Source organism: Symsagittifera roscoffensis, chromosome 9, assembly GCF_963678635.1.
Source record: "Symsagittifera roscoffensis chromosome 9, txSymRosc1.1, whole genome shotgun sequence".
Lineage (NCBI taxonomy): Eukaryota > Metazoa > Xenacoelomorpha > Acoela > Convolutidae > Symsagittifera > Symsagittifera roscoffensis.
Genome location: NC_087070.1, coordinates 47,434,760 through 47,578,938, shown reverse-complemented (window position 1 = coordinate 47,578,938; position 144,179 = coordinate 47,434,760). Strand labels below are relative to the sequence as shown.

The window sequence follows — 144,179 nt, the reverse complement described above, 5'->3', positions numbered from 1 at the left end:
CGCTAGAAATTTTGAAAAGGTCTCAACTAAATAACTTTTTTCTTGTCTGTTGATATTTATATCTCTTCTATCATAGCTCAAGGTCCGCTCTACTTTTTGAAGTACAAAAACGGTTTTTGTTCATCATTGGTTTATGAAGCGTGCTGTTGCATGGACCAGCATATGTCTGAACTAATGAAGACACTCATAACTGAATCAGTTTTTGAACATGTGATTTTTGATATCTTTTTTGTCTTCGCTTGATGAAATTCAATACTTACTTTGAAATTTTCTTACTTTATCTCGTCCTTGTGTTGTTTTTTTTTTGGCTAATCTTGACGATTTCGACCTAGATCGTTATTTTCGTCTTTTCAATTTTTCCCTGGATTGAATTTCGCTGCAAAAATTGAACAGGTTTCAATCTAATTTAAATTCTTCCCTTTGTCTGTTGAATTTTATATCATTTTCGAATCAGCTTACAGTTCTCTATATTTCTTGTCGAACACAAACTGTTTTTGTTTGTCATTTGTTTATGAAGCCTGATGTTGCATGGACAAGGATATGTCTGAATTAATAAAGACACCCATAACTGAATCAGTTTTCAAACATGTGATTGTTGATATTTGTATTGTCTTCGCTTGATGAAACTCAAGGCTAAATTTGAAATTTTCTTATATTATTTTGTCCTTGAGTGGTTTTTCGCTGATCTCTGTCTATGAAGGTTGTTACTCCGTGTATATGCATGCCTGAGTTCTCGAAATTGATTTCGATCTAGATCGCTATATTTGTCCTTACAATTTCTCCTGTCTTGAAATTCGCTAGAAATTTTGAAAACGTCTCAACTTAAAAACTTTTTTTTTCCTTTGTCTGTTGATATTTATATCTTTTCTGACATAGCTCAAGGTCCCCTCTACTTACTGAAGTACAAAAACGGTTTTTGTTCATCATTTGTTTATAAAGCGTGATGTTGCATGGACAAGCATATGTCTGAACTAATAAAGACACCCATAACTGAATCAGTTTTCTAACATGTGATTGTTGATATTTTTATCGTCTTCGCTTGATAAAATTCAACACTTATTTTGAAAATTTCTTACTTTATCTCGTCCTTCTGTTGTTTTTTTTTGCTGATCTTGTTATTTTCGTCTTTACAATTTTTCCTGGCTTGAATTTCGCTGTAAAAATTGAAAGCGTCTCAATCTAAATTAAGTTCTTCCCTTTGTCTGTTGAATTTTATATCAATTTCGAATCAGCTTACAATTCTCAATTGGAGAACACAAACTGTTTTTGTTTGTCAATTGTTTATGAAGCGTGATGTTTCATGGACAAGCATATGTCTGAACTAATGAAGACATCCATAACTGAAACAGTTTTCGAACATGTTGTTTTCATGTCGGTATTGTCTTCGCTTGATGAAATTCAATACTAATTTTGAAAATTTCTTAATTTATTTTGTCCTTGAGTGGTTTTTGGCTGATCTCTGTCTATGAAGTTTGTAATTGCGTGTACATGCATGCCTGAGTTATCGGAAACGCTTTCGATTTAGATCGCTATGTTTGTCGTTAAAATTTCTTCTGTCTTGAATTTCGCTAGAAATTTTGAAAACGTCTCAACTAAATAACTTTTTTCCCTTTGTTGATATTTATATCTCTTCTGACTTAAGCTCAAGGTCCCCTCTACTTTTTGAAGTACAAAACGGTTTTTGTTCATCATTTGTTTATGAAGCGTGATGTTGCATGGACAAGCATATGTCTGAACTAATGAAGACACCCATAACTGAATCAGTTTTGGAACATGTGATTGTTGATATTTGTATTGTCTTCGCTTGATGAAACTCAATACTTTAATTTGATAATTTCCTAAGTCATCTCGTCCTTGTGATGTTTTTTTGGCTGATCTCAACGATTTCGACCTAGATTGTTTTTTTTTCGTCTTTACAATTTTTCCTGGCTTGAGTTTCGTAACAAAAATTGAAAACGTCTCGATCTAAATTAAATTCTTCCCTTTGTCCGTTGAATTTTATATCAATTTCGAATCAGCTTACAATTCTCTATTGGCGAACACAAACTGTTTTTTTTGTCATTTGTTTATGAAGCGTGATGTTCCATGGTCAAGCATATGTCTGAACTAATGAAGACACCCATAACTGAATCAGTTTTGGAACCTGTGATTGTTGATATTTGTATTGTCTTCGCTTGATGAAACTCAATACTTCAATTTGATAATTTACTAAGTCATCTCGTCCTTGTGATGTTTTTTTGGCTGATCTCAACGATTTCGACCTAGATTGTTTTTTTTTCGTCTTTACAATTTTTCCTGGCTTGAGTTTCGTTACAAAAATTGAAACCGTCTCGATCTAAATTAAATTCTTCCCTTTGTCCGTTGAATTTTATATCAATTTCGAATCAGCTTACAATTCTCTATTGGCGAACACAAACACACAAACTGTTTTTGTTTGTCTTTTGTTTATGAAGCGTGATGTTGCATGGACAAGGATATGTCTGAATTAGTAAAGACACCCATAACTGAATCAGTTTTCGAACATGTGATTGTTGATATTTGTATTGTCTTCGCTTGATGAAACTTAAGACTAAATTTGAAATTTTCTTATATTATTTCGTCCTTGAGTGGTTTTTGGCTGATCTCTGTCTATGAAGTTTGTTACTGCGTGTTTATGAAGCGTGATGTTGCATGGACAAGCATATGTCTGAACTAATGAAGACACCCATAACTGAATCAGGTTTCGAACATGTGATTTTTCATATCTGTATTGTCTTCGCTTGATGAAATTCAATACTTATTTGGAAAATTTTTTACTTTATCTCGTCCTTGTGTTGTTTTTTTTTGGCTGATCTTGACGATTTCGACCTAGCTCGTTATTTTTGTCTTTAAATTTTTTCTGGCTTGAATATCGCTGCAAAAATTGAAAACGTCTCGATCTAAATTAAATTCTTCGCTTTGTCTGTTGAATTTTATATCAATTTCGAATCAGCTTACAATTCTCTATTGGCGAACACAAACTGTTTTTTTGTCATTTTTTTATGAAGCGTGATGTTCCATGGACAAGCATATGTCTGAACTAATGAAGACATCCATAACTGAATCAGTTTTCGAACATGTGATTTTCATGTCGGTATTGTCTTCGCTTGATGAAATTCAATACTAATTTTGAAATTTTCTTAATTTATTTTGTCCTTGAGTGGTTTTTGGCTGATCTCTGTCTATGAAGTTTGTTACTGCGTGTACGTGCATGCCTGAGTTATCGGAAACGATTTCGATTTAGATCGCTATGTTTGTCCTTACAATTTCTCCAGTCTTGAAATTCGCTAGAAATTTTGAAAACCTCTCAACTAAATAACTTTTTTCCCTTTGTCTGTTGATATTTATATCTCTTCTGACTTAGCTCAAGGTCCCCTCTACTTCTTGAAGTACAAAAACGGTTTTTGTTCATCATTTGTTTATGAAGCATGATGTTGCATGGACAAGCTTATGTCTGAACTTATGAAGACACAAATAACTGAATCGGTTTTCTAACATGTGATTGTTGATATTTGTATTGTCTTCGCTTGATGAAACTCAGTACTTTAATTTGATAATTTCCTAATTCATCTCGTCCTTGTGATGTTTTTTTGGCTGATCTCAACGATTTCGACCTAGATTGTTTTTTTTCGTCTTTACAATTTTTCCTGGCTTGAGTTTCGTAACAAAAATTGAAAACGTCTCGATCTAAATTAAATTCTTCCCTTTGTCCGTTGAATTTTATATCAATTTCGAATCAGCTTACAATTCTCTATTGGCGAACACAAACTGTTTTTTTTTGTCATTTGTTTATGAAGCGTGATGTTCCATGGTCAAGCATATGTCTGAACTAATGAAGACACCCATAACTGAATCAGTTTTGGAACCTGTGATTGTTGATATTTGTATTGTCTTCGCTTGATGAAACTCAATACTTCAATTTGATAATTTCCTAAGTCATCTCGTCCTTGTGATGTTTTTTTGGCTGATCTCAACGATTTCGACCTAGATTGTTTTTTTTTTCGTCTTTACAATTTTTCCTGGCTTGAGTTTCGTTACAAAAATTGAAAACGTCTCGATCTAAATTAAATTCTTCCCTTTGTCCGTTGAATTTTATATCAATTTCGAATCAGCTTACAATTCTCTATTGGCGAACACAAACTGTTTTTTTTTTGTCATTTGTTTATGAAGCGTGATGTTCCATGGTCAAGCATATGTCTGAACTAATGAAGACATCCATAACTGAATCAGTTTTCGAACATGTGATTTTCATGTCGGTATTGTCTTCGCTTTCGATTTAGATCGCTATGTTTGTCGTTAAAATTTCTTCTGTCTTGAATTTCGCTAGAAATTTTGAAAACGTCTCAACTAAATAATTTTTTTCCCTTTGTTGATATTTATATCTCTTCTGACTTAAGCTCAAGGTCCCCTCTACTTTTTGAAGTACAAAAACGGTTTTTGTTCATCATTTGTTTATGAAGCGTGATGTTGCATGGACAAGCATATGTCTGAACTAATGAAGACACCCATAACTGAATCAGTTTTGGAACATGTGATTGTTGATATTTGTATTGTCTTCGCTTGATGAAACTCAATACTTTAATTTGATAATTTCCTAAGTCATCTCGTCCTTCTGATGTTTTTTTTGGCTGATCTCAACGATTTCGACCTAAATTGTTTTTTTTTTCGTCTTTAAAATTTTTACTGGCTTGAATTTCGTTACAAAATTTGAAAACGTCTCAATGTAAATTAATTTCTTCCCATTGTCTGTTGAATTTTATCTCATTTTCGAATCAGCTTACAATTCTCGATAATTTTTGGCGAACACAAACTGTTTTTGTTTGTCATTTGTTTATGAAGCGTGATGTTGCATGGACAAGCATATGTCTGAACTAATGAAGACACTCATAACTGAATCAGGTTTCGAACATGTGATTTTTCATATCTATATTGTCTTCGCTTGATGAAATTCAATACTTATTTGGAAAATTTCTTACTTTATCTCGTCCTTGTGTTGTTTTTTTTTGGCTGATCTTGACGATTTCGACCTAGATCGTTAATTTTGTCTTTAAATTTTTTCTGGCTTGAATATCGCTGCAAAAATTGAAAACGTCTCGATCTAAATTAAATTCTTCGCTTTGTCTGTTGAATTTTATATCAATTTCGAATCAGCTTACAATTCTCTATTGGCGAACACAAACTGTTTTTTATGTCATTTTTTTATGAAGCGTGATGTTCCATGGACAAGCATATGTCTGAACTAATGAAGACATCCATAACTGAATCAGTTTTCGAACATGTGTTTTTCATGTCGTTATTGTCTTCGCTTGATGAAATTCAATACTAATTTTGAAAATTTCTTAATTTATTTTGTCCTTGAGTGGTTTTTGGCTGATCTCTGTCTATGAAGTTTGTTACTGCGTGTACATGCATGCCTGAGTTATCGGAAACGATTTCGATTTAGATCGCTATGTTTGTCCTTACAATTTCTCCAGTCTTGAAATTCGCTAGAAATTTTGAAAACGTCTCAACTAAATAACTTTTTTTCCCTTTGTCTGTTGATTTTTATATCTCTTCTGACTTAGCTCAAGGTCCCCTCTACTTCTTGAAGTACAAAAACGGTTTTTGTTCATCATTTGTTTATGAAGCATGATGTTGCATGGACAAGCTTATGTCTGAACTTATGAAGACACAAATAACTGAATCGGTTTTCTAACATGTGATTGTTGATATTTGTATTGTCTTCGCTGGATGAAACTCAGTACTTTAATTTGATAATTTCCTAATTCATCTCGTCCTTGTGATGTTTTTTTTGGCTGATCTCAACGATTTCGACCTAGATGGTTTTTTTTCGTCTTTACAATTTTTCCTGGCTTGAGTTTCGTTACAAAAATTGAAAACGTCTCGATCTAAATTAAATTCTTCCCTTTGTCTGTTGAATTTTATATCAATTTCGAATCAGCTTACAATTCTCTATTGGCGACACAAACTGTTTTTTTTGTCATTTGTTTATGAAGCGTGATGTTCCATGGTCAAGCATATGTCTGAACTAATGAAGACATCCATAACTGAATCAGTTTTCGAACATGTGATTTTCGTGTCGGTATTGTCTTCGCTTTCGATTTAGATCGGTATGTTTGTCGGTAAAATTTCTTCTGCCTTGAATTTCGCTAGAAATTTTGAAAACGTCTCAACTAAATAATTTTTTTCCCTTTGTTGATATTTATATCTCTTCTGACTTAAGCTCAAGGTCCCCTCTACTTTTTGAAGTACAAAAACGGTTTTTGTTCATCATTTGTTTATGAAGCGTGATGTTGCATGGACAAGCATATGTCTGAACTAATGAAGACACCCATAACTGAATCAGTTTTGGAACCTGTGATTGTTGATATTTGTATTGTCTTCGCTTGATGAAACTCAATACTTCAATTTGATAATTTCCTAAGTCATCTCGTCCTTGTGATGTTTTTTTGGCTGATCTCAACGATTTCCACCTAGATTGTTTTTTTTCGTCTTTACAATTTTTCCTGGCTTGAGTTTCGTTACAAAAATTGAAAACGTCTCAATCTAAATTAAATTATTCCCTTTGTCCGTTGAATTTTATCTCATTTTCGAATCAGCTTACAATTCTCGATAATTTTTGGCGAACACAAACTGTTTTTGTTTGCCATTTGTTTATGAAGCGTGATGTTGCATGGACAAGCATATGTCTGAACTAATGAAGACACCCATAACTGAATCAGTTTTCGAACATGTGATTGTTGATATTTGTATTGTCTTCGCTTGATGAAACTCAATACTTTATTTTGATAATTTCCTAATTCATCTCGTCCTTGTGATGTTCCTTTTTGGCTGATCTCAACGATTTCGACCTAGATTGATTTTTTTCGTCTTTACAATTTTTCCTGACTTGAATTTTGCTACAAAATTGAAAGCGTCTCAATATAAATTAATTTCTTCCCTTTGTCTGTTGAATTTTATCTCATTTTCGAATCAGCTTACAATTCTCGATAATTTTTGGCGAAAACAAACTGTTATTGTTTGTCATTTGTTTATGAAGCGTGATGTTGCATGGACAAGCATATGTCTGAACTAATGAAGACACCCAAAACTGAATCAGGTTTCGAACATGTGATTTTTCATATCTGTATTGTCTTCGCTTGATGAAATTCAATTTTGAAAATTTCTTACTTTATCTCGTCCTTGTGTTGTTTTTTTGGCTGATCTCAACGATTTCGACCTAGATTGTTTTTTTTTCGTCCTTACAGTTTTTACCGGCTTGAGTTTCGCTACAAAAATTGAAAAGGTCTCAATCTAAATTAAATTATTCCCTTTGTCTGTTGAATTTTATCTCATTTTCGAATCAGCTTACAATTCTCGATAATTTTTGGCAAACACAAAATGTTTTTGTTTGTCATTTGTTTATGAAGCGTGATGTTGCATGGACAAGCATATGTCTGAACTAATGAAGACACCCATAACTGAATCAGTTTTCGAACATGTGATTGTTGATATTTGTATTGTCTTCGCTTGATGAAACTCAATACTTAATTTGATAATTTCCTAATTCATCTCGTCCTTGTGATGTTCTTTTTTGGCTGATCTCAACGATTTCGACCTAGATTGTTTTTTTTTCGTCTTCACAATTTTTCCTGGCTTGAATTTCGCTACAAAATTGGAAACGTGTCAATCTAAATAAATTTTTTCCCTCTGTCTGTTGATTTTTATCTCATTTTCGAATCAGCTTACAATTCTCGATAATTTTTGGCGAAAACAAACTGTTATTGTTTGTCATTTGTTTATGAAGCGTGATGTTGCATGGAGAAGCATATGTCTGAACTAATGAAGACACCCAATACTGAATCAGGTTTCGAACATGTGATTTTTCATATCTGTATTGTCTTCGCTTGATGAAATTCAATACTTATTTTGAAAATTTCGTACTTTATCTCGTCCTTGTGTTGTTTTTTTGGCTGATCTCAACGATTTCGACCTAGATTGTTTTTTTTTCGTCTTTACAATTTTTCCTGGTTTGATTTTCGCTGCAAAAATTGAAAACGTCTCAATCTAAATTAATTTCTTCCCTCTGCCTGTTGAATTTTATCTCATTTTCGAATCGGCTCACAATTCTCGATAATTTTTGGCGAACTCAAACTGTTTTTGTTTGTCATTTGTTTATGAAGCGTGATGTTGCATGGACAAGCATATGTCTGAACTAATGAAGACACCCATAACTGAATCAGGTTTCGAACATGTGATTTTTTCATATCTGTATTGTCTTCGCTTGATGAAATTCAATACTTATTTTGAAAATTTCGTACTTTATCTCGTCCTTGTGTTGTTTTTTTGGCTGATCTCAACGATTTCGACCTGGATTGTTTTTTTCGTCTTTACAATTTTTCCTGGCTTGAATTTCGCTGCAAAAATTGAAAACGTCTTAATCTAAATTAATTTCTTCCCTTTGCCTGTTGAATTTTATCTCATTTTCGAATCGGCTCACAATTCTCGATAATTTTTGGCGAACTCAAACTTTTTTTGTTTGTCATTTGTTTATGAAGCGTGATGTTGCATGGACAAGCATATGTCTGAACTAATGAAGACACCCACAACTGAATCAGGTTTCGAACATGTGATTTTTTCATATCTGTATTGTCTTCGCTTGATGAAATTCAATACTTATTTTGAAAATTTCTTACTTTATCTCGTCCTTGTGTTGTTTTTTTGGCTGATCTTGACGATTTCGACCTAAATCGTTATTTTTGTCTTAACAATTTTTTCTGGCTTGAATTTCGCTGCAAAAATTGAAAACGTCTCAATCTAAATTAAATTCTTCCCTTTGTCTGTTGAATTTTATATCAATTTCGAATCAGCTTACAATTCTCTATTGGCGAGCACAAACTGTTTTTGTTTGTCATTTGTTTATGAAGCGCGATGTTCCATGGACAAGCATATGTCTGAACTAATCAAGACATCCATAACTGAATCAGTTTTCGAACATGTGATTTTCATGTCGGTATTGTCTTCGCTTGATGAAATTCAATACTAATTTTGAAAATTTCTTAATTTATTTCGTCCTTGAGTGGTTTTTGGCTGATCTCTGTCTATGAAGTTTTTTTACTGCGTGTACATGCAAGCCTGAGTTATCGGAAACGATTTCGATCTAGATCGCGATATTTGTCCTTACAATTTCTCCAGTCTTGAAATTCGCTAGAAATTTTGGAAACTTCTCAACTAAATAATCTTTTTCCCTTTGTCTGTTGATATTTATATCTCTTCTGACTTAGCTCAAGGTCCCCTCTACTTTTTGAAGTACAAAAACAGTTTTTGTTCATCATTTGTTTATGATGCGTGATGTTGCATGGACAAGCATATGTCTGAACTAATGAAGACACCCATAATTGAATCAGTTTTCAAACATTTGATTGTTGATATTTGTATTGTCTTCGCTTGATGAAACTCAATACTTTAATTTGATAATTTCCTAATTCATCTCGTCCTTGTGATGTTTTTTTTGGCTGATCTTGACGATTTCGACCTAGATCGTTATTTTCGTCTTTACAATTTTTCCTGTCTTGAAATTCGCTAGAAATTTGAAAAACGTCTCAACTAAATAACTTTTTTCCCTTTGTCTGTTGATATTTATATCTCTTCTGACTTAAGCTCAAGGTCCCCTCTACTTTTTGAAGTACAAAAACGATTTTTGTTCATCATTTGTTTATGAAGCGTGATGTTGCATGGACAAGCATATGTCTGAACTAATGAAGACACCCATAATTGAATCAGTTTTCAAACATTTGATTGTTGATATTTGTATTGTCTTCGCTTGATGAAACTCAGTAGTTTAATTTGATAATTTCCTAATTCATCTCGTCCTTGTGATGTTATTTTGGCTGATCTCAACGATTTCCACCTAGATTGTTTTTTTTTCGTCTTTACAATTTTTCCTGGCTTGAATTTCGCTACAAAAATTGAAAACGTCTCAATCTAAAATAATTTCTTCCCTTTGTCTGTTGAATTTTATCTCATTTTCGAATCAGCTTACACTTATCGATAATTTTTGGCGAACACAAACTGTTTTTGTTTGTCATTTGTTTATGAAGCGTGATGTTGCATGGACAAGCATATGTCTGAACTAATGAAGACACCAATAACTGAATCAGGTTTCGAACATGTGATTTTTCATATCTGTATTGTCTTCGCTTGATGAAATTCAATACTTATTTTGAAAATTTCTTACTTTATCTCGTCCTTGTGTTGTTTTTTTTGGCTGATCTTGACGATTTCGACCTAGATCGTTATTTTTGTCGTTACAATTTTTTCTGGCTTGAATTTCGCTGCAAAAATTGAAAACGTCTCAATCTAAATTAAATTCTTCCCTGTGTCTGTTGAATTTTATATCAATTTCGAATCAGCTTACAATTCTCGATTGGTGAACACAAACTGTTTTGGTTTGTCATTTGTTTATGAAGCGTGATCTTGCATGGACAAGCATATGTCTGAACTTATGAAGACACCCATAACTGAATCAGTTTTCGAACATGTGATTGTTGATATTTGTATTGTCTTCGCATGATGAAACTCAATACTTTAATTTGATAATTTCCTAATTCATCTCTTCCTTGTGATGTTCTTTTTTGGCTGATCTCAACGATTTCGACCTAGATTGTTTTTTTTTCGTCTTCACAATTTTTCCTGGCTTGAATTTCGCTACAAAATTGGAAACGTGTCAATCTAAATAAATTTTTTCCCTCTGTCTGTTGATTTTTATCTCATTTTCGAATCAGCTTACAATTCTCGATAATTTTTGGCGAAAACAAACTGTTATTGTTTGTCATTTGTTTATGAAGCGTGATGTTGCATGGAGAAGCATATGTCTGAACTAATGAAGACACCCAATACTGAATCAGGTTTCGAACATGTGATTTTTCATATCTGTATTGTCTTCGCTTGATGAAATTCAATACTTATTTTGAAAATTTCGTACTTTATCTCGTCCTTGTGTTGTTTTTTTGGCTGATCTCAACGATTTCGACCTAGATTGTTTTTTTCGTCTTTACAATTTTTCCTGGTTTGATTTTCGCTGCAAAAATTGAAAACGTCTCAATCTAAATTAATTTCTTCCCTCTGCCTGTTGAATTTTATCTCATTTTCGAATCGGCTCACAATTCTCGATAATTTTTGGCGAACTCAAACTGTTTTTGTTTGTCATTTGTTTATGAAGCGTGATGTTGCATGGACAAGCATATGTCTGAACTAATGAAGACACCCATAACTGAATCAAGTTTCGAACATGTGATTTTTTCATATCTGTATTGTCTTCGCTTGATGAAATTCAATACTTATTTTGAAAATTTCGTACTTTATCTCGTCCTTGTGTTGTTTTTTTTGGCTGATCTCAACGATTTCGACCTGGATTGTTTTTTTCGTCTTTACAATTTTTCCTGGCTTGAATTTCGCTGCAAAAATTGAAAACGTCTTAATCTAAATTAGTTTCTTCCCTTTGCCTGTTGAATTTTATATCATTTGCGAATCGGCTCACAATTCTCGATAATTTTTGGCGAACTCAAACTGTTTTTGTTTGTCATTTGTTTATGAAGCGTGATGTTGCATGGACAAGCATATGTCTGAACTAATGAAGACACCCACAACTGAATCAGGTTTCGAACATGTGATTTTTTCATATCTGTATTGTCTTCGCTTGATGAAATTCAATACTTATTTTGAAAATTTCTTACTTTATCTCGTCCTTGTGTTGTTTTTTTGGCTGATCTTGACGATTTCGACCTAAATCGTTATTTTTGTCTTAACAATTTTTTCTGGCTTGAATTTCGCTGCAAAAATTGAAAACGTCTCAATCTAAATTAAATTCTACCCTTTGTCTGTTGAATTTTATATCAATTTCGAATCAGCTTACAATTCTCTATTGGCGAGCACAAACTGTTTTTGTTTGTCATTTGTTTATGAAGCGCGATGTTCCATGGACAAGCATATGTCTGAACTAATGAAGACACCCATAACTGAATCAGGTTTCGAACATGTGATTTTTTCATATCTGTATTGTCTTCGCTTGATGAAATTCAATACTTATTTTGAAAATTTCGTACTTTATCTCGTCCTTGTGTTGTTTTTTTGGCTGATCTCAACGATTTCGACCTGGATTGTTTTTTTCGTCTTTACAATTTTTCCTGGCTTGAATTTCGCTGCAAAAATTGAAAACGTCTTAATCTAAATTAGTTTCTTCCCTTTGCCTGTTGAATTTTATCTCATTTTCGAATCGGCTCACAATTCTCAATAATTTTTGGCGAACTCAAACTGTTTTTGTTTGTCATTTGTTTATGAAGCGTGATGTTGCATGGACAAGCATATGTCTGAACTAATCAAGACATCCATAACTGAATCAGTTTTCGAACATGTGATTTTCATGTCGGTATTGTCTTCGCTTGATGAAATTCAATACTAATAATGAAAATTTCTTAATTTATTTCGTCCTTGAGTGGTTTTTGGCTGATCTCTGTCTATGAAGTTTTTTTACTGCGTGTACATGCAAGCCTGAGTTATCGGAAACGATTTCGATCTAGATCGCGATATTTGTCCTTACATTTTCTCCAGTCTTGAAATTCGCTAGAAATTTTGGAAACTTCTCAACTAAATAATCTTTTTCCCTTTGTCTGTTGAAATTTATATCTCTTCTGACTTAGCTCAAGGTCCCCTCTACTTTTTGAAGTACAAAAACAGTTTTTGTTCATCATTTGTTTATGATGCGTGATGTTGCATGGACAAGCATATGTCTGAACTAATGAAGACACCCATAACTGAATCAGTTTTCGAACATCTGATTGTTGATATTTGTATTTTCTTCGCTTGATGAAACTCAATACTTTAATTTGATAATTTCCTAATTCATCTCGTCCTTGTGATGTTTTTTTTTGGCTGATCTTGACGATTTCGACCTAGATCGTTATTTTCGTCTTTACAATTTTTCCTGTCTTGAAATTCGCTAGAAATTTGAAAAACGTCTCAACTAAATAACTTTTTTCCCTTTGTCTGTTGATATTTATATCTCTTCTGACTTAAGCTCAAGGTCCCCTCTACTTTTTGAAGTACAAAAACGATTTTTGTTCATCATTTGTTTATGAAGCGTGATGTTGCATGGACAAGCATATGTCTGAACTAATGAAGACACCCATAATTGAATCAGTTTTCAAACATTTGATTGTTGATATTTGTATTGTCTTCGCTTGATGAAACTCAGTAGTTTAATTTGATAATTTCCTAATTCATCTCGTCCTTGTGATGTTATTTTGGCTGATCTCAACGATTTCCACCTAGATTGTTTTTTTTTCGTCTTCACAATTTTTCCTGGCTTGAATTTCGCTACAAAAATTGAAAACGTCTCAATCTAAAATAATTTCTTCCCTTTGTCTGTTGAATTTTATCTCATTTTCGAATCAGCTTACACTTATCGATAATTTTTGGCGAACACAAACTGTTTTTGTTTGTCATTTGTTTATGAAGCGTGATGTTGCATGGACAAGCATATGTCTGAACTAATGAAGACACCCATAACTGAATCAGGTTTCGAACATGTGATTTTTCATATCTGTATTGTCTTCGCTTGATGAAATTCAATACTTATTTTGAAAATTTCTTACTTTATCTCGTCCTTGTGTTGTTTTTTTTGGCTGATCTTGACGATTTCGACCTAGATCGTTATTTTTGTCGTTACAATTTTTTCTGGCTTGAATTTCGCTGCAAAAATTGAAAACGTCTCAATCTAAATTAAATTCTTCCCTGTGTCTGTTGAATTTTATATCAATTTTGAATCAGCTTACAATTCTCGATTGGTGAACACAAACTGTTTTTGTTTGTCATTTGTTTATGAAGCGTGATCTTGCATGGACAAGCATATGTCTGAACTTATGAAGACACACATAACTGAATCAGTTTTCGAACATGTGATTGTTGATATTTGTATTGTCTTCGCATGATGAAACTCAATACTTTAATTTGATAATTTCCTAATTCATTTCGTCCGTGAGTGGTTTTTGGCTGATCTCTGTCTATGAAGTTTGTAATTGCGTGTACATGCATGACTGAGTTATCGGAAACAATTTCGATTTAGATCGCTATATTTGTCCTTATAATTTCTCCTGTCTTGAAGTTCGCTAGAAATTTTGAAAACGTCTCAACTAAATAATTTTTTTCCCTTTGTTGATATTTATATCTCTTCTGACTTAAGCTCAAGGTCCCCTCTAGTTTTTGAAGTACAAAAACGGTTTTTGTTCATCATTTGTTTATGAAGCGTGATGTTGCATGGACAAGCATATGTCTGAACTAATGAAGACACCCATAAATGAATCAGTTTTCGAACATGTGATTGTTGATATTTGTATTGTCTTCGCTTGATGAAACTCAATACTTTAATTTGATTATTTCCTAATTCATTTCGACCTTGTGATGTCTTTTTTGGCTGATCTTGACGATTTCGACCTAGATCGTTATTTTCGTCTTTACATTTTTTCCTGGCTTGAATTTCGCTACAAAAATTGAAAACGTCTCAATCTAAAATAATTTCTTCCCTTTGTCTGTTGAATTTCATCTCAATTTCGAATCAGCTTACAATTCTCGATAATTTTTGCTGAACACAAACTGTTTTTGTTTGTCATTTTTTTATGAAGCGTGATGTTGCATGGACAAGCATATGTCTGAACTAATGAAGACACCCATAACTGAATCAGATTTCGAACATGTGATTTTTCATATCTGTATTGTTTTCGCTTGATGAAATTCAAGACTAATTTTGAAAATTTCTTATATTGTCTCGTCCTTGAGTGGTTTGCTGGCTGATCTCTGTCTATGAAGTTTGTAATTGCGCGTAAGTGTATGCCTGAGTTATCGGAAACGATTTCGATTTAGATAGCTATATTTGTCCTTACAATTTCTCCTGTCTTGAAATTCGCTAGAAATTTTGAAAACGTCTCAACTAAATAACTTTTTTCCTTTGTCTGTTGATATTTATATCTCTTCTGAGTTAAGCTCACGGTCCCCTCTACTTTTTGAAGTACAAAAACGGTTTTTGTTCATCATTTGTTTATGAAGCGTGATGTTGCATGGACAAGCATATGTCTGAACTAATGAAGACACCCATAACTGAATCAGTTTTCGAACTTGTGATTGTTGATATTTGTATTGTCTTTGCTTGATGAAACTCAATACTTTAATTTGATAATTTCCTAATTCATTTCGTCCTTGTGATGTCTTTTTTGGCTGATCTTGACGATTTCGACCTAGATCGTGATTTTCGTCTTTACAATTTTTCCTGGCTTGAATTTCGCTACAAAAATTGAAAACTTCTCAATCTAAATTAATTTCTTCCCTTTGTCTGTTGAGTTTTATCTCATTTTCGAATCAGCTTACAATTCTCAATAATTTTTGGCGAACACAAACTGTTTTTGTTTGTCATTTGTTTATGAAGCGTGATGTTGCATTGACAAGCATATGTCTGAACTAATGAGTTCACCCATAACTGAATCAGTTTTCGAACATGTGATTGTTGATATTTGTATTGTCTTCGCATGATGAAACTCAATACTTTAATTTGATAATTTCCTAATTCATTTCGTCCGTGAGTGGTTTTTGGCTGATCTCTGTCTATGAAGTTTGTAATTGCGTGTACATGCATGACTGAGTTATCGGAAACAATTTCGATTTAGATCGCTATATTTGTCCTTATAATTTCTCCTGTCTTGAAGTTCGCTAGAAATTTTGAAAACGTCTCAACTAAATAATTTTTTTCCCTTTGTTGATATTTATATCTCTTCTGAGTTAAGCTCACGGTCCCCTCTACTTTTTGAAGTACAAAAACGGTTTTTGTTCATCATTTGTTTATGAAGCGTGATGTTGCATGGACAAGCATATGTCTGAACTAATGAAGACACCCATAACTGAATCAGTTTTCGAACTTGTGATTGTTGATATTTGTATTGTCTTTGCTTGATGAAACTCAATACTTTAATTTGATAATTTCCTAATTCATTTCGTCCTTGTGATGTCTTTTTTGGCTGATCTTGACGATTTCGACCTAGATCGTGATTTTCGTCTTTACAATTTTTCCTGGCTTGAATTTCGCTACAAAAATTGAAAACTTCTCAATCTAAATTAATTTCTTCCCTTTGTCTGTTGAGTTTTATCTCATTTTCGAATCAGCTTACAATTCTCAATAATTTTTGGCGAACACAAACTGTTTTTGTTTGTCATTTGTTTATGAAGCGTGATGTTGCATTGACAAGCATATGTCTGAACTAATGAGTTCACCCATAACTGAATCAGATTTCGAACATGTGATTTTTCATATCTGTATTGTTTTCGCTTGATGAAATTCAAGACTAATTTTGAAAATTTCTTATATTGTCTCGTCCTTGAGTGATTTCTGGCTGATCTCTGTCTATGAAGTTTGTAATTGCGCGTACATGTATGCCTGAGTTATCGGAAACGATTTCGATTTAGATCGCTATATTTGTCCTTACAATTTCTCCTGTCTTGAAATTCGCTAGAAATTTTGAAAACGTCTCAACTAAATAACTTTTTTCCTGTGTCTGTTGATATTTATATCTCTTCTGACTTAAGCTCACGGTCCCCTCTATTTTTTGAAGTACAAAAACGGTTTTTGTTCATCAATTTTTTAAGAAGCGTGATGTTGCATGGACAAGCATATGTCTGAACTAATGAAGACACCCATAACTGAATCAGTTTTCGAACTTGTGATTGTTGATATTTGTATTGTCTTCGCTTGATGAAACTCAATACTTTAATTTGATAATTTCCTAATTCATCTCGTCCTTGTGATGTTTTTTTGGCTGATCTCAACGATTTCGACCTAGATTGTTTTTTTTTCGTCTTTACAATTTTTCCTGGCTTGAGTTTCGCTACAAAAATTGAAAACGTCTCAATCTAAATTAAATTCTTCCCTTTGTCTGTTGAATTTTATCTCATTTTCGAATCAGCTTACAATTCTCGATAATTTTTGGCGAACACAAACTGTTTTTATTTGTCATTTGTTTATGAAGCGTGATGTTGCATGGACAAGCATATGTCTGAACTAATGAAGACACCCATAAATGAATCAGGTTTCGAACATGTGATTTTTCATATCTGTATTGTCTTCGCTAGATGAAATTCAATACTTATTTTGAAAATTTCTTACTTTATCTCGTCCTTGTGTTGTTTTATTTGGCTGATCCTGACGATTTCGACTTAGATCGTTATTTTCGTATTTACAATTTTTTCTGGCTTGAATTTCGCTGCAAAAATTGAAAACGTCTCAATCTAAATTAAATTCTTGCCTTTGTCTGTTGAATTTTATATCAATTTCGAATCAGCTTACAATTCTCTATTGGCGAACACAAACACACAAACTGTTTTTTTTGTCTTTTGTTTATGAAGCGTGATGTTGCATGGACAAGGATATGTCTGAATTAGTAAAGACACCCATAACTGAATCAGTTTTCGAACATGTGATTGTTGATATTTGTATTGTCTCCGCTTGATGAAACTCAAGACTAAATTTGAAATTTTCTTATATTATTTCGTCCTTGAGTGGTTTTTGGCTGATCTCTGTCTATGAAGTTTGTTACTGCGTGTTTATGAAGCGTGATGTTGCATGGACAAGCATATGTCTGAACTAATGAAGACACCCATAAATGAATCAGGTTTCGAACATGTGATTTTTCATATCTGTATTGTCTTCGCTAGATGAAATTCAATACTTATTTTGAAAATTTCTTACTTTATCTCGTCCTTGTGTTGTTTTTTTTTGGCTGATCTTGACGATTTCGACTTAGATCGTTATTTTCGTCTTTACAATTTTTTCTGGCTTGAATTTCGCTGCAAAAATTGAAAACGTCTCAATCTAAATTAAATTCTTGCCTTTGTCTGTTGAATTTTATATCAATTTCGAATCAGCTTACAATTCTCTATTGGCGAACACAAACACACAAACTGTTTTTGTTTGTCTTTGGTTTATGAAGCGTGATGTTGCATGGACAAGGATATGTCTGAATTAGTAAAGACACCCATAACTGAATCAGTTTTCGAACATGTGATTGTTGATATTTGTATTGTCTTCGCTTGATGAAACTCAAGACTAAATTTGAAATTTTCTTATATTATTTCGTCCTTGAGTGGTTTTTGGCTGATCTCTGTCTATGAAGTTTGTTACTGCGTGTACATGCATGCCTGAGTTATCGGAAACGATTTCGATTTAGATCGCTATATTTGTCCTTACAATTTCTCTTGTCTTGAAATTCGCTAGAAATTTTGAAAACGTCTCAACTAAATAACTTTTTTCCTTTGTCTGTTGATATTTATATCTCTTCTGAGTTAAGCTCACGGTCCCCTCTACTTTTTGAAGTACAAAAACGGTTTTTGTTCATCATTTGTTTATGAAGCGTGATGTTGCATGGACAAGCATATGTCTGAACTAATGAAGACACCCATAAATGAATCAGGTTTCGAACATGTGATTTTTCATATCTGTATTGTCTTCGCTAGATGAAATTCAGTACTTATTTTGAAAATTTCTTAATTTATCTCGTCCTTGTGTTGTTTTTTTTTGGCTGATCTTGACGATTTCGACTTAGATCGTTATTTTCGTCTTTACAATTTTTTCTGGCTTGAATTTCGCTGCAAAAATTGAAAACGTCTCAATCTAAATTAAATTCTTGCCTTTGTCTGTTGAATTTTATATCAATTTCGAATCAGCTGACAATTCTCTATTGGCGAACACAAACACACAAACTGTTTTTTTTTTGTCTTTTGTTTATGAAGCGTGATGTTGCATGGACAAGGATATGTCTGAATTAGTAAAGACACCCATAACTGAATCAGTTTTCGAACATGTGATTGTTGATATTTGTATTGTCTTCGCTTGATGAAACTCAAGACTAAATTTGAAATTTTCTTATATTATTTCGTCCTTGAGTGGTTTTTGGCTGATCTCTGTCTATGAAGTTTGTTACTGCGTGTACATGCATGCCTGAGTTATCGGAAACGATTTCGATTTAGATCGCTATATTTGTCCTTACAATTTCTCCTGTCTTGAAATTCGCTAGAAATTTTGAAAACGTCTCAACTAAATAACTTTTTTCCTTTGTCTGTTGATATTTATATCTCTTCTGAGTTAAGCTCACCGTCCCCTCTACTTTTTGAAGTACAAAAACGGTTTTTGTTCATCATTTGTTTGAAGCGTGATGTTGCATGGACAAGCATATGTCTGAACTAATGAGTTCACCCATAACTGAATCAGATTTCGAACATGTGATTTTTCATATCTGTATTGTTTTCGCTTGATGAAATTCAAGACTAATTTTGAAAATTTCTTATAATGTCTCGTCCTTGAGTGGTTTCTGGCTGATCTCTGTCTATGAAGTTTGTAATTGCGCGTACATGCATGCCTGAGTTATCGGAAACGATTTCGATTTAGATCGCTATATTTGTCCTTACAATTTCTCCTGTCTTGAAATTCGCTAGAAATTTTGAAAACGTCTCAACTAAATAACTTTTTTCCTTTGTCTGTTGATATTTATATCTCTTCTGAGTTAAGCTCACGGTCCCCTCTACTTTTTGAAGTACAAAAACGGTTTTTGTTCATCAATTTTTTATGAAGCGTGATGTTGCATGGACAAGCATATGTCTGAACTAATGAAGACACCCATAACTGAATCAGTTTTCGAACTTGTGATTGTTGATATTTGTATTGTCTTCGCTTGATGAAACTCAATACTTTAATTTGATAATTTCCTAATTCATCTCGTCCTTGTGATGTTTTTTTGGCTGATCTCAACGATTTCGACCTAGATTGTTTTTTTTCGTCTTTACAATTTTTCCTGGCTTGAGTTTCGCTACAAAAATTGAAAACGTCTCAATCTAAATTAAATTCTTCCCTTTGTCTGTTGAATTTTATCTCATTTTCGAATTAGCTTACAATTCTCGATAATTTTTGGCGAACACAAACTGTTTTTATTTGTCATTTGTTTATGAAGCGTGATGTTGCATGGACAAGCATATGTCTGAACTAATGAAGACACCCATAAATGAATCAGGTTTCGAACATGTGATTTTTCATATCTGTATGGTCTTCGCTAGATGAAATTCAATACTTATTTTGAAAATTTCTTACTTTATCTCGTCCTTGTGTTGTTTTTTTTTGGCTGATCTCAACGATTTCGACCTAGATTGTTTTTTTTCGTCTTTACAATTTTTCCTGGCTTGAATTTCGCTGCAAAAATTGAAAACGTCTCAATCTAAATTAAATTCTTGCCTTTGTCTGTTGAATTTTATATCAATTTCGAATCAGCTTACAATTCTCTATTGACGAACACAAACACACAAACTGTTTTTGCTTGTCATTTGTTTATGAAGCGTGATGTTGCATGGACAAGCATACGTCTGAACTAATGAAGACATCCATAACTGAATCAGTTTTCGAACATGTGATTTTCATATCGGTATTGTCTTCACTTGATGAAATTCAATACTAATGTTGAAAGTTTTTTTAATTTAGTCCGTGAGTGGTTTTTGGCTGATCTCTGTCTATGAAGTTTGTTACTGCGTGTACATGCATGCCTGAGTTATCGGAAACAATTTCGATCTAGATCGCTATAATTGTCCTTACAATTTCTCCTGTCTTGAATTTCGCTAGAAATTTTGAAAACGTCTTAACTAAATAACTTTTTTTCCCTTTGTCTGTTATTTATATCTCTTCTGACTTAGCTCAAGGTCCCCTCTACTTTTTGTAGTACAAAAATGGTTTTTGTTCATCGTTTGTTTATGGAGCGTAATGTTGCATGGACAAGCATATGTCTGGCTTGAATTTCGCTACAAAAATTGAAAACGTCTCAATCTAAATTAATTTCTTACCTTTGTCTGTTGAGTTATATCTCATTTTCGAATCAGCTTACAATTCTCAATAATTTTTGGCGAACACAAACTGTTTTTGTTTGTCATTTGTTTATGAAGCGTGATGTTGCATGGACAAGCATATGTCTGAATTAATGAAGACACCCAAAACTGAATCAGATTTCGAACATGTGATTTATCATATCTGTATTGTTTTCGCTTGATGAAATTCAAGACTAATTTTGAAAATTTCTTATTTTGTCTCGTACTTGAGTGGTTTCTGGCTGATCTCTGTCTATGAAGTTTGTAATTGCGCGTACATGTATGCCTGAGTTATCGGAAACGATTTCGATTTAGATCGCTTTATTTGTCCTTACAATTTCTCCTGTCTTGAAATTCGCTAGAAATTTTGAAAACGTCTCAACTAAATAACTTTTTTTCCTTTGTCGGTTGATATTTATATCTCTTCTGACTTAAGCTCACGGTCCCCTCTATTTTTTGAAGTACAAAAACGGTTTTTGTTCATCATTTGTTTATGAAGCGTGATGTTGCATGGACAAGCATATGTCTGAACTAATGAAGACACCCATAACTGAATCAGTTTTCGAACTTGTGATTGTTGATATTTGTATTGTCTTCGCTTGATGAAACTCAATACTTTAATTTGATAATTTCCTAATTCATCTCGTCGTTGTGATGTTTTTTTGGCTGATCTCAACGATTTCGACCTAGATTGTTTTTTTTCGTCTTTACAATTTTTCCTGGCTTGGGTTTCGCTACAGAAATTGAAAACGTCTCAATCTAAATTAAATTCTTCCCTTTGTCTGTTGAATTTTATCTCATTTTCGAATCAGCTTACAATTCTCGATAATTTTTGGCGAACACAAATTGTTTTTGTTTGTCTTTTGTTTATGAAGCGTGATGTTGCATGGACAACCATATGTCTGAACTAATGAAGACACCCATAAATGAATCAGGTTTCGAACATGTGATTTTTCATATCTGTATTGTCTTCGCTAGATGAAATTCAATACTTATTTTGAAAATTTCTTACTTTATCTCGTCCTTGTGTTGTTTTTTTTTGGCTAATCTTGACGATTTCGACTTAGATCGTTATTTTCGTCTTTACAATTTTTTCTGGCTTGAATTTCGCTGCAAAAATTGAAAACGTCTCAATCTAAATTAAATTCTTGCCTTTGTCTGTTGAATTTTATGTCAATTTCGAATCAGCTTACAATTCTCTATTGGCGAACACAAACTGTTTTTGTTTGTCATTTGTTTTTGAAGCGTGATGTTGCATGGACAAGCATATGTCTGAACTAATGAAGACATCCATAAGTGAATCAGTTTTCGCACATGTGATTTTCATATCGGTATTGTCTTCACTTGATGAAATTCAATACTAATTTTGAAAGTTTTTTTTATTTAGTCCGTGAGTGGTTTTTGGCTGATCTCTGTCTATGAAGTTTCTTACTGCGTGTACATGCATGCCTGAGTTATCGGAAACGATTTCGATCTAGATCGCTATAATTGTCCTTACAATTTCTCCTGTCTTGAAATTAGCTAGAAATTTTGAAAACGTCTCAACTAAATAACTGTTTTCCCTTTGTCTGTTATTTATATCTCTTCTGACTTAGCTCAAGGTCCTTCTACTTTTTGTAGTACAAAAACGGTTTTTGTTCATCATTTGTTTATGGAGCGTGATGTTGCATGGACAAGCATATGTCTGAACTAATGAAGACACCCATAACTGAATCAGTTTTCGAACATGTGATTGTTGATATTTGTTTTGTCTTCGCTTGATGAAACTCAATATTTTAATTTGATAATATCCTAATTCATCTCGTCCTTGTGATGTTTTTTTTGGCTGATCTTGACGATTTCGACCTAGATCGTTATTTTCGTCTTTACAATTTTTCTAGCTTGAATTTGCTACAAAAATTGAAAACGTTTCAATCTAAATTAATTTCTTCCCTTTGTCTGTTGAATTTTACCTCATTTTTGAATCAGCTTACAATTCTCGATAATTTTTGGCGAACACAAATTGTATTTGTTTTTTCATTTGTTTATGAAGCGTGATGTTGCATGGACAAGCATATGTCTGAACTAATGAAGACACCCATAACTGAATCAGTTTTCGAACATGTGATTTATGATATTTGTATTGTCTTCGCTTGATGAAACTCAATACTTTATTTTGATAATTTCCTAATTCATCTCGTCCTTGTGATGTTCTTTTTTGGCTGATCTGAACGATTTCGACCTAGATTGTTTTTTTCGTCTTTACAATTTTTCTGGCTTGAATTTGCTACAAAAATTGAAAACGTTTCAATCTAAATTAATTTCTTCCCTTTGTCTGTTGAATTTTACCTCATTTTTGAATCAGCTTACAATTCTCGATAATTTTTGGCGAACACAAATTGTTTTTGTTTTTTCATTTGTTTATGAAGCGTGATGTTGCATGGACAAGCATATGTCTGAAGTAATGAAGACACCCATAACTGAATCAGGTTTCGAACATATGATTTTTCATATCTGTATTGTCTTCTATTGATGAAATTCAAGACTAATTTTGAAAATTTCTTATTTTGTCTCGTCCTTGAGTGGTTTCTGGCTGATCTCTGTCTTGAAGTTTGTAATTGCGTGTACATGCATATTTCAGAAAAATTGAAAACGATTTCGATTTAGATCGCTTTATTTGTCCTTACAATTTCTCCTGTCTTGAAATTCGCTAGAAATTTTGAAAACGTCTCAACTAAATAACTTTTTTTCCTTTGTCGGTTGATATTTATATCTCTTCTGACTTAAGCTCACGGTCCCCTCTATTTTTTGAAGTACAAAAACGGTTTTTGTTCATCATTTGTTTATGAAGCGTGATGTTGCATGGACAAGCATATGTCTGAACTAATGAAGACACCCATAACTGAATCAGTTTTCGAACTTGTGATTGTTGATATTTGTATTGTCTTCGCTTGATGAAACTCAATACTTTAATTTGATAATTTCCTAATTCATCTCGTCGTTGTGATGTTTTTTTGGCTGATCTCAACGATTTCGACCTAGATTGTTTTTTTTTTCGTCTTTACAATTTTTCCTGGCTTGGGTTTCGCTACAGAAATTGAAAACGTCTCAATCTAAATTAAATTCTTCCCTTTGTCTGTTGAATTTTATCTCATTTTCGAATCAGCTTACAATTCTCGATAATTTTTGGCGAACACAAATTGTTTTTGTTTGTCTTTTGTTTATGAAGCGTGATGTTGCATGGACAACCATATGTCTGAACTAATGAAGACACCCATAAATGAATCAGGTTTCGAACATGTGATTTTTCATATCTGTATTGTCTTCGCTAGATGAAATTCAATACTTATTTTGAAAATTTCTTACTTTATTTCGTCCTTGTGTTGTTTTTTTTTGGCTGATCTTGACGATTTCGACTTAGATCGTTATTTTCGTCTTTACAATTTTTTCTGGCTTGAATTTCGCTGCAAAAATTGAAAACGTCTCAATCTAAATTAAATTCTTGCCTTTGTCTGTTGAATTTTATGTCAATTTCGAATCAGCTTACAATTCTCTATTGGCGAACACAAACTGTTTTTGTTTGTCATTTGTTTTTGAAGCGTGATGTTGCATGGACAAGCATATGTCTGAACTAATGAAGACATCCATAAGTGAATCAGTTTTCGCACATGTGATTTTCATATCGGTATTGTCTTCACTTGATGAAATTCAATACTAATTTTGAAAGTTTTTTAATTTAGTCCGTGAGTGGTTTTTGGCTGATCTCTGTCATTGAAATTTCTTACTGCGTGTACATGCATGCCTGAGTTATCGGAAACGATTTCGATCTAGATCGCTATAATTGTCCTTACAATTTCTCCTGTCTTGAAATTAGCTAGAAATTTTGAAAACGTCTCAACTAAATAACTGTTTTTCCTTTGTCTGTTATTTATATCTCTTCTGACTTAGCTCAAGGTCCCCTCTACTTTTTGTAGTACAAAAACGGTTTTTGTTCATCATTTGTTTATGGAGCGTGATGTTGCATGGACAAGCATATGTCTGAACTAATGAAGACACCCATAACTGAATCAGTTTTCGAACATGTGATTGTTGATATTTGTTTTGTCTTCGCTTGATGAAACTCAATATTTTAATTTGATAATATCCTAATTCATCTCGTCCTTGTGATGTTTTTTTTGGCTGATCTTGACGATTTCGACCTAGATCGTTATTTTCGTCTTTACAATTTTTCTGGCTTGAATTTGCTACAAAAATTGAAAACGTTTCAATCTAAATTAATTTCTTCCCTTTGTCTGTTGAATTTTACCTCATTTTTGAATCAGCTTACAATTCTCGATAATTTTTGGCGAACACAAATTGTTTTTGTTTTTTCATTTGTTTATGAAGCGTGATGTTGCATGGACAAGCATATGTCTGAACTAATGAAGACACCCATAACTGAATCAGTTTTCGAACATGTGATTGTTGATATTTGTATTGTCTTCGCTTGATGAAACTCAATACTTTATTTTGATAATTTCCTAATTCATCTCGTCCTTGTGATGTTCTTTTTTGGCTGATCTGAACGATTTCGACCTAGATTGTTTTTTTCGTCTTTACAATTTTTCCTGGCTTGAATTTCGCTTTTAAATTGAAAACGTCTCAATCTAAATTAATTTCTTCCCTTTATCTGTTGAATTTTATCTCATTTTCGAATCAGCTTACTATTCTCTATTGGCGAACACAAACTGTTTTTGTTTGTCATTTGTTTTTGAAGCGTGATGTTGCATGGACAAGCATATGTCTGAACTAATGAAGACATCCATAAGTGAATCAGTTTTCGCACATGTGATTTTCATATCGGTATTGTCTTCACTTGATGAAATTCAATACTAATTTTGAAAGTTTTTTAATTTAGTCCGTGAGTGGTTTTTGGCTGATCTCTGTCATTGAAATTTCTTACTGCGTGTACATGCATGCCTGAGTTATCGGAAACGATTTCGATCTAGATCGCTATAATTGTCCTTACAATTTCTCCTGTCTTGAAATTAGCTAGAAATTTTGAAAACGTCTCAACTAAATAACTGTTTTTCCTTTGTCTGTTATTTATATCTCTTCTGACTTAGCTCAAGGTCCCCTCTACTTTTTGTAGTACAAAAACGGTTTTTGTTCATCATTTGTTTATGGAGCGTGATGTTGCATGGACAAGCATATGTCTGAACTAATGAAGACACCCATAACTGAATCAGTTTTCGAACATGTGATTGTTGATATTTGTTTTGTCTTCGCTTGATGAAACTCAATATTTTAATTTGATAATATCCTAATTCATCTCGTCCTTGTGATGTTTTTTTTGGCTGATCTTGACGATTTCGACCTAGATCGTTATTTTCGTCTTTACAATTTTTCTGGCTTGAATTTGCTACAAAAATTGAAAACGTTTCAATCTAAATTAATTTCTTCCCTTTGTCTGTTGAATTTTACCTCATTTTTGAATCAGCTTACAATTCTCGATAATTTTTGGCGAACACAAATTGTTTTTGTTTTTTCATTTGTTTATGAAGCGTGATGTTGCATGGACAAGCATATGTCTGAACTAATGAAGACACCCATAACTGAATCAGTTTTCGAACATGTGATTGTTGATATTTGTATTGTCTTCGCTTGATGAAACTCAATACTTTATTTTGATAATTTCCTAATTCATCTCGTCCTTGTGATGTTCTTTTTTGGCTGATCTGAACGATTTCGACCTAGATTGTTTTTTTCGTCTTTACAATTTTTCCTGGCTTGAATTTCGCTTTTAAATTGAAAACGTCTCAATCTAAATTAATTTCTTCCCTTTATCTGTTGAATTTTATCTCATTTTCGAATCAGCTTACTATTCTCGATAATTTTTGGCGAAAACAAACTGTTATTGTTTGTCATTTGTTTATGAAGCGTGATGTTGCATGGACAAGCATATGTCTGATCTAATGAAGACACCCAAAACTGAATCAGGTTTCGAACATGTGATTTTTCATATCTGTATTGTCTTCGCTTGATGAAATTCAATACTTATTTTGAAAATTTCCTACTTTATCTCGTCCTTGTGTTGTTTTTTTTGGCTGATCTTGACGATTTTGACCTAGATCGTTATTTTTGTCTTTACAATTTTCCCTGGCTTGAATTTCGCTGCAAAAATTGAAAACGTCTCAATCTAAATTAAATTCTTCTCTTTGTCTGTTGAATTTTATATCAATTTCGAATCAGCTTACAATTCTCTATTGGCGAACACACATTGTTTTTGTTTGTCATTTGTTTATGAAGCGTGATGTTGAATGGACAAGCATATGTCTGAACTAATGAAGACATCCATAATTGAATCAGTTTTCGAACATGTGATTTTCATATCGGTATTGTCTTCGCTTGATGAAATTGAATACTAATTTTGAAAATTTCTTAATTTATTTCGTCCTTGAGTGGTTTTTGGCTGATCTCTGTCTGTGAAGTTTGTTACTGCGTGTACATGCATGACTGAGTTATCGGAAACGATTTCGATCTGGATCGCTATATTTGTCCTTACAATTTCTCCTGTCTTGAAATTCGCTAGAAATGTTGGAAAACGTCTCAACTATTTAACTTTTTTCCCTTTGTCTGTTGATATTTATATCTCTTCTGACTTAGCTCAAGGTCCCCTCTACTTTTTGAAGTACAAAAACGGTTTTTATTCATCATTTGTTTATGAATCGTGATGTTGCATGGACAAGGATATGTCTGAAGTAATGAAGACACCCATAACTGAATCAGTTTTCGAACTTGTGATTGTTGATATTTGTATTGTCTCCGCCTGATGAAACGCAATACTTTAATTTGATAATATCCTAATTCATCTCGTCCTTGTGATGTTTTTTGGCTGATCTCAACGATTTTGACCTAGATTGTTTTTTTTTCGTCTTTACAATTTTTCATTTTCCCTGGCTTGAATTTCGCTACAAAATTGAAAACGTCTCAATCTAAATTAATTTTTTCCCTTTGTCTGTTGAATTTTATCTCATTTTCGAATCAGCTTACAATTCTCGATAATTTTTGGCGAAAACAAACTGTTTTTGTTTGCCATTTGTTTATGAAGCGTGTTGTTGCATGGACAAGCATGTCTGAATTAATGAAGACACCCATAACTGAATCAGTTTTCAAACATGTGATTTTTGATATCTTTATTGTCTTCGCTTGATGAAATTCATTACTTTAGTTTCATAAATTCCTAATTCATCTTGTCCTTGTGATGTTTTTTTTGCTGATTTCGACGATTTCGACCTAGATTGTGTCTTTTTCGTCTTTACAATTTTTCCATGCTCGAATTTCGCTACAAAAATTGAAAATTTCTCAATCTAAATTAATTTTTTCCCTTTGTCTGTTGAATTTTATCTCATTTTCGAATCAGCTTACAATTCTCGATAATTTTCGGCGAAAACAAACTGTTTTTGTTTGCCATTTGTTTATGAAGCGTGATGTTGCATGGACAAGCATATGTCTGAACTAATGAAGACACCCATAAATGAATCAGGTTTCGAACATGTGATTTTTTATATCTGTATTGTCTTCGCTTGATGAAATTCAATACTTACTTTGAAATTTTCTTACTTTATCTCGTCCTTGTGTTGTTTTTTTTTTGGCTGATCTTGACGATTTCGACCTAGATCGTTATTTTCGCTTTTTCAATTTTTCCCTGGATTGAATTTCGCTGCAAAAATTGAAAACGTCTCAATCTAAATTAAATTCTTCCCTTTGTCTGTTGAATTTTATATCAGTTTCGAATCAGCTTACAATTCTCTATTGGCGAACACAAACTGTTTTTGTTTGTCATTTTTTTATGAAGCGTGGTGTTGCATGGACAAGCATATGTCTGAACTAATGAAGACATCCATAACTGAATCAGTTTTCGAACATGTGATTTTCATATCGGTATTGTCTTCGCTTGATGAAATTCAATACTAATTTTGAAATTTTCTTAATTTATTTCGTCCTTGAGTGGTTTTTGGCTGATCTCTGTCTGTGAAGTTTGTTACTGCGTGTACATGCATGACTGAGTTATCGGAAACGATTTCGATCTAGATCGCTCTATTTGTCCTTACAATTTCTCCTGTCTTGAAATTCGCTAGAAACTTTGAAAACGTCTCAACTAATTAACTTTTTTCCCTTTGTCTGTTGATATTATCTCTTCTGACTTAGCTCAAGGTCCCCTCTACTTTTTGAAGTACAAAAACGGTTTTTATTCATCATTTGTTTATGAACCGTGATGTTGCATGGACAAGGATATGTCTGAAGTAATGAAGACACCCATAACTGAATCAGTTTTCGAACATGTGATTGTTGATATTTGTATTGTCTTCGCTTGATGAAACGCAATACTTTAGTTTGATAATATCCTAATTCATCTCGTCCTTGTGATGTTTTTTTGGCTGATCTCAACGTTTTTGACCTAGATTGTTTTTTTTTTCGTCTTTACAATTTTTCATTTTTCCTGGCTTGAATTTCGCTACAAAATTGAAAACGTCTCAATCTAAATTAAAATCTTCGCTGTGTCTGTTGAATTTTATATCAGTTTCGAATCAGCTTACAATTCTCTATTGGCGAACACAAGTTATTTTTATTTGTCATTTGTTTATGAAGCGTGGTGTTGCATGGACAAGCATATGTCTGAACTAATGAAGACATCCATAACTGAATCAGTTTTCGAACATGTGATTTTCATATCGGTATTGTCTTCGCTTGATGAAATTCAATACTAATTTTGAAATTTTCTTAATTTATTTCGTCCTTGAGTGGTTTTTGCCTGATCTGTCTGTGAAGTTTGTTACTGCGTGTACATGCATGACTGAGTTATCGGAAACGATTTCGATCTAGATCGCTATATTTGTCCTTACAATTTCTCCTGTCTTGAAATTCGCTAGAAACTTTGAAAACGTCTCAACTAATTAACTTTTTTCCCTTTGTCTGTTGATATTTATATCTCTTCTGACTTAGCTCAAGGTCCCCTCTACTTTTTGAAGTACAAAAACGGTTTTTATTCATCATTTGCTTATGAATCGTGATGTTGCATGGACAAGCATATGTCTGAAGTAATGAAGACACCCATAACTGAATCAGTTTTCGAACATGTGATTGTTGATATTTGTATTGTCTTCGCTTGATGAAATGCAATACTTTATTTTGATAATATCCTAATTCATCTCGTCCTTGTGATGTTTTTTTGGCTGATCTCAACGTTTTTGACCTAGATTGTTTTTTTTTCGTCTGTACAATTTTTCATTTTTCCTGGCTTGAATTTCGCTAAAAAATTGAAAACTTCTCAATCTAAATTAATTTCTTCCCTTTGTCTGTTGAATTTTATCTCATTTTCGAATCAGCTTACAATTCTCGATAATTTTTGGCGAAAACAAACTGTTTTTGTTGTTTGCCTTTTGTTTATGAAGCGTGATGTTGCATGAACAAGCATATGTCTGAATTAATGAAGACACCCATAACTGAATCAGGTTTCGAACATGTGATTTTTTATATCTGTATTGTCTTCGCTTGATGAAATTCAGTACTTACTTTGAAATTTTCTTACTTTATCTCGTCCTTGTATTGTTTTTTTTTGGCTGATCTTGACGATTTCGACCTAGATCGTTATTTTCGTCTTTACAATTTTTCCCTGGATTGAATTTCGCTGCAAAAATTGAAAACGTCTCAATCTAAATTAAATTCTTCCCTTTGTCTGTTGAATTTTATATCAGTTTCGAATCAGCTTACAATTCTCTATTGGCGAACACAAACTGTTTTTGTTTGTCATTTGTTTATGAAGCGTGGTGTTGCATGGACAAGCATATGTCTGAACTAATGAAGACATCCATAATTGAATAAGTTTTCGACTATGTGATTTTCATATCGGTATTGTCTTCGCTTGATGAAATTCAATACTAATTTGAAATTTCTTATTTTATTTCGTCCTTGAGTGGTTTTTGGCTGATCTGTCTATGAAGTTTGTTACTGCGTGTAAATGCATGCCTGAGTTATCGGAAACGATTTCGATCCAGATCGCTATATTTGTCCTTACAATTTCTCCCGTCTTGGAATTCGCTAGAAATTTTGAAAACGTCTCAACTATTTAACTTTTTCCCTTTGTCTGTTGATATTTATATCTCTTCTGACTTAGCTCAAGGTCCCCTCTACGTTTTGAAGTACAAAAACGGTTTTTGTTCATCATTTGTTTATGAAGCGTGATGTTGCTTGGACAAGCATATGTCTGAACTAATGAAGACACCCATAACTGAATCAGTTTTCGAACATGTGATTTTTGATATCTGTATTGTATTCGCTTGTTGAAATTCAATACTTCAATTTGATAATTTTCTTATTCATCTCGTCCGTGTGATGTTTTTTTTTGGCTGATCTCGACGATTTCGACCTAGATTGTTTTTTTTCGTTTTTACAATTTTTCCTGGCTTGAATTTCACTACAAAAATTGAAAACGTCTCAATCTAAATTAATTTCTTCCCTTTGTCTGTTGAATTTTATCTCATTTTCGGATCAGCTCACAATTCTCGATATTTTTTGGCAAACACAAACTGTTTTTGTTTGTCATTTGTTTATGAAGCGTGATTTTGCATGGACAAGTATATGTCTGAACTAATGAAGACATCCATAACTGAATCAGTTTTGGAACATTTGATTTTCATATCGGTATTGTCTTTGCTTGATGAAGTTCAATACTAATTATGAAATTTTCTTAATTTATATCGTTCTTGCGTTGTTTTTGACTGATCTGTCTATGAAGTCTGTTATTGCGTGTACATGCATGCCTGAGTTTTTGAAAACGATTTGGATCTAGATCATTATGTTTGTCCTCGCAGTTTTTCCTGGCTTGAAATTAGCCAGAAAAATTAAAAATCTCACAATCTAAATCACTCTCCTCCTTGGATCAGTTAATTTTTATCAGTTTTGAATTAGCCGAAATTTCTCTCTGATTTTTGAAGAACAAAAACTGTTTCCGTTTGTTATTGGTCTATGAAGCGTGATGTTGCATGGACAAGCATATGTCTGAACTAATGAAGACACCCATAACTGAATCAGTTTTCGATTATGTGATTTTTTATATCTCTTTTGTCTTCGCTTGATGAAATTCAATACTTTAATTTGATAATTTCCTAATTCACCTCGTCCTTGTGATGTTTTTTTTGGCTGATCTCGACGCTTTCGACCTAGATTGTTTTTTTTTCGTCTTTACAATTTTTCCTAGCTTGATTTTGCTACCAAAATTGAAAACATTTCAATCTAATTTAATTTCTTCCCTTTGTTTGTTGAATTTTATATCAATTTCGAATCAGCTTACAATTTATATTTTTTTGTCGAACACAAACTGTTTCTGTTTGTCATTTGTTTATGAAGCGTGATGTTGCATGGACAAGCATATGTCTGAACTAATGAAGACATCCATAACTGAATCAGTTTTCGAACATTTGATTTTCATATCGGTATTGTCTTCGCTTGATGAAATTCAATACTTATTTTGAAAATTTCTTAATTTATATCGTCCTTGTGATGTTTTTGACTGATCTGTCTATGAAGTCTGTTATTGCGTGTACATGCATGCCCGAGTTTTTGAAAACGATTTGGATCTAGATCATTATGTTTGTCCTCGCAGTTTTTCCTGGCTTGAAATTTGCCAGAAAAATTAAAAACCTCACAATCTAAATCACTCTCCTCCTTGGATCAGTTAATTTTTATCAGTTTTGAATTAGCCCAAACTTCTCTCTGATTTTTGAAGAACAAAAACTGTTTCTGTTTGTCATTGGTTTATGAAGCGTGGTGTTGCATGGACAAGCAGATGTCTGAATTAATGAAGACACCCATAACTGAATCAGTTTTCAAACATGTGGTTTTTGATATCTTTATTGTCTTCGCTTGATGAAATTCATTACTTTAGTTTCATAAATTCCTAATTCATCTCGTCCTTGTGATGTTTTTATTTAGCTGATTTCGACCTAGATTGTGTCTTTTTCGTCTTTACAATTTTTCCATGCTCGAATTTCGCTACAAAAATTGAAAACTTCTCAATCTAAATTAATTTCTTCCCTTTGTCTGTTCAATTTTATCTCATTTTCGAATCAGCTTACAATTCTCGATATTTTTTGGCGAACTTAAACTGTTTTTATTCCTCCTTTGTTTATGAAGCGTGATGTTGCATGGACAAGCATATGTCTGAAGTAATGAAGACACCCATAACTGAATCAGGTTTCGAACATATGATTTTTCATATCTGTATTGTCTTCTATTGATGAAATTCAAGACTAATTTTGAAAATTTCTTATTTTGTCTCGTCCTTGAGTGGTTTCTGGCTGATCTCTGTCTTGAAGTTTGTAATTGCGTGTACATGCATATTTCAGAAAAATTGAAAACGATTTCGATCTAGATCGCTATATTTGTCCTTACAATTTCTCCTGTCTTGAAATTCGCCAGAATTTTTGAAAACGTCTCATCTGAATAACTTTTTTCCCCTTTGTCTGTTGACTTTTATAGCTCTTCTGACTTCTGAGCTCAAGGTCCTCTCTGCTTTTTGAAAAACAAAAATTGTTTCTGTTTGTCATTGGTTTATGAAGCGTGATGTTGCATGGACAAGCATATGTCTGAACTAATGAAGACACCCATAACTGAATCAGGTTTCGATAATGTGATTTTTCATATCTGTTTTGTCTTCGCTTGATGAAATTCAAGACTAATTTTAAAAAGTTCTAAATTTATCTCTTCCTTCTGTGGTTTTTGGCTGATCTTTGTCTATGAAGTTTGTTGTTGCGTATACATGCTTATTTCAGAATTGTTGAAAATGCTTTCGTCCTAGGTCGTTTTATTCGTCCTCAGTTTTTCCTGGTTGGAAATTTGTCAGAAAATTTAAAAACCTCACAATCTAATTCACTTTCCTCCTTTGATCAGTTAATTTTTATATCAGTCTATGAATTATCCCAAATTTCACTCTGATTTTTGAAAAACAAAAACTGTTTCTGTTTGTCATTTGTTTATGAAGCGTGATGTTGCATGGACAAGCGTGTCTGAACCATTGAATACACCCATAACTGAATCAGTTTTCGAACATGTGATTTTTGATATCTGTATTGCCTTCGCTTGATGAAATTCAATACTTTAATTTGATAATTTCCTAATTCATCTCGTCCTTGTGATGTTTTTCTTTGGTTGATCTCGACGATTTCGACCTAGATTGTTGTTTTTTCGTCTTTACAATTTTTCCTGGCTTGAACTTTGCTACAAAAATTGAAAACGTCTCAATCTAAAATAATTTCTTCCCTTTGTCTGTTGAGTTTTATCTCAATTTCGAATCAGCTTACAATTCTCGATAATTTTTGGTGAAAACAAACTGTTTTTGTTTGTCTTTTGCTTATGAAACGTGATGTTGCATGGACAAGCATATGTCTGAACTAATGAAGACACCCATAACTGAATCAGGTTTCGAACATGTGGTTTTTTATATCTGTATTGTCTTCGCTTGATTAAATTCAAAACTAATTTTGAAAATTTCTTATATTATCTCGTCCTTGAGTGGTTTTTGGCTGATCTCTGTCTATGAAGTTTTTTATTGCGTGTACATGCATATTTCAGAGAAATTGAAAACGATTTCGATCTAGATCGCGATATTTGTCCTTACAATTTCTCCTGTCTTGAAATTCGCTACAAGTTTTGAAAACGTCTCAACTAAATAAATTTTTTCCCTTTGCCTGTTGATTTCTATAGCTCTTCTGACTTCTGAGCTCAAGGACCTCTCTGCTTTTTGAAGAACAAAAATTTTTTCTGTTTGTCATTTGTTTATGAAGCGTGATGTTGCATGGACAAGCATATGTCTGAACTAATGAAGACACCCATAACTGAATCAGGTTTCGAACATGTGGTTTTTTATATCTGTATTGTCTTCGCTTGATTAAATTCAAGACTAATTTTGAAATTTTCTTATATTATCTCGTCCTTGAGTGGTTTTTGGCTGATCTCTGTCTATGAAGTTTTTTATTGCGTGTACATGCATATTCCAGAGAAATTGAAAACGATGTCGTTCTGGATCGCGATATTTGTCCTTGCAATTTCTCCTGTCTTGAAATTCGCTACAAATTTTGAAAACGTCTCAACTAAATAAATTTTTTCCCTTTGTCTGTTGATTTTTTTTAGCTCTTCTGACTTCTGAGCTCAAGGTCCTCTCTGCTTTTTGAAGAACAAAAATTTTTTTCTGTTTGTCATTTGTTTATGAAGCGTGATGTTGCATGGACAAGCATATGTCTGAACCAATGAATACACCCATAACTGAATCAGTTTTCGAACATGTGATTTTTGATATCTGTATTGCCTTCGCTTGATGAAATTCAATACTTTAATTTGATAATTTCCTAATTCATCTCGTCCTTGTGATGTTTTTCTTTGGTTGATCTCGACGATTTCGACCTAGATTGTTTTTTTTTCGTCTTTACAATTTTTCCTGGCTTGAATTTTGCTACAAAAATTGAAAACGTCTCAATCTAAAATAATTTCTTCCCTTTGTCTGTTGAGTTTTATCTCAATTTCGAATCAGCTTACAATTCTCGATAATTTTTGGTGAACACAAACTGTTTTTGTTTGTCTTTTGCTTATGAAACGTGATGTTGCATGGACAAGCATATGTCTGAACTAATGAAGACACCCATAACTGAATCAGGTTTCGAACATGTGGTTTTTTTATATCTTTATTGTCTTCGCTTGATAAAATTCAAGACTAATTTTGAAATTTTCTTATATTATCTCGTCGTTGAGTGGTTTTTGGCTGATCTCTGTCTATGATGTTTTTTATTGCGTGTACATGCATATTCCAGAGAAATTGAAAACGATTTCGTTCTGGATCGCGATATTTGTCCTTGCAATTTCTCCTGTCTTGAAATTCGCTACAAATTTTGAAAACGTCTCAACTAAATAAATTTTTTCCCTTTGTCTGTTGATTTTTTTAGCTCTTCTGACTTCTGAGCTCAAGGTCCTCTCTGCTTTTTGAAGAACAAATTTTTTTTTCTGTTTGTCATTTGTTTATGAAGCGTGATGTTGCATGGACAAGCATATGTCTGAACTAATGAAGACACCCATAACTGAATCAGGTTTCGAACATGTGCTTTTTTATATCTGTATTGTCTTCGCTTGATTAAATTCAAAACTAATTTTGAAAATTTCTTATATTATCTCGTCCTTGAGTGGTTTTTGGCTGATCTCTGTCTATGAAGTTTTTTATTGCGTGTACATGCATATTTCAGAGAAATTGGAAACGATTTCGATCTAGATCGCTATAATTGTCCTTACAATTTCTCCTGTCTTTAAATTCGCTAGAAATTTTGAAAACGTCTCAAGTAAATAAATTTTTTCCCTTTGTCTGTTGATTTTTATAGCATTTCTGACATCTGAGCTCAAGGTCCTCTCTGCTTTTTGAAGAACAAAAATTTTTTCTGTTTGTCATTTGTTTATGAAGCGTGATGTTGCATGGACAAGCATATGTCTGAACTAATGAAGACACCCATAACTGAATCAGTTTTCGAACATGTGATTTTCATATCGGTATTGTCTTCGCTTGATGAAATTCAATACTAATTTGAAATTTATTTTATTTCGTCCTTGAGTGGTTTTTGGCTGATCTGTCTATGAAGTTTGTTACTGCGTGTACATGCATGCCTGAGTTATCGGAAACGATTTCGATCCAGATTGCTATATTTGTCCTTACAATTTCTCCCGTCTTGGAATTCGCTAGAAATTTTGAAAACGTTTCAACTAAATAACTTTTTTCCCTTTGTCTGTTGATGTTTATATCTCTTCTGACCTAGCTCAATGTCCTCTCGGCTTTTTGAAGAACAAAACTTTTTTCTTTTTGTCATTTGTTTATGAAGCGTGATGTTGCATGGACAAGCATATGTCTGAACTAATGAAGACACCCATAACTGAATCAGGTTTCGAACATGTGGTTTTTTATATCTGTTTTGTCTTCGCTTGATTAAGTTCAAGACTAATTTTGAAAATTTTTTATATTATCTCGTCCTTGAGTGGTTTTTGGCTGATCTCTGTCTATGAAGTTTTTTATTGCGTGTACATGCATATTTCAGAGAAATTGAAAACGATTTCGATCTAGATCGCGATATTTGTCCTTACAATTTCTCCTGTCTTGAAATTCGCTACAAGTTTTGAAAACGTCTCAACTAAATAAATTTTTTCCCTTTGCCTGTTGATTTCTATAGCTCTTCTGACTTCTGAGCTCAAGGACCTCTCTGCTTTTTGAAGAACAAAAATTTTTTCTGTTTGTCATTTGTTTATGAAGCGTGATGTTGCATGGACAAGCATATGTCTGAACTAATGAAGACAGCCATAACTGAATCAGGTTTCGAACATGTGGTTTTTTGTATCTGTATTGTCTTCGCTTGATAAAATTCAAGACTACTTTTGAAAATTTCTTATATTATCTCGTCCTTGAGTGGTTTTTGGCTGATCTCTGTCTATGAAGTTTTTTATTGCGTGTACATGCATATTTCAGAGAAATTGAAAACGATTTCGATCTAGATAGCTATAATTGTCCTTGCAATTTCTCCTGTCTTGAAATTCGCTACAAATTTTGAAAACGTCTCAACTAAATAAATTTTTTCCCTTTGTCTGTTGATTTTTATAGCTCTTCTGACTTCTGAGCTCAAGGTCCTCTCTGCTTTTTGAAGAACAAAAATTTTTTCTGTTTGTGTTTTGTTTATGAAGCGTGATGTTGAATGGACAAGCATATGTCTGAACTAATGAAGACACCCATAACTGAATCAGGTTTCGAACATGTGGTTTTTTATATCTATATTGTCTTCGCTTGATAAAATTCAAGACTAATTTTGAAAATTTCTTATATTATCTCGTCCTTGAGTGGTTTTTGGCTGATCTCTGTCTATGAAGTTTTTTATTGCGTGTACATGCATATTTCAGAGAAATTGAAAACGATTTCGATCTAGATCGCTATAATTGTCCTTACAATTTCTCCTGTCTTGAAATTCGCTACAAATTTTGAAAACGTCTCAACTAAATAAATTTTTTCCCTTTGTCTGTTGATTTTTATAGCTCTTCTGACTTCTGAGCTCAAGGTCCTCTCTGCTTTTTGAAGAACAAAAATTTTTTCTGTTTGTCATTTGTTTATGAAGCGTGATGTTGCATGGACAAGCATATGTCTGAACTAATGAAGATACCCATAACTGAATCAGGTTTCGAACATGTGGTTTTTTATATCTGTATTGTCTTCGCTTGATTAAATTCAAAACTAATTTTGAAAATTTCTTATATTATCTCGTCCTTGAGTGGTTTTTGGCTGATCTCTGTCTATGAAGTTTTTTATTGCGTGTACATGCATAATTCAGAGAAATTGGAAACGATTTCGATCTAGATCGCTATAATTGTCCTTACAATTTCTCCTGTCTTCAAATTCGCTAGAAATTTTGAAAACGTCTCAACTAAATAAATTTTTTCCCTTTGTCTGTTGATTTTTATAGCTCTTCTGACTTCTGAGCTCAAGGTCCTCTCTGCTTTTTGAAGAACAAAAATTTTTTCTGTTTGTCATTTGTTTATGAAGCGTGATGTTGCATGGACAAGCATATGTCTGAACTAATGAAGACACCCATAACTGAATCAGTTTTCGAACATGTGATTTTCATATCGGTATTGTCTTCGCTTGATGAAATTCAATACTAATTTGAAATTTATTTTATTTCGTCCTTGAGTGGTTTTTGGCTGATCTGTCTATGAAGTTTGGTACTGCGTGTACATGCATGCCTGAGTTATCCGAAACGATTTCGATCCAGATCGCTATATTTGTCCTTACAATTTCTCCCGTCTTGGAATTCGCTAGAAATTTTGAAAACGTCTCAACTAAATAACTTTTTTCCCTTTGTCTGTTGATGTTTATATCTCTTCTGACCTAGCTCAAGGTCCTCTCTGCTTTTTGAAGAACAAAACTTTTTTCTTTTTGTCATTTGTTTATGAAGCGTGATGTTGCATGGACAAGCATATGTCTGACTTAATGAAGACACCCATAACTGAATCAGGTTTCGAACATGTGGTTTTTTATATCTGTTTTGTCTTCGCTTGATTAAGTTCAAGACTAATTTTGAAAATTTTTTATATTATCTCGTCCTTGAGTGGTTTTTGGCTGATCTCTGTCTATGAAGTTTTTTATTGCGTGTACATGCATATTTCAGAGAAATTGAAAACGATTTCGATCTAGATCGCGATATTTGTCCTTACAATTTCTCCTGTCTTGAAATTCGCTACAAGTTTTGAAAACGTCTCAACTAAATAAATTTTTTCCCTTTGCCTGTTGATTTCTATAGCTCTTCTGACTTCTGAGCTCAAGGACCTCTCTGCTTTTTGAAGAACAAAAATTTTTTCTGTTTGTCATTTGTTTATGAAGCGTGATGTTGCATGGACAAGCATATGTCTGAACTAATGAAGACACCCATAACTGAATCAGGTTTCGAACATGTGGTTTTTTATATCTGTATTGTCTTCGCTTGATTAAATTCAAAACTAATTTTGAAAATTTCTTATATTATCTCGTCCTTGAGTGGTTTTTGGCTGATCTCTGTCTATGAAGTTTTTTATTGCGTGTAAATGCATAATTCAGAGAAATTGGAAACGATTTTGATCTAGATCGCTATAATTGTCCTTACAATTTCTCCTGTCTTGAAATTCGCTAGAAATTTTGAAAACGTCTCAACTAAATAAATTTTTTCCCTTTGTCTGTTGATTTTTATAGCTCTTCTGACTTCTGAGCTCAAGGTCCTCTCTGCTTTTTGAAGAACAAAAATTTTTTCTGTTTGTCATTTGTTTATGAAGCGTGATGTTGCATGGACAAGCATATGTCTGAACTAATGAAGACACCCATAACTGAATCAGGTTTCGAACATGTGGTTTTTTATATCTGTATTGTCTTCGCTTGATTAAATTCAAAACTAATTTTGAAAATTTCTTATATTATCTCGTCCTTGAGTGGTTTTTGGCTGATCTCTGTCTATGAAGTTTTTTATTGCGTGTAAATGCATAATTCAGAGAAATTGGAAACGATTTTGATCTAGATCGCTATAATTGTCCTTACAATTTCTCCTGTCTTGAAATTCGCTAGAAATTTTGAAAACGTCTCAACTAAATAAATTTTTTCCCTTTGTCTGTTGATTTTTATAGCTCTTCTGACTTCTGAGCTCAAGGTCCTCTCTGCTTTTTGAAGAACAAAAATTTTTTCTGTTTGTCATTTGTTTATGAAGCGTGATGTTGCATGGACAAGCATATGTCTGAACTAATGAAGACACCCATAACTGAATCAGTTTTCGAACATGTGATTTTCATATCGGTATTGTCTTCGCTTGATGAAATTCAATACTAATTTGAAATTTCTTATTTTATTTCGTCCTTGAGTGGTTTTTGGCTGATCTGTCTATGAAGTTTGTTACTGCGTGTACATGCATGCCTGAGTTATCGGAAACGATTTCGATCCAGATCGCTATATTTGTCCTTACAATTTCTCCCGTCTTGGAATTCGCTAGAAATTTTGAAAACGTCTCAACTAAATAACTTTTTTCCCTTTGTCTGTTGATGTTTATATCTCTTCTGACCTAGCTCAAGGTCCTCTCTGCTTTTTGAAGAACAAAACTTTTTTCTTTTTGTCATTTGTTTATGAAGCGTGACGTTGCATGGACAAGCATATGTCTGAACTAATGAAGACACCCATAACTGAATCAGGTATCGAACATGTGGTTTTTTATATCTGTTTTGTCTTCGCTTGATTAAATTCAAGACTAATTTTGAAAATTTTTTACATTATCTCGTCCTTGAGTGGTTTTTGGCTGATCTCTGTCTATGAAGTTTTTTTATTGCGTGTACATGCATATTTCAGAGAAATTGAAAACGATTTCGATCTAGATCGCGATATTTGTCCTTACAATTTCTCCTGTCTTGAAATTCGCTACAAGTTTTGAAAACGTCTCAACTAAATAAATTTTTTCCCTTTGCCTGTTGATTTGTATAGCTCTTCTGACTTCTGAGCTCAAGGACCTCTCTGCTTTTTGAAGAACAAAAATTTTTTCTGTTTGTCATTTGTTTATGAAGCGTGATGTTGCATGGACAAGCATATGTCTGAACTAATGAAGACAGCCATAACTGAATCAGGTTTCGAACATGTGGTTTTTTGTATCTGTATTGTCTTCGCTTGATAAAATTCAAGACTACTTTTGAAAATTTCTTATATTATCTCGTCCTTGAGTGGTTTTTGGCTGATCTCTGTCTATGAAGTTTTTTATTGCGTGTACATGCATATTTCAGAGAAATTGAAAACGATTTCGATCTAGATCGCTATAATTGTCCTTGCAATTTCTCCTGTCTTGAAATTCGCTACAAATTTTGAAAACGTCTCAACTAAATAAATTTTTTCCCTTTGTCTGTTGATTTTTATAGCTCTTCTGACTTCTGAGCTCAAGGTCCTCTCTGCTTTTTGAAGAACAAAAATTTTTTCTTTTTGTCATTTGTTTATGAAGCGTGATGTTGCATGGACAAGCATATGTCTGAACTAATGAAGACACCCATAACTGAATCAGGTTTCGAACATGTGGTTTTTTATATCTGTATTGTCTTCGCTTGATAAAATTCAAGACTAATTTTGAAAATTTCTTATATTATCTCGTCCTTGAGTGGTTTTTGGCTGATCTCTGTCTATGAAGTTTTTTATTGCGTGTACATGCATATTTCAGAGAAATTGAAAACGATTTCGATCTAGATCGCTATAATTGTCCTTCCAATTTCTCCTGTCTTGAAATTCGCTAGAAATTTTGAAAACGTCTCAACTAAATAAATTTTTTCCTTTTGTCTGTTGATTTTTATAGCTCTTTTGACTTCTGAGCTCAGGGTCCTCTCTGCTTTTTGAAGAACAAAAATTTGTTTCTGTTTGTCATTTGTTTATGAAGCGTGATGTTGCATGGACAAGCATATGTCTGAACTAATGAAGACACCCATAACTGAATCAGGTTTCGAACATATGATTCTTCATATCTGTATTGTCTTCGCTTGAGGAAATTCAAGACTAATTTTAAAAGTTCCTAAGTTTATCTCGTCCTTCTGTGGTTTTTGGCTGATCTTTGTCTATGAAGTTTATTATTGCGTATACATGCTTAATTCACAATTTCTCCTGGCTTGAATTTCGTTTCAAAATTGAAAACGTCTCAATCTAAATTAAATTGTTCACTTTGTACGTTGAATTTTATCTCAATTTTGATTCAGCTGACGTTCCCTATAATTTTTGACGAACACAAACTGTTTTTGTTTGTCATTTGTTTATGAAACGTGATGTTGCATGGATAAGCACATGTCTGAACTAATGAAGGCACCCATAACTGAATCAGGTTTCGAACATGATTTTTGATGTCTGTATTGTCTTCGCTTGATGAACTTCATTACTTTAATTTCATAATTTCCTAATTCATCTCGTCTTTGTGATGTTTTTTTTTGGCTGATCTCGACGATTTCGACCTAGATTGTTTTTTTTTTCGTCTTTACAATTTTTCCTGGCTTGAATTTCGCTATTAAATTGAAAACGTCTCAATCTAAATTAATTTCTTCCCTTTGTCTGTTGAATTTAGTCTCATTTTCGAATCAGCTTACACTTCTCGATAATTTTTGGCGAAAACAAACTGTTATTGTTTGTCATTTGTTTATGAAGCGTGATGTTGCATGGACAAGCATATGTCTGAACTAATGAAGACACCCATAACTGAATCAGGTTTCGAACATATGATTTTTGATGTCTGTATTGTCTTCGCTTGATGAACTTCATTACTTTAATTTCATAATTTCCTAATTCATCTCGTCCTTGTGATGTTTTTTTGTGGCTGATCTCGACGATTTCGACCTAGATTGTTTTTTTTTCGTCTTTACAATTTTTCATGGCTTGAATTTCGCTACAAACATTGAAAACGTCTCAATCTAAAATAATTTCTTCCCTTTGTCTGTTGAATTTCATCTCAATTTCGAATCAGCTTACAATTCTCGATAATTTTTGCTGAACACAAACTGTTTTTGTTTGTCATTTTTTTATGAAACGTGATGTTGCATGGACAAGCATATGTCTGAACTAATGAAGACACCCATAACTGAATCAGGTTTCGAACATGTGATTTTTTACATCTGTATTGTCTTGCTTGATAAAAATCAAGACTAATTTTGAAAATTTCTTATATTATCTCGTCCTTGAGTGGTTTTTGGCTGATATCTGTCTATGAAGTTTGCTATTGCGTGTACATACATATTTCAGAGAAATTGAAAACGATTTTGATCTAGATCGCGATATTTGTCCTTGCAATTTCTCCTGTCTTGAAATTCGCTACAAATTTTGAAAACGTCTCAACTAAATAAATTTTTTCCTTTTCTTTTGATTTTTATAGCTCTTCTGACTTCTGAGCTCAAGGTCATCTCTGCTTTTTGAAGAACAAAAATTGTTTCTGTTTGTCATTTGTTTATGAAGCGTGATGTTGCATGGACAAGCATATGTCTGAACTAATGAAGACACCCATAACTGAATCAGTTTCCGAAAATGTAATTCTTCATATCTGTATTGTCTTCGCTTAAGGAAATTCAAGACTAATTTTGAAATTTTCTTAATTTATCTAGTCCTCGTTGTTTTTGGCTGATATTTGTCTATGAAGTCTGTTATTGCGTGTAAATGCATGTTTCAGAAATTTTGAAAACGATTTCAATCTAGATCGTCAGATTCGTCCTTACAATTTCTCCTGTCTAGCGAATATAAAGCCGAGAAAAATTCTAAACGTCCTAATCTAAGTCACTTTCTTACCTTTTCTGTTGAATTTTATATCAATTTTGAATTAGCGTACACTTCTCTATAATTTTTGACGAACAAGGGAATTATTTACCCTCAGGGAAGTTGGACTGACTGTTTGATAACGCCTTCAAAGGAAGCTATTGCAAACCCTTGTTTTTTGAGTTTGATATCTTCTTGGAACACATAATTTGTTTTTGTCTGTCTTTTGTTTATGAAGCGTGATGTTGCATGGACAAGCATATGGACGTCGTACAACAGAAAAGCGTCCATATCTACAAGCTCTACAAAATCACTTGTGAAGGCTTGCTATGACATTGACTGAGAAATCAGAAATAATTGAAAACCTGTAGATTTTTTTTGAAACTTTCTACTTAAACTTAGATACCAGTAAAATAACATATTTGAAAGACTGCTATGATGTCCTATTTTTTCCGAGTGTTTTTGGACTGAGTGAGTTTGATAATACTTCAATTAATTATTTGGCTTATAATTTTTCAATGTTTGGTTTAACAGAGAGACTTAGAAAAGATTTTACGGCGGTGGTGACGGTAAAGCATAGCTACAGGCTCAGATAATTAACCTTGGTTAGGCTTCTAGCAACCATCCTTGTAGAAAGAAGTGTGAGAATCTCATAATGTGACCTTTTTTCCACTTCCCCTACATAATAAAAACTTCCATTTTCTTTGCACATCATTATGGTTGAATGCGTGATTTCTTGCTACAAGAAAGCGTTAGGAACAGATGTGTTAGTAATCATTAAGTTCTTATTAAGGGATGGGGCTTAATGGTAATCGGAAAGAGCCTATTTTATAGTTTTGCTTCCATGATGACAGTTTCTGCTGCAATTGAGAAACAATCAATCTGTGATGTGTTAAGTTGGAGGTGGGAAGCAAATGAGTTGTTCAAACACTCTGCAATTAGACTGTTGACCTTCTCATCGAAACAATATTTGACAACTACAATAAATAAACACTCTCGAGAAGTTATTGCTGGGCGAGAAAAAGTTCTTTTTTAGTGCAAGTCTCACAGAGACCTAATATATCCCGACAAAGCTCACCCGATATAAAAGGTTTAACAGTAGATCGATTATCTAACAAAAATTTGTTGGCGAGAACTTCTTTTTGGTTGAAATATCTCGGAGGTTCGAAGTTTGCCGAGAAAGCTCAATCAAAATACTAAACTGTCTTCGATATGAAGACCAAAAAATTCCTTAAAGTTTATCCAAATCAACTGATTTTCTTAGTTTCCCTTAGTCTGATTGAATTTTACTATGGAATTGTGGGCGCCCAAAATTCGGTGAGTTTAATCAAACTGAAGTTGGAACAGGTAGGTGCAAATAAGTGCGGAAACTGATGCCTCTATCACAAAAGCGGTGAGTAAATAAAATCGGAAGATCTCTCGGCCTATTTCCCCCTACAGCAAGAAAAGGGGGGGGGAGGGTTCGTTCCTAGTTACAAAATGTAACTTCTTTTTTGACGTGATCTATTCATTTCTGAAAAGTAATGATGTCCTGAACTCAATTGTAAAAAAAAACAGGTTTTAGCCGTGCACGATTTAAAAATTATTAGTTTTTATATTTTAACGCGCGATAATTTTGTGCTATTTACGCAAAAGCGGCAATTTACTATGTAAAAAATTTTAACAAGTAAAATTGAAAAAAAATCAGAATGTAATTTTTAAGACACTGAAGTCAATCCATGGGCTGATTTAGGGCAGGGTACGCCCCCCGTTCACGGATTCGACCCACTCACCAAACAAAGTGTCCCGGCTTTGCCATTATTTTATCCCTTCTCGGGCGACAAGCCTCAATGTTTTCTAAACGCGCCTAAAATATTTGAAGTGGAGAGCTAGCCGAGTATTTGGTCTATATTTTCCACCAAGTGCCTTTTTTGACAGTTTTTTCAAAATTCGTCAAATTCTCCGTTTATCGTGCTCTGGGAGTGCTCGGAAAGAAAGTTAATTTGGTCGACCTAAAAAAAAGTTAACCAAATTTTCGAAATTTTAATTTCTCTGAAAATTTGCGTTCGCTTCTCGAGAAAATCCTAGATCCGCCCTGAGTCGATCGCTTAAATTTGATGAACGAAGTGAATTTTTTCTAACCTTCATAATTTGATTTTATGTAAGGAGAAAATCATTAGAATTTTTAAGCTCTTGTCGAGTTTTCAGGCTGCCGGCTTAAACTTTGAATTTCTCTAAGTCACAATGAAGATCAATAACCAAATGTTAGGAAATTACGCTCTCCAACAAAGACTATGTGCAAATGGCTTAAAACATAATACTTATCTTTTAATTTGAAAACGGATTGTGTTTTTATATTAACCATTGCAATGAGTAATTTACATTATGATTCAGTTTGCTCAAATAAGCTGGGGTGATCGGAAAAGTAACTATGGTAAAATATTTGGAATTTTAAAGAGCTTCTAAAGGTTATTCGTATTCTATGAAAAGTTGATTTTATGAATATATATTTTATTAAACTTCACATGTAATGAAGGCGTCCCTCATGCGCGTAGGACCGAATGCGTGAAAGTTTTATCAGGCAGTCAGGATTCATCATTCATAAGATCGAATGAGATAAGCGAAGAAACTATGTATATTTAAGGGGCATTGATTGGTTCAGATATTTCGCGCTTCGGGCCATCGCGCATGAGAATAGCCCTCCATTTTTTGGCTAATGTTTTTGCGGCAAAATTAAGGTCTCTTCGGTTATACCCCCCCCCCCCCCCCTAATTGATGAAAAATAGAAGTGAAAAATTTTATTATAAAATTAAACTGATGTGACTCAATTATGCAGAGGCTGATATCTCGAGCGTTAATTCAAGCGAGAAAATTGAGGCATTGCCACATTCATTATAGCAGAAGTCAGGTTAGGGTACAAGTGTGATAGAAGAGCCCCAAGAAACTAACCGGTTCGCTAATGTAAATAGAGTGCCTCAAAAATTATACAACTTAGAACTGATGATGTCAATTAAAGTATCGATTAGGTTTGCGCGAATTAGGCAGGTTAATTACGTTTGAGAACAAGTTTTGAGTTAGTTAATTGCTGTATTTACCTCAAGGTAATGTAATTTGGGACCCCTCTATCACACTTGTACCCAGGTTAGAAATGAACTGGTTTATCCATCCAAGTTTCCCCTTTTCGCTACAATCGAAATCAAGGAATCAGCAGTACAATATCCCCTCGCCCCAAAATCGATTTAGGGGTGAGAAAACAAGACTGCTCGTATCAGGGCGAAGCCCTGAATGTTCCGACTGCCTTTTAAGGTATTATGGAGCAGTAATAACATTAAAAATTAAATGTCTTTAAAAAAAATGAAAAATTTTTTTTCTCTAAAATTTGAAATTTTTTATGAAAATCATCCCCCCACACGCCATATAAAATAGAAAAAGATAGATTTCGCTCCTTGTAACAAATCAATTAAGGCAATAAGCTTCTTTCAACCAATTTGGAACGATTTCTGAGACGGATTAACTCTCCGCTTACGCGTTAATAGCGCGAAATATATCGCGCGTTAATTGTCCCAAATTGGCCAAAATGGCAATCTTTAAACGCCCATAACTTTACGAAAAATGATCACAGGTGAAATATCTTTTCAAATTTGAGCTCAGGGCAACAATATCTTTTGAATGATATAGAAAAATTCCGTCAAAAATGGCTAGTTAAAAAGTCGAAATTTGTCTGAAGAAAAAAAAACCCACCCCGAGCACAAATATAAAAAAAGATAGATTTCGCTCCTTGTAACAAATCAATTAAGGCAATAAACTTCTTTCAACCAATTTGGAACGATTTCTGAGACGGATTAACTCTCCGCTTACGCGTTAATAGCGCGAAATATATCGCGCGTTAATTGTCCCAAATTGGCCACAATGGCAATCTTTAAACCCCCATAACTTTACGAAAAATGATCACAGGTGAAATATCTTTTCAAATTTGAGCTCAGGGCAACAATATCTTTTGAATGATTTAAAAAAAAATTCCGTCAAAAATGGCTAGTTAAAAAGTCGAAATTTGTCTGAAGAAAAAAAAACCCACCCCGAGCACAAATATTCCGTTACTTTCGTACCGAAAGTCGGAACAATAAGCATTTTTCAGGAAACAACTTTGAGAATAGCCTAGATTTTTACAAATATAACAGTTTTAATAGAGAAAATTGATTGAAAATACATTTAGGTCATTAACAGCATTCATATGCAATCCCACATAATCGTTATGGAAACCAATTTTTTAAGCGTTTTTTCCGAAATGCATAGATTATACATATTGAATTTTTAGAATTAATACATAATTGGGAGAACGTTCTACGGTAGGTCACTTAGGGAGAGACAGATTGTACTGTTGATCCAATTAAATTGTAGTATTATAAAGTGTTTTTCCTCGAACTACAAATTATCAAATTAAATCGAAGAAAAATAAATTGATTTTCAGCAAGATAAAGAAGTTCTCTGTCGTTCTGCAAATTAACCGAGTTTTTTTTCGGTCTCGATCTTGTGTTGGAATGATAAGCAACGTCGAAAGTTAACCTTAATAAAAAGATTTTCCATATGATTGTCTCAGTGGTCTAAAGTACTTAAAATGCGGGAGTCGAAATTTACCTGGATTGGACATATATATGGCAGAAAAGCGTTTTTCAGTGCGTGGGAGGGTTCTAAATTGGCCATGTGAGCAACCAACCCATGGAGTGAAAATAGTTTTCTTAGTCTACGTGGGTTGGTTGCGCACATGGGCCAGTTTTTGGCTCAAATTGGGCCTTAAATTAATCAGAATTGATCCGTAGTTGCGAGGCTCCCCCTAAAGTTTGAACCCTCCCACGCACTGAAAAACGTTTTTTTTGCCATAAATATGTCCAATCCAGATAAGTTTTGACCCCGAATCTTAAATTATTCAGACCACTGAGACAATCAGTTTGAAAATCATTTTTCTAAGGTTAATTTTTGACGTAGCTCATCAATCCAACGCAAAATCGAGACTGAAAACAAATTAGGTTAATTTGCAGAACGACAGAGAACTTCTTATCATGCTGAAAATCAATTTATTTTTCTTCGATTTCTTAAGATAATTTGTAGTTCGAAGAAAAATACTTTACAATACTACACTTTAATTGAATCAACAGTGCAATCTCCTTCCCCCTAAGGGTGCTTCCGTTCCAATATTTCCACCTCAAAACTCTAAATCGAACTTGGCTATTTAGATTAATTTTGATTGCTTTGAATGCAAAATTTGGCCGACAGAAGAAAAAGCCGAATAATTTCAAGTTGGCTGAAAAATTTTTATGGTCAGTCTTTAAAAAAAGCTGTTAATTAAAGACTTTTGATAACTCAAATAGGACAAAAATAATTTTGGCTAACGAATTGAGGCTAATTGAAAAATCTGTTTCAGTTGAAAAATTTTGCTTTTTGTTTTGCGCAAATTACTCATTACTGATTGGCTGAAAATTGAACAATTTGTTCCAGAAACCACGTGAACTTTATTCCTCTCAACCAGACTGTGGGACAGTTTGTTCGCTTGGTCCCAAAAAAATTCTTGAGCATTAAACTTGGCATGAAATTTTATTATTTGCGTTAGAAGATGCAGTTTTTTTGCCTTTGAGCTCTGCAGTTTTTTTGCCTTTGAAAATGCCCCTGCTCAAGTTCGGAGAGTGGATATTCTAAGGTATGTGGGGGGATGGGGTCTACAAAGAAGCGAATTTTTGTTGCACGAGGGGAGATAGAACTGTGAAAGTTTTTCTAGTTTAAGTTGAAAAGTCAGTGAAATTGAATTTTTACCACGGTCACAGTAATATCGCCGTTCATGTGAATGTTCAAGACGCAAAGAGAAACGTTAAAACTTGTATCAAAAAAGTTTTGCGGTTAAAACAATCTGAAGTAGAGATGCTGCACAATAATTCGAAATAGACAATCTTCAGAAGCTATTTTACCCAAAAGTTTGCTGTGCATTTCAGCCGATTGGGCCCATTTGTCCATCAGGTGTGTCAAGTACCGGGAGCGGGTGTGTGTGTAACCGAAATGTCACATTTGTCAAGGTTAGTAATTTCTACTTGAACCAAACCAGGTGACTTTTGAATTTCTGGTCATCAGAGGCAAGGTTTGGGCACAATGCAATACAACGTTGATAAAATCCATTTTGAATCCTCTTGCTTAATATTTGAATCTTTGCTTTTTAGGTCAAAAATAGTTTCAAGTTGTTTGATGTTAACAACTATGAAATTGAAGTTTCTTAGCTTCAGCTAATATGCTACTCTTCATGGTTGTTTTTACAGGGAGAGATGGGCTATCCTGGACCAAGGGGACCCATGGGATTTCCAGGAGAGAGAGGCCCGGAAGGTGCCAGAGGAGGCGCAGGGGTCAAAGTTAGTTTAGTTGAATGTTGCAACAATTATGTTGATTTTTTTCTGAGAGCCATAATATGATCGTTGTTTCAATTCTATTTAATTGGTTTCGAGAGAACTGTAAAGTTCTAAAACGTCAATAATATTTGAACAGTTAAATCTTGGTTTTTTTGAGGCTGTCTAGTCACATACGACTTATTGTTCCGATCAGCGCAGGTTCCAATCCATTGTCGAGAAAGTGAGAAACGCGGTCTTAAACTTTTGTTTTCATCCCAATTTTTGCGAGAGGTGATAAAATTGGGAATCATTGCTTAGGGTGTCAGGTGGCTCAACTAAAATTTGTATCTGAAAAGAAGTTGATTTTTATTGCAAAGATGTCTGAGATCCAAAATTCGGTTCTATTTGCTCGGCAATTGGTGATGTTTGTCTTGTTCATAGTCTGATTTTCCATACTTATTTAATTGCAAGAGTATAAATCGGTTACTTAGGTGATATTGTTCCAATCACCTTTGAAGGGGTGAATTGAACAAACTGTGGTGTTTGGGCTGGCTGCGTGGATCTATAAATGGTTGCCTTGAGATATAATGAATGCAATTGGTTGTTTCAGGGTCACAAAGGCGGAAAAGGAGATCTTGGACCAAAAGGATATCGCGTGAGTTTCATCGTGAAAATTAAAGGATTGATTGTTAGGTTCTTCTGCAAAAAGTTACAACCAAACTTGGTTTGTCAAAATCAATTAAATCATTTTTTGCTCGAATTGATTCTTACCTATTGTAATTTTTTGGTTGCTACTTATCAGTTTGGCTTCATCAGCAGCAAGTACAAGATGTCAATTCTCGTAATTCAAAATTATTCCAGGGCATGACAGGAAAAGAGGGAACTCCGGGACCTAGAGGATATCCAGGGCTTCCGGGATCCAGGGGTGCCAAAGGTGACAATGGTGTGACAGGATGTCCAGGAACCAAAGGAGATCGAGGCATTCCTGGAATGTCAAGTACTGCCTTCAGTATCCCTGGACCACAGGGACCCATCGGACCGAAAGGTGAACCGGGACAAAGTCTTGGATCCTGCGGATCTCTGAAAGGGGAAAAGGGGCTTCAAGGAGTTCCAGGAATTCCAGTAAGTGACTATTGCTAATCGTTTGACCTGTTATATAGATGATCTTAGCACAACGTTTTCTATAATTTGTTGTGTGATTAAATGATAAACTGTCTGTGTTTAGGGAGCTCCAGGGTTCCAGGGACTGCGAGGCATCGACGGACTTCCCGGACTGCCTGGTCAGATGGTATGAAATTGGATCAATATGAATTTTCAAATATTTATTTTTAAAAATAAAATATGATCATTGTAGTCTACTATCTTTCTCATCATGTTTACTTTAGTAATTAAAACACGTCATGATTCAGGAAAGCACTTCTTGGTCATGATTTTCCGGATGATTTTGTAAAGTACAAAATATTGCCTCATAACTTGAGTTATTGCACGAGGAAAATGGCGAGATTATAACTTTTAGCCGAAAGTTATGAGCATTATTTCCTCAGTACTGTTTTATTTTGACGATTTTGTCTAGGGCATGAAGGGGGACAGGGGAAGTGTTGGATTCCCTGGACAGAAGGGCATGTCAATTGTGGGTACCAAAGGAGACAAGGTCAGTAACAGTTCACATAAGCTCAGTTCACACTATATTAGCTTAGCTTTTTTTAGGAATCATTTATGATTACACAAGCAGGCTAGCGAGCGTAGTATCATATGACTAAATTCACTTTTTACAATGCATTTTGCAAATAAAACGGCTCATTTGGTTGCTTTTTATGCTGGCATAGCTGTGACAAAAATAGCATCTTTTGTATCTGCTGTATTGGTCGCTTATGTTAGACGATCGTCAAGCGACCATGGCTCAGATGCGAAGACGCGAGACTCTTAATCTCCAGGTCGATGGTTTGATGATTCCGGCAGAGGCGAATTTAAGCCCCTCACTACCCAAAGAGTCCCCATTTTTCCCTTTTGTACTATATTATGACATCCATTTTGTGCCCACCAACCCGAAAATTAAACGTGCTCCCGAGGAAAGAGCACGTTTGAGTGATTTTGAAGGAAAGAGCCAAAAAAACATCTGTGGGTTAAAAATTCCAAAAAGAGCTCCAAACACATCTATTTGGCCTGTTTGATCAAAAATTGGGTCTGAAGAACGTTTTTGGACAGCTCTAATAAATCAATTTCCTCAACTTAATGGAAGATCGAAAACATTTTCTTTAGCTCCACCCTTAGTTTTGAACGCGTTGATGTAATATCTTGAAGTTAAGACGCTTTTGCTTTTTCCCCACTTTAAATTTCAATTTTGAAAAACAACTTAAACCTTGTCAAAATGCAATGGCATGGTGAATAATGTCATAAACTTGGTATGATGAACAAAACAACAATTGTGAACAGATTTGGCCTTCTTCAAGTAACTTACATCGTGATATCACGCATTTAGCCATTATAACAAGTAAAAGCAACTATGAAAATGAAAAATTTGAAATATGGGGTGGGGTGAAAAAGAGCCGAAATATCTATAAAATGATTGAGTAAAATCAAATTATTTAGTTTTTTTTCTGTTGCATTTAGTCACAAATTGTAATCACTTAGTTTGGCTCTTATCATGCTGAAAGTTTTCTTGATTAATAAAGGAAAATCAGAAACAAACCACTGGATTTTGTTGCTAATTTTTTGAGAAAACCTAAAAATATCGTTCAAATCGAAGTCGCAACTTTCTGTGGAGAAAATATTAATATCATGTTATAATCCTATAAACTTGAATGCTTTGATTCTTTGTTGTTTTCTGGTAAATGAAAAATTGATTGATATTTGTCTTCTATAATATTGCAATATCGAGGCTTCTCTTTTTTCTATCTACTGTCTTCGGAAGGTGATTATTGTTCAGACCAATAAAAATGGAGAGGAACTTTATATTCGGGTGTTTTAGTTTTTGACGTTTGTTTTTTCTTTCTACGCAAAATCAGGCACCACAAATTATCATCGGAATGGGTCGACTAGTATATCATGCTAAAGCCCTTTTAGTCGTGATTCGAACGACTTTAAAAAGATTCAAACAGTTGTCCGAGTGTCGACAAAAACTGGTTTGAAATTTCCGAATTTTGTTCAATGTCGAGCGGATAAAAGGAATGCGCAGGCAATAGAAGGGTAGGCCGTGAAACTTTATTTTTACTCCAGTCGATTTTTTCAGCGCCAATTATTAACTTCAAAAAATCAAAAAAGTGTCTGGAATTAAATTGAAAAAGTTTAAGAATGTTTTATTGATTTTTAAATATCTTTGTTTTGTTTTTCTAATCATTTTTCTGTTCTCCAATTTGCATATTTTACTATGGCTGTCGAATAGGCCTAAGTTCTGGGCTTTCACTCAGTTCCTTTTTATCACACCACGCACAGAAACCGACACTAGTTTGAGAAAAATTTTTGATGTAGTTTTTTTTAAGACTATGGTCAGAACATTCTCTCCTACTTGCCCAGCAACCGGGTCTTTTTACTTATTCCGCCCAAACTTCATAATTTTGTAATATTCAATGTATAAATGCTGAGACAAAATACTCATAGCACTGATTGATTTGCTTAATACTAATGCGATCACTTTATTTTTCAGCCGACTTCTAACAAGGCCGAATTTTGAGCAGATACGAAAGTGGTCAACTTCTTCCCTGGATCTGTTTTCTGTGTTTCTAACCTTGTTAAAACTCTGGAGCGTATTTTGAATTATTTTTGAGTTATTTACCAAGCATTCTTCATTTTAGGTCAATTCGGCTTATTTTTTTCGACTTAACTTGTGAACAAAACATTTTGAGATGATATTGAAATTTGATTGGCTAATTCTAGCCAATCAGATTGAAGCAAAATAATTTCAGTTCAAGATATTGAAATATTGAGCTTTATGCGGAATAATTAAAAAGACCTCAGTAACCGTCTATCCTTTTTCTCTTATCATTTCAAATTTTCATGACATTTTACGCAACCCATGATTTGGTTGCTTTGTGCCTCCAAGGTGCTACAATTTTCAGTTCGCGATAAAATTCTTTTTCCATCGACAGTTTTTTTGGTGCTACCAGTGTTTTTGATTAGGTACAATGTTGATTTAAGTTAAGTTTTATTCTCTTTAATATAAGAAATGCGAGCCCTATAATTGCTTCAAGGCAGAAAATGATCTTACACAAGTTGTTTTATTTTTCACTTGGTCACTTGTGCAACTGAAAAGAGCTCGTGCGAATATATTGATTTGTGATTTAGCAGTTATATGCCTTGGAGTATTTTGTTGCTCACAAAAACGCATTCAAACATGTAGTATACTTAAAATTTCCACGTCAATACAACAAGAAATAGAAAAGCAATTCCACGGCTGACAATCAATTGAATAGTTGAATGAAATCTTATTACATGCTCGAATTCAGTTCTTTCTGAGCACATAAATAAACATTCCCGTTAGGATTTGATATAACCGTTAGGCTAGGTATTGATAAAGTTGGATACATAATACTAAACAGGTCTACTGCCCAAATTGACCTTAATGGAATTCGAACATGAAATCATGCAGTAGTTAATGAAATGCTTTAATTCAAGTCAGTGGGGTTGCGCATGTAATTTTCGAGAAGGGGGTGGTGTATTGGAAAATTCGGGGGGGGGGGGGGGGGGGGGGATTTTTTGTCGAAAAAGGGGGCAATTTTTGGAAGGTTTTGACCAATATAGACCAACTTTAGTGTTGATCGAAGGAAAATTGATGTCGTAAATTAGTACCCAAGAGCCCTTTGGAAAAAATTGGCTATCAGAATTTAGGCCGGTAGTTTTGCAAGTTTTCTCGAAATGAGATAATAATATTGCTTTGGGAGAGTTCGCTGAGGTGTGGAAACAAGGCTCTTATCTACGATTTTCCCTAACCACCCACTCTCCTCGAGAAAATTCTAGATCCTCCCCTGGTGTCTGTCAGCACTTCACAATTTTGATTACATTAAACGAAGATTTGTTTCCCGAAAAAAAATATTGCATCAGTTCGGTTTTCGATTTAAGCTACAGTCGACAAAGAGGTTAAACTGAAGTAAATTAGTGTTAGTTTAAACTCTTCTTGCAGAATGGCCTCGACATTTCGGTCCTAGAAAACTGTCCACTTGAAATTAAAATCTTTATCTTCTTTGCCATATTGAATCATATTTTTATTGCCCATTTTAGTGTTTAAGGTTAAACAGCGGGAGAATTTCAACAATGATAGACTGAAGTACATTTTAACTGCAAGAATCGTTCGAAAGAAAGAAAAGAAGAAAGAAAGAAATTTTTCAATTTGGTAATTGCACGGAAAGTCTCGAGTCAGGATGAAATTCTGAACGATTTTATAGGCTCTTAAACTCTTGAAAATTACTTTTACTAACATAAAACAGCGATGTGCCTTTTTTCTGCTTAAAGCAGTTTTTTTTTAGAAAAATGGGCCGTTTTTTAGACATTCTTTCTTGAGCTTTAGTTGCATATGTAACTTGCCCTTTTTTAAAAAAGTTCAGGGCTAAATATTAGCGTTATTTTAAATCAATCAAATAGACCCAAAAAACGATACCTCATATTTTAAAAATAGTACGAAAATTGCACCATGTTATCTCTAGAAATTTTTAAGCAATTACTGTCTTCGAAAAAATTAGGTACCACGATTAATAATCGGAATGGGTCGAGTGATATATCATATTAAAGTCTTTTCATTCGTGATTGATTCAAACGACATTAAAAATATAGACCAAAAAATTTTTTTTTATTTTTAGTCTAAATTAAAGCGAGCTTGCATGTAATTTTATTCTAGTTAAGTTAGTTTTTGATTTCTTATTGCCATTTTGAGAATCAAAAGTTCGAAAAAATTTTTCAAAATATTTCGAAAATTATGGATTTTTATTTGATTTTTTGTTTGTTTTTCTAGTCTTTTACTACAAAACTCTGGTCCAATTTAACTGTTTTCTTAGTATGAATGTCGAATATACCTAAATTACAGTTTTTCGTTCAGATCATTTTATCACACCACGCAGAAAAACAAAACTAATTTGAAAAAAAAAAACATTTTTTTTTCGTATTTAGAATATGGTCTGAATATTCTGTGATACTTGCCCAGTAACCGTCTATCCTCGTTTTCTTGTCTTTTGTATTTCCTCACAACTCAGGAAAATTTGATCGGAAAACTTTTTCACGGAAGCTTCTTCGCAATAAAATTTTTCTAAAAAAAATCTTTTCGTAGTGCAAAAAGAAACATTTTTTTGAATTTTTAATTTTTTATAGGTTTTGTTTGTTAGTTTTATTTTACAGACATTTGCTGTCGATTATGCTTAATTTACTGACTTTCCACTCGGCTATAGTTATTTTATCACACCACGCACAAGAAACGACACTAACTTAAAAAACTTTGTAATGCCAAGAAATTTTTCGTAGTTCGTTATGTGTATGGTTGGAACATTCTGACATTCTGTGCTACTTGCACAGCAACCTGCTATCCTTGTTCTGTCGCCTGTTGACAAAATTTTCAATTTAGTTTAAATTTTCTTGTTTTTTTTGTCCGGATACTATTTATCAGCACTACAAATTGGTGTAGCCAAACAAAAAGAGTGAAATGAAAGTTGTGACTGAGTGGGTAAGGTACTTATCTCTCAACATGAAGGTGGTCTGTTTGTAAAGCTGTAAAAGCCAAAATAAAATTGCACAGTTGTTAAAATGAAAACTCTTGGTCGGCAGATCTGAGTTCGAATCTCGTAATATTAGAAGTCTTGGTATTTTGAAGTTGTTTTTCTTTCAAGGCATTTTCTAACTTTTCTGGCATTTTTACCGTTTTTGAGTGCTCTTTTTGCCGTTTTCCGTTTGTGTTCGCAAAGTTTCGCGACACCTTTGTGTAACAAGGACCATAGGTGACAGGCTTACCTGTCCTAGATGTAGAAGAGTTAAGATCTAATTATCATAACCTTTAACACAGATTGTTTTTACCTTTGCTTCTATCAAGGGTATAGTAATCGGGCACTAGGCTTTGCTAACAACTCGGCAAAAAAAGTTTAGAGTTTTCAGAGTTTCGGCTCGATTCGAGCTGCATTTTTCTGTTTTCCAGGGCGAGTTTGGACTAGGAGGGGTGCCTGGACGTAACTGTGATGCCACCACATTTCCTATTGGATCAGTTCAGGTCATCAAGGGGGATCCTGGACCGAAGGTGAGTTCCCTTCTCCGACGCTAAGTTGTAGTCAACGCAATTTATTAACTTAGCACTACGTTGACCTTGAAAATATGAGCATTTCTAAAGGATCAACATTTTTTTTGCTAAAGTTTTTGTTATTTGATTGTCGTAATATCATTTATTTCAGAAAGATGTTATAATAATGAAGTAAAAAATAGGTGAATTTTTGTTTTACGGGACTTGATACTGTTGGATGTTTCAGGGTCTGAAGGGAGACATGGGATTTCCGGGAAAACCGGGACTTCCCGGAATGGCGGTAAGTACTGTAATGATATGGTTGTAAGGATCCGGAGTTTTCCATGATTTCTTTTCATTTTTAATCCAATTCTTCATGAAACTCCTTAATTAAAATACCTAACTGTGTTCCTTGAGTTTCAAGCACTTTGCATTTCTAGGGTGTGAATGGTGCACCGGGCTACCCTGGATCAAAAGGCGAAAGAGGACTGATTGGACCTTCCGTAAGTATTAAAGCCTTTTATATATTAAACAAAAATTTACAAATATTTAACAAGATCTAGAACAAAATTCTACAAATAACATTTGCTCTGCAAAAAACTTCAGTATTCGATGTATTTTATAGGGTCTTGATGGAGCACCTGGGCTGCCTGGACCCAAGGGCGACCGTGGATTCTCAGGGCGTCCGGGTACCAACGGCTTGGCTGGTTTTCCCGGTGCCAAGGTAATTCAATTTGAAATCATTTCTAAGTGGACCGAATCAATTGATTTTAGTCGACTTGCTCTTTTATTTCAGGAATTTTCTTTTTCGTCTCAATTTATTAAAATTTTTTACTACAAAATGGTTCAAATGCCTGCATTGATTAGTCTACTGATCGCTTTTGTTTGTGTCTGCGTACAAAGTATTTTGCAAGTCTCTAAAAAATTTTGGAGTATTTGTTTAAGGTATAATTAGTATGCAGATATTGAACGCATTAATGTTTTTCAGGGTCAAAAAGGAGAAACAGGCCCTGCGGGTGTTCGTGGATTTCCAGGGGCTATGGTAATAACCGTCTTTAATATTTACACTCACAATTACCTTTTGTGCTGAGCTCATATAAACCTTAACTGTTTTAACCATCCAGGGTCCTCCTGGAGGAATTGGAAAGCTATCTGTAGTGGGACCCCAGGGTCTCCCTGGACCAATGGGTCCAGTCGGTTTGCCAGGTCGACCAGGACTCCGAGGGTCTGCAGGAACTCCTGGAATGATGGGACCTCCAGGAGCTGCAGGGTTCGATGGTCCTGCTGGAGTTCCGGGAGTGCCAGGAGTGGGTGAAAAGGGAGATAAAGGACTGCCTGGTATGTACATCAAAACTAATACCTAAACAATACAAAGGTAATGAAATAAATAATACACCAATGTGAGTCGCGTTTAACAAGACAGAGGTCGAGGTCTTAAAGGGCAATTCAAATAGGTGTTGTGTTAGCAAGCGTCGTTAAATCTAAAAATTGTATGAAGACGCTCTAGTGCGTTTTTAGCTCATTTTTCATCAGATTCGAGGAATTCTTTCTGTCGCTTACTTTACTTGGTTCTATTTTCATCTTGAATAGTTTAAAATCGTTTTTCATAGGAAAGGAAGATCTACAAAAATATTGATATTTTTTTCTCAGTCTAATACTTCTTAGCATGAATTGTATCGTTGGAATTACGAGCTGCATGGTTTTATGAGTAGGGTAAACGTGGCTTGTTAGTGAGTATTTAATTGTACATGTTTCTAGTTAGGTCCATTGCTTTCCGTGGAACCGTTTTTAAGAGTAATGAACGTAGTGAAGACTCTAATATGGGTCTTGCTGATTTTTTTTTTCAAAAAAAAGTCTTAAAATATTGATGGACTTAGCTATATATGCACTTATTGAGTCCAATTGAAATTCATCTGCTGAAAGTGACGTAAATAGCATTCTCCAAATACGAACGTGGAAATGGCGCGAAAAAACGTGAACGATTTCTAGTTTCGAAAGTGGAATTTATTTTTAAGATTTCCCAGCGGAATAAAAACTTTACCTCTTGGTCCAGTTTTCTCAATTTTGGTTAATTTTATCAAAAAAGCGCCAATCTTAAATTGTTCTAGAAATTCACAGAGCTTAAAGAGTAAATATTTTTTCTTTGAAATTCGAAATTTGCGATTTTTTCAAGAAAGTGTTTTTTTTATTTATGTTTACTTGCGTTCATTTTTCTTTTCCAATCTTCGATTGGCTATGTTCAGTTTTTGTGCCTCTTTTTGCTGGTATTTGACTGGTTTCTTACAACTGATTGGGACTGGTAAGGTGAAAAAATACCAAAGGTATTTTTTTCAGCATTAAACCAAGAATGTTTCGCTTGGCGAAGTTGATTTCGCTTGGCGAAATGGTTCTCTGCTTATTTTCGCTTGGCGAAATGGTTCTCTGCGTCGTATGTTTTTTACTGATCTATTATCAGCTAGAATTGTTCGCGAAAGTCTATTTATCAACGATGGATGTAACCGAAAATGCAGATATGCATTTGTGAAAAAGTTGGGAAATTTTCTTGTTCCGACCATTGAAAATGTGGAGGAAGTTTGGATTCGGGTGTTTTAGTTTTTTTGCTCGCAAAATCAGCTACCACAAAAAATCATCGGACAGGGCTAATTGATATATCATATTGAAGCCTTTTCAGTCGTGATTCGAACGACCTGAAAAAATTTCAAAAAAGAAAAATTTTCTCGAAGTCGAGAAAAATCAGTTTGAAGTTTTTGATTTTTCGAGTCCAATTTCGAGCTAATTAGTAAGATAATTAGTAATTGCAATAGCGTATTTAAGCTTAATTTAAGCCGCGAAAACTTAGTTTTACTCAGGTTAAGGTAGTTTTTGAAGTTTTTTAGTGCAATTTTGTGAATCAAAAACTTGAAAATTCAAAACGTTTTAAAATTCTCTAGTACGTCAGAGAAGGTCTCATATTCGGGTCAACTAAACGATTTTTTATAATAAGGCAATTTTTCAAATAATAGTATACCGTGAATTTTCACCCGGTTATTTAAAAAACTCTTATTAAACGAAACTAAGTGTTCCAAAAAAAAAATCGATCAAAGCTCAGTAGAAACATGTTTGGACGAAACAATTAAGCTAAACAAAAAACTGTAAAAAAGCTATCGACATCAACCGAGTGTTTATAGATGTGATTATAAAAATGTCTTATATTTCACTTAAATGGCTGTTTCCAACATCAGACGTGATTTTTTGGTTTTAATCGACTAAATTGGGGAGGAAATTTAAAATCGGATGTTGAAGTTTTTTTATTATCTTAGCGATAAGCCAGGATTTAGCCAGAATTTATTGCAACAGATATATTTTGAGAACATTAGTATTTAAAATATACGGCTAATCGAAGTTTGCTTGTAAAATTACCAACTCGATTTTTTAAAATTTCGTTTTTTTTCCATTTTTTTTCGAAAACTTTTTTCTATCGGCGTAGTAGGTTTTGGCTTATTTTATTTCATTTTTGTGGCCTGTCATTGCGTCCTTTGATGACCGAAAAGTATTCTTGTGTAGGTGTGATTTTAGAGAAAGGAGGACTTCAAATTTTTTTTAGCTTAGATTTTTTTTTCGAATTTTTTGTTTGTTTATTTTTATCGGTTTGCTTCCCGTAACCAGACTTTTTTTGAAGGTTCAGTGTAATTCCAAGCTTATGTAACACCCATGCTGGAAACGACAAAGCCCGGGAGATCGATTCCGACCTGTTTTTTTGTTTAGATTATGGTCTGTCTGCTTAATTTGTCGTCTAAGTTCCACAGAAAGGACTTTTTAAAATTATCTTGCTTATTGCTAGCATTCTGAAAGATCCTAGTAATCTTTCTTATTTTACACGTATTTTTGTTCTGGACGTTTTGCACTTTTGCTACCAATTTTACAATTTTATTGACAAAAACGATTTTTGAAGGTTTTTTTTTCATTTTTTCTAAATTTTTTCAAGTTTGATATATATCACATGCATTCATTCTTGCATCACATGTGGTGCGAACTCAGCTTTGTTTTTGTGTTTTTGCTCCGCCTAAACTAACGTACCGCAGATAATTATTAGAAAGGGTCCAGTGATATATCATATTAAAGCACTTTCAGTCGTGATGCGAACATCAAAAATATACGAAAACTTATCTCAGTGTTGAAATTATTGGTTTGAAATTTTTGATTCTTATACTTATTTCGAGCGAGTGAGGTGAGTTTCAGGAAAACTAGTTTCAGAAGCTTCATTTAACGTTTACTGAACAGAAAAATTTTCTGAATTTTTTTTGTTTCTTGTTATTATTTTTTCCAAGAAAACTTGCAATTATGCCTAATCTTTTCATTGTTTTAGCTTTCGTCTAGTTCTCGTCAGAGCACGCACAAAAAAACAACGCAAATACGCTTTAAAATATTTTTTCACTTTTTATCAATGTGGTCGGAACGTTAGGGGCTACTTGCGCAACAACTGGCTATCCTGTTTCTAATATCGTTTTTGGCTAAATTATTATCTGGGAAGAGTGTAATGATTAAGTATTGAGTTTGTTGCTTTTCAGTTTATTGCCTGTTTGAATATTTCTTTTTAGACTTGTGGATATAAAGATTATTTTCTTTGACGCATCTATGAGCTTGAAAGAATATATAATACAATGGACTAAAATAGCTCTGACTTCATAGTTTGCTAGTGCAAAATCCAAGCAGCTAAAGTCTAAACAGTGCTGTCATTGTCTATTCTTAGTTCCCCCTTGGTAACACGAAAAGCGAGTGCATTGTTAGTCAGTCACACTGTGTTTCTGAATTGAAAATACATGAAAACTGCTGAACTCTTATACAACCTGAACAAAATGTAAAAATCATGCTTTAGCTGGTTATTTTCGATGGTCTAAATTGTCTTAAGGCAATATCCGAATGCTAAAGTTTTTCTATTCTGAGCAAAAAATGCTTTCCCATTTTTGTCATACCAACAAATTAGACCCTTCTTAGCTAGTATAAATATTTAGTATCAGAGATTTAGCATATCTTGGCCTTGCAGGATGATAATAGTTAGGAACTCGAATCTGAAAATGCCGCCATAAAACTACAGAAGTGGATTATCCAAATTCGTGCATTAATGATTGCACTTAGGTAGTTATGAACTTTTCGAATTTAATTCAAGTTCATTTGCTAAGAGGTAGGCAAATCGCGTTCTCCGATTACGAAAGCAGAAAACGCGCAAAAAAACGTGATCATTTTGTAGTTTTGAAAATGGATTTAAGTTTTCAGATTTCCCAGGGGACTAAACATTTAACTTATTGAGCCAGTTGTTTCAAAATGAGTTTATTTTATTAAAAAATTGTCTATCATAACTTGATTTTGAAATTCAAAGGCAAAATCTTTTCTTACTTTGAAATTCGAAAGATGACGTTTTGCCTAAAAACAAGTCAGTTTGTTTTCTGTTTCCTTGCGTGAGTTGACTTTTTTCCAACTGTCTGTTTGCCATGTTAAATTACTCTCGGGAAAATGTGATTGCTTTCTGACGCTTCATAGGAATCCCTGGACCTCGAGGTCTTGCCGGTGCAGCTGGATTGCCAGGAAGACTGGGTCCAAAAGGACTGAAGGGTGAAAGAGGAGAGACCATAATGGGTCCCAGAGGCCTCCCTGGAAACCCCGGACTTCCTGGATACCAGGGAACTATGGGTACAAAGGGAGACAGAGGCGTTCCAGGTGAGCTATTTTTTACCGTTTTAAAAGTGGACAAGTCTTTATATTTCCTTGCGATTTAACAAGCTAGTAATTTGCACCTCTTTGAAGTAAAAGGTAATTAAAACGTGATTTTTCAGGAGTTCCCGGGTTACCAGGAAACCAAGCGTCTTCCAGAGGAGCTCCAGGCATGCCTGGACTTCCTGGAAACCCTGGAGATTTGGGAGCTCCGGGTATCCAGGGTCCAAGAGGATACCCGGGTCTCATAGGTGAGAATCGCTACTGTTTCATTTATGCTGGAAGTCATTACTTTGATCACAATTGAACCTTGCAACCAGGAGGAGTTCTATAGCACATGTGTTGTATAGGTCCCAAAGGAGACAGCTGCAACAGATGTCAGACATACGACTGCCCTGGACCGAAAGGGGACCCGGGTATGCCTGGCATGATGGGCCTGAAAGGAGAGAGGGGTCTTCCTGGACTCCAGGGACCTGCTGGAATGCCTGGGCCAACTGGGTTGCGGGGACTTCCGGGATTCGCGGGAGCTCCTGTGCGTGAGCTTTTTCTTGATTTTACTCATTTCATGTGCTATTGAACGAACTCGAGGCTCACTTATCATCAAAGTGACATACTTTTCTTCAAATAGTGTCAAAATTTGTTCACGCTTATTTTTATCTTGCAGCAAAAAATGGAGCTTGGCTTGTAATTTCAAATGTGGATTTAAATTTTTATAAACTCCAGGAGAATGAAAAGTTTTACCTTGTGACCCAGTTTTCTCAAATTGGTTTTGTTTTTTGTTTAATTTTTTATTTCAAATTGGTTTAGTTCGTTATTTCCTGAAAGATCTTTTCTTACAAATACTGCAGACATGCTCAATTCGGACATGCTCAAAGGCTGGCATGCTCAATTTCTGTGAAATTTAAAAAATCTACTTTTTAGTTCATATGGGGTAGTTATTATTATTTTTTTCAATTATAATAATTTAAAAATTGTTGATTTTTTTTCGTATTTGTTGTTTTCGTCCTAATTTTGTTCGCTGATTTTCCGTTTTTAAAGCAATTTTTATTATTGATAGGCTTTTCAAGCGGTTCTTTTTTACACTAGCGTCATCTTAGTGTAATTTTAAGAACCTTCTTTTTTTCTAACCCAAGTCGGAAATATTGTTGCCACTCGTGGGGCACCTTTACAGCTTTTTGATAGCATGTGCTTTGACATTCGATTAACATTTTTAATTCATCAAATGAACCGAAAAAAAGCTGTTTAATTTAAACAACATAACAATAATAAAAACTCGATTTCAGACATTTTCTAACTCAATATATCTCGAAATGTTTCTAAAAGCTTAATTTATATAAAATGTGGCGTTGTGCTTTCGAGTTTTTACATGCAAATTTAGTGTGGATGATTCAGTTGGTTATATTCCAAATTATTACTTGCAAATTTTATCTGTTTGTGTTTGGTGCCACTTTTGTTGAATCGTATTGGCAGTTTATTAGCATATGTAGCTGCTTTATGGGGGCTAGGAAATTAGACGACAAGCAAATTAGATGGCTCCAATAGAACGGAGTTTAGATGTTATTTTCTTAAACTAGTATTGTGGACGAAAAGCTAAAGGGTAAGAAAATTTATTGCTTGAGACATAATTGACTTATAAAATTTTCATCCAAACATTATAAAACATTTTTGAAATGCATAAATTTTACAATTGGGAATGGGCTATTTATTGGCATATGTAGCTGCTTTATTCATGACTAGTTTTTGTCGGTGGTTAAGCGTGCGGGGCTGAGTGGCTCTTGATTGCAGTAGGTCGCAGGTCGAATCCTAGACCTAGCCTAATTTTTGCTAATTCGAGGCCTATTTCTATTTTTTCTCATTACACTTTCTAGAGCTGCTTTTTGTCGTGTTTGCGAAGCGATGCTCCGCCACTGTGTCAAAGCAGGGGTTTTCAAATTTTTTAATCAAACAGTTTTTACTATAATTGAAAACTGCTCTGTTGCTTGTAAATTTACAATCTCTGACTTTTAATTTTTTTTCGGTTAAATGAGTTTGACTTATGTTATATCGGCTCAGTCATTTTATAATGCGCAGTTTCAAGAGCGAATTGTTTTAAATGCTTTTGGTTTTGTCAAGAGGGATGCGTCGTGAAACATCTACTTAAAAATTTAAGGCTCGATTATTTATTATATCTCTAGTTTCGTTTTCGGCTTAACGAGGGTTGACCCAAATTTTGTGCCTTAGTTGCAGGTTTGTCATTGATTTTCATTGCTTGCTGAGGTTTTTTATGAACATCGTCTGAGACAAAACCATGAAGTTTTTATAGAAAGTTTTTTGGCCTTTTTTAAGTTTTTTTACTCTGCTTAATTTTTTTTCGAATTTATTTATTTTTCCTTCTTTAGTTCTTTTCAATATCTTGTAGTGCAATATTTAGATGTATCGCAGGTGTTGCGATGTTCCACTTCGCTTCTTTGTAAAAAATCATAAAAGATGCTTAAAGAGTTTCAAGTGATGAAATCTTTTTTGTATGAATCTCAAAACTTGATAACTTTACAACTGTCTGATGGATATGAAAGTTCTGCTCAGAAACTGCTCTGCTCTCGAGACCGACTGACAGATGTAAATAATTTTAAACAATGCTAGAAAAGCAGATAAAAGTTTTTTGTTTTGTTATTGTGTGCCGGCCACTCGAAAACTGGAAAGGAACTTTGTATTCGGGTTGTTTTTTTTTCTGTCAATTTTGGCTACCTCAAGGAAATCTCGTAATGGGTCAAGTTTTGTATCATATAAAAGCCATTTGGCTGTGATTATGTTTGTTAAAAAATCCGAAAAAAGTCTCTTAGGGCTGAGAAAACTGGTTTTTCAGGGCTGAGAAAACTTAGGGCTGAGAACGAAGGAATTTTCACTTATCTAGGTTTTGATTAATTTCTTATTTATCACGTTTGTTTTTAAATTACTCAAGTCAAAATTTTTTCATTCTTTTTCTCTTTAATTTTCTGAATGTTTTTCTAGAGCTATATTTTTTCAAGATTTTTTTGAACAAAAAACGATTCTGAAAAAATTTGCATTTAGCCTAATTTATGCTGAAACGTTTTTCTGTTTTTTTTCCCTTTTTTCTGGTTTAAATTTCAAGAGTAAAGATTTTGACTTAAATAGTTTTTAATGATTTTTGTTCCAGAGAAAGTCCGAAAAATTGTTGGCAATCAAATTTGATTTTTTTGCGGTTTTATTTATGATTTTCAACTATTTTTCAACCTTGTACTTTTACACTTTTCCATTTTTCTGTTGGCTTTGTTTTTCCCTTTTTTAAAACTTTTTATGGTGAATTATAAGGTTGAAAAAGCATATTTAAATCTGTCAGTATACAATTTTAAGAGTCAATGAACGTAGTGAAGATTTTTATAGGTATTGATGATTTTTTATTTTGTTTTTTTTTTCACGAAAATTTTTAAAAATTTGTTCACGCTCAAATTTGATTTTTTTTGCGATTTGATTTTTGATTTCTTTTTAGTTTCAGTTGGTTTCCTTCGTTTTAAAAGGAAGGCAAAATCCATTTTTGAAAAGTAACTGTGTAAATGTCACGAAAAACGAGATGGATTTCTAGTATCGAAAGTGGATTTCAGATTCCCCGGCGGAATAATTTTTTTTAAATTAAACTTGGGTTATTGTTTTATCAAAACTAACCTCAATTTAATTGTTTTTTAAATTCCAAGTGCAAATAGTTTTCAATTCGAAGTGCAAAGTGCTTTAGTTTGAAAATCGAAAATCAGTATTTTTTCTGTTTCCTTGCGTTCATTGACTCTTTTCCAATTGTTTGCTGGTTATGTTTTTGAAAAAAATTTAAAATTAATAAATTTTATTTTTTGTTGTTTTTGCTATGATGTGGCGAACTGCCGGCTCTTAAAAAAAGATATTTTCAATATGTTGTCCCAGTGTCGATTGAAGCTGGTCTGAATGTTTTTGCTATTCAGACTAATTTGCCGATTTAAAGACCAATCAGAGAAGGGCGTGGATGTTGGTCTCTCCTATTTTAAGGCTAATTAGCTTATTTTGAAGCTGCATGTCACTCGTTACTCATGAAAAATAATCGAGAAGTTAACACCAAAAATATTTGATTTTTTTTCTTCAAAAAACAGATACTGATTACGATTGTTTCATTTTTGCATCGGCGTTCTAATCGCAGGGCTTTCCCGGAGACAGTGGACCAGTGGGTGTGCCTGGATCGAAGGGAATCAAGGGTGAGACGATGTATCTGCCAGGGTACCAGGGGATCAAAGGAGACATGGGGTTTCCTGGAGTCAAGGGTCCGCTGGGGCCTCCAGGTCTGACAGGGGTGAAGGGGGAGAGAGGCTACCCTGGGGGATCAGGTCTAAAGGTAAATCTTAATTACTCAGTAGTGTCCCAAACATGAAGTAAATTACAAATACAGCTCTGTTTTCATATTTGGAAGGTTGCTTTTCTCATATCCTTGTTCCTGAAAAACATAGTGAGTAAGACAACCGTTGCAACATCTAAGGTGAACTGCCTTGACTGAATACTTCAGGAATTACCAGCTGAGGATTTTTCAGTGTCAATTATTCCAGGAATTTCATAATTTTCGCTTTGATTTTAGGTAACACGCTAAAAAATAATAGTCACCACATGGATTGCTCAGAAACTTTTTGAATTTTGCTCTTATTGAATGGCAAAAGAGATGATAATTTGATCTGATGATAATTAAATATTCATCCTCTCACTTATGCTAAATGACATCTTTTAGGATTCTGATTGTAGCTTAAAACTAACAATTCCTATAAGACGGTATTTATGTGATTTTTCTCGAAATTAAAATATGAAGCGTTATGTCAAATGAGCATCTGAGAACCAGTAAAAAACATCATCATGAATTTTTTTAAACCGTCTCGGATGTCATTGTTTTTTAAGGCTCGTTTGTTTCCCAGGGTGAAAAAGGAAACCAAGGTAACGATGGTAGAACTGGGTTAATGGGACCCCCTGGACCAAGAGGGTTCCCGGGAGAGAAGGGTAACCCTGCAGTCGGAATGCCAGGCCAGACTGGACCCAGGGGACTGAAGGGTGACAGGGGAATAGTTGGATTGCCCGGTCAACGGGGTTAGTTAGAGCGCGAACAAAGGATTGATCAAATGGGACAATTTCAAAAGTCGACCGCATCCCATTTATTATCACTAACTTGCTTGTTGTTTAATAATAATAATATAATAAAATGTTTTCATGCAGAAAAACACTAAATGACACTTAAATAAATTTACAACTGCTTGAGGGATCACAATCGAATCTACAGATCCGTTTTCAGGTGTTTCTGAGCGGAAAAGTTTGTCACTATTTTATCTACTTGAGTTGAGAACAATGTCTCATTATTCCTTTTTCAAGCGTTACATTAAAAATCAAGCAATTTGGTTACGAATCGTTTTCGTCTTGAAAAACTATAACTCACTTCGTTCTTTACACAAGCAAAACTTGTGTGATAGCATGAACTCTCTTTTTTCTTACTCCTAAAATTTTGAATATTTTTCTGCAGAGTTATATTTTTTCAACAGTTTTTTTGAACAAAAACGATTCTTAAAAATAATGCATCTATCTTGATTTATACTGAAACGCTTGAAATAGTGTTTTTTGTTTAAATTTTTTGAGTAAAAGAACGAAGTGATTTTGACTTAATTGATTCTAGATGACTTTTTTCAGAAAAAAAGTTTGAAATTTGTTCACGCTTACGTTTTTTCTCGGTATTACTTATAGTTTTTTTAATTTCAGTTCATTTCTTTGTTAAAAAGACGAAAAACTCTTCTATCGTACAGCGAAAAGGTATGGAGCACGAAAAATGTGATCGACTTCTAGCTTAAAAAGTAAACGCTAATCTTCTGAACTCACTGCGGAAATGAAACAATACCTATTGATCCAGTTTTCTCTGAATGGGAAAATTCCTTAAAAAAATTGATATCATGTCAATCATAAAAAGTATTTGAAATCAAAGATTTTCAACGTGTTATTTTTTTCTTTGAAATTCTGTAGTTGAAAGTTGTTCAAAAGTTTTCAATAAACTTCTGTTGGCTTCGTTTTATCAAAAAACACAGGGTCACAAGAAAGAAACAATATCGAAAGCGACGATTGTTTGTCTTGGTTCGTTTAGGTGCCAAGGGTGAATCGTACATGGGATCCATCAACCCTGTGGTAGTCAAGGGGAATCCAGGGCCTGTGGGAGTTCCAGGAGCTCCAGGCATGCCGGGTGACAGAGGTATCACTCGTTCTATTTACACTAGTAATACTCCGAAAGAAGCGAAAACAAAAATAGATTCAAAAGTTCTCTTCGAAATTACTTCGAAATTTGACTTCATTGAAGAAAACGTTTTTTAGTGAAAAATTTTTTTTTAAGCTGAAAAATCAATGTTAAGTCCCAATATTTGTTTTCAGACCATTGCTGATAAATTTAAACTGTGCCAAATATTGGTTTAAATGGATTGTGGAAATTCCATTTAGGAAATTTTAGCTTGGTTCGAATATATCTTTTTTTTGTGTCATGGGTCTACAGAAGCAACACCAAAAAGCTACATTTTTCGTATCTAGGACTGAAGGGCTCGCGAGGCGCTGTGTGTCCAGTCGGAATATCTGGTCAGAAAGGAGACAGGGGGATGGACGCCGCAGGAATAGCTGGACTCCCAGGGGCCAAGGGAGACCGTGGTTTCACTGGACCTGCGGGTCAACCAGGTTCACCGGGGTGGAAGGGAGAGAGGGGAATACCTGGATTGCCTGGAACTGTCGGGCCTATGGGACCTAAAGTAAGTAGCCGAATCGGTTCAAAGAACTGATATCGATTTAAATCTTGGTCGTGTAATCAAAAAGGCGTTTATTTAATTTAGGGTGACACACCATTTGGTCTAACTGGTCCAAGGGGGTACCCCGGGGTCAAAGGGTCTCGTGGAGACTCTGGATCCCCGGGACCCCAAGGATATCCTGGTGCAATGGGATCACAGGGATCCAAAGGAGTTGGTGGACCAGTAGGTCGTACAGGAACTGTTGGCTTGCCTGGACTCAGGGGAATCAAAGGAGAATCCGGATATGCGATGCAGGGTGCAAAGGGTGAACCGGGTCTGATGGGAACTCCCGGTCCAATGGGTTAGTACCTCCTAGAAACTTCACTTAGTGTCACGTATTTAGGTCGAGATATTTTTTTTCTTTTTAAAGGAAAATCCAATTCAATTGAAATTCTTTTTCTAAAAGAGGCAAATTACGCTCTGTAATTAATAATTAAGAATGCAAAAATGGTTCAAAAAACGTGAATGACTAAGGTTCGAAAGTAGATTTGAATTAATTGATTTCTCAGTGAAAAAAAAAGATAATAAAGTTTAAGGAGCATCAATGTTAATAACCTTGCGATAAGCTAGAGTATTGCAATCGGGTACTAGACTATTCTTCCCGTAAATAATTGTAGGCACAGAATGGTCAAATGTATAAGAATGGTAAATTTCAGACGTTTTCAATTTCTTGAAAATTCAAATAAAACTACCTTGACTTAGGTAGTAAACAGGTGTAGTCCGTTCCGTTGTTAGTTTTTTTTTCAAATAATTTTCTTGAAAAAATGTTTTTGTCGATTAATTTCCCGTTTTTTAAAATGAAGTCAGTTTTTTTTGGTTGTTTTTTCTGTTTTTTTTTGTTAAGCTTGGATTGCATTTTGATTTTGAAATTGATGTTGAAAGTTTATTTTGTCATTTACCAAGTCTGATTTTAATTAATTTTATTTATGTATATATTTTTTATATATAATTCGATTAAACGGTTTCGGTTTGTTTTATGGCATAATGAACTTATTTGCGTTGTTTCGAAGGCTTAAATTCCTGTTCGACCAAATAAGGTATTATTACACTTGCGAGAGAGCAAGACTTTTCCAGTAATTAACTTTTCGTACACGTTTTAACTTTTCTTCAACTTGCTTTTATTAATGAACCTTCATTACCTCTAGGTTTCTTCCCACTTGGCCTAGATTTAACGCTGTCGCCCTTGTATTCGAAGGTCGGGGGTTCAATTCTCGGCCAGACTTTGTTTTTTCAGTATTTATGCAACAATTGAAAAAAATTCGGCAAAAATTGAATTGTTGGACTTCCTTTATTCTTCTAAAGGTTTGTCAGCTTAGTTGCCTCATCACACATCTTGTTTTTCCTGTGAGAAACTTTCTTTGCAAGTTAAATTGTTGTTCTTTGTGGGTTCAGGGAGTTGGACTTGAATTTTTTTAAAAAAATTTTGAATCATTTTTTTTTCGGCGCAACAGGTGTCTGCTCAAAGATTGTCGGCTTAGTTGACACATCACGGATTTTTCTATTGTTGTGCTGTAGGCAACTTTCCTTATTTCCTTGTAGTTGAAAATGCAAATGTTGAAATGCAAGTGTTCTTCACTCTAGTGTCCGGTGGGGCTGAGAACTGTAAAGATTTTATATGAAATCTTTTTTTTCTGCACAACATGTGTCTGTTCAGAGATTGTCGACTTTGTTTCCTCTTCGTAGGTTTTGTTCCGTTGCGGATTTATTACTCCAGTGTCTGCCATGTTAGCCTAAAATGAACTTCTATCGAGACATACGAAAGTTTAATTTTTGGTAGAACTAGTATTTTTCAAAGTTTTCAATTTTTCGACTTATGTTTTTTATAATTGTGTTTAATCGCAGGTGGTGCGAAGCTCCGCCTCGCCTCTGTGTATATTTTTTCTTCCAAGTTCGAAAGTTTCAAAAACGTTTTTTCTTTCTATTGTTCCTTGACTCTTGCAACTGTTTGTTGGCTTTGTTTGTTTTTGTCTTTTATCGCGTCGTGGCTTTTAATTTTTTTCTAAGTTCAATTGAAACGCATTTACTAGAAGGAAGCCAAATTACGCAAATGACTAAAAGATCGAAAAATTTTGAATGACTCGTAGTTTTACAAATAGATTTTACATTTTTAGAATTCCCAGCGGAATAAGTGTGGTTGATTTTTTTTTCTATAAGTGTGGTTGATTTTATCAAAGAAGTGTCAAATAAAAAGATTCATGAAGATCAAAGCGCTTTAAGCTGATATATTTTCTAATTGAAAAGATCATTGGATCATTTGCAATTTTTCTATGGCTTTGTTTGTTCTCTATCAAATATCATCAATCCAGAAATGTCTTAAACGATGACCGATACGGTGTTTTTCAGGAATTCCTGGATATTCAGGACAGAAAGGTGACAAAGGATCATCTGGTCGCGACGGTCTGAGAGGTGCAAAGGGAGATCGCGGTTATGCTGGACAACCAGGTGTAACTGGACCCAGAGGAGTTCCGGGAATGAGCGGAGACATTGGAAGCCAAGGACCGGTAGGAAGACCAGGAGCGGCTGGAATGCCGGGTTCCAGAGGACTTACCGGAAACGTGGGGCCCATAGGGAGACCTGGATATGCTGGACTGAAAGGACCCCGAGGTCTTTATTTTCGTCTTTACACAGCGAAGCGTAGAGTATTATTACGAAGTTTTTTTGTCCAACCTAAGTCGCAAATAGAAGTGCTCATTTGGTGGCACTTTTGGTATCTTTCAATTTAATCATATTTAAGCCTATTAAGGCATGAGCAATTTAAAAACATATGTTACTGCTTTATTCTGTGCTAGTTTTAGGTCCTGTTTGCAAAAAAAAACAGGTATCTTGAAAATGTGTAGTTTTGGAAAATTTTTGGACTTTTCACAGAAATTTCAATTTTTCTCAAAAACTTTGGTGCCAATTTTCAAAAAAAAGGTACCAATGGAAAAATTGGCTGCTCTTTTATGTGCCTGCATTATTCGCTAGTTTCTTTTCATTTCACCCCACGTTCTACGGCATCCGAAATTTTTGACCGAATTGTTTTGATCTTTTTAATTATCTCAAATAGTAAATGCACAAATCTAAGATGAGGGTTTCAATCAAGAGAACAATTTATTGGTATCTCCCCTTCTCAAGCAGCTATTTCCTAAATTCGGTAGAAAAAATTTCTGACCTCAAACAAGCCCAATTTTTTACATTTTGTTTATTGTTCAAACTTCTTTTCTCAACAAATACCCTGACAAATACCCTGGGAAAGAAAAACAGTCAGTTATGTGAATCTTTCCTGCGCAAGTGGCTAGGCCCTGCGATTTGAAAAAAAAATTTCTTTGAAAAGTCTAATTTTTCAATTTTTGACGGTTTTGTGGAATTTTTTTTTCAAACATTAAACTGCTGATTCTGAGGTTGATAGTTCATTCAAACTAACATGGTGGTTATTTTTACCTGCGCAATCTGTTAAACCCTATTTGTTTGTAAAAAAAGCTGATATAGACTCGGAAGATGCATATTTAGAAGTTTCATCACTTTTCTCGAAAACTAATAGCTAAATCTGATATCAATCGGTCGAATAAAAACTCAAGGTGTGGTCGTCTTCCTGTATAAGAGGCTATTTCCATGTTTTAAAAGAGAAAAGTTAATGGATTGAGGAATAGTCAAATTTTTTAAATTATTTTTTGGAATCATTTTCTTTTTTTTCGAAAACTACCCAGCCAAATCTGAGATCAAGACTCAAATTGAAAGAGCGAGTGGTAGTTTTCTCTTTTAAATAAACGGCTTAGCCTCTAATTATGCAGAGAAATCACTAGGGTTTTGCGTAAAGTCCTTTTTTTTGAAAATTACGCATTTCGTATTATACAATATTTAATTAAAAATATTGAAACAGGTGGATCCAGCATAAACTTGGTAACTAGCTAACTTCCAAGTGACCGTGACGCAGATTCGAGGGCGTGAGACTCCTAATCAACAGATCGGAAATTCAAATCCGGAACTTTGAAATTGTAATATTTTTTGGTCGAATTTTTGCTGCGTAGCATTGGCAATTCGTCAGAAAGTGTAGCTGCTTTTTTGGTGGCTAGTGTTAGTAAAATTACAAGCGGTCGTGGAGCAGTTGTGAGAACGTGATACTGCTAATCTTACCATTTTTTTCTCACGGTTTATTTTTAGTCTTTTCCTTGTTTCATTTTGTTTTGCCTGTTAAGAGCTCTTTTTTTTTGCATTTTCCTTGCTTGTGTTTGCGAAGCGCAGCTTCGCCTCTCTGTCAATTTTAGTAGCCTCAATTTTTCTCTAAGGTATTGACTGTTGTTATTATAAAAAAGTTCTCTACTTCTGATTCAGATCCCAAAAAGATGTCTCAGGAATAAACTTTCACTATAGTGAAAAACCGGTGTGCTAGTTTTTGCTATTATGACAAATTTATGACTAATATAGGAGGGCTCGATGAACTAACTCTAAATCAATTTTTAATATGTTTACCCTTGTGATTAGCAAGGGTTTTGTAACCTGGTACTAGTTGTTTGCCCATTTTTTCCTCAAGCTAATCAGTTTATTTTAGGATCTGAAGTTCCTGTTACTACTTTTGATCGCTTAAAATAGAGGTAACGCACATGCTTCGGACTAGAAAGGTTTGTAGTTTGCGTCCGTTTAGGAGCCTTACTGTTTCTAAATTGAAAATTTTTGGCTGAGAAAACTTTAGTTGTCGGGCTTTTGTTTGTCTGCTTATTTTTAGTCGACTAAGTTGCCAAAGCAATTCGAAAGTTGAACACCGGTTGCTATGCAAGTAGCACAGAATATTCCGACCACATTCTCAGAATTTTGTTTTGCTCATTATTGTGTTTTCTTGAACGTCGTGTGATGATAGAGCTGTACAAAAACGACGTAGAAACTTAGTGAATTAGACATAAAGGACTACAATCAATTGTCTTCAAAAAATTAACAAAAATGATGAAGAAAAAAATTTTTTCAATTTTTTGTTGTTGCCAGAGAAGCGCTTTATAAGGCATCCAAAACTATATTTTCTTTCATGAAAAATTATAAAATTTTAGCCTTAACCGGTAATTTTCCTACATAACGAACGATTCTCAATCGCTTTACTTGCTCGAAAATAGATGAAAAATCAAAAATTTCAAACCGGTTTTTCTCGACACTGGAAATGTTTTTTGAAAGTTATAACTGTCGTTCCTATCACGACTGAAAGGGCTTCAATATGATATATCTTTCAAGCCAGTGCGATGATTTTTTGTGGTACATGATTTTGCCTGGAAAACAAAAAAAAGAACAAAATGAGTTCATGGTCACTTTTCTAACTCTCTGTTGGCTATTTTTGTATCGCATGTGGTGCGAAGCGCCGCTTTGCCTGTATGTTTAATAGTATTTCAAAGGTATTTATATAGTAATTTGCCCATTAATTGCCGACAAAATACAGTTCAATTTATTGATACAAAAGTAGAAAATATTAATATTTGAATTCTATGTTCTTTGAGTATTCTTGAAATGGATTTCTTTATGTAGAAATGTTGGTAGAATAATTTGTTTTTGCTACTAACACTATAACCGGTACTTGTGTTTGGAGTTGAAAGTTTCCTATTTAAAGGCACAAAGGGAGAACCAGGTCTTACTGGGTTGCCCGGCGTGCCCGGTCTTCAGGGCTACCCTGGATCGAAAGGCGCCAAGGGCAACCAAGGTACCCCTGGATACAATGGTCAGCCAGGTATTCCTGGATCTAAAGGTGACCACGGTCTCCCAGGACCAGCGGGTCTTCCGGGGTTTGCTGGACAGCCAGGTCTAATGGGAGAAAACGGAATGACTGGATTGACTGGACCAATGGGTCCCGTTGGACAGAAAGGGTTAAGAGGTCTTCCAGGAATGCCTGGCCAAAAGGGTGATGTTGGATACACTGGATTCAAAGGCGATCCTGGCTTCATGGGCCTTCCAGGTGAATTTATTGTTTTGATTACAAATGTTTAATAAATCGTGAGTTATTCGCCAAGAATTTGACGAGTAGTGAATTCTCTTCGAGTGGCAGCTCAGGACATTCTACATATAAGCTGAAAGATTGACGACCGTTTTTGCCTGTATTTAGACGCCGTCTCAGAAAAAAATTATTTTCCCAACATAAAAAAACACTGCCTTTGAATTTGAGTTTTTTGATTTGGCCGATGTCAAAGTTTTAGCGCACTATGACGAATAATTTTAGTCTTCAACAATTAGCTTTCAAACAAAGTTCCTCAAAATTTAGGAATGGCTGGTCAACCTGGTTCTAAAGGATCTCCAGGAGCGCCTGGAAGTCCCGGCATGACTGGGACTCCAGGGCGTCAGGGAGCCAAAGGAGAACTCGGACGAGCGGGAATGCCTGGACAACCTGGATCTAAGGCATGTTCCTTTCACGTTTATGCCACTAATTTCATGAAGTTTTCTCTTTTCACGACTGGTAGTTGAAAATAATATTTCCAAACTGATTTTCGCTGAGTTTTGTTGACCAGTTTTCTATTTTTGAGTAATGTTTTTGGCATTTGTACTTTTCACCATTTAGCATCCGAATCAAACGCACAAAATATTTTAAACATGTGAAGGGAAATTTTGACTTCAATTCAATCTGATTTTGAAAGTTTAGCCGAGTCAATTAACAGAAAAAAATTCTTTTAGGGTCAAGTAGGGTTTCCAGGCCTGGCGGGCGCCCCTGGATTTAATGGTGCACCGGGACGAAAAGGAGATATTGGACCTCAAGGTGAGGATTTTCAATATTCTACCTGGATTGTTCGATTTTTGAGAATTTTAGTGCTGGTCACGTGACTTCAATCCTATTCTTTTTCACACCGCTTTGGTGCACGTGAAATATTTAAACCTTTAGCCAGATGGTTCTTTTCCAGTCCCCCCTCTTTGATTTTTTCTGAAAGTCATTATATGAAAGTTTATTTAAAATGACTGTTCATGTTAGGAACTGCATCAAAACGTGTCAGCGTGAACAGGTGAACAAATTTTTACAACATTTCTAACATGCAAATTACTGTGTGAACAATTTTTGAACATCTTTGTTATGTAATTTAACAAAGGGGTGGGAAACTGGAAAATGTTCATAACTTCTTCATAACCAGACTTTTAAATGTTCATAACTTCTTAGGTCTTTCTGGAGTACCTGGATTGAATGGACCCATGGGGCCAAAAGGAGACAGAGGAATGCCAGGGCAGTCTGGATTGAATGGAGAAAGGGGGATTCCAGGGGCCAGTGGGCAGCCGGGATTAACTGGACCAATGGGGTTGCGGGGGTTACCGGGTGCACCTGGATTAAAAGGAGACACCGGTTTGCTTATTTCAACTTTCATCATTTTGCGAAATAAATCATAGAAACACTAATTGAGGTACATTTATTTTGGAAGCGAAATGGTTTTACATTTAAAACTACCCTTTTCGCATGCGCTCTCCTTTAATATTTTAAGTTAATTTCATAAATTAGCTAATGCTGCTGATTACACCGAAGACTTTAGTCAAGGTGTTATGGTATCGTGTAACGGGTTTTTTTTTTTTAATGTTGTCTGTTGTCAAGTGTCGACAAATAACGTCCACAGTTATCAATTATCATGTGGGCTGGACTATATCGCGCTATGTCACGTGATTGCGTATGTTTGTTTCTTTATTTGTTCATCTTTATTTATTTAATTATCTGTTCTTCTATTTATTTAATTATGTTTAGTTTGCTTATATTTATTTATAATTTATGTATGTACATATTTATTTTTGTTTATTTTTATCACGTGTTTTGTTTATTTATTTAATTATTCTTTCTTTCATTTAGTTTTGCTTTTATTATTTCTGCGTGTGTATTTATTTAATTTATTTATTTTCATTTATTTATATTATGGGTCTGTTTAATTTTCATATTCATGTCTGTTTAATTATTTGTACATTTCACTTTTGCTTTTATTTATTTATTTATTTATTTATTTATTTATGTATTTATTTATGTATTTATTTATTTATTTATGTATTGATTTATTTTTTTATTGCTTATTTATTTATCAGGTGTGTTTTGTTTATTTGTTGATATTTATTTCTATATTTATTTAATTATTCTTTCTTTCATTTAGTTTTGCTTTTATTATTTATGTATGTGTATTTATTTCATTTATTTATTTTCATTTATTCATATTATGGGTCTGTTTGTTTGGTTATTTGTTCATATATATTTTTTCATGTCTATTTAATTATTTGTACATTTCACTTTTGCTTTTATTTATTTATATATTTATTTTTTTATGTATTCATTTATGTATTTATTTATTTATTTATGGTTTGATTTATTTTTTTATTGTTTATTTATTTATCAGGTGTGTTTTGTTTATTCGTTGATATTTATTGCTATATTTATTTAATTATTTTCTTTCATTTAGTTTTGCTTTTATTTATTATTCATGTATGTATTTATTTATTCATTTATTTATTTATGTTTATTTATTTTTGGTTTGTTCGTTCATTTGTTGGTTTGTTCGTTCATTTATTTATTTATTTAGTTAGCGTCTTTGTTGTTTGATTGTGAAATTTGATGTTTTACTTCTTAGCTATGTAGTTAAAAGCAAAAAATGATTTTCAATTTATTGTTCTGTTTAGGATATTTTCAGAAAGATCTGTATATCACCAATTAGCGTACAACGATTTACAGGGAACGCTGCCAACGAGATTTGTCCCCTTGCTTTTGGGTTGCAGCTACATCAAAAATGATTTTAAATTATTTATTTTAAAGATTTATCTATAGTTATATCTGTCCGGTAATTAATTTTCAAATTTGCTTTTGTATTTCTCAAAAAAGAATTTGTTGGAGCGTGGACTCAATAACGTAAAGCAAAATGTTAAATTTTATGTTACTTCTCTTTTCAGTCATGTAATGGAGCCATTTCGACCCACGGGCATTACAAATGATGACAACAGTTGCTATCTCAATTCTGTTCTTCAGCTTTTGTTGTCAAGCGCTTGCATCAGAGATCGGCTCAGTAGACTTACTGAATTTGACCATGGTGGCGTGTTAATTTCAACTGTGAAAGAGATATTTTGTCAAATGCTGTCCACAGAAAACTTTTTCATCAATGCGTCTACTTCCAAAGTTAAAATTCTCCAGCATCTTGATTTGAATTACAGCTTCTCATATACCTATGGACATCAGCACGATGCTTCCGAGGTACTACTGTCAATTATCAATGCATTTAAATCTGAGGGCCAATGGAATTTCTTTGAAATATCGTATTCAGATAATTTCACGTGTTGTCTGTGTAATCTGTCATGGAGAAGACCTGAAACTACTTCTGCGTTAGTTTTAAGTCCTCCACGCAATGGTCAACTTCTGCAGGAGCTTGTGGTCAATCACTTCGCCAACCAAGCCATTAATGTAACATGTCCAAATTCCACGTGTATCTCAGAAAGGGCAATAACAACTAAAGAACCAACCCATATTGCAAATACTGTTATTTTGCTGATTGCGCGTTACATGTTTGTCGCTGGCAATCGCGTTTACTCTAGAGCAGAAGTCACAATTGGTGAAACAATCGAAATTGGTGGATGTGATTACGGAGTAAAGGCTGCTGTTATTCACACGGGGTCTTTTGAATACGGTCATTACTTTACTGTCATAAAAACCGCTCATGAGTACCTTTGCGTTAACGATTGCACCATATCGCACCACCATGTCCCTGATTGGGGTTGTGCTTATGTTATTCTTTGTGAAAAGAAAGATATGTATCCAACACCCGCTGCCAATATTATGCTGCTGGACAATTTATCAAATAACACTTGTGGTAATGTTAAGAAATTAACAAAGTCAAAGATGGATCGGAAAGTGTACCAGGCAGAATGGGCACGAACGAAGCGCGAGAAGGCGAAGACAATAAACCACACAAATAGTTTTTCGCAAAATTCAGTTCCCAGTCACGTGGATCTAACACCAGTCTCCATTGAGTTTGATTTGGCGGCCACAATTTTTGATAAAAAGAACTCAAAAAGAGAATACAATCGGCAGCGTTTGGAACGTTTGCGTAAGAGTCCAACTTTTGTGGAGCAAGAGCGCGTATCACAGCGAAAAGATTCCATTGGTCAAGTGCGAACTGACCGCAAGCAAGAATATAATCGACAGCGATTGAGCAAATTACGAGTTTTGCCAAATTTCAAAGAACACCAACACTTGTCAAGAAGTAACGAACAATATAAGATTCTAAAGACAAATGTTGTTAAACAACATTTCCGAAATAACCCCCAGTACGAAGCTATAAATCGATTGAGAAGTCAACAAAGAATGAAGATTCCTAACGTTCTTGCTAAAAACAAAGAGATGGCTTCCAAACGTGCCAAATCAGCAGGAGTGAAAAAGCGAATTGTCAGTCGCAGAAAAATAAAACCTAGGCAAAAACTTCCGCCGAGTATTAAACAACTAGTGAGAAGGTGGAACAGAAAAATTTTAGACATTTGCCTCCAATTTGTTTGCACATGTTGTTCTCAGCAAAAGTACAGAGACCAAGTAACACCAGTTACGAACAATACTGGTTTATTTCAACGTTGTTGTACTGATTACATGTCTGTTGATAACATAGAATGGATATGTGTGTCATGCTCTCGTCAAATTAGAAAAGGCCTAGTTCCAGAAATGGCTGTTCTTAATGGTTTTAAATATGCAAGTATTCCGTTACAGTTCTCTGTCACCAGACTCGAAGAGTTACTTTGTTCTGCGCGTATTCCTTTCATGAAAATATTCTCAAGGCCCAGAGGGGGACAGTATGCTTCGAAGGGTGCTGTTGTTAATGTCCCCAGTAACATTGACCACACCCTCAAAATATTACCACGCCCTGCTAATGACAACTGTTTGCTTGCCGTTGACTTGAAGAGACGCACAACTGATAAAACTACTTACCTCAGTCGATATATTCGCCCTAAGCTTGTTCACGAATTTGCTGAATGGCTGTGTTTGCAGCCATTGTACGTTTCAGAAGGCATTATCTATGACTCATCGATAACCATGCAATTGGAGTTACCACCTAACCTTGAAATGGAATCTGATGAATCTGACGAAAGTAGCGAGGACGGTGAAATAGCAGGCTCCTTTGACACCTTGCTCAACTCGCGGCCTCTTATGGACATCAGTCTAAAAACTGTAACTGCTCCAACATCGGGTGAGACTCCATTGTCAATATTCACTGATGAATTTGGCGAGGAATATGCGTATCCAACCCTTTTTGCTGGCCAAGCGCGTGCTCGCAATACAGAGCGCAATACAGAGCGTGTTTCATACAAGAATATTTCTAAAGCAGAAATGCAAAACGTCAACAGAAAGTTTGCCCGTCATTCTGACAACCTCTTTTTCAAGACGAAAAAATGCGTCATCAAACGAGTCTTTAGTAATGCGCAAGTCGCTGTCCGCAAAAGACATGGCCGAAATTTGCGAGCTTCTGATGTTAAAGGCCATTCACTGCGTAATCTGTTCGACACAGACAAAGCATATGCATTTCTTGCGAATGAACGTTTCAGTCCACCGTACTTTGCCAAAATGGAAAAGAATTTTATGGCTCTCATTCGACAAAATGGCCCGCCGTCTCTGTTTATGACTTTCTCAATGGCGGAAGCCCATTGGACAGATCTTTTGAAAATTCTCTGGATGTCAGCAAATCCAGGGAAGCCATGCCCCACTGGTGAACAATTATTGCAAATGGGATATAAAGAAAAGGCAGACTTATTTAGGTCTGATGCCATAAACATTGCCCGGCACTACTCCAAGCGAATGGGATGGCTTCAGAAAGACATTCTTATGTCCGCTGCTAGTCCTGTTGGGCAAGTTGTCGATTACAAGTCAAGATGTGAAACTCAACAACGAGGTTCGCTTCACGAACATGGATTATATTACGTCAAAAATACACCTAAGCTTGATATTGATGACGATTTGCACGTCATTAACTTCGTGAATCGCGCAATATCTTGTTCCATTACTTTACCCGATATCGAAAAGGTTGTTCTGACGAAAGAAGACAGAGCACTACCTCAAAAACTACAATTGCACAAACACGACCGTCGTTTTTGCAAGACCAACGGACTGCAGTGTAAAAACAAGTTTCCTGTTCCCCCCATGCCTTACACAGTAGTTCTTCGTCCTCTGACTTCAAATGTTGCGAAACATAAAAATGAATTTCGTAAAATTATAGAATTCATAAACAAGTTACCACGAGGAATCAATTGCGTTATGACGTTTTCAACTTTTATTGAAACCCTGAAAATGTCCGTAGATGAGTATTTATTGGCAATTAGATCTTCAATCAAAGAAACAACTTTTTTTATTCAGAGGAAGCCATCTGAAGTCCGTGTTAACAACTACAATCCAGTTTTGTTGTATCTATGGCGCGCTAACATGGACATTCAGTATGTGACAAATGCCTATGCAGTAATTAAATATATTTGCTCTTACATAGCCAAATCACAAAAGGGTATGAGCGAGACTTTACGAAAAGTACAAGAGAAATTCCGTGGTCACGATTTTCTCCGACAATTGCGAGAAATTGCGGGTGAATTTGTTAGAAACGAGGAAATATGCGCACAAGAAGCTGCTTTGCTTCTTTTAGAGCTACCAATTACAAGGTCATCACGTTCCTTTCAGTTTATAAATACCAGCGAACCCGAGAAACGCGTTCATATGTTAAAACCTCTCAATGTAATTTCCGAAATGGACGACAATTCGGAAGATGTTTTAGCACAAAATGACATTACTAGATACACTTCCAGGCCAGCGTCCCTTGAACAAGTTTGTCTAGCTGATTGGGTTTCACAATTCGGACTGGTTTGCAAAAACTCAAATAGTTCTTCTTCTGAGTCTTCTTCTTCTGAGTGCACTTTGGATATAAATAGTGAGAACATCTACAAATTGCCAAACGGTCAACTTGTTCAACGGATAAAGAATCCAGGATCTTATCGCATAATAAGATATGTAAAATACAGCATAGAAACTGATCGCGAAAATCACTTCCGCGAACTGTTGATGTTATTTCAACCTTATCGGAACGAATGTGATCTGAAGGGCGGATGTGTTACATTTGAAGAAAGGGTCAACCAAATCACAGCAACTATAGATGAGAAACGAAAAATTTATGAATATTGGCGCAGTGTTATAGAATCTGTTGAAATTCCAGAAGAAGATGATATGAATCCTTTTCCTTTTTTTGCCGAAGTTAATCAACATGATGCCACAGGTGGCGACGAGCAGGAAACGGTTGTGGACAGAGGTGAAGCATTATTGCAAAAAATTTGAATCTATATAAAGCTATATTTTTGCGATAATATGTATTTTAACATTAGGTATGTTGTGCCTGCAGTTAGTGTTTGTGGTTTAAGTGTTGGAAAAAATGAGAGCAATAATGTTTTATCCCTAGATATCACTAACATTGACGATTTGCCTGCAAATTCTGCCGACGACCATAATGCAGTTCCATTTCTATTACCTGACAGTGATTATTTTAATCTAGTTTCCCGCTTGAACCAAGAACAACGGCAGTTCTTCTATACAATGATTCGAAAATTCAAAGTACCTGATCAAAGCGACTACGAAATACCCTTTCTGTCTGGTGGTGCTGGTACTGGGAAGACACATTTAACTAAAGCCATTGTTCAATGTGCTCTCAGGTGCTTTCGTCGTCCCGATTTAGACCCTTCAGATATAACTGTGCTCGTCATGGCGTCATATGGAATTGCTGCCACTCATTTAGATGGTCAAACTATCCATCACGCTCTTGGATTGAAAATAGGAAATTCACCCGAAAAAATTCTTGCCATTTCACCAGAGCGATTGCACTTTTATCAAAACAAGTATCGTGAACTCAAATTCGTTGTCATTGATGAGATTTCAGTAGTTGGTGCCACTTTGCTGTATTGCATTGACATGCGATTGCGAGAAATAACTGGACGTGATGTTGCTATGGGTGGTATACCAACGCTTCTTGTTGGTGATTTGTTTCAGTTAGCACCAATTATGGACAACTATCCGTTTGAAGTTCCGAGACCACATTCTGTGCCATACAGTGCCTTTGCAGGAATATTGTGGGATTTTGTACATCTATTTGAATTAAAGAAAATTATGAGACAAGCAAATGACCAACTTTTTGCTGAAAAACTCAACAGATTGCGAGAAGGGAAACAAACTCCACAGGACATTGCTGCTTTAAATAACAGAGTATTCTCAAAACATATCTTGTCAGACAGTGGCGTTTTGCGAATATGCCGACGAAACAAAGAAGTGCGAGACCATAATGACATTATTCTGAATAATTTTGCGGGTGAACGATATTTGGCAAATGCTCTTGATTCCGTTTCGGGAGAATTTTCATCTTGCACGTTGTCGGACACAATTTTATCAAAAGTTGTCAATCTTGACCCAAAAGACACCGGTCAACTGCATAAAGAGTTGAATCTTTGCATTGGACTACGATACATGCTTACCATCAACATTTCAACATCTGATAAGCTGTGCAATGGGAAGGTGTTCTTCGCAAAGTAGTTTCCCGGAACAATTTGCCGTCAATGATATGGCTGGAATTTGAAGATTCGAACGTTGGTCATCATCAAAGAGCCCTTTTTTCAAATTATTTCACAGACGATATTTCATTATTATGGACCCCTCTTGTTATGGTTACTTGGGTGTTCAGTATGGGCAAAAACCAGTCACTTCGTATTGCAAGGAAACAGTTTCCGATTGTATTTGCTGGCGCGATTACAATTCACAAGTCGCAAGGTAACTTGTATTCTTGTAACTCGAAATATTGTTTGCGAAAGTCGTTTCTTTTTGTTTGCTTTTGTTTCTAGGAGATGGCTATCAAATTGTCGAATGTGATTTCCGATCTGGGCGATCAGTGAATGCATTGCATTATGTAGGGATTGGTCGCGTGTTTGCCGAAGACAATCTTTATATTGTCGATAGTCTGTACGAACATCAAATTTCAGTGTGTCAGAAGGTAACTGTAACCAGTACGATAAGCTTAATGTACTATATGTAAATGTGTTTTTAAAGCTTTCTTTGTTGTTTAGGTAACAACAGAGATGGAACGCTTGCGTTGCACAAAAGTGTTGGAACTCCCTTTTGAGCTGCATCTTGCGGACGAGTACAATGCCTCCGTGTACTATCAAAACATTCAAAGCTTGAGGTCAAATTTTGCAGTTTTTGCGACAGACGAAAGTTTATACCGATGTCATTTTATTTTCCTTGTGGAAACTTGGCTGAATAGCACAGATTCTTCAGATTCGTTTAGCATTCAAGGATTTAACATGGATCGTGATGACTTTGAATACAACGTTTCGTCGAGCAGACAACACACTGGTATTGTTTGCTGCATCAAGAGTGACATTTATGCTGAATGTGATGTTCACTTTTTGATGTATCAAAATGTTCAATTCTGCATCGTTCGTCGTCACCTCTCTGTATTGATATGCGTGCACAGACGTCGCTCTGCGACTACTGACTCTCAACTGCGAACTGCCTTGCGATATTGTCTGGATATGTACACTTGCAACGAGGTTGCCACTGTTATGTTTGGAGATTTTAATGAGAATGTGTTGATGCAGTGTAGTCTTCCACGGTTTTTGCTTGATGGATGGTCACTGCGCTCACTAATCGCGCAACCAACTACAAACGATAATACATGTTTAGATCATGTTTATTCCAACCTGTTGGAGACAAATGTATGCGTATACGAAAGCATTGTTAGTTTTCATAAACCTATTTTTATTTTCTTTCACTATCCTTAATTGATTGTTGATGTATCTGATGTCTAGCTTTCTATTAAGAAGCTGTGGAGTCTGTCGATTAGTGTGTTTCCCTTGGAATGTTTTATTTTTTTTTGCGTTTAAGAAACTTGTTGATAAAATGGATGGGCCAACTACACCCAAGCGTGCCAGATTAGACAATGCAAGTTCAGCAGCACAATCGCCCGCGAGTCCATCGAATTCGCCGACATGTGGTTTCTTACATGCAGTGAAAGGGTTGCGAGAAAAGGGAGCAAACTCCTTCTTTGAATTTCACATACAAACAGAAAACGACGTTCTGCGAGGTCTGTGTTTTGACAAATCAAAACACAGCGTATTTATGAAATACTCATCCGAGAAGACACCCGTTTCAATAAGCGCGGCACCAAAATCGGATAAACGGGATCCAGGCCAAATGGTACTGATGGTTGGCAGTTATACCAAAGTCAGTGGAACGTCGTCTGTACAGCATTTATGGCAAAAATTTGAAAATCCCAATTTGGTGCGTGCAGTATTCTTCTTACACATATATATCCTTTATTGAGGTGGGAATAGATATTTATGTTTAGCCCATTGTTTAGATCACTGATTTTTCAAATATGGATGCACTTGTCAACAGGGAAGTTGCTTTTGACTGCGTAATTATAAGCAGAAAAGTAGAGCATCTCCCTAATCACGAGTTGAATGAATTGCAAGTTGCCACCAAGACTGGTGAAAGGGTGACTGTCAATGTCTGGGACCCTATACATGACATCCACACGCCGTCAACCATTGTCACAGTAGACGGTCGCGTGAAACCGTTCAACGAAGAACCTGTCGTTAACGTGAGTTCTTGCTAAATCAACTTTTTATATATTTTGCATATGTTTTCTGATATTCAATTCAGGCTCTTTCGATTGTCCCAACAATGGACTCCAATGGCGAATTCGAAAAGGTGAAAGAAACACTTGCCGATGATGCGGTCTCTTGTGTTACCGAAGTTGTCCAAGTTGTGTCGTGGGGCATCCAACAATCGAACCACGACACCTGCTCCTCGTGCAACATCAAAAATGTTGAAGTCATTGAACTTAGCAAGGTGTGTAATTCAGACAATGCTTTTGTATTGCATTGAAAACTATTGTATCGTTGTTGAATAAAAACTGAAATCATTTTCGGTTGCAGGGAAAAGTTCTGAAGTGCAAGAATCCGGCATGTGGACTTGTCAGTCGGGCACCAACGCCAAAAGATGTTGCACACGTTGTTATTAGTGACAAACGCCGGTTTCTGATAGATTTAAATCTTTTTCCCGCTCCATGCACAAACGAAGTAAGCCTGTCTGAGTTCTTTCTCGAGAACCCGTCCATTACGCTCGAGTTCACCCAAGGCGTTGTATCACGTTTACACACCGCCTATTAGTAGTACGCTTAAGACTGCTTTACACTTTCTGGATGTCTAGTTGTAGACAAATTTTTGTTATGTCTCTCAAATGTACTCAAATCGTTCAAATGTACCTTGTTATATTTTTTATTGACTAGCAGTAGATGAGTTCTTTGTGATAATTTTCTTTGAAATTTACCATTACTGCATTTTATTCATTCTCTTAGAGGGTCACAGTTGACAATGCAGGTCACGTCGAAGAGTACGAGCATTTTGGACTACGTGTTTTAAGAATTTACAATCTGTTTTAATGTACGACCAATAAATTTTACACCTTAATTCTTAAAAAAAAACATTTTCAATTCTTCCCTTGCCATTCTGAACAGGTGGTTACAAAGTTTTAGCTAGTCACTGTATGATTTTCTGCCAGCAGTTCAACTGGTCTGTGTATACTTGTATTAGGTACACAGTTTTTTTTCAACTGCTGTGTATACTTGTATTAGGTACACTGTAGTTTCAATCAACTGATCTGTGTATACTTGTATTAGGTACACAATTTATTTAGTTCAATTGATCTGTGTATACTTGTATTAGGTACACTGTAGTTTCAATCAACTGGTCTGTGTATACTTGTATTAGGTACACAGTTTTTCTATTTCAACTGCTGTGTATACTTGTATTAGGTACACTGTAGTTTCATTCAACTGATCTGTGTATACTTGTATTAGATACACAGTTTTTCTATTTCAACTGCTGTGTATACTTGTATTAGGTACACTGTAGTTTCAATCAACTGGTCTGTGTATACTTGTATTAGGTACACAATTTCTTTAGTTTAACTAATCTGTGTATATATTTATTTTTAACTCGTGCTCTGCGATGATGACAACAACGGAAATGCATAACTGGTTACGAATTTTGGCTCACTATCTATAACTTTCATGACTGTTGATGTAACATTATCTTTACAAGACATATTTATTTGTGATATTCCCTTGTTTCAAAATGCATTTGCCAACAATATATCGTAAGAGAACAAAAGTGAATCATTCTTCTGGAAACATCTATAATTTACAAGGGAACATTCCAACTGCGCATATGAAGGTTCATGAAGCTGTTGTTGTAATCTGATTGTTATTAATGTTTTACGTGCGTTCAATACTGACTATTGAGAAATATTCGCCATTTTTTGTTATAATAATGTTGGCAAACCATTCTGTCAAAGCCAAGTACGTGTTAAGCGCCCTTTTTTATTAATTTTTAACAAGACTGATTATTTTATAAACGCTGACAAATTTTTAATTACTGTAATATTGTTGCATTTATTTCTGAGCGAATGTTCGTTATCATAGCCCACGTCTGAGCAGAGCGATGTTATTATTTATATTGGTTTTCACAAATATATTTTTGCAATGTACTTTTTTCCGTAGTTCAAATTTATTGTAATGGTTTCTATAACACAATGATGGTGATATAATTTTTTTTTCAGAAATGACGTCCACTGTTTTGTTTGGCGATTCTATGTTAAAAGGATTTAACGAATACCTTATCAGACTTTCCGATACGTCGGTTATAGTGACATCTGGACTGAAAGTCAGTACCATCAATGACACTCATGTCGAAGAGATAAAAGCCTTGAAACCAGCTCGCGTTATTCTTGCTGTTGGTGCAAACGACATGTGTCTCCGCCAAAAAGATATTGTGTTACAACCAAGCATTGCCCATACCGATGCTTCTCTCGCGAGCTTGGCAAAGGCCACACTTGCTATGTTGATTATGTCACTTGCTTCTCCTCTTCGCGATGCTGGCTTTGAAGTTCTGCTCCTTTGGTAACATTTTCATAAAATGACTAATTCAGTTATAATAATAATGTACGTTGTTCATCAGGTATCGGTTTTGCTGTTTTTTTAATGAAGTTTTTTTAAAGAAAAAATAAACTACATTGTATTTTTAGTCCAATTGTTCGCAAGGACTTTTACCGTGAAATCCGCGCGTTGGATACAGCCATCAAGTCTTCAGATTGGTCATTTATTCCCGTTGGACTATTGCGCTACACACATTTATCTACCGATGGTGTTCATTTGTCGCAAATGGGCTGCCTGAATTTGGCGAAATTAATTTGTGAGAGAGTATCCTTAACTCTTTTGACATCTGCCGTGGTAAATACTTTTTGTCTATTCTTTTTTTTTTCTGTTGTATTCCACTGAGCACTTAAATGTCATAATTTTATTTTTGCAGCCGTTTACTATCAGCTCATCTTCAGTGTTTGGCGTCTCTCAAATTTCCCTTGACGTTTGCATTAAATCTGTTTTGAGCATAGCTGATTCCCTCTTTGCAGAGCTTTACAAATCATACAAGCAGGAATCTTGGACACATGTCAACGGGCGCTCTGTCAAGTGGATTTCAGAGGTTCCATACTCATATGGAAGCGTTCGCCACCCGCCCAACAACTCTTGGTCACCACAGTTGTTGTTGTTAAAGACCTTGTTGGAGAAAGAACTCAAAGTTTCCTTCAACAGTGTCCTCATCAACATTTATTGTTCCCTCGAAGAGGTAATATCACAAAATACCGTCATAACAATTAGATAACATAGAAAATGTACTTTGCCTATCAGTATTTTTAGGGAGTTGGATTTCACGCTGACAACGAACGTGGTATTCCTGATTATCCAACCATTGCCAGCGTATCCCTTGGAGCCACCCGGCGCTTTGCAATGAAAAGAAACGGGACCACGCGCTCTGAAGTTTCTATTTTGTTGCCACATGGTAGCGTTTTTACCATGCTCGGAGCTTGCCAGAAAGACTGGAAGCACAGCATCTTGAGAGGATCCACTGCACCCGATGGATCGTTTGAGAAATGGAATGGCGTCCGTTTAAATTTGACGTTCCGTAATCAGTTTGACGCTGAACGTTGAAGTTTTATGTCATTTTTATTACTTGCCGGTTTTTGAAGGTTGAATTTGAACTTGATTTCGTGGAATACTTAACTGATATCTTTACCTGATTGAAGTTTTGTTCATGAATACCAACATTGGTACATTTTTCAGATCTGTGTCATGTCTTTGCAAGTATTTTTTTTGTTTTTTGGATTTGTTTTTCGGATTGTTTTACTGCTACATACTGTCAATTCTGAGACTGCTTCACAATTTCTCAATATAATAAGACTAATAGCTTTTTTTCATTTTAGCTCTTTTTTGTAAGTATATGTGTAAGTACGATTTTTAGTTATTCCGGAGACCCATATGAGTCTACATGCCAATTTATACGATTGGCCGATTGAAACGACAGGAGGCGTTTTGCTACACATACAAACACAATCTTTTGTATTTTATTATAGCTATAGAAATTGATCTACAATGCGTAAGTACGACATTTAGTTCTACGATTGTTATTTCAGGTCCTTTGTCAATATTTCATGATCTTTGTCAATATAGCAAAATTTTGGTGTATATATGTGTTAGTAAGATTTTTAGTTCTACAACGTTTATTCAGGCTCTTTGTCGATATAGCAAAATATTGGTGTATACATGTGTTAGTACGATTTTAGCTCTAGAATTGTTATTTCAGGCTCTTCGTCAATATAGCAATATTTTAGCGTATACATGTGTTAGTACCATTTTTAGTTCTCGAACTGTTATTTTATGATCTATGTCAATATATCAAAATTTTAGTGTATACATGTGTTATTACGATTTTTAGTTCTCGAACTGTTATTTCATGATCTTTGTCAATATATCAAAATTTTATTGTATACATGTGTTAGTACCATTTTTAGTTCTCGAACTGTTATTCCATGATCTTTGTCAATATAGCAAAATTTTGGTGTATACATGTGTTAGTACGATTTTTAGCTCTAGAACTGTTATTCCATGATCTTTGTCAATATAGCAAAAATTTGACGTATACATGTGTTAGTACGATTTTTAGCTCTCGAACTGTTATTTCATGATCTTTGCCAATATAGCAAAATTTTGGTGTATACATGTGTTCGTACGATTTTTAGCTCACGAACTGTTATTTCAGGCCCTTTGTCAATATAGTAAAATTTTGGTGTATACATGTGTTAGTACGATTTTTAGTTCTAGAAGTGTTATTTTATGATCTTCGTTGATATATCAAAAATTTAACCTATACATGTGTTAGTACGATTTTTAGTTCTAGAACTGTTATTTCAGGCTCTTTCTCGATATAGCAAAATTTTGGTGTATACATGTATTAGTACGATTTTTTGTTCTAGAACTGTTATTCTTCAATTATTAGTTGTTCAAGTTGTTTGGTTTTTGCTTCAGTTTCTATGCCTTCGGTGTATTGCGCGTAGCGCCTATGTTTTGAATTAGGTTTTTTGTGATTTCAGGATATCCTGGTCAGAAAGGAGCTGCGGGTTTGCCTGGATCTAATGGGTTGAATGGCTAGTATGATTATAATCATTAAAAAAATTGGGCTGTAATACTAATGCATTTCAATGTCTTGGAACCCTAAAACAAAAAAGAACTGAATTTGACTTCCTATCACACGTCTTTTCATCACAAAAATTTATTTAAAAAACCTATGAACGAATCAGTTAGTGTATGAATCTTTCAGTTATACAAATCATCTAATTTTTAAAGGTCCTCAAGGATTTCCTGGACCCAAAGGAGACGCTGGAAAACCAGGTCCAGTGGGACCGATGGGGTTTAAGGGCAACCCTGGATTCCTAGGACCCAAAGGGAACAAAGGCGAAAACTGTTTCGACGTAATAAATAGGTCCACTACAATTGCAGGAGTGAAGGGAGAACTGGGATTCAAAGGAGAAAAAGGTACGTTAGCCTATCATTGTACTTACTCAAAGCAAACACGTTCACTGTTTTGAAGAAAACAGGGGAGCAGTTGTGAATACATACGACGTAAAAACTTGACCTCAACGGTACACGAACAATCGACCTCCAGATTTAAAGTCCTTCGTCCCCTCAATTGCGCCCGGCAGTTCTTAATAACAGTCGGTTTTCAGATCTTTTTGAGGACAATATTTGATAATTTTGTCATGGCTTTTCTTCTTACTTTTGTATGCTTTTTCCATTTCAAAACTCCGATCGCTTTTGTTTGCATTTGTCTGCTAAATTTGAAGGTGATATGGCGCATTTGTGAAGGCCGTTTTCTGTATTTCTTGGGTTCGGGTCGAATCTGGTATGTGCCAAAATCGTTTTACTTAAGGAAGCTCTTTTCGTTTTTTGCATTTGCAAGTTCCCTTTTGTCAGTTTTTTCTTGTGTTTGCGAATTAGATGTTGGCTTCTGTGTTTGATGTAACACAAATTGACAGAAACGAAAGTAGAAGAAAGAAACTAAGATTTTTTTAACCCAAATGTACCGTTTGATTACTCTTTGTTTTAAAAGGTCAACCTGGAATGGCCGGAAGAAACGGTGCTGACGGAGCAAGTATAATGGGCCCGAAGGGAGATCCTGGACTTCGAGGAGCTTCGGGACCCCGGGGACTTCCAGGTCTCATCGGTTCTCCAGGCATGAAAGTAAGGAAAACAAAATGCTGACTTGCTAGATTGTTAAAATTTTTCTTCTTTTTGTGTCTTACAAGTCTAAACTTTTTTCTCGAAGAACTTTTTTCTCGAAGTTACCAATTTCCAATTTCAGAAACTTTGGACAAATATCAACCAGAACAGTACTGGCTTACCAATCTTTGCAGTTCAGGAAAAGAAATGCTAAAAATATTGATTAATAATCACTCTGGAATAATAAAAAAACCATATAATGAGTAATAATGACTGCAATCATACAAGTTGGGTACTTGTACGATTGCAGTCACTATTTCTCATAATATGGTCTCATTTTTTATTCCAGAGTCATAATTACACAAGCAAAGCTTGTGTTTAATCATTGTTTTTAGCGTGAATTTACCTGAGCTGCAAAGATTGATACACCAATACTGATGTGGTTGATGTTTGAATACTGGGGCGACGGGAGCATATTTCAAAACCAAATCGAAGCTAAACTCTTTCAACATAGTTTGGAACATCGCTTTTAGATTAATATAGGCGCAGAAATTCTGTCATTATTTTAAGCATGAATTTCTGGAGTTTTAGGTCTATCATTAGTTGTCCAAAATTGGTCACAAATCAATAAAAGGACAATGCCTGAATCAATTTAATGTTTCGGTCATATTTTATTGTGATCCTGTTACGATTAATATTCCAATTAGGGAGATCTGGGATATCCAGGGGCCAAAGGAGCGATCGGACCCGCAGGATATGGAACTCCTGGATCTGACGGTCTACCAGGTGTCCAGGGCGACAGGGGTCTCCCCGGAATGCCTGGTAACTCGGGTATCGCTGGATACCCTGGCACAAAGGGAACAAAAGGAGAACCCGCGAGTGAAGGACCCAAAGGTGAGCTAGAACCCAATTAAAAACTTTGCTAACCGATTTGCGAAAGTTAGCTTGTGCAACTTTTCTCAGGTGTCCTCGGAGATGATGTATAGGTTGTACATGCATGGTATTTTGTTGTGCGTTGCAGGCGTCCTTGCATTGTGAATGGTTTTCTTTGCCATCAATTTTCAGTAGAATTTCGGGTTATTTGGTTTCCGGTTTCATTCTGTCGGTTTGTTTGCCTGCAATGTTTGTTTCTTGCAATTTTCGGTCAAAATTTTTGAACATGATAAATTTTTTAGGATTGAGAGTCATGATTGTAATGATTACTCTTATATAGGACTTGGTGATTTTTTTGGTTTTTATTTCAGGAAAAAGTCTTAAAAATTGTTCACGCTCAAATTTGGTTTTTAGCGATTTTCTTTTGATGTCTTTTTAAGTGCTTTTTCTTTTCTTTGTTGAAAGGAAGGCAAACTCCACTATCGAACAGCTAAAGTGTAAAGGTCACTAAAAACGTGATCGATTTCTAGTTTCGAAAGTGGAATTTAGTTTTCAGATTTCTCAACGGAATAAAAAATCAAAACGATTGACCCAGTTTTCTCAAAGTGCGTTAATTTTTATCAAAAAGTGTCTATCAGAAATTGTTTTTGAAATTTGAAGAGTTTTAAGGCCATATATTTTGATTATGAAATTTGGAAAATATAAGTTTTTCAAAAATAAGTCAGTATTTGTTTTCGATGTCTTTGACTCTTTCTGTTAGCTATCTTTTGAGGTTTTTAAATTAACTCTACAGACCTTTTCTTAGAAAATGAAAAAAAAATGTCGGCAATTTTTTAAAAAATTGTTTTAAATGTTTTTTTGTCATGTTTAGCTTGTTTCAGAATATTTTGCTTATGATTTATTTTTTTGCTTATTTTCTTTCGTCTGAACTTTTTTAAATTGATTTCGTTGCTTTTAACCCTGGGCTGTTTAAAGTGTGTATTATTTGGTAAATTGGTGACTAAAGCGTGTTATTTGGTCTATTGGTGACTAAGTAATCTGAAATGCGATCAAATCAAACTTTTTTTCGAAAAAGTATGACTATTTTTAACTCAAAATGTGAGAAGACATTATTGTTTTGAAATGTCTTTTGTGACCTTTTCAGCTTTTTTCTTTATACACATGTTACATTCCTCTAGCTCTGCATTTCGATTTCTTGAACTTCTTCATTTAATTTGTTTCGTTTTTAAGTCCAAATTATACATATTTCTTTTCGGCTCCATTATTTTTCAGAAATGATTCAATGGTGTGCCTACTTTGTATGTTTCTTCCTTTTTCTGTACTTGTTTGTCCGATCTATTTTCTTACTTTTTGAATTTCAATCGGCTATAATTATTGGCCTTATTGTTTTCCGAATTAACATGCTTCCTTCTTGTCTTGTTGCTATTCTCCTGGTTCTTGCTTTATTTGATTTTACTCCGCATTTTCAATAAAAATTAGTTTTTTGATTTTGAATTATTTTGAAAACGTGTAACATTTATCTTGAGAATTCTGTTTTTTCATTTTTTGTTGAAATATTTTTGCTTGTTTCTTTTTTGCTCGTGTAACTGAAAATTGTGCGATTGTTTGTTTGATTTGAAAAAAAAACGAACAAAACTAGAAAATCAGGTTTTTTCATCATGACCTGTAACTGGGAACTAGATTTTTTACCGTAAGCAACTTTTGTTAAATTTTCTGCCGACATGTTCAATTCTGACTTGCTGAAAGGCTGAAATACTCAATATCTTGAAAATGGAAAGTTGCGATTTTTGAAGTTTTGCTGCAAATAGTTTTTAATGTAATTGAAAGTTGCTCTTTAGTTTGAGAATTTACCAACTCTGATTTTTTATAATTTTATTTATTTTTTGATTCAACGGGTTCGGCGTTTCTAATATCGGCAGAGTCAACTAATGTTGAGCAGTTTGGTAGCCAATTTGTTTTAAATGTTTCTTGCCTGTTCAAGGAGGGATGGTCTTAAATTTGAAAAAAAAAATTCATAACTAGAATAGTTTGCCTAGAGTTTCGTTTTCGTCTTAACGAAGTTCGACCCAAATTTCCCAAAGGTCGGTGCAAAATTCGTTTAAGTTGTCGCTCGGTCATTGATTTTTACATTAGCAAGCTTGCGAGTGTTAGTGTATTAGTACGAACCTTTTTTTCTGACCTAAATCACAAATAAAAGTGTTCACGTATCACTTATCTGGTGGCAGTTTTGCTATAATCTAAGTCTGTAGCATAGCAGAATTGCTTGTTAGGGCTGTTTATGAACATCGTCCGAGACACAGGTGTGAAATTTTTGCAGATAAGCAGATTTTCTTATGTAAATTTTTCTAGATAAGCAACTTGTCTGGTTTTTCGACTTTTTTCAGGTTGTTTTTCCAGTTTGATTATTTTTTTTTGAAAAAAAAGACTTCCTTTTTTCTATTCAATATCTTGTAAACCAAAGTTTTAATTGTATCGAAAGTCAATTTATGTTGCGCAGGTTCATAGGAGATTTGTGTTTAATGCTTTTGTCTGATTAGGAGGGATGGGTTGAAAAAATTGTTCTTAAAAAAACGAAAGCTAAAATTTTTTGTCTAGTTCCGTTTTTGGCTTAATGAGGGTTGACCCAAGTTTTTTGCCTTAGTTGCCACTTGGCAATAGGTTCTCAAGGCTTGCAGAGCCTGTTTATAAACACCGTCAAATACAAAGTTATGAATAATTGATAGATAGAGTTTTTTGGGCTTTTTCGAGTTTTTTTTTCTGCTTAATTTCTAAAGACTTCCTTTTTTTGTCTGTTCAATATCTTGTAACGCAATGCCTTGTTTGTATTGCTGGTCAACTAATGCTGCGCATGCTCATGGGCGAATTGTTTTTGCCTGTTTTAGCAGGGGCGGGTCGTTCAAATTTTACATACATTTTTTGCTTGATTATGTTTTCTGTCTACATTTTCGTTTTCGGCCTAACGAGGTTCGACCCAAATTTTTCCACCTTAGTTGCTGCTTAGTCTTTGATTCCCAATGCTTTTTCAGGTTGTTTACGAACATCGTCCGAGACAAAGGTTAGAAGTTTTTGCAGATAGTTTTTTTGATTTTTTCAGGTTATATTTTTAGCTTAATTGTTTTGCAAAAAAAAATTCCTTTTATTCAATATTTAGTAATGCCTTGTTTTAATTGTATCACAAGTGTTGAGGAGCTCCGCTTCGCCTTAGTGTGTAAACTAAGCATGATTTCCGCGCTTGTGTTCTGAGCTCGTTTTTGCATTGCAGTCAAAGATAATACTCCAGTTGAAATCAGACAGTACTATCGGTTTGTTTATATTTTGAGTTTGTTTCTTGCTGATTTGTAGAATATTTTTTTTTGAGATACGCGACAATTATATTTGGTGGCATTTTTGCTGCATATTTTTGACAATTTATTAGCATCTATAGCTGCGTAATTGAGGGCTAGTTAGTGCTAGCGAAATTACAGTAGCGCTGATGCGAGAACTTAAGACTCCTAATCTCGATGTTACAGATTGGTTGCAATCCGACATACGGCAGAATTTAATTAATTCGAGGCTAATTTCTACCTTTTCTTATTTTTCTTATTAAATCTGCTTTTTTTCGTTTTCTCGCTGGCGTTTGCGAAGCACAGCTTCGCCTCTGTGTTCAGGTGGGGCGTAGAAAAAGAAATGGATCATTAAATGAAGCAAGAAGGATAGTACGGAAAGCGTACGATACTAAGTCCACATAATTACACTTGCTAGAGGAAGTGTCTTGTTATCGGGAACTAAGTTGAATTGCCGGACTTTTGTTTGTCTGCTCAAGTGTTGTCGGTTTAGTTGCCACATCAATTCTGCGTGTGCTGTAAGCAATTTTTATTGTAGTCTCAAGTGCTTGTGTTTATCAATGTAGTTTCAGGGAGACTTGAGAATTGAAAAAATTAACATTGTTGTGAGAACAGATTTTGATAATGATATTTTTGTACTAAAACAAAATTAAACTGACAGATAATACCCTATTTTCAGGGGACCGCGGATTTCCAGGGGTACCCGGACCCATGGGTCCCAAAGGCGACAGAGGAGTACCGGGATCTCCTGGCATCCAGGGACGGATCGGGGCTCCAGGGTCCGTGGGTGCTCGAGGCTACCCTGGACTGAAAGGCGAAGTTGGGCCATCTGGTGCAATGGGAATGGCAGGTAATTTGTGTCAATTTTGGAACCATGCCTAATTTTGGTAGTTAAAGTCAATTTCCAAAAAATTGTGCCTAACTTTAGGATTTTATTGTGTTTAAATTCTTGTTTTTATTACCCTTGTGACAGACAAGCGTTATGGAACCAAAGCATTTACTTGTTTCCGCAAAAATAACTTTTCTAACGGAATTATTGAATCATGTCGGATGTTTATTGTAAGCAAGTTTTCAGTATGTTTTAGTCATTTATATTTTTTCCTGTATTTCATAAGATTGCCGACCTTGGTTTTCTATTGTTCTAAAATCGGGTCTTTATAATATTTTCGTAGATATAAAGTTCATAAAAAACTCAATTTTCGTACTTCGATGTCTGGTCCATATTTCGATTGCAGAATTTTGGCAACCTGTGGTCTACTCATGTATTGCGGGCTTGGTTGTCGCTCGACATTTTTTTGTAAATCCTTTTTAACGCTGGAGATTGCATTTCTGGACATGTTTTCCTCTAAGTTAATTTCATTCGCGATAGATGTCTTAAGTATCTGTAGATGTAGTTTTTTTCGACGTTTTTTTGAAAAAAAATTATTGTTTCAACGGCGTTCGTCTCATTTTTGTCTACCATATTAGAGTCTTATGTTAGTCGCAAGTGATGCGAAGCTCCGTTTTGACATGAATATTCCGACTATCGAAGAAAGTCAGGAATATATATGCTCGGGTTTTTTTTTATTCAGACCATATTTCAAATGAGCGCTCAGGTGATCGATCTACTGAGCTTCGTGTTCTCCGAAGAGTCGTGCTTACCGCTATACTAAATTGACTGTACATAGAGTCGCTGCTTAATGAGTCTTACTAATTTGTACGTTTTATACTTTGGTGCTGAAAGTGTAAGTTATCGCGAACCACAAAATTGTTCCAAATTGAATATAGTCAAGCTAATTGGTCATATTAATTCCATACGCCACTCAAATTTCAACTCAGCCTTAAATTTATAGTTTGTCAAATTTTCATTAACCAAAAACTTTTAAAGACCATTTAATGGACAGTCGGAAAATTCAGGTCCTTTGTCCTGATACGAGCAGTCTTGTTCCTTTCTACCCAATACCATTTCATCATATGCCTTTCCACCATATGTTCCAATTTATGCCACGCCCCTTCTACCTTACAGTCATAATATTTAAAACAGTGTATTTGAAGACCCTATCCTCTACCCTGTCTAATAAAGTGTTCTAATACTACGAGCTATGTACAACTAATGTACAAATACTTAAAAAGGTAAAACGGATAAAATAGAGTGTGTTAATTTAAAAAGTTCTAAAAGGACAACTGAACGAACACTCTACGATCGACCGGTGGTCGTATCGAACTAAGTTAACTGGTATTTAATTAAAAACCGAAGTTCATTTAAAACAGCTAAAAACAAATCACATTTCCCACCGGGAAAAAAAATAAAACTACAAAATCACTAACTACTTCTAGATACACCCATTTTCCCACTTCAAAGTAGGAAAAAAATTTTACAAACTGCGCCACAAAAAAAATAGTACAGCAAGCAAAATAGTATCAATAGTATTTACAAATGAAAATAGGAAGGTACAAATGTACAGGGTGAACATACAGAATTTACAGTTATACAGAAGTTGGGATAAAAACAAATTAACTAAATTAAGAATAAAAGAAAAACATTAATCTACAAGATGTACAGTTGACATGTACAACGTTATCTACAGTAAATGATCAATTAAGAGTACTATACGATGATTTAAAGAATGGTTATGTTTTTTTTTGAGTTTTGTGAAGTCAGTTAATTTTTTCGTCGAAATCATCTAATTTAGCTTTTACTTCTTAGTCGATGGTCGAGGATATTTCTCTCGATTTCTCTACCTCGTCAAGTGTGTCATTGGTAGTCGGTTGGAATGAAGAGTCCGATCCTGAAGAGGTGCTTTTAAAAAGTCACATAATTGGCGTATAATTTGGTCTGTCCGATGGGCACGATTTCTTAGATGACCAAGTAAGTGTGGTTTCTGCGACCAGGGTTCGTACTGGTGGAGCCTTCGCTAACGGTGTCAACATGTTCGACGGTGAGGTAATCACGAATGTTGCTCTGGGTTGATTGGCAATGTCCATCTGTGATGGAAATGTCGGCTGGTCATCTTTTTCGAGCACTACGTCAATAAATCGACGATCTCCGAAAAATTTGGGGGGTCCGACGTTCCTGTGCGGTCCTGCGTGTCTTGGTTGTGGGTTTGATAGGACCACAGTTTCTGGGGCACTGCCTAGCGTGATTGGATTACTCTCCGAACATTCTATCTCGGCAGATTCTGGTATTTCTTTAATCGCCCGTTGGTCCGTATTAACTAATAGATTTGGTCTCAATTGAGGAGAGTGGGCATCACCTGTAACACTTAACCCTTGATTAGACTGGGATTGGTGGCTTGGCGGTAGGTTATTATTAGTCACGTCGTCGAAATAATCGTCTATAATCCCGTCCCAAGAGTTTAACTTCAAGGATGACGAAGAACCTGAAGAGATCTGGATGAGGTCTTTGGTTGCCTCTACGTCTGTTTGTGAATCTGACCTCTGCGTTGATCCGCCCGCTCCTGAGGTGCCCTGCCTTGGCTGAGGTGAAGTCTTCTTTGGGGGAGATAGCTTCCTCTTTCCGGCTAAACTTGAATGGAAGTTTGACTTGTGCCCGATGGACGGTTGGTTCACCACGATTTTATTGGGGCCGGGGAGTAGTTTTCCTTTAATTGCCAAATCTGATTTTCGTAAATTATGATCGTTATCGAGTGGTATCGTATGGTCTGAAGAGTCAATGATATCCTTCTTTACTAAGTTAAAATAAGGTTCCTCGTTTTTCCTGTTGGTAGCCCTTCTATATAATTTACCTCCAGCAACTAATTTCTTCTTTGTGGCAGACCCTCTAGACTGTTTGTGACCCTCTGGTGTGGTTGCGCTCGTGATTGTTTGCGCTAGCGGCAAGGTGTCTTCTGGGTCCGATGGGCTGTCCTTCTCTTCATCGAATTTAGAGTGGGTTTCGGTAACTCGAATGACATTGCCAGTAACTTAATTTTTATCGTATGAACTAATCTTTCCAGCAGCCCATTGGATCTATGGTCGCCGACTGTACAATTAATGATCTCGATGTTGAATTTTTCGCAGAATTTTTTAAAATCGTGAGATAAAAAGCAAGACCCATGGTCGACTCTGATCTTCCTTGGAAAACCGTGAAGGTGACAATAGTCGTTTAAGAAAGAAATCACACTGTTCGCGGAAGTGTTATTTACGATCTTGGCCGATGGGAATTTAGTGAACCGGTCGATACTTAGAAGAATGAATTTTTGTTTTCTCCAGAACGTGTCCAACGGTTCTGCGAAATCCAGATTTATTTCTTCATTAGCAAAGGTCAAAGTCGGAAGTTTTATAATATTGTCGGTACCTAGCAAAACTTTGAGGTTCTTACCAGCTTTAAGGCAATGGCTACAGGACTTCCCGTGGTGGTGGTAAATCTCTCGATAGATGTGCGGCCATCACGTATATTCTGCGAGAGACTTCATTCAAAACTGTCCTGGGTGGGTCTCGTGAAGCATAGTATTGAACGTTCCCCTGATGGTAGCTGGTACGACTAGTTTGTTGTCAAGAAATGGTAGGCCATTTTTCACGTGGAGGTCTTTAGCAAAATTTTTCATGTAAGTTCCGTGGATGCCCATTGGTCGATTCGTCTTTATTGTCTCGGTCAAGTCCCATAACACTTTGTCTTCCCTAGTCATTAGTTGAAGTAGTTTCTTTGAACAGTGGTTTTCGTGAAGTATAGGAGACGTTGGTAAATTTGAATCTGATTTGTACCTCTTGACTAGATTTGCGTGGTCGTCCGGAAGTTGGTCGTCTTTAAATTTAAGGGCAAGGTTATGTTCTTCTGAAATTATTAATGAAGGGCCGGTAATTTGTTCCATTTTCATAAAATCGGCTTTCTTTTTGAATTGTGGTAAAAAATTGTTTGTCTTTAAGAATGAAATGTAAAAAACCTTATCCGAGAAAGTGATGCTCTTAAAATTGAATTTAGAATTATCGATAGGTAGGCACTTCGACGTACAATTTTCTGTTCGAGTGTGAGAATAATCACAGATTTTTATTGACCGAGCAATACAAAATATAATAGCGACAATAATTTGGAGTTTCAAATTAGCTAAAGAGCTATTTGAAAAATCTTGACCAATCACGTCGCTTGAATTTTCTACTCCCGACGGGATATTACTATTAACGAGAGTATTAGTATTTACAGCGACCGGCCGTCTATCTACAATATTTACATCTAAAGAGTTAAGGTGTGTTCTATTAAATCTGATGTTCTGAATTTTGTCGATTGAAGCGACTACAAATTCTTCGTCATAATAAGAATTTGGGAGGACTTTGCCCGAAGGTAATCTTGATAAAGATCGGTAAAACTCATATTTTTTCCTGGTATATGGGATGTTTTAAAATTGAAAGGAAATAGTCTGTTTACCCAGCGGGTCAGTCGGCTATGCATGGTATTATTCCCGTGGTTTGCCGAAAATGCGGAAAGTAGGGCTTTAAGATCCGTTACGATTTGGAATTCTGTCCCTTAGAGGAAATTCCTGAAATTTTTAGAGGCCCATACTACGCCCAGTACTCTAATTCATTCGTGGAATACTTCATTTCATGATTATTCAAAAATCTTGAGGCGAAAGCAATCGTTTTCCTCTGGTCCCCTTGTAACTGTTCTAGAGTCACACCTAGTCCGCTGTGCGAAGCGTCCGTTTTCAACATAGTTTTTTCTTTTTTGTCGAAGTGGCTGTTTTCTGTGATATTTACAATTTCGGATTTTAGTTTTTCGAAGGCTGAAGAATGAATTTTATCCTATTTATATGCAGTTTTTTTATTCAGTAGGGGACGTAATGGAGAGCTTAGGGTAGATAAACTCGGGCCGAATTTCACATACTGATTTATCGAGCCGAAGAACGATCGCAGTTCCGAAATGTTCTTAGGGATTGGTAAATTCTTAATGGCGTCTGCTTTACCGACTAGGTTGTACTCCCTCGCCGGAGATTTTGAAGCCTAGCCATTCTATTTCTGATTTGAAAAATGCACACTTCCCCCATTTCACCGCCAAACTGTTCTTATCTAGGATTGTTAAAACTTTATAGACTATTGCTTTATGTTCTTCCAACGATCCCCTGGAAGCTACCAGAATGTCGTCTATATAACAGGTTGTGAACGGTATGTTCTTTAAAAGTGAGTCCATGACCCGTTGGAATTCGTTGGGCATGTCTCCCAATCCATAAAATCCAGTTAAAAATCAATACGTTCCAGTTGTTTCACCACCTACTATACTAAAATTACACTGTTTGCTCATTTGGTCGCACAATTTGAGTTGACTGTAAGCGTTTTTCAGATCTAAGTTGCTGAACCAAACTTGTCCGTTAGATTTCTCTGAAAATTGTAGGGCCACGTTGTCTATGAGTTCGTGAATATTTGGCATTTGGTACTTATTTTTTAAAATCTGATCGTTTAATAATTTAGAATCTAATGCCAATTTAATTGAACCGTCTTTCTTCCGTGTAATCAACATTGGGCTGATAAAGCAATCTTCGTCGCACTTTTCTAGTTTTATTATGTGACCTTCCGTATCCATTCTTTTCAGTTCTTCATTTACCCCTGCGAGTAAGTGAAGGGGAACTCTTCTCCCTTTTGCTTGTACTGGTTTGTATGGTATGTGAAAATGGGTTACTTTGTGGTTGTTGGGTATTTTCCCCACTCTGGTGAATAATTCTTTGAACTCGCTAAAGATTTCGTCATTAAAAGAATGCCGATTTATGCACTTACTCTCAAATGGTGGTTGGTTGACCATGCAGATAGGCCGGGGGCATTTCTTCTAGGTCACTTCTATGCCTAACTTGGGTAGATTGTCAATTCGTTCATGGCCACCTGTTATGAAGAACTGTGTTTCTTCGCTGATCCACCCATTGGATTGTGTCCTCACGATGATTTTTCCTAAGATGTTGATCGTAGCGTCAGTAAAGCCACAACACAAGTCTTTAATCCGCTTCTCCACTGGGTTATTTTTAGGTTCGGGTATCTTAGTTTGATCTCGTGCAACACGTTTTGTTTTAAAAAACTTACAGGGCTTGCTGAGTCTACTGGTATGTTCATATTTACAATCATCTCCCAAACCAGGCTTATGTTGCAGAAGTTTTTTACTTTCAAGTCCGTTTTTATCGTAAATTGTTCTCACGCTCAGTACTGAGAAGTAGTCATCGTCGCTCTGCCCGTATTCGTTCCAGGCGTTTATCACGTCACACGATTCTTGATTTTCGCCCCACGAGCTTTCCGGAGAGACGTATGTACAATGCTCAGTATTTACCTAATTATCACTTACAGTATTTACAGTGGGTCCTTTGTTACGGGATTTACATAATTTGGCGATGTGACTTTTGTAATTTTTAAAAGTTAAGTCCTTCGCTGGGCATACGTTTAGGTGCCCTTTCGTAAATGGATTCCCACATTTCATGCACGTGTTGCTACGTTCTATATTGAGGCTTGGTTCCTTCTTAATCTGATTATAATTGTTAAAAGATTTAAAAGTTGTACCAATGGTCGATGATCGTGCCAAATTTGTCATTTTTTGGTGATTAAAATATCCCTTTTCATCAATCAAGGCTTGGTTATGTGCTTCTGTCGGACTTATTGTGGCTGAAAGTACTTTCCTTTGGGTGTCTGTCTTTCTCATGTTGCAAATGAAAACATCCCTTATCCATTCCGCCTCGTCATTTTCCTCTATATTACACGTACTCGCCAAGTCCGTTAGAGCTCCCCAGAATTGCTTATAGGGTTCCCGGTCTTTCTGTTTGCGGTTGAGTAATTTATACCTCTCGTACGTTAAGTTGGGCGATTTGTTGCATGCTGCATCAAGTAAGGTCCAGAACTCTGTGAAGGAGATTGCTAAAATCTTGACCCTCGGGTTCTTTTGCGTGAAGACTCCTTTTCCTTCGCTCCCTAGGGCTAGGAATAAAATTGAGCGCAGTTTCTTATCCGCATCCTCTGTCTCATTCCGTTAAATTTCTTTTTCTCCTCGTTGATCCGCTTTTTTTCGGCGGCTTTGTACTGATTCATTGCGTTTCTGTTCCTCGTCTCTCTGCTGCGTGTCCGACTCGCTTCCTGTATCTTGTTCCAAAATGGGGATTTGCGTTTCTGGAACTTCTGGTCCGTGTAGGCTCTCTATGTCCAGATTTTCCTTTGCAATAATCGCCAATTGAAATTGGTCGCTCCATTGGGTCCAGGCATGCGGTGGTTCTAAGGTGTGGTTAGGCCAGAAGGGGGGATTCCACGCACGTTCGAATCATTAGACTGCGCCATATTAAAGTCTTCTAATACTACGAGCTATGTACAACTAATGTACAAATACCTAAAAAGGTAAAGCGGATAAAATAGTGTGTGTTAATTTAAAACGTTCTAAAAGGACAGCGGAACGAACACTCTACGATCGACCGGTGGTCGTATCGAACTAAGTTAACTGGTATTTAATTAAATACCGAAGGTCATTTAAAACTGCTAAAAACAAATCACAACACTGTCTTACGTAGTTTTACTTTAAAACCTGTGAAATTGCGAATAAACTTAGTTAATTGTGATTATGTCCAATCTTAAAATGGCATAGGATTATATGGAGTAGGGTAAGTTAGAATAGGCTAATATGTGCTGCTACGCACTAATCATCACATAGGGTTTAAATGGATTCAAAAATGGATCATCTCGTCGAAGTAATAATGAGCCGAAGAAGTAATGTTATCATTCAAAATCGTTTTGTGATAGAATCATGAAATTCATTTGGGATGTGTATTTTTATTTAAGTGAATGCCGAGTTTTTGATCTCATCAAAGTATAAACCCAAAAAGCGAAAAAATGAAAAGCATTAACGAAAAATTTTCTAATGCGAGCAAATGATCTTGTATAAGTTCCCATGGAGAGCAATATTTCAAATTTGGAAAGAAGGTTTACTCGTTATTTAGGTTGAATTAAGATTGCACTTCTATTAAATGTTTTATTAAGCTTCAATGAACGAATTGAAAACACTTTTTTAGGTCGTGCAGTTTTTGTTTTCGTTTTTTTTTTCAAGAAAAAGATTTCGCGAGAAATTCTGATTTTTTCAAATTGGGTTAGTTTCCTCAAAACATTCTGGAATATCAAATATCTTTAGTTTGATTTATTTTTTATTTGAAACTGGAAATTTCAAATTTCTTTTAAAAAATCGATTATTTTTTTCGGTCCATTGCGCTCAGTGATTCTTTTCCAAATATCTGCTGTCTGTTTGTGTAGCAATTGTAACCGTAGCTTTTTGGTTATAGGTCCCCTGGGTCCTCCTGGTTCTTCTGGAATGCGTGGCTTACCAGGTCCGCCAGGGTTGCAGAGTTCGATAAGTGGGTTTCTTCTCACCAGACACAGTCAGACCACAATTGACCCAGTGTGCCCCACTGGAACTAACCAGATATACTCAGGATACTCAATTTTATATATTCAGGCAGGAATGGTTCTTTATTTCTTCCACGAGAGATATTTTTCAAACAGTTGGTCGAAATGTTGCTGTTTTAGTTATCATGTTTTCAGATCACTTGGTGCAATAAAGTTTCAAACATATTTTAGTTCAATAAACCAATGTTATTACTGATCCGTTCTGTGTTAAACCTACATTTGTTTTGATCTTAAACGACAATTAAAGTTTGCGGCTTTAATGTAACAGCCGAAGCAGATACTAACCTCCATTGCTTCTGTCATGATATATCTGAATTTTTTCAGGGCAACGGAAAATCGTACGGACAAGATCTAGGGTCGCCCGGAAGTTGTCTGAACAAACTACAGCCTATCCTGTTTATGAGCTGTGACGTGAACAAAAAGTGCAATGTGGCCTTGCGAAATGATTTCACTTACTGGCTGAGATCTGAGCAGTCGATACCGACTAGTCAGTCCATTGACGTGGGGTCAATGACCGATTACATCAGTAGATGTACAGTATGTGAGGCGCCCAAGCCGGTCTTTGCAGTGCATAGTCAAAATAAGGAGTACCCTGAATGTCCGAGGGGCTGGGGTTCATTATGGACCGGATTCAGTTACTTGATGGTAAGTTTTGTGCTTCTGATCTCCATCATGATTTAACCACTATTGGAAAGCTGTTGGATTCATTTTTTTCTCTTTTTTTTTGAAAATTTTTCGTGGCTTGACTTTTGATGTGTGCTAAAAGGAAGGTTAATTTGCTCTCCATTAACAAAACTTCTAATGGCGCAAAAAAACGTGAACGACTTCTAGTCTCATAAGTGGATTTTATATTTTAGATTTCCAGCGGAATGAAAAATTTACCTACTAATGGAGTTTTCTCGATTTGGTTTATTTTGTTCTTGTCAATCATGTTCTGTTTTCCATGTATTTTTTTTTGTTGAAATTCGAAAGTAGATTTTTTAGAAGCCATTCAACTTTTTCGGTTTCCTTGCGTTTATTGACACTTTTCCAATTGTCTGGTGGCTATATTTAGGAGACTGGAGCTGGGGGCGAGGGTGCCGGAAGTAGTCTTGAGTCGCCCGGATCCTGTCTGGATTCCTACCGGGCAACTCCATTCCTCGAATGTCACGCCAAGGGAACCTGTAACAACTTCGCCACTTCTCTCTCCTTCTGGCTCATGGCCACCGATGCCTCCCGAAACCTCGCAGCTCCCGCCGAAATGTTCACATTTACAGAAAAGGAAGCTAGAGAGTTAATAAGTCGATGTAGAGTTTGCATAAAACTCTAAATTTGTGGTTCTTTGTAAGCTAACTAAACCCTTTTTTAAAAAATAAATGTTAATGTTGAAAACGTTCTCTACTAAACTCACTTAAGATTAGAAAACTGTTGAGTATTAACTCATCAAATTTGGATGAGCGAAAGGGATTTAAACTAATTTAGATTGAAATATATGTTTTTAGGACTTGTCTTTTCTTACATCCAAGCGAAGTTTAAAGTTATTTTCTTTGTGTTAGACTAACTGGCTTGCTAATTGTTCTTTTTATGGAGTCTAAAAGCTGATTTTTGGGCTCTTTTCCAGTTCCCCCCCTTTCAGAATACCGAGTTTTTTTGTTCGTTTTACGTGTTATTACGGCTAAACGCGTGATGTTACGCTGTAAAGTATGAAGAACAAATCTGTTCAGAATTGTCGATTTGTTCACCACGCCAAATTTCATTGCATTATGACAACGTTAAATAGACTTTTCGAAAGTGAATTTGAAGGGGGGGGGGACTGGAAAAGAGCCGATTTTTGAACAAGAGCTATATTTACACATGAGTAAAAACCAACCCTAAAAATTTTCTAAAAGTGCATTGGACGCAAATACACACTGATTTTCAGTAATTTTACTATCAGTGTACTGCTCTTTTCCAATTGGGCGTTTTAAGATTGTGCTTTATCTCTAAGTTGAAGTGCATTCATTAGTGCCTGGTACTTACTGTGTGTAATTTTTTGATGACAAGAAGGTGATACGGCGCAGTTGTCAAGATACAAGATTCCTATTCCAGAATCCCGTCAGTGGCTTTTTTAATTTCTTGCTAGCTAATTTTTTTGTTTTTTTTGTGGCTTTTTCAATCTTCCTTTTGCTGTGTTTCTGTTTTGTTTGCGAAAGTGCAACTTCTCCTGGGTAGACTAGTGAAATTGACTGAATTTGTTTCATTATATGTTAATAAAACAAGAATACTTTGTTCTGAGCAAACTTTATGACTCTAACTCTGCTGCACGCACAAAAAAATTAGTATAAGACAAACAATTTCATTTTTTTTGTGCAAAAATAACTGCGATCGGAACCCTCTGTGCTATTTGCATTAAACATTTTTTTGTTAACTTCTGCACTTAGCAGAAGATCTGTCAAAAACTAGAAGGCTTTTGACAGATCTTCTTAAATTTAAAAAAAAGAAGAAAATGTTTTCTCACCACAGTTGGTAGATTTTTTTTCCAAAATCCTGTTCTCAATTCAAAGTTCAAAATTTGCCTTGACCAATGGCTACATAAGCTGTATTATTATACTTCACAACAACGCTTTAATCGATTGCTGAGCTATTGAATTTCTTCAAAGGGATTGACGCAAGTTTTTGACCTTTTTTTAAAATAAAAACTGTGCGATGCTCTGCTGAAACCAAAATTAGAAACTCCAGCCATTAATTAGTTAACGATGACGCACTCCAATTCATCCACTTATTTACTTGAGTGAACTCACATAAATGAATCCAAAAACAAGATTTAAAATGAATCCAAAAACAACAAGATTCAAACAACAAATTCAAAAATCTTTTATGAAATTTGTATATTCTTTTTTTTCTTTCAAACTGGTACAAATTTATCAAACCTATAAATTTAATTCACAATATCGACATCAGGTATTATCAGAAGTTGATTAAGCCTTATATCAACACAATAAGTTTTAGAAATAATTATAAATAGATATATAGGGGGAGGGGGATATTGTGAAAAAACGTGAAAGAGACATCACCTGATAGTCTAAACAACCTTTGAAAAAATATACTCCGATGAAATAAATAACAATATGGTTTTGAGTCCAGAAATAGAAATGATGAACAAATCGTCAACTAATGATCTCAACAATTAGACTTTCAATCTAATTTTCTATCAATCAAAATAATGAAGTATAATGATAAAAATGAGTTTGGAGATTTCCGTTCTGCCTAAAAATGATAAACGTTACTTACAGCAATATTCTGCTTCAACTGAAAAAAATCAACCCTGCTCTCTACAATTCAAATGACAAAAAAAACTTTTAAATTTTAATGGATTTGTCAGTAGTCAGCAATTTTGTTATTTATTTTTGTATTGTTTCAAGTTTTGCAATGGTTTGCATGTTATTAATGAAAATTCTTCTCTCCAAATTTTTATTTAGAAAGCAAATTTTTCCAGAGGCCGAAGATTTAGTGATTTTTGAACTAACTATGGAAGCCTGGTGTGTTTAGATAGTTAGAATGATTAATGCAATTTTTAGCTCAGTTGATAAATTGAAATCGAATTTAGTTTTATTACGCTCATCAGATTTAATTTGGAAGAATCTTTAATAAATATTTAGTTATCAGATTCCCGATCCAGAAAAGTCGGCTGTTTTCACCCGTTTCTCCGACGGCGAAGATAGCGAACAAGTTTCGAAAAATGGGGAAAGTTGTGAACTTAGTTTTCTCGCGGTGCGTCCTCCGTTAATATCTGCCAATGGTCCAACGTGACTTCTGTTTCTGGAATTTTGAATGGCGAGTGACAACTTCAGGCCCAGAATTCCTCAGAATTTGAGAATGTGGAATTTGAATATACATTTGATCCAAAAGACCCGGAAACTGTGCCGGCTCGTTATTTAAGGAGCGGCGATACACCGGAGAGCTTATAACAGCTGGAGTTTATATGCATAACGGTTATTGGTTCAATGGAGATTTAAAAAAATGCAAAAGTTGTTGAAAATGGATAATAAATTGAACATTTAAAATTGCTTATACCGATAACCGAATTCTGAAATCTAGTTCACTTGGAATTTCAATCTTTTACGAAATCGTTTTGTTTAGCATGATCTTATATAGTTCAAAGCTTATAGGTCGAACATATTTCATCGATTTTTACCTTCATGAAATTAGAGGACACTACGCAGCTAATTTTCGACTAAAACTTCGAGCTTCCCGCACCCAGTTTGAAGAGTTAAGAATCGATTACATTACGATTTCAGTAGCTGTCCTACTGAAATTGTGAAAAAAAAACATAATCAGTTAATAATCGATTATAATCTCTTGCTTTCAATACAAAAATATACTAAATTTAGAAATATAACAATCGATTTTAATCAATTACAATCGTTTATTTTTGATGATATATTTTCATGCGATTATAATTCATTATAATCGATTCTAACTACCGTTTGAAAAACAATTTTTTGGAAATCAGAAAAAATGAATATGGTATGTAGAAACAAAAAACCGAAAAAAGGTAGTTTCTCGAGAAATTACCAGGAATAGCATCAGTCATACTAATTAATTACGGCCGCTCCCATGATAAGAATTTCGATTATAAGGGATTTTCTGTTGGAACTATTACAATTTCTTGGAAAATATCAGGGTTATAATCGGTTATAAATCCTTTAAAGACCTAATTTTGATAATTATAATCAATTATAATTGTCAAAAAATCATCAAAATCCTTTTTAATCGATTACTTACGCCTAAATTTGGTTAAGGGATGGTAAAATGACTGGCATTCAAATTAGAGTTCCCAAATTGTTCAGTGCGGAGGCTTTGAACTCCTTTTTTAAAATCTTTTTTCTGCCTTTTTTGTTTTTTTTTGTTTTTCACGCATAATCGGGTGCCTCAAAAAATGATCGGAACTAGTCGATTGATATGATTTACTAAAGCCCTCTCATTCATGATTCGAGCGATTCTCAAAAACTTGAAAATTTGTCTCAGTGTCGAGAAAAACCGCTATGAATTTTCAAACTTTTAGTCTATTTTCGAACGAGTCAAGCGAGCGAGTAGGTCTTTACTTGCTCGAAATTAGAGTAAATTTCTCATTGTTACTGCGGGAAAACTAGTTTTGTAAACATTATTTAAGCTCCTCATGGCAATAAAAACTTAAGAAAAATGTCGATTGTGTTTTATGCACTATCGCTGTTTGCTTTCATGCTGTTCTCTAATAGACCAGAAATAACACTATTTTGAAAAAACGATAGCCGATTGCTACATGCACTGCAATCGGCTATCTTAAGTCTCAAATTTTTTTGATTAAGTGTGAACTTTTCAAAAAACTCAAAAGCGCGTGGTGCTTAATGCTGATAAAAACTGCCTGAGTATTTTCCCTTATACGCCGCTACTCACATTTCAATTTTCAATTAACGTACTAGAGTCATGAGATGCAAATCAGTTATTGTTCCAGCTCTTGAAAAAAATGCACAATAAATATGCTTGAGACTGTTTTTAAATTCAGTAAATACTATAAATTTAATTCACAATATCGACATCAGGTATTATCAGAAGTTGATTAAGCCTTATATCAACACAATAAGTTTTAGAAATAATTATAAATAGATATATAGGGGGAGGGGGATATTGTGAAAAAACGTGAAAGAGACATCACCTGATAGTCTAAACAACCTTTGAAAAAATATACTCCGATGAAATAAATAACAATATGGTTTTGAGTCCAGAAATAGAAATGATGAACAAATCGTCAACTAATGATCTCAACAATTAGACTTTCAATCTAATTTTCTATCAATCAAAATAATGAAGTATAATGATAAAAATGAGTTTGGAGATTTCCGTTCTGCCTAAAAATGATAAACGTTACTTACAGCAATATTCTGCTTCAACTGAAAAAAATCAACCCTGCTCTCTACAATTCAAATGACAAAAAAAACTTTTAAATTTTAATGGATTTGTCAGTAGTCAGCAATTTTGTTATTTATTTTTGTATTGTTTCAAGTTTTGCAATGGTTTGCATGTTATTAATGAAAATTCTTCTCTCCAAATTTTTATTTAGAAAGCAAATTTTTCCAGAGGCCGAAGATTTAGTGATTTTTGAACTAACTATGGAAGCCTGGTGTGTTTAGATAGTTAGAATGATTAATGCAATTTTTAGCTCAGTTGATAAATTGAAATCGAATTTAGTTTTATTACGCTCATCAGATTTAATTTGGAAGAATCTTTAATAAATATTTAGTTATCAGATTCCCGATCCAGAAAAGTCGGCTGTTTTCACCCGTTTCTCCGACGGCGAAGATAGCGAACAAGTTTCGAAAAATGGGGAAAGTTGTGAACTTAGTTTTCTCGCGGTGCGTCCTCCGTTAATATCTGCCAATGGTCCAACGTGACTTCTGTTTCTGGAATTTTGAATGGCGAGTGACAACTTCAGGCCCAGAATTCCTCAGAATTTGAGAATGTGGAATTTGAATATACATTTGATCCAAAAGACCCGGAAACTGTGCCGGCTCGTTATTTAAGGAGCGGCGATACACCGGAGAGCTTATAACAGCTGGAGTTTATATGCATAACGGTTATTGGTTCAATGGAGATTTAAAAAAATGCAAAAGTTGTTGAAAATGGATAATAAATTGAACATTTAAAATTGCTTATACCGATAACCGAATTCTGAAATCTAGTTCACTTGGAATTTCAATCTTTTACGAAATCGTTTTGTTTAGCATGATCTTATATAGTTCAAAGCTTATAGGTCGAACATATTTCATCGATTTTTACCTTCATGAAATTAGAGGACACTACGCAGCTAATTTTCGACTAAAACTTCGAGCTTCCCGCACCCAGTTTGAAGAGTTAAGAATCGATTACATTACGATTTCAGTAGCTGTCCTACTGAAATTGTGAAAAAAAAACATAATCAGTTAATAATCGATTATAATCTCTTGCTTTCAATACAAAAATATACTAAATTTAGAAATATAACAATCGATTTTAATCAATTACAATCGTTTATTTTTGATATATTTTCATGCGATTATAATTCATTATAATCGATTCTAACTACCGTTTGAAAAACAATTTTTTGCAAATCAGAAAAAAATGAATATGGTATGTAGAAACAAAAAACCGAAAAAAGGTAGTTTCTCGAGAAATTACCAGGAATAGCATCAGTCATACTAATTAATTACGGCCGCTCCCATGATAAGAATTTCGATTATAAGGGATTTTCTGTTGGAACTATTACAATTTCTTGGAAAATATCAGGGTTATAATCGGTTATAAATCCTTTAAAGACCTAATTTTGATAATTATAATCAATTATAATTGTCAAAAAATCATCAAAATCCTTTTTAATCGATTACTTACGCCTAAATTTGGTTAAGGGATGGTAAAATGACTGGCATTCAAATTAGAGTTCCCAAATTGTTCAGTGCGCAGGCTTTGAACTCCTTTTTTAAAATCTTTTTTCTGCCTTTTTTGTTTTTTTTTTGTTTTTCACGCATAATCGGGTGCCTCAAAAAATGATCGGAACTAGTCGATTGATATGATTTACTAAAGCCCTCTCATTCATGATTCGAGCGATTCTCAAAAACTTGAAAATTTGTCTCAGTGTCGAGAAAAACCGCTATGAATTTTCAAACTTTTAGTCTATTTTCGAACGAGTCAAGCGAGCGAGTAGGTCTTTACTTGCTCGAAATTAGAGTAAATTTCTCATTGTTACTGCGGGAAAACTAGTTTTGTAAACATTATTTAAGCTCCTCATGGCAATAAAAACTTAAGAAAAATGTCGATTGTGTTTTATGCACTATCGCTGTTTGCTTTCATGCTGTTCTCTAATAGACCAGAAATAACACTATTTTGAAAAAACGATAGCCGATTGCTACATGCACTGCAATCGGCTATCTTAAGTCTCAAATTTTTTTGATTAAGTGTGAACTTTTCAAAAAACTCAAAAGCGCGTGGTGCTTAATGCTGATAAAAACTGCCTGAGTATTTTCCCTTATACGCCGCTACTCACATTTCAATTTTCAATTAACGTACTAGAGTCATGAGATGCAAATCAGTTATTGTTCCAGCTCTTGAAAAAAATGCACAATAAATATGCTTGAGACTGTTTTGGTTGATTCAGTCAAATTTTGGCGATCGAAGCAATAGTTTTTATCAAAATTTTCTTCTCTGAGTTCATTTGAAAAAGAATTCTGACTTCTGATTGTTTTTTGTTAACTTTGGGGCCTGAAACTGTCAATTTGGCTAGATTTTGGGCTAATTTATGCGAATTGATATAAATGGATCAACCGTACTACCCCTCCTTCCCAAATCGATTCAGGGGATAAATTAGCAGTTTTTCAGAAACTAACTTTGAGGGCAAAGTAAATTGATGCAATTGATCGAAAAGATAATCGACACAATTGTAAGGTTAACATGTTAGGTTTATAACATTATAAAATAGCTGTTCGGTTTACGTACGTTTCTCGAGTCTCATATTCTGCGCGCTTGTTTGAAATGAATATTTTTTGCGTAATTAAATTTCAGAATTATTCTTTGCTTGGGGAAGACATTTTGCGATAGATGGCGTAAGGGTGGTGAGGGGAGATTGTAGTTGATCCGAGAAATTTGTTTTGATGCTGAAAGCGTAACGCGAATCCCTTATACGTGGCAAATCATCCCGCTTCACAAAGTTGTTCCAAAATGAGTTGAGGCAATTTAATTGGTCGTATTAGTTTTGTACCACTTAAAATTTTATCTTTGATACTTGATATTCTCTAAGTTTGAAAATTTTCAGTTTTTTTCTGTACCAAAATTTATTTCATTACGATTAAGGGGCAATGGTACTTTCTCGGCTTGTCAGAACTTTCTTGGCTGCAAGTCGTCTTCTTTTTGACATTTTTTGATGAAGCTAGAACTCCAGCAGTTCGTATTTTTTTGCTCTTAGTTTTACCAAATCCGCCTAAATTTAAAGCTCCTGTATTTAAGTACTGGTATTTTTGTGAGAAATAAACAAGACTTTATGCACTAATTTCATATCGTCGGGCTATTGTATCTTGGAAAACGGCTAGAGTATTTTTGCAAATTTGTATTGTTCTGTGTAAACTCTCATAGTGATTGAAGTTTTCATGGGCGGGGATCATCAGAAAGGTTTCGAAGTCTTCGAGTGAGATGCTTATAACGAAAACATTTTAAGTTCATTATTAAGATATTGTTTGAGTGCTCCGGCTGCATTTTCTTTTAATATCCTGCGTATTCGGCTAGTTACATTTCAAAGCCCTAATGAAGGCGTTGCGGAAGTTTTCTGAAAAAGTGTAACTAAAGCAAACGATCACATTAGAATGATTTTCCGAAAAATGTTTTTCGAAGGTGTACTGTAGTGAATTCTTACAGTCTGACGGAGATTATGTTCAAATTCAGAAATTGATTTTAATTCCGAACAAAGTTGGGAGATATTCATGCTCTATTGGCCCTCACCGCTCCGTCCCACATTTTCAAATTCGTATCCGTAGTGTGCATCATAAATTGATTGTTTTCGATTTCGCATGCAATATATTTCTTTGAGATAAAGTGGGATGAGATGAGAGCACATTCAGGCATTAAATTATAACAATACTGCTACTGTTAGGGCAAAACTATGAAGGTTTCAACTCTGCTCTAACGCGTCTGAAGTTTTTACTGATGAGAATTTTGAAAAATTATATTTTTGAAAAGATTTTTTTTCCAAGCAAATATAAGCGGATTCCGCAAATACAAGTGTGTTCCATAAAATCGTAAGAAAATTCCGTGAATGTAATCCAAATCCGCAAATGTAAGCCAAGTTTGCAACAATTAAGAGCAGTAACTAGAATTTCTATCCATCAAAAGGATTACGTCTCAAATGGCATAATTCCCAAATGACATAAAAATTAAAAATGTCATAAATGGCATAAATTTCATGCAACAGTTGCATTGAAAAAATCGAGAACAATTTTTTCGTGAACCATGTGAGGAGTTTAGTCAAATTGTCAATTCAAATGTTGATTGACATTTTATCTTGAAATAGTTGTAGAATTTTTTTATCAAAGCAAGAAGCATAAGCTTGCGGTTATTAATAAGCTTGTTGTGGTCAAATTTTTCGACAAAGTTTGTTGCGTAAAATTGTTTGGAAGCAATTAATTCCAAATCTTGTTCACATGCTTTCGTTCCTGACAAAATGTTAGAATTAGAAATTGATAAAAAAATGTTTAATTTACAATGAAAACTTGAAATTTATGCCATTTGGGAAAAGTTTCCATTTTTATGCCATTTGGGAATTATGCCATTTGGGAAGTTACCATCAAAAGCTTATCTATAAGGAAGGATTCAAGCATTATCAGATAATTCAATAACAAATCTTTTTTCATTGATTAACTTAAGATCGTAGATGTATCCTTTTAGATTTGGGATAAATTTTGAAAGTGATGCTGGTGACCAACACAGTGATGAAAGTCTTCCTGGTGACTCACAAATCTAGTAGAAAAATCAAGACGTATTTCGTTTTCAAGACGTAACTATATAGGTTACTGGAATCCACAAACAAACGGTGGGTTCTACTTAAATTTGCAATTTCTGATTACAGTTTTTGAACTCCGCTTGCAATTTTACGGATTGCGCAATATTGGATGTTTTTGGACAAATTGTGAGCAATAAAGGGCTTTACTGATTTGTTCGTGGAATCCAAAACAGCATAGATGATCAAACAAATCTAGCAATGTTGCTCTCAAAATCCGCGGCAAGCCTATTTTTGCTTGCTGCCGATCAATTTGACCGCGTAATGCAGATCAAATTGCAAAAAACTCGGGATATTAAACTCTTTTCATATACTTTTTTGATTGATTCTAATTGATTTGAGTTTTTGAAAGCACTGTTTTTGTACAACCTGTCGTAGTACTACCACAAATTGTATATAAATTCATTTATTGATAGAGGATTAAACCATAGGCGGATGGACTTTTTATAGTTCCACTTGCGAGAGTTAATGATGTTTGACGTAAGTCTTAGAACAAGACATCACTAATGTATTGCGTAAATTAATTGGAAACTTTTTCATTGTTAGTCTAGTTGTGTGTAATAAGAAAGAAAAAAACTAGGTACCGTTTTAAAAAGTATTTTCAAAGAAACTTTAAAAAGTGTGAAACCAAATTATAATTTTGAACGGTTATTTTAATTTGTCAACAACAAATTGTAGTAATTTTTTCATCATACTGAAACTTTATCCCCAATTTTTCACACAACTTGTATCACGACTGAAAGGGCACCGCGACAACGCGCAACAGAAGTCAATTCGCAAAAACTAAGGACAGCGACAGCTAGCAAGATCTAGAAATAATTTTGAAATTACAATTCCGGTTTAAGGTCGCCAGTGGGTGCGCTACGCCCTTATCACCGCTTCGCTGCAATAACCGGCTCGAATTATCGTTGAAGTCCTTACCTCTGTCGGCAAGCTCGCAACATGTTTTTCGTGTATTTTCACTTTTATTGCGAGTTGACGTATTACGGATTGAAAAAAAACTATAAACTATTTTATGCACAACAATGATTTCACTAAAAAATGTCTTCATCGTCTTTCGAATTTTTGTGAATGAGTTTTCATCTGTTTCGGCAAATTCGAGATTGAGGTCATAAAATATTGTTCAATTTAAGTTTCAATTACTTGTAAAGAAAGAACTGGATGCTGCATTTTCAGTATGAGTCAGCAAAATCATAGAAACTCGAGTTGTCAAAAACCACTTTAATTTTGCAACCGAATACAAAAAAAAACAGATGAGCATCACAATTAACTTTCCGATAACGTCGATCAGTATCTCAGTTAAAATTTTATTTTAGAAAAGATAAGCAATGCAAGGTGTTTTTATTGTAAAATTTTGTACAAAATGAGGAGAAATTTTTGTTATTCTACAAATTGGAACGCAAGGAGACCCATTTATTTTGTATTGAAAAAAATGTCCAAAATTTGTAATATTAATGGTAGCTTGGCGTCTGAGAGAGGGATACCTACGTCCAAGAAGAAAACTGACCTATGTATGAATAGAACATCGCTAGGGGCTTAAAATGATAGCTGATAATAACTGTAACTCATAAAAAATCTATATAAATTAATTGGTGTCATTAAAATGGAGTTATACATAGCAAAAGGTATTTCTTGCAATTTTTTTCCTTGAAATCGATTAGATTGATATTTTTCTTAAGCGTAGCAGCTATCTACAGTTGTTATGATTGGAAAATACGATATACATTTCATGACCTTAGAAAATTTATCTAATAGGTTCAAAAAATCCCATTTTTAGTAATTTTTACCCAAAAAACGTTCGACATTTTTTGCATCGAATTCATGAAAAAAAATGATAAAAGTATGAGATTCAACCTTGCATGGCACAATTCGACTTTTTATTGAATCCCGAATTAACAGTAACCGAAATAGAATATCAAACAAAAAATTTCAAACTTTTGTAGATTAACTTGAGGCACTTAGCATAGTGCTAAGGCGTTGACTTTGAGATCGTCAGATCGTGCAATCGATCCCCTGCCATGGCAATGATAATGTGTGAGGACGATCTCTCACTTGACCTCTAGCTTCAGGTCTACCACAGCCTGATCGATTACAGCTGTAATAGTGGTACCACTTGAAAGCTCTAGACGCAAAAAAAAACGGCCTTGAGTCGCATAATAAAGAGCTTCGCTCAACAAAATAACTCAATCTGGAGTGTGCGGAAATAAAAGAAACGGACTATTCTGAGACAGGCTAGAAAAGAGGCCATTCATAGATCCTCTGCGAATCGCAGAAACCACTCATCATCATGAAGTAAGTTTTCATGTTTAATCTCTCTAAGTTTCAACTAGGAGTTTTATCTTGTTGAAATAAGATGCTATCTTGCCCTACTTATTTTTCTAAAAATGATGTCCGTTGAGGATTTCCATAGTGTTTCCTTTGACTCCGGACTTTTTATGGTCTTTAAATTTGTAACTAAATCCGGCTCTGTTTGATGATCTGCAAATGACTACAAATGGCTCAGGCATTTTACACAAGACTTTCAGCATCTTCAGGGTTGTTTGGTTCGTTTCCTCGGAGCTAAGTTTGTCTATTAATTGAGTTTTGCCGTCTGATTACTGCTTATAAATACAGGCCTCTCTGATTGAATAAGTTAACCTTCATGTGTTTTTATTCCATACCGACTGGACGAAGTTGCAGGTTTTTTTCGTCTATAAGGATTAAAGGCAAAAACTGCTTGCAATATTCGAGGTATTTGATTGTAGGAAATCTAATTTTTGTACTAACAAGCCGGCATTGTTTTAACAAGCCGGTAGGCCGAGAATTGTCCTTTGTTCAACAAACATTAAAAACAAAATAGTGACCGCATAAGTCGCGCCAACGTGTTGCGAGCTTGCCAATAGAAGGTAGGACTTAATATGATTTTTGTTTTGTAAAGTACTGTTTTTTTCCTTCTCCTTTAAAAATCTTTTTTTTGGATATTTTCTCAAATTTTTGCAAGCAGCATAAAATTTAGCAAAAAATGGTCTTTTGAGTGCTTCATTAGATCTCGGAAAATCAATATGATCGATCTACAAAATAAACCTATGACAAGAAGGACTGTGTTCAGTTCAAACAAAAACTGCTTTGTTCAGACTTGTTTCATTGTTTTTTTTGTAGATTGATCATTTTGATTTTCCGAAATCTGAGCAATCACTAAAAAACTTTATTTTGCTAAAAAGCTGCGCTTCTTGCAATCTAATGAAGCACTGAAAAATTCTCATTTAGTTACACTTCTGGCCTGTTTGCAAGTTCTAGAATTTGTTTGTTTTTTGAGTGAAAATCAAGCTTTTGAGTTTTTGGCATTGCTGCCGGAAATTATATACCAGCAATTGAATTTAAACAAGTATAATTAGAGCATTTTTATTTGCTCTCCTAGTAAAAAGTTCAGTTTATAAGCGAAGCTTGTCAACGCACTAGCACATGCAATTATACTGGTTTTTGCTGTTTTAAGCATCTCTCCGTCTGGGGCAACGAAAATTTGCGAAACGCTTAAGACATAATTTTTGAGTGGAATTGCTTCTAAGCTAAAAGTGTTCCGACCGTCTTACAATAAAAAACAACTGGAGCCTCGCGTTTTTCGCGACATCTGCGTATTGCTGCTCATACTGATACTGATTATACGAAACGAAAAACTATCATAAATGGTTTCCAACTCGACTTTGCTTCCTTGATAGTGAATTTTTTTTCTACGATTCTTCCGCTGGTTGCCAGCATACGCGTTTCGTCTTGTTTTTTTGTTGTTGCATAGACGATTAGGTTGTCCTGGAAGACTAAAAAGTGCTGCGCTCTTGAGATAATCCTGAACCACCCGTGCAAGAGATTGATTGTACACGCTTTTTTGTGTAATTAACTATTTCGAATGAAGTGTGTGCAATCAACTCTCACCAGGAATTGTTCAGGGTTCGCCGACTACCGTAAGTGTTAGAAAAGTCCTTTCTCGAGTTTTCAAATCTGCATTAATATACCAGTTGAGAATCCGGCGCGGCTTTGGTAGAGCACGCGTCAAAACATTGTCTTTTTGTATTAACTGTCCGAAAAACATTTTAAAATTTTTTTTTGGATATTTTCTCAAATTTTTGCAAGCAGCATAAAATTTAGCAAAAAATGGTCTTTTTAATGCTTCATTAGACCTCGGAAAATCAATATGATCGATCTACAAAATAAACCTATGACAAGAAGGACTGTGTTCAGTTCAAACAAAAACCGCTTAGTTCAGACTTGTGTCATAGTTTTTTTTTGTAGATTGATCATTTTGATTTTCCGAAATCTGAGCAATCACTAAAAAAACTTTATTTTGCTAAACAGCTGCGCTTCTTGCATACTAATGAAGCACTAAAAAGACCTTATTTAGCTACACTTCTGGGATGTTGGCAAGTTCTAGAATTTGTTTGTTTTTTGAGTGAAAATCAAGCTTTGGAGTATTGCTGCCGGAAATTATATACCAGCAATTGAATTTAAACAAATGCCTTTATGAGAGATGAAAGGCATTAAGTATTGATCGTCGCTAGACTGAGTTTTTCTATTGTTTTATTTACATCATAATTTGAGAACAAAAATTTCCGAAAATGTGCTCAAATCATAATTTGAGAACAAAAACTTCAGTAACCTTAACTGGAATGAATGTTGAATTTATCCAACGTTTGTAATAAGCAATTTTTTAGCATAGAAATTTCGTGTTAGAGTAAAATGCGAACTGGTGATGATTTTTCTCAAGACTTTTGAAAAAATCGTTCTTCGGGATCCCCTCATGCACCAGTGACCAAATGGGCGAAAATTTTGTCAGCCAATCAATTTTCCTTAGTCATAAACTTAATCCCTATAAGCGATAAAATCAGACCGCTTTGGACAGTTTAAAGGGCATTGATGGTTGAGAATTTTTGCCCCTTTTGGTCCATCGGGCATGAAAATTGCCCGTGTCTCCTCTCCTTAAAAACTGTCGGCTTCTAATCGTCCAAATTAGACTGCTATTAGCATAAATCCGGAAGTGGTGTTGCAAACTTACCGCGCCTTTGACACTTTTAATAAAAGGCGCCTTGGCCACACATTTGACAAGCGATTAAGAGCTTAAGATAATTTGGGTAAGGTTCGAACATCCGATAGCTCAAACTTCCGAAAACTCTAATTTTGTGCAGACATTCGAAAGATTGGAAAAAAGCGCAAACATCATGAGAGCACACATGGAAGAAGTAGAGTTTTGGGACCCTTTTACCCCCCCCCCCCAATGTGGCCTTCTTCCTTAAAACAACAGCCCCATATAGAGCCTACTAACTATCAATATCCACCCCTATTAAGCACTAATTTAACGATAAAGCATAAGCGACGCTTTCGTCAAGTAAAAAAGATATCTTATGTTTGCCAATTTAATGGCGCATCAGTTTCAAAATTACTGCATGAATTCGGTTATTTGAACTGGTTTCGAATCACCATTCCATCGGATGGTTGTATTGGCTCCAGATAGAGCACAGCAGCTATATATGTTGTATGAATGTTTAACACTTGACAAATGGCTACAAGCAATCGCTTTGTGCGCATACGCCCAACCCCTATTTAAGCTTACAATGAATTAATCTCACATCCGAAGAGGTTCGGCTTGTTGGTAATTGCAAAAATGGTGAAGCTTTGAGAAAAAAAAACTAAATAAATTTTTTTAAAAACTTACAAGCAAATTTCGAGTTGTCATGAAAATGCCAATCTGCTGTAAAAACTTGAATACCACTGTATGCCAAAAACTTGCGAGATTTTAACTAATCTTGTAGATTATTAATTTAGTCAAAATTTTTAGGCAAATAAAAATCTGCTTTTTTGTCGTTGTTGGTTAACAACTCACTAGTTACAGAACAAATTTTATATTTTAGCAATTTTTTGCGCAATCAAGTTTGTTTTTTAAATTTTTATAATTCATTTTATCTGATAAGTATTTTTTATATGGGCGTCTTCGTTTATCATTAATGGACATGTCACTGGAATAAAGAGTAGAAATTTGTCTCTTCGGTGGTTTTGGGCGAAAAACAGACCACTTAGCTTAATTCACTTAAGTTACAATCCCAACAATCCCAAAACGCTTCCATTTTAAACCCGATCGCGCCGATCCGAAACATTATCTCTTTATTATCGGCTCTTAGATCCCATTTGGGCCGATTTAGTTCTTTTATCAGGGGCGGCTGAAGGCCCGGTTAATAAAAACGGACTGAAATTAGCCCAAGTTTAGCGCCAAACTAATAAGTGCCCATCTTATAAACACCGTAAGAGGTCCCAAATCCTTTGCCATGTTCCGCCTGCGAACCTTAAAGGCATATTAATTCAGATTATAATCTCAAAGCCCTCAGTGGCTATTAAAGTGTCAAGTTTACAAGTGGTTTTGTATCGTAGGAGCGGCTGCAGTCCTCAAGCTTGCCATTTTGAAGTTTATCTGCGCGCCATGTTTTCTGTTACCAGTCCTTCTGTTACAAAATTCAAGCTTGACCTCCTATCACAGTTAAAAATATTTATAAAAAAAGTTAATATTTTTTCAAAATAAACAATTTTGTTAATTACGTCGACTTCATAAAAACAACGAAGTAATAAGAATTAGAAATGAGGTGAAGTTGATAGCGCTTAAAATCTCGATGAGGTACCTTACCAAATTACTGGTCGTTGTTTTTGTTTTGGTTCTGTAAGGTATTTTTAATGATTTGATTGAAAAATGGTCAAAATGTTCTTTCTTACGCATATTTAACTCTTATGTGCATTATGGTTGGTTATTTATTGTCATAAATCTATTATTATTTGTTATCTTTTCAACAAATTCAAATTCTACCGACTGATCAGCAAAAATTTGCATTTCTCGAATTTTTCAAATCACCAATTTATTTTTCAATTTCTGTCTACAAGAATTATACGTTGGGTACTCAAACAGCTACTTAATTTAATATGTTCATTACGAAAACAAACAACTTTTGCAGAGCAAATTTTGGTCTACATTGCAAGTTTTCTTCTACCTTTCAAAGTTAATTTTCATTTGAATTCTTTAAAACCCAGCTTAATTGGTAGTTTATCTTAAATTTACCATTTTGTTCACTTCATTTGAGTAAACTTATGACTCATCAGTTTGAGTCAAAATGAAGTTTAAAAAACTTCGCAATTTATAATATCAAAGTCACAAGACACAAACGAAGACTGTTTGGAGCTCTGAGATTGCGTTAATGCTAGTTATTAGTTATCACTATGGAACTTAGGTTAGTACAGAAAATGCATTTGCCTACTTTTTCTTCGCAAAACCTTGGCCAAAAAAAGTCAAAAATTTACCAGGTAAAAATTTAATCAGAAAAAAAAACTCACATAGTAGGTTATGCATTAACTGCTAAACTTATCATTCACAATATTTCAAAAAAAAAATGTCGATTTGTACAGAGCGATAATTTAGACCAAGAGAAAAAATGTAGCTCCTTAAACAAAATGGAAATAACAACGCCGCTGAAAACCTCCACACGGTCCTTGTGTTTGACTGAAACATAAAAGTTACAAGAACACAGAAACAGAGCAATAACTTGCAATATAGTCTTACTTTTTTCAAAAACAAGGAAAGAAGTAACCGAAATTTTTGTGACTGATTTGAACAAAACTGCCCGAGTAAGAACCAAGAAATTAATCAAAAAGCTCCAAGAAAAATTGCTGAGAACTGCTTTTAATTTAGTGTTTGATATAATTGCACTTTTTTGGGAAGTTTCTCCAAGATTTATTATTAGTGCTGATAAGTGTTTCTCTCAGTGAAAGTATCCCCTTTGCAATGAGAGTTTGTTTTCAAATACGATTGAAGACATCGATTATAATAATGTCTCTAGAGTTTTGTTATTTAAAGTTGAGTTTAACTTTTTCAGAGTTTATACTTGTTTTCATAACAGGGCTTTTGTTCCGACCATTGCGAATGGAAAAGGAACTTTGTATTCGGGTATGTTTTTGTTCTTTTATTTATTTTTTTGTTCATGTACCTCAAATAATCATCGGAATGGGCAGACTGATATATATATATATATATATATAATTGAAGTTTTTTTGTCTAATTTTGATTTTTAGTCTAAAAATTAAAGCGAGCTGTTGAGCTTACAATAGTTTGCTTATGTTTACTTTAAGCCGGTAAATTATAGTGTTACTCAAATAAAGTCAATCTTTGGAGATTTTTACTGCCAATTTGGCATTCAAAAAGTCAAAAATTTTGTTTTAATTTTCCAGTCAGTTTTCTACAAAAATTGTTGTTTACTTTGCCTGTTTTACTATAAATGTCAATTATAACTAAATTATAGGGTTTCGTTCAGATCCTTTTATCACACATGCAGGAAAACAACACTAATTTGAAAAATGTTTTTTTTTGTATTTAGACTATGGTCTGACCATTCTGGGTTACTTGCACAGTAACTTGCACAGCTATCCTTGTTTACATTTGAAAAAGTAAACAAATATTTTAAAACCTCGTTTGAATAAATTTTTCGGAGTGATCAAATATTTACTTAAATTGAATGGTCATTATTGATCAAACTATTAGAAACTCCCGAAAATATTCGATTGTTCGATTAAAAAAGAAGCTGAATAAAGTAAAAAATCCATTGAATCACATTGTGCTGCCAATTTTTTCATCCAATTACAGAGTTGAGGCAAAATGAATAAGCCAAGTGCTTCAATGTTGTAAACAATTTAACCATTAGTTCCCCTTATGAACTGATACATCGATAACAATCTGCGGTAGTCAAATAAAATGATTTGATCTCAGTGATTCAATATTTAGCTGTAGAGAAGTTTAATAACTCAAAACTTTTACATAAAAATTCAGATAAACTCAAATTGTAATTAGAAGTCGTGTTTCTTCCAACAGAATTATAAAATATTCGAAGCATCAGAATTGTGATTCAAAAGATAAGCCACAACGAAATTATTGTTCCGACTATCGTAACGAAAGTAACGGAGCAATTGTGCTCGGGTTGGGTTTTTTCTTCAGACAAATTTCGACTTTTTAACTAGCCATTTTTGACGGAATTTTTTAAATATCATTCAAAAAGTACTGTTGTCCTGAGCTTAAATTTGAAAAGATATTTTATCGGTGATCATTTTTTGTAAAGTTATGGGGGTTTAAAGATTGCCATTTCGACCTATTTGGGACAATTAAGCGCGATATCTTTCGCGCTATTAACTCGTAAGCGGAGATTTAATCAGTCTCGTAAAGCGTCTCAAATTGGTAAAAGAAGCTTTTGTGCAAAATTGATTTGTTAATGGGAGCGAAATCTATCATTTTGTACTCCATATGGCCTGTGGGGCGATGATTTTTAAACAAAAATCTAACTTTTTTTAGAAAAAGAAATTAAGTTTTTTCTTATTTTCTTTAATTTGTGTCATGTTATTCCTGCTCAATAGACCTTAAGAGGCAGCCGGAACAATCAGGTCTTTGCCCTCATACGAGCAGTATTGTTGTTCCGACTTTCGTAATGAAAGTAACGGAAAATTTGTGCTCGGGTGGTTTTTTTTTCTTCAGACAAATTTCGTCTTTCTAGCTAGCCATTTTTGACGGAAGGTTTTTTTATTATTCAAAAATTATTGTTGTCCTGAGCTTAAACTTGAAAAGATATTTCACCTGTGATCATTTTTCGTAAAGTTATTGGGGTTTAAAGATTGCCATTTTGGCTAATTTGGGACAATTAACGCGCGATATATTTCGCGCTTTAACGCGTAAGCGGAGATTTTTTACTCCGTCTCAGAAATCGTTCCAAATTGGTTGAAGGAAGATTATTTGCCATAATTGATTTGTTACTTGGAGCAAAATCTATCTTTTTGTACTTTATAAGGCGTGTGGGGGATAATTTCCGCAAAAACCTCAAATAAAAAAAAATATATTTTTCTTTTTTACATTTAATTTTTCATGCTTTTACTGCTCCATAGACCCTAAAAGGCAGTCGAAACATTCAGGGACTCGCCCTGATACGTGCAGTTTTGTTGCAATTTGAGATCAACAGTACAATTGTTATTTTGTATAAATATGAATTTCGAACAAAACTCGCAAGTTAAAATGACTCACTGAAGTTTTGATGTACGGTACTTTTGCTAATAATGGTACGACAAGACAATCACATAATTTACTTTTTTAAATAAATTTTTTTAAAGCGATACTGCTAATTGAAATAACTGGCTAAAACCAAAGTTGAAAAAAAAATTGATTTCCCACACATCAGTCTGGGCGGAGGAGAAATTTTTTTTTTAATTCGTTGATCTCGTTTTTTTTAATTCCCCTAATTCAAAATTATTTTAGTGAACATAAAAACCTGTTTAACAAAAACCTTTAATTCATTTTGTCCAGTACAATCCTGAAAAATCTTTTGAGGTTTACGCACATAAAATCAAGTAGACAACAGTTTAAATAGACAAGTCAGTATGTAGGTAAGTTTTGTATCAACTTATCAGAGCCGAAATGAGACAGCAATCTTATTGGACAAAACTTAAATAATAACAAGACTGTTCCGACTGCCTTTTAAGGTTTATGGAGCAGCAGTAATAACATAAAAAAAGTAAATGAAATAAAACAATGAATTTTTTTTCTTCTAAAATTTGACATTTTTTTAATGAAAATCATCCCCCTACACGCCATATAAAGTACAAAAAGATATATTTAGTTCCTTAAAACAAATCAATTATGGCAAATACGCTTCTTTCAACCACTTTGGAACGATTATAAGACGGATTATATCTCCGCTTACGCCTTAACAGTGCGAATTATATCGCGCGTTAATTGTCCCAAATTGGTCAAAATGGCCAAAATGGCAATCTTTAAACCCTCATAACTTTACGAAAAATGATCACAGGTAAAATATCTTTTCAAATTTAAGCTCAAGATAACAATACCTTTTGAATGATAAAAAAAATTTTTGTCAAAAATGGCTAGTTAAAAAGTCGAAATTTGTCTGAAGAGAAAAAAAACCCACCCGAGCACAAATATTCCGTTACCTTCGTATCAAAAGTCGGAACAATAAATGGCAGATGAACATTAGGCTGAAAAACTTCTCCTCTTTTCGGGGCAATCAGTGCTCTCTCCAAGCCTTTAGAGGCAAGGATGGCCTTGATCACTACTTCTGTTCAAGGTCACTATTCTTAAGATTTTAGGTTTTTTTGATTTAAGATGAATTTAGATTTTACTTTTTTATTTTCTTTTCAAAGTTTTCTTGTGTGTTCACTTTTTTCTATATTTGGTTTATTCTCGACCAATCAAAGATGAGCTTTTATTTTTCTGCGTTTCTCGATGACAGAAAATACTAAAATTTTGACAGGGATATTTCCAGAACAAAACTTTCAAAAATGCATCCAGTAAAGGCATTTGTGGATTCATTTTTCACAATATGCATGCGGCGCACATGTTTCGGCCTTAATTGGTCGGTTTGCTGTTCGAAGCGTTCAAATAAATGCTTTCATTAGATCTAACAAAGTTTTATAAAATATTTGAATATTTCTTAGAAAACCCATCCTTCTCCTCTGAAGAAAATAATAAATCTTAGCAGTCACGTCTTATAAGAACCAGTTAAGTTCGAAGAACGATTTTGGATGATTGACGTGAAGCAAAAACTACCTCGCACTTTCGTTTTTTTTAGTCCACTGAAAAATTTATTCATATGTCCGTAAAAATATGCGTATAACAAAAAACAAGGAATTGCTGTTAAAAGTTTTTTGTCTACCAATTTATACATACTTCTAGGCGGCGAGTCGGTATATGTTAGTTTTAGAAGTGATAGAACCGCTTTGAAAACTGTACCCGATTTTAAATGATGTTTTGATAAGAAATACCGATGGCATTTTGCTCTGTCTTAGAAAAACTGGCCAGAATTAAGATTGAGACTAACGTATCTTTAAGTAAAATAAAAATGACAGTTTATCATCTTATATCACTGAGCTAAATGGGCCATTATTAGCCATTAATGGCTTCTTAATGGTCTTCTGCGCTTCTCAGTACATAACAAGACATTTTTATAGTTAATGTACAATATTCCACTTATTCCATAAGAGCTCTTATAATCGTGAAGTGATTTCTGAAAGGCGTTTAACAGATAAATCAGCTCAGAGGCTAAATCTTCAAATCAAATCATTGAATTGTATCATCACGCCAAATCAGGCGAAAACTTCACAGATGGTTCAAAAAATTCATAAGATGCAGACTTATAGTTTATAAACAGCACAGTCATAAAATACAACGATAATCGTTTTTCATGCTTTGTGAAAAGATAAGTAATTAAAGCTTGCGGCTAGATTTTCAAATTGCCGCTGTGTTTGTCAGTGGTACACGTGAAGTTCTGTTGTTTATTTTTCAGCAACCACTAATTAAAAAAGAAAGCTAAAGTCGTCGAGTCTACTCGGGAAATGGCCATACCAAACAGAAAGAGACAAAAGTATTGATTTTCATGTTACCCATGATATAGTTCGCAAAACGACACAGCAGAATCAATCTTCACAGCTGTCAATCAGATTTTTGTTTGTCGAAGTTTTCTGTCACAATTTAAACGATTGAGGCCTAATTGACCAAACCCATAATCATATTCGGATCAATTGAGCAATCCACCCTCCCCATACTAGCGTGGTGGTTGTGGGTGGGGTGGGGGGGGGGGGCACTTGAGGAGTGTTCATAATAACTTGAAAGTAGTTTACTATTATAAAATCATGAGCCAGATTCTCCAACGAATGTGGAACACCAAAATTCACAATAACGAACTTCAAAAAGTACTTTGAGAGTGAAAAAAAAAAACTGAAGTTGATGCATTTGAAGCCGACTTTTTTCTGTCGTGAATTAAGAATGCTTTTACGTTTTCGGTATTCAGATAGAAATTTTTTTAAAACTTATATACAATAAACTTCAGTACGTCAAGTTATGAATACAGCAGCCATCTCCTTGGTTTTGTAAATGTTTTTTGGAGCGTTTCACTCATTTTAATAGGGGAGATAGCTCAATTGGTCATTATGGGGGGATCGCTCAATTGATCATCGTTTTCTAATTTGAATTTAAACCGCAAATTTTTTTTTGAAAAATGAGTAATTTTTGAAATGATAACATTTTTGGCTTTTTCCTTTTTTGACCTCTTTTTTTGTTTTTTTTCTTCTCTTTTGTCATTCTACGTAATCTGTTTTTATTTGACCTTTTGCTTGCCAAGCATCTTAATTGAAGCAAAATATCATAGATTCGACCAGTGACGATTGGAAAAAACAATAGAAATTTCCAAAAAAAAACCTTAATTCTAGGTTCAAATTTAAGTACTGCGAAAATGGTAACAAAGATAACTTGCAAAATTGAAGGAAAACGACAACTCACAAACATAAATTAATTGGGAATAGTAGTAGAGGTGCGCGCTAGCCGGCTCAGCCGCCGCCGCCGGAGTTCAAAGTAACACTCCGCCGCCATGCAATACACACATCGCCAGCCTCGGCTGTATTATTTCGTGAGTAATACAGTAAAGAGCCAGCTACTGTATTGTGTCAGCTATTATTCTAATGAGTTAACCAACGCTCTAATTCGTTAACTATGTGTAAATACAATCACAGTTACCAGCCACTAATTTCAAACACTTATTTTTGATCATGAAAATTATGCGCTGCTTGATAAAGACGCACATGACTAATAAAAATGTTTCAGAGTCCGTTTTAAAAAAAGTAAGAAAACGAGGATCAAGGATGATTTCAGCTGGCTGAGCCGCCGCGGCCGACAGTTTTCGCTTCGAGCTCCCCGAGCATGCTCGGCTGAGCCGGCGCGCGTCTCTAAACTGCATTGTTTCGGTTTAAGCTGTGAGCGCGGAAAAATGGTTCGATTGGAGACCATTGAAGACTTTTCGGTTGTGATTAGAATTACAATATTTCAGACAAGTTATGTTTTTGACAATTGTTTTGAGACCTACCAGACAGACTACTCGCGGAAAAATTGGACCATTTTTAAACTGAAGAAAATGTTAGATAGGTTTGTCTAGCTGAATGCCCATTAATTGATAAAGAGTAAGCGCTGGTTAAAAGCGAAGTAAATTACTCATATCAAATCAAATTGGAACGAAAAAAAGCAAAACGTGATATCAATTCTCACTATTGTAAATTATCCAACTCTTAATTTTTTGCTGAGTTTTGTAAGCTAGTAAATTAGATGATAATTTTCCAATTTTAAAAAGTTTGACTTAAATATCTGAAAAACTCTATGCGATGAACCCTAAATCAAGCGGTTTGTTTAGTCCAAACTTGCTCACCCTCACTCAGTAAAAACAGAAAATAATCGATTATGTTACAATTATAATTGTACTATTATCAAGTTTATAATTAATTATAAGCGCCAACTTTGAATGTTTAAACGATATATAATCCATTATGCAAACAATTGACCATAATGGTTTTTTCTGCAAAATCAATAAGTTAGAATTTCGGATAAAAATAATCGATCGTAATCGATTATTATGTATTATAATTGATTTTATTTGATTTCAAAAAGAAGAATTATAATAAATTATCAATTGAATCAAATCAATTTTTTCTCAATTTTTGTAAAATTGGTACTAAATTCATATTCAAATCGATTACTAACGCTTGAAACTGGATGCGGGTAAGCATCATTCGAGTATTACTGTTCCGTTCATTCTTAAACGAAGTACTCTGACCGAAGGTTACATCATCTTAAGGGCTCTGACTTTCTGAACTCAAGTGTAACAAAGTATTTAACTTAATTGCTTTTGTTGGCAAATTTAATAAAATTATATGCTTGGAAAATTGCCAATTTGTGACAAAAAACTCGCGAATTAATTCGTGCTTGTAACGCGTAAGCGGTGATTTAATCTGGCTGAAAAATTGTTCAGAATTGAATTGAGGCAAACCATTTGGACTTAATGAAGCTAAATGCTAATAACATCATTTTGTGTTTAGTATAGCGTGATGGGAGAAAAATTTCAATCAAAATCAGGAAGAAAGTTTTGATTCATCTTATTTGACAAGTTATCAACTTTTATTTTCTTAAATCAAAAGAAATTATATTTATCAAAAACTTTTTAATATACCTTAAAAGGCAGTCGGAACATTCAGAGCTTCACCCTAATCCAATCAGGTTTGTTTTTTTTTTGTGAAATTTGCTTAGTGTTTGCGAATTGCTGCCGGAAAATGCTTCTAGGGAAAGAAAACAGGAATCATTTGAAACCTTGAAGCTTTACGTGCAAAACCAAAACAAGTAAGCGTGCAGAGCGTTTTTTGAGTTTGCAGTGAGTGCAATTGAACTTTGATAGGCTTCATTCGCTGGGAATTTTTTCATCAAATATTGTAACTGACGCTATTAGAAGTGTCTTGTGATATTCAGTATGCTCTATGATTCATTTTTTTTTCGATTTTTAAATAATCCGAAATATCACATTGAAGCTTTATGAGTTTTCAATTATGATCTTTTTCTGAATCACTCAGATCAAATAAAAATAGTATTTGAAGTTTCTAAGTAGAGATGTGCAGAAATAATCGAATAGTATAAAGTAAAAACATAGCAACTGGTATAGTTACGCCTCAAACTCTCCGAAAATTCGAACCCGAGTCAAATAATGGCTTAAAAGCATTTTGAATGAACAAGTTTGGCAAAATGGCAAACTTTAGTTTATCTGGCTGAGAGGTGGGGGTTATTAGGAAAAATGAATGATGTCTGATAACTTTTGGTGTTTTTTGTATTTTTAAATACCGTAAAAACGTGAATAGATTATTTTTTCATTGAAACTGTATCTGGAATTTGTTTTGATGCAATTTAACTTTTAAAAAGTTATCCACAAGGGAAAAGTCCAGTTTAAGATTTGTTCGGGACTTCGCGGAAAACCGCAATGTTCAGCTGATTAAGCAATAAATGCAACTTTATTAATACTTTTTCCGGTCTATTTAATGTTGCCGCGCCTTAAAACAACGAGCTTGGATCATTGTGGTCCTCGAACCAGTCACCTTTGAGCTGATAGGTGGAGACAGATCTTTTTAACTAATCCGTCCCCCTATGGTACCTAGAAACGAACTTCCGCCAATATAACGTGCTTATTCAACAGCAGAGCGTTTTCCTAGTAACAAATTCTCCCTTTTGCAAAAAGGGGATACTTAAAAAGATCAGTGGATACCTAGCTACTTCACCACCGCTCCCCTTCAATTTTATTTTAATAACTTTTTTTTTGCTTTTCAGGGTGTCAACATTGGATTTCATTGTCTTGGCAGCAATGCTGATGGTTCTCTCGACCAGCAGACCTCAAATGGTAAGCACAGTTTCCCTAAAAAAACCTGAGCAATTCAATCTCAGTAGCGTTGCATTAAAACTTGTGTGCAAATTTTACCATGTCAAGTCATAGAAATTGTTTTAAAATGTAGCGATGTTAAATTACTTAGGCAACAAAAAGTAGGGAGTGAAATTCTATGGTGTTAAGTTGTTTAGAGTTAAAAAGGGGGGAACCGATCATCTAGTTCCCGCAGAGGAAGTTTTCGCATTTTTTCAACTATTACCCCTAAGGTACCTATTGACGAATCCCTCCTCTAAAAACACTAATATGAGAACTAGATGCATATGTGAATATATATAAGCATAGGCAGGGGCGGATCTAGGATTTTCTCGAGGGGGGGGGGCGGATTTTCAAAATTTTTTTTTTTTAGGTCGACCAAATTGATTTTTCGAGCTCTCCCAAAGCACGGTTTTGTCCCAATTTTGGCCAAATTTTTTGCGCCGCAGGCAAAATTCTGAAAAAACAGGCCAAAAAAGGCGTTTTTAGGCACTTTTTGGAAAATTTTGACCGAAAAATTGCGTTTTTTCGGCGCGCGGTCCCCCCTCAAAATTAGTATATATTGGCGCCAAAGGCGCCTTTAGAAAAATTTTAGGGTCGGTCGGCCAAAATTGGATTTCTTAAAAAGTATCAAAGGGGGGACCCTTTGGGTCGGCAGGGGGTCGAACCCCTGAGGGGAGGAAAGCGTCCGCCCCCCCCCCCCCACCCCCCTCCCTAAATCCGCCCCTGAGCATAGGTAAGCATATGCGAATTTTGTACCGATTCACGAAGTTTTTGACATCGCTTAAATTTTTGTACATTGCTTAATTGACATCACACAAATTTTTAAGAGTTGATGAAGCATTAAAAGCTAATTTAAAAGGTGCTCATTTTGATTAATCTGCTAAAATATTAGATTTTAATCTGCTTTTAAAGTCAAGCCCAATTGATTTTAGACAAAAAAAATCCCCTCAGCACTAAATGACCATAAGAATCGAGTTGCCACTTTTGTGAAAACTTTGGAGCTCACTTGAAAGCTCTTTACAGTTCAGGAGCTATTGCTTGCAGTGCGTCACATTTTAACGCGAAGTTCAACAACCACGAATGAACAAATTACCCATAGTTGTTAAGTCGCACTTGAAAACCAAACCAAGCCATACCAGTTTCATATTAAAAATGCACAGAATTTCTATCAAGTTAATTAAATTTATAACTTTATCGAGCTTATATGGCTTAAAAATCGGTTTACAACACGTTTGTTTTGATAAACGGCAAATAATTCAACTCGAAGAGTCAAAAAATCATTACTTTGGACTTAAGTAAGAGCCACTTTGATGGTTATTTTGGACCTTTTAAAACTTTTTCCCCGGGCGCTTTAAACAACAAAGAGTTCATTGATTTTAGCTATAGAATCATATAATATAATAAAAATATCTTCAGGCGAAAAAAATCAAACTGTGAGTTTTTAAATCACTTTGAAAAGGTTGCCTGAAGAAGTTTTTTGAGAGTGACAGAATTTATTTGGCGTCGAAAGCACCGCGGGAAATTGTTCACATGTTGAGACTACTTCGATGATTTAAAATCATAATCACTAGTTTTGATAAAATATTTGAATGATCATAGTAATTTAAAAAGCGGTATGAAACCTGGCGAAGGCTCTGTAATTAACTACTGTGTTGGTAGGTTGGGGTTCGAATCTTGAATTTCGAGTAAAAAAAACAAAACTCGGAAACATCAAATTTATGTAAAAACACATTTGTCTGCGCTCTTTTAAAAGCACAAAAAATCGACCGAAATGTTAAATTTTGATCAAACATCACCCGCCTTCCTCGTGGTAACAAATATCAGCCCTTATAAAGGATTAATTTAACGGATTAATTAATGGCTTTTGAAAGCTTTGAGCCTACTATTGAGTTTCACCAAAACTTTTATCAGAACAGCGTTCTAGCAAACCAAAAAATATATTCTGTAATTTAATGATAACTTTTGGTTGTGAGCGAAAAAAAATAGAAACATTGTCGCTCTATCTCACCGCCCCAATTTAATTGCGCTCAGCGTTCTAGGATTTTTTCGAGGAGGGTGAGTTTGAAAAAAAATCGAAATTTTTGTCAACTTTTTCAAGGTCGAGTAAATTGATTTTTCAAGCGCTCCCATAACACTATAAAGACCCTACTTTGACAAAACGTTCGGAGCCTCAGGTGAAAGTTTTATAAAAAAAGGGCAAAAACACCATGTGTGGACACGTTTGATTTTTAAAAAATTGCTGTTTTCGGCGTGCGCTCCCCCTCAAAATAAGTTTATATTGACTCCTAAGGCACTTTTGGAAAAGTTTTAGGGTTGGATGCCCGAAAATGCATGTTCTAAAAAAGTACCAAAGGGGGAACTTTTTGGGTGGTGAGGGGGTCGAATTCCTGAGGGGAAGGGGGGCTTCCGCCAAATTAATCCGCCCCTGATTGCGCTCATCGACTCAAAAACTTGTAGAACCTCTTGTCAGTATGGTTACACACTTCTTCACCCGACATTTGAAAGAAAAATATTGCTTTAAATAAATGCTTTAAATCTATTTATTGAAAATTCAATAATGACTTTATGTGTATGATTTGTTATGAACTTATTTAGGTGGAAAACGCGATCAAATTAAACTCTTCGACCGTCCCAACTGACGTCACATATCAGCAAATATCACTCACCAAACAGACCAATCACAGATCAAATGACGTCATACTAATGGGAGACGAGAGACTCCGGAGACCGGAGGAAATCTCATTCGACCGGATCTTTGAGCTGAAATATATCAAGTCTGGTTTCATGGTGGGATCCAATGTGGATAAGCACCTGGTAGCCAGTATTTCGCCCGGAGACAACAATCCATACAGTGAGTTCCGGATTTCTTGAAGATCTTTTATCCACGAGGAAAGGACTAACATACGAGCTGTACAGCTCATCAGCTGTACAGCTCAAAGAAGAAAGGACTAGAGTTCCGGATTTCAGAAAAAAAATATATTTTTTTTTCTTGAAGATCTTTTATCCACGAGGAAAGGACTAACATACGAGCTGTACAGCTCATCACGGAGAACCGCTGCTGTGCCCATGCTTAAGATATACATGCAATTTTTTGGTTATTTTTCTCGGCTGGGTAATGTTACCTCACCCTCAAAAAATAATCGATTGGTCAAAAATAGTGTTTTTGAGGAGCTCGTTCTTCAAGCAGTAAATCAACTGGCCGAAAAATTGCATTTTTTGCCGCATTCCTCATCAGAAATTGATTCGAAAGCTACGAAGAACTGTTTTGAGTTCAAAATGAAAAAATACTATTTCAAACTGGTTTGGTATTAACTACAGAGAAGTTACGAAGTAACACGAAGAAAGTTGCAAAATAATGCTTTATAATCGATTAAAAATGGATTACAATGTAACCAAAAACAGTTTCATTTTTTTTTCAAAAATAATCGATTATATAAAGATTTTAATGATTAGAAAAATAGTAACATTATTATCCTGTTTAAATCAGTTATAATCGATTGTGTTTGTAATTTCATAGAGACTGTCTGTGAAATGACAATATAATCGATTATTATCCATGAAACTCCGGTGAGCGACGGCTATGGGTTTGAAAGCTGTCAAATTGGACAACATCCGTTATTTTATACCACCAATGACCAGCTTGAGGTTCAGTTGCTTGTCAAATTACTTCAAAATGAGGCTCGTGGGTCCTTAAAAATTGCTTGTTTGTCTAACATTACGAGGCCAAACTGTGCACTGGATAGGCGCACAATTTTGTGTCTGTACGTTACTGGATTCCATAGACAAGTCTTTGAGCATGTTAAATTTTTGTCAGAACGATCAAAGGAAATGAAAGAACAAAAGAAGAACAAAGGGAGCGTCCTTGTTGCGGAATCCGCTTACAATGCACAAAATGCACAGTTTGGCCTCGTTATGAAGTTTGTGTACAGGTAGTTAAGATTTTAATTATTTCCCAAGAAACATTTTATTGAAATGGGTAGAAATTTGGAAGAATTATAGGCTAAATTCCTTTTGAAAGAGCTTCAAGTTAATTTTTTCTTACAGAATTTGTCTTGGAAACCAAAAAAAAAGAAATGGAAAGCTCGAAAAAACTTTCCTCAAAAAAATTTTCATTGTACTTTTTCCTTAGCCTCCCGGTTGCCAAGAGGTTGTTCAGTTTCTGAGTCATTTTGCGCCTGAGTTATTTAATAGCGGTTGCCTAAATAATCAAACAGGTTGTATGTTATAACCTCGTGAACGGTGAATCGAAAAGTGCTCACTTTAGTTCAAAGATGAACTGACTCAAGCTATAGTTGCTTCAAACGATGCACTACTGGACAATGACTTGAAAAATTTTGACCTCAATCTTTTTTGACATGTTTACAAGCCATCGGAACATTCACAATTTTGTCCAGGCAAAAACAGCACTTTATATTAATTTGTTAGATCCATACTGTTTAACACAAGTTCCAAGTGCAGTTTAAACATCTAAACTGAAATTGTTTCGAAATGATTTGTTTTTATACCAAACAGTTATTTTTCTAGGGTTTGTGTTTGTATCAATTATTTGTGCTTGTTGTTTTTCTCCTACAAAACTTTTGGCAATAAAAGTACAATTTTTTCTTCCCTTTTGAATAAAAAATAACGCTTTGAGCCCAAAACCAATTTTCCTCTCATACATTGTCAACTTTTGAGAAATTGCAAAAAAGTGTACAAAATAGCAATTTGGTTTTAGTCTATAACCAGCAACCAAATTAACGATGCTCGCATATTGCTTTTAAAAACAGTTAAGTTTCTGAATTTAGGTTCAATGTTCCTTAGCAGATGCTTTTTAATTGTTCGAAAAACGGAATATGTATGCTTGGTGTGAATTTTTATGTAGTCGATTTTCGGTGCTCGAAATAATAGTTTTCAACAAAATGTTTTTTTTTAGTTCATTGAAGATATTGATACCTTGAGTTCAAAGCTAAAAAGTTATTTTACCTCGGATTATTTTTTTCAAAGTTCCGGGAATAGTTCTGGCAATTTTCAAGTTCCCGGAACTTTGAAAAAAATAACCCGAGGTAAAATAACTTTTTAGCTTCGAACTCAAGGAGTCAATATCTTTTATGAACTAAAAAACAATTTGTTGAAAACTATTATTTCGATCACCGAAAATCGACTACATAAAAATTCACACCAAGCATACATATTCCGTTTTTCGAACAATTAAAAAGCATCTGCTAAAGAACATTGAACCTAAATTCAGAAACTTAACTGTTTTTAATAGTAATATGCGAGCTAATTTGTATATATATTTATACATATCGCTTCTCAGGTCTGTGGTACATGGACTACAACCAGTCGAGTGGTCTCTACACAATCAGATCTCTACTCGACTTCGATACCTTCATATGCATGCACGGAACACCACTGGACGCCAAAGCCAAACTCAAGGTAAGACATCAAATCAAAACACAGGATTCGAAACTCAACTCAAAACTTGCTTCTAAATATGCGGACCAACATGTAGCGTGCCAACGTGTAGTGAGCTTGCCAACAGAGGGTAGGACTTTATGACAAAACTTGAACCGATTGTGGTCGCGAAGCACCGGCGACCTTAAGCTGAATGAAATTCATTAGTTTCAAATTACATTTCAAATCTTTTGATTTGTCGCTTGCCTTAGTTTGTCCCTTTCTGAGTTGTCTTGGGTTTTTAATAACGAGCTGTCTTTTATTGCGAGTTGTCTTTTGTTGTGAACAATCGAAAAACTACACTAAGTATCTTCAAAATGTATTTAAAAAATTTTTTTTTATCAATGTGGTCGGAACTTTCTGTGCTACTTGTTTACTACCTGGTTACTAATGTTTAATTTTTGTTTGTAAATGGTTTTAGTTCATAGATTCATCGATTGATTCACTGATTCATTCAATCACTCATTCTTTCATTCGTTCATTCATTCATTCGATCATTTCATTCATTCATTCGTTCATTCGTTCATTCGTTCATTCATTCATTCATTCATTCATTCATTCGTTTGTTCATTTCATTCGTTCATTCATTCATTCCTTCATTGCTTCATTCAGTCATTCGTTCATTTCATTCATTCATTCGTTCATTCTTTCATTCATTCATTCATTCATTCGTTTGTTCTATTCATTCATTCGTTCATTCATTCATTCCTTCATTTCATTCATTCATTCATTCATTCATTCATTTCATTGGGGGCGTTCAACAGTGCCGAAGTACAACAGTGCCGAAAAAGGCGGGAAAATTTCAGAATAATTTACACGCATTTTCTAAAGAGCGGGAAATTACTGGCGCTAATTATCAAAGAAAATCACTCCAATTTTGGCGCCAATATGTCTGCAACTGCAAAGTAAACAATTATTTTGGCGCCAAAACGTCTAAATTGCAAATTTTCTCTCCCAAAATCTTTAAGTGCCACTTAAGATTGTAAACGATCGCTGTTTAATTTTTGATTGCCGCACTTAATATGTTGAAATTTGTTCAAATTTTCGGTGGGTATTCACAAGTACCAAAATGATAAATCAGTCCCATTTGTACCAAAATAAAAAATCAATCGCGTTAGTACCAAAAATATTCAATTGGTCTAAGACTATTAAGCCAACTACTTTAAGCTCTTGGTTTAAGGTCGCCGGTGGGCGCGCTACGCGCGCGACGCCGCTTCGCGGCGATAACCGGCTCTAATTTTTGCATAGAGTCCTACCCTCTGTTGGCAAACTCGCAACCCGTTGGCGCGACTGCGGCGGTCACTATTCTGCTGTTTATTTTTCTTCTGTTTGAACAGTAGAAAGTTCATGTAATAATTCGTTGGCTCACAATTCGACCAATCAGAAATCGATTTGAATAATTTTGGTACAAATGGGGCCGATTTTTCATTTTGGTACAAACGACCGTTGGTACAAATGGGACGTCACCAAATTTTCGGCACTGTTGAACAAAGTTTTCATTTTCGGCACTGTTGAACAAAGTTTTCATTTTCGGCACTGTTGTACTTCGGCACTGTTGTACTGCCCCATTTCATTCATTCATTCATTCATTCGTTTGTTCATTTCATTCGTTCATTTATTTTGAAATAACTTGACGGCTGAGATAATTAGGTAATTCCCCATCATCGAATGTGTTACGGATTTTAGTACTCGGGCTTATTTTTTTTTCATGTAAAAGCAAGTACCGTCCTCTCATGTTGCGGGCTTGAATTTTTTAAGCCAGCCTTTTTTGTTTGATAAGTAGTTTTTTTATTGATGACTGTAATTGGGACATTCTATGCTACTTGCACAGCAATAGGTTTTTTTTGCTTAGATTAGGAACCGTTGAAGCCATCCATTGAAACTTTTTGGCGTGTATAATCTTCTTTGGAAACTGATCCAAAAGTTCTTCTTCATATTCGTACTTAACTATTTATCTTCTTTTTCAGCCATTCGAAGAGAAATTCTGCATTTTCGAACAATTGGTATTGACACAAAAACCTCAAGACTTCCCCAATTCTCTACCCACCCCTTACCCCTCCACAAACTTGACCTTGACCTCAACCTTCTCCCCTTCCTCGTTCAACCCATCTGCTTCCTTTGGACTCCAGGGGTCAAGGGGGGTGGTTTCGGGTGACCTTGACCTCTCTGGCGGTGTGTCGATGTGGATGTCTCTGGCGTTTAGAAATCCACACACAAACTGCTTCATAGCTTTTAGCACGTGAGTTACTTCTACGTAGTCTTTTCATGCCATTGGTTTTTCGATTGCAGGTGGAGGCAATTCTTTTTTCTTCGTATTTAATGATTTTTTTTTAAACAAAAGTTCTGCAACTTTGAGAAGTTTGGTAACTTGAAAAAAAATTAGAACAGAATCCAGTTCTAATGGACAAAAGTTTAGCAACTTCCGCTAACGCTTTGAGAGTTAGGCTCTTTTTCTTTCCCCCACCTCCACTTGTAACATTTTTGAAAATTTATCCGTCTACTTTGTCCGATTGTTATAAAAACTTGCATGCAGATTGATTAGGCCATGAAAAACTTATTTGATCTTCTTAATTAAACTTACCCCATTAAATTGATGCCGATGTAAGGTAGGGGGGGGGGGGGCTCAGAGTTGCATAGCAAAATATTGTACTCAGTGGGTGATTTTGCCCCCTTCTCACCCTCAGGATTTCGACCCCTTCTCTAACCAAAGGGTGCTCTTTGTTACTAATTTACGACATGCAGTGTCTACCCTAAAAACTTACTAAAGATGCTTTTGGAACCATTATATAACAACTTTGATTGCGAGAGCGCGCTCAAAAACGCACCCTTCTAAAAAGTGCCCACAATGGCCCTTTTGGCCTGTTTTGTTTAAAAACTTTCAAGCGGGGTCTTTATAGTGTTCCCCCTCCCCTCCTCTCGAGAAAATCTTAGATCCGCCCCTAATTGTACTTTGAGGCTTAAAGTTTCATAATAAAGATGGATATTATATAGATTTTGTGTTGAAGGTTTCTTGAGCAATGTTTTTTTTGCAATCAGGGGCCATTTAACTTTTCTATTTTCTAAGCTTTACCCAAAAAGTAAGATTAAGATTAAGACCATTCATCCACGGGGTAAAGGACCAACACAAGAGCTCCTATTTAAGTATCTTTTCTTGTGCCCCTATTTAAGTATGTATTCAAAATGGGTTTCAGATCATCTCTCAATTCCAAGAAATATTGTCCGCAGTCTCCGATAACACCTCACCAACTGTCAATCAAAGATGTCAACTCAATTGCTCATTTTGACAAGGAAAAACCCGAACCACAAACTATCCTACAGGCTACGACTTCCCTGAAAGACGTATACCCGAACCACAAATCAACTTCGCAAATCTTACAATCGGTTCGTTCACACGTCAAGACGAACTTACCATTTATGGTATTAAATTGGGAGTCGGGATTAACCGAGCGACAATATTTCCGAATTGCCTCTGAAAAGTACCAGGCAATTTCATGGAATATTCTCAAGCATAGTTATCATTCATACCAGCTTCCAGCAGTTTTCCAAGAAAGCAAAAAGGCTTCACATCTTCAAAAAATCTGGAAAAATAAATGCAGTTTCAATTTATATGACATATTTCAAACACGAACCAATACCTCGTTGAAATCAAATAATCACAAAAAATTGGACAAATTGAAGAGCACAAATCAGGAACTCGATGAGAAAACAATAATCGATAACAAACGACAAAAACTATTTGACAAGTTCTCGACAAAATTGTACAACATTTCTAAGTTGGCTGAAACAGACAAAAGTTATTACCCCAAGTTTGAAAAGATAGTAATCCTTTTGAACCAGATATCAAGTTTTCAAATAAATTCATAACGAGGATTTTATCATTTCTGTAGTATTTTATTTTGCTATACCATTGAATTGTGCAATATTTCCATTCAAGACAAATAATCCATTTATAAAAGTATGTTTTTGTAAAAGGCCCGGGAACAAAGACATATAAGCAGGAGAGGGTTAGAGCCCCTCGAGGGTTCAAACACTCAACCATCTAAACGAAACGATTTTACAACATGCATTTTTGATCAACCAACCATCAAGTTTTTCCTAAGGCTCCTTCGGCGTCAATTTATACTAATTTTAAGCTAAAATAACACTTTATGGCCAAATCCTTTCAAAAAGTGTAAAAAACGTCTTTTGCCTGCTTTTTCAAAAATTGAATAAAAATTTTAAAAATCATTTTTTTCATTTCAGTTTTTTTCCAACTTATTGCCAAGTGAGTGCTGCTTGGTACAAAAGTATATAGCAGACAATTTTTGTCGGCTGACCTTCAACTTTTTCAAAAATCTAAGTTAAACGCCATAGTTTTTGTGCGAGGTTGCAAAATAAGGCCTGCGTCTTAAAGAGAAAAAAAATTGCTTTAAAATATGCCGATAAAATGTTTCAAAATATTAACAGGCCCCTTCCTGGCAACTGCTCTTGAGAATTCAAAAGTTTTTCTCTCAGTTTAGAAGACGGATCTGAGAAGTATTTTCTCGAACTCCGTGGATTTTCAAAAAATAGTTTTAGCTTGATCAAGAACCATCTTACGCAGCTTATGTTCTAGTATAACTTGTACCGCATGCAAGTTGTAGAATGAAAGCGCTGTAAATCCGCGTTAATTCAATTTCGTTTTAAAAACGATTTTTTTGTAAAACAAAATTTCTGCATTTTTAATCACCAATTCAGAATCTCAGGAGGACTTTGCTTAGATTTTGTCTTTAATAGATTTCATGGTGCGTTCTTATCTTTAAGATATCTAAAAGACTCAAAATGAAAATAAAATTCAAATGTTCTAAGCTTCACCTTGATGTGCTCGTTGCACCCAGATTTAAGAAAAAAATCTGGAACTTACAAAGCTCTACACTACATCATTAAAGCAATAGTTCAACGTTAAAAGGCCAAACTGCGCTTTTTGTCAATTTTAACCGGATTCCGCAACAGGCCAAGATTAAATTTGTGATCCGCTACTTTTGTACCTATCCTCAACATTACAGGTATTTGTACGCGGAATCCACGGACATTTTTAAGTGGAACTGTTTAAACATTTGTCTCTGGGTTCCACTGACGTACAGTCACCTAGTTATGCGCCTCTCCAGTGTACTGTTTCTAATAAAAATTTTATTAAAGTTACCAGATTTTAGATTTCATTTTGGAAGGTGGGGTTTTGAAGAACGTAGGGGTTTTGAATTTCCTTATACGAACACAGGGTTTATAATGAGGGTTTAGCAGCTCAATATATTTTATATATTATTCTACGCAATAAACTACCTGTCAGTTTTCAAATTCCAAAAACTAAATTATGTCTATTTACGGTAAATTTTAAAATCAATTTTTGCATCTAAAAAATTCGTTTTTCACCTTCGATAACAATTTTTGCGCTGTTTTTCTACAGAATATTCTTCAGTTTAGCTGGATTCAGCTATTAGATATCATAAATTTTTGTAGAATTTCTCTGCTTTCTTACGATTCATTGATTTCTATGAAACTTTAAGAAAATTGAATCTGTCTTTGTTATGAAAAGTAGTGGTATCATGCGACATTGCTCTACTTTTTACTTTTCATTATTTGCGAGTCGAAACTACTTTTGGTGAAAATTCCAAAAGTATTTTAAGTTCTCAACAACCATTAATTTCTACCAAAATATAGTGTAGAAAAGGTAATTCCCTGTTTTTGCTTTTATGGAAATAAACGACTGATTTCGACCAATTTTTGAGTGTTTTTTTATCCAGTTTTTTAATTTTTTTTTGCAGAATAAAAACTTTTTAGCATGACGCTGCTTTAGATGACAAAACGCTGCTTTAGCAACTGATATAATTCAGTTGCTAGAACTGTGCGAAACATATATTTTATTTTACTTTTAGTGCAGCACATAGAAAAACTTAAAAAAATTGTTGATGGAACAAATAGACCTCAGCTGGTTGGATCTATCAAGTAGCGGAAAAAAGATGCAACTTCGAAAAGATCAAAAATTGAGTCTGATGGCGCAAGTTGCCTAAGTGTGACGTTGGTGGACTTCTAGGCTAATTCTTATATTCAAATTATTTTCGAAGATTTTGAAAGAGGAGAATGAAAACTTTCTTTGTTCTCTTTTTTTTTGGGT

The 144,179-nt window shown here is 34.8% G+C and overlaps 2 protein-coding genes across 3 annotated transcripts; both read left to right on the top strand.

Moving 5' to 3' along the window:
- Positions 1-44,725: 44,725 nt before the first annotated feature.
- LOC134854865 (collagen alpha-2(IV) chain-like) lies at positions 44,726-107,269 on the top strand. The gene is made up of 34 exons (XM_063871224.1): positions 44,726-45,049; positions 49,693-49,773; positions 50,011-50,100; positions 50,687-50,731; positions 50,938-51,198; positions 51,302-51,364; positions 51,650-51,727; positions 57,185-57,283; positions 57,510-57,563; positions 57,703-57,765; positions 57,888-57,986; positions 58,251-58,304; positions 58,387-58,600; positions 62,780-62,956; positions 63,073-63,201; positions 63,301-63,482; positions 67,110-67,301; positions 67,867-68,035; positions 69,072-69,176; positions 69,506-69,717; positions 69,799-70,054; positions 72,097-72,357; positions 75,320-75,661; positions 75,965-76,098; positions 76,372-76,453; positions 76,847-77,026; positions 91,187-91,244; positions 91,414-91,628; positions 92,203-92,333; positions 93,020-93,206; positions 97,188-97,358; positions 105,709-105,881; positions 106,157-106,477; positions 106,887-107,269. The coding sequence occupies exons 1-34, from the start codon at positions 44,945-44,947 to the stop codon at positions 107,139-107,141; spliced, it is 5,238 nt and encodes a 1,745-aa protein (XP_063727294.1). The 5' UTR covers positions 44,726-44,944; the 3' UTR covers positions 107,142-107,269.
- Positions 107,270-121,404: 14,135 nt separating this feature from the next.
- LOC134854176 (uncharacterized) lies at positions 121,405-141,977 on the top strand. 2 transcript variants are annotated; one of them, XM_063870326.1, is made up of 8 exons: positions 121,405-121,444; positions 122,736-122,976; positions 123,024-123,580; positions 132,526-132,595; positions 135,212-135,467; positions 137,913-138,031; positions 140,017-140,288; positions 141,241-141,977. In XM_063870326.1, the coding sequence occupies exons 3-8, from the start codon at positions 123,570-123,572 to the stop codon at positions 141,911-141,913; spliced, it is 1,401 nt and encodes a 466-aa protein (XP_063726396.1). In that variant the 5' UTR covers positions 121,405-121,444; positions 122,736-122,976; positions 123,024-123,569; the 3' UTR covers positions 141,914-141,977. The 2 variants fall into 2 exon arrangements, with proteins under 2 accessions (XP_063726396.1, XP_063726395.1); XM_063870325.1 differs by lacking the exon at positions 121,405-121,444 and having other exon boundaries at positions 122,684-122,976.
- The last annotated feature ends 2,202 nt before the right edge of the window (positions 141,978-144,179 follow it).

Coding starts and splice junctions, on each gene's coding strand:
- LOC134854865 (XM_063871224.1), top strand. CDS start 44,945: ATGAAGACCAAAAAATTCCTTAAAGTTTATCCAAATCAACTGATTTTC. Junction 45,050..49,692: donor TTGTGGGCGCCCAAAATTCG/GTGAGTTTAATC, acceptor TGTGCATTTCAG/CCGATTGGGCCCATTTGTCC. Junction 77,027..91,186: donor TGGATTAAAAGGAGACACCG/GTTTGCTTATTT, acceptor TTGTGATTTCAG/GATATCCTGGTCAGAAAGGA.
- LOC134854176 (XM_063870326.1), top strand. Junction 135,468..137,912: donor CGGAGACAACAATCCATACA/GTGAGTTCCGGA, acceptor ATCGCTTCTCAG/GTCTGTGGTACATGGACTAC. Junction 140,289..141,240: donor TGCTTCATAGCTTTTAGCAC/GTGAGTTACTTC, acceptor AATGGGTTTCAG/ATCATCTCTCAATTCCAAGA.